The sequence below is a fragment of the Acanthopagrus latus genome, chromosome 5, assembly GCF_904848185.1.
Source record: "Acanthopagrus latus isolate v.2019 chromosome 5, fAcaLat1.1, whole genome shotgun sequence".
Lineage (NCBI taxonomy): Eukaryota > Metazoa > Chordata > Actinopteri > Spariformes > Sparidae > Acanthopagrus > Acanthopagrus latus.
In genome coordinates, this window is record NC_051043.1 from 2,139,506 (window position 1) to 2,283,684 (window position 144,179).

At 40.7% G+C, this 144,179-nt stretch overlaps 3 protein-coding genes and 1 long non-coding RNA gene across 13 annotated transcripts; 1 reads left to right on the forward strand and 3 right to left on the reverse strand.

The window, feature by feature from the left end:
- Positions 1-6,102: 6,102 nt before the first annotated feature.
- zgc:162952 (PKc_LIMK_like_unk domain-containing protein) lies at positions 6,103-42,491 on the reverse strand. Of its 7 annotated transcripts, XM_037099277.1 has the most exons (11): positions 42,328-42,491; positions 32,601-32,673; positions 24,331-24,412; positions 21,867-22,057; positions 21,206-21,327; positions 18,608-18,656; positions 18,181-18,330; positions 11,239-11,412; positions 10,911-10,994; positions 7,145-7,231; positions 6,103-6,806 (listed from the first exon to the last, which is right to left on the reverse strand). In XM_037099277.1, the coding sequence occupies exons 3-11, from the start codon at positions 24,338-24,340 to the stop codon at positions 6,702-6,704; spliced, it is 972 nt and encodes a 323-aa protein (XP_036955172.1). In that variant the 5' UTR covers positions 24,341-24,412; positions 32,601-32,673; positions 42,328-42,491; the 3' UTR covers positions 6,103-6,701. The 7 variants fall into 7 exon arrangements, with proteins under 7 accessions (XP_036955172.1, XP_036955170.1, XP_036955169.1 ...); XM_037099275.1 differs by lacking the exon at positions 24,331-24,412; XM_037099274.1 differs by lacking the exon at positions 24,331-24,412 and having other exon boundaries at positions 21,867-22,060.
- Positions 42,460-44,793, forward strand: LOC119020140. The gene is made up of 3 exons (XR_005075237.1): positions 42,460-42,600; positions 42,733-43,053; positions 44,264-44,793. It is a non-coding gene; the product is annotated as an uncharacterized LOC119020140 (long non-coding RNA).
- A 1,518-nt stretch (positions 44,794-46,311) lies between these two features.
- On the reverse strand, positions 46,312-50,410 carry b3galt8 (beta-1,3-galactosyltransferase 8). The gene has a single exon (XM_037098873.1). It carries the CDS (start codon positions 50,073-50,075, stop codon positions 49,116-49,118), a length of 960 nt encoding a protein of 319 aa, XP_036954768.1. The 5' UTR covers positions 50,076-50,410; the 3' UTR covers positions 46,312-49,115.
- Positions 50,411-52,004: 1,594 nt separating this feature from the next.
- Positions 52,005-120,290, reverse strand: tnc (tenascin C). 4 transcript variants are annotated; one of them, XM_037098872.1, is made up of 23 exons: positions 98,527-98,830; positions 86,767-87,326; positions 84,560-85,780; positions 83,223-83,486; positions 83,016-83,131; positions 82,357-82,510; positions 77,725-77,994; positions 77,142-77,327; positions 75,470-75,559; positions 73,403-73,666; positions 68,145-68,420; positions 63,983-64,255; positions 62,635-62,757; positions 61,267-61,410; positions 60,768-60,887; positions 59,976-60,119; positions 58,630-58,760; positions 58,388-58,520; positions 57,387-57,538; positions 56,663-56,759; positions 55,875-56,036; positions 55,257-55,420; positions 52,005-53,358 (listed from the first exon to the last, which is right to left on the reverse strand). In XM_037098872.1, the coding sequence occupies exons 2-23, from the start codon at positions 87,254-87,256 to the stop codon at positions 53,248-53,250; spliced, it is 5,085 nt and encodes a 1,694-aa protein (XP_036954767.1). In that variant the 5' UTR covers positions 87,257-87,326; positions 98,527-98,830; the 3' UTR covers positions 52,005-53,247. The 4 variants fall into 4 exon arrangements, with proteins under 4 accessions (XP_036954767.1, XP_036954765.1, XP_036954764.1 ...); XM_037098870.1 differs by lacking the exons at positions 63,983-64,255; positions 98,527-98,830 and adding an exon at positions 120,157-120,290; XM_037098869.1 differs by lacking the exon at positions 63,983-64,255 and having other exon boundaries at positions 98,527-98,828.
- Between the last annotated feature and the right edge of the window lie 23,889 nt (positions 120,291-144,179).

Consider the following 144,179-nt stretch of genomic DNA (forward strand, 5'->3'; position numbering starts at 1 on the left):
TGCCCCTTTATTTTCACTTTTTTTTTTTCTTTTTTTTTCTTTTGACTTTAGAAAATGAGCATCTTTTGGTCTGGTGCATCAGATGCTCACTGTGGGTGCCTCAAGTGACAGTGCTCAATCCAATCCTCTTTTGAATTTCCATGCTCACTCTTGTCCATTGTATTCATAGTATACTGAAATCTTTTTAAGATGCGATCTAAGAAATATCGATTTAAACCTACAAAATGGGACAGTGCAAACTTCTAACTATTAAACTCTTGGTTCCCTGTTCCACTCAATAACTCACAATGGAAAAGTCTCTGCATTTTATTTATTTATTTATGTATTTAATCAAACCTTCAGTTTAGACAAACATATACATTAAGTAGTCCAATCTGGCTTCCACCATCTCGGAAATACTTTTAAGTGTAGATATTGACTCAGACTCGAGAACATGACCACATCACACCAACTCTGGCTTCCCTACACTTGTTTACCTGTTGCCTTTAGGAATCATTTTATAAGCCACACAAAAAGCCCTGAGAGGCTGTGTTAACAAATCCTAGGTCTAGATTAATTTACAAAGTTGATCAAGCCTTTAGCAGTTATAGCTCCAAGACTTTGGAATGACCTGCCTGAGAAGATCTGGGCTGCAAAATCAGTCTCATCTTTTAAATCACTTTAGAAAGCCCACTCAATTAGTATTGTTTTCCAGTGATTTTATCTGCTTTATTGTTGCGTGTTTTACAATCTTATGTATATCCTGTTTTTATTGCTTTATTGTTTTATTCGGTTTTATAAAGCATGTTACGTCTCGGTCCATGTTATAGTTTTGCCCGTTTTGTCTTGTGAATTCACATCACCTCTGGTTTCAGATCCCCTTCTCCCTGCCCATTTGGTTGCGTCCTCCTCCCTGATTGTGTGTCCCCGCCCTGATTACCTCCACCTGCTGTGTGCCTATGTGTGTATATATAGTTCTTGTGTTTCCCCTGTCAGCTGCCAGTTTGCCCCCATGCAAAGCTTCTTAGCCTTTTGTTTCGAGAAACCTTCTAGAGGTTCCTGTTACCAACTACTGCCTGTTTTCACTTCGGCCTCCCTCTGCCTGATCCCTGTCTGGTTTGTTTGCCTCCGCTGACTGTCTACAAGTGTGCTGAACTCTTTGTCCTGCCTGATTCCTGTTGGATTTGTTTGCTTCAGCTGACTGTCTACACATGTACTGAACTCTTTTACACAAGTGAAGACTATTGCTTTGCCTAAATCCTGTGTCTTTCATGCCATTGAGTCCAAAGGACTAAAATGGACATTTTTTTTTCTTTTTATTTGTGTAAAAGATTAGACAGGTTAGACAGTGTTGTCTGTTTGCCCAGTGATGTTGCTTATGCATTTTTCTTCCATACATAGTGTCTGTAGGTTCTCGCTATAATTCTGTGTCTCCCTCGAGGATTAGGGACTTTGTGGTTGGCAGGTAGTGTCACCCTGTTACCCTCCCAATAGAATATTCTTCAGTATTAAAGAATATTCTATTTACATTTACTGATGTAAATTTTAACAAACATAAACTGAGACACAATAGACCAAAGGCTTACAGCCACCCTATTACTTATAAAGGGGCTGGACAGCTACCAGCATTTTAACTGATAGACAAGCAGGAAAACACAGTCAACAGGTAAAATAACCTGAACAGGCTTAACGTTAACTTTCCAAATGTCCCTGATGAATTCAAGGTGGAGTAAAAATAACTTACGTCCACTCAAACTAATTATTTATTATTAAACAATGCTGCTATTGCTGCTAATGATTTATAAACATTTGTGAACATCTACAAAGCTGCAGCAGGACCCCTGTTCTAGCAATATGTTACTACCTTTGGACTTTTATTGTTTATTTACTTTGTTCACTATGCTGAATTATCATGTTTTACCATGTATTTGTTGTTTATAAGTTTCTTTTTTTGTGAATTTCATTCTGAGTGGAGATTTAAGCTGGACTATGAATCGGAAACCAATGTAGTAATTTCGTAAATTTTTACTGCAAGGTTTAAGATATTGATTCACTATCCCGAATCCATCATTTTCATCTTATTTCTTAGGAAAAAAATAATGCTAAAGCAGTCCGACATTACAAAACTCACGATTAATTGGTTTTGTAGCCACTTGTCCTAGCTGGCCCTACATGACCAGAGAGCTGAGAGATTAACCTCCTCATCAGATGAAACTCACCATCAAAATAACCCATCAGCATCTGAATAATTCATCCTCATCAAACCTATGCTTTATATTCTGATGTTGTGGGAGAGGAGCGGTGGAGGCCAGACTGAGTGTGTGTTGTTAAAACCCTGAAAGGAGCCACTGAATCATTCATGATTGTTTGATGTGTTTATACTGTGCCTTTATGTTGGTCACGCACTAAGAACAAGCAAGTGGCTCGTCTCTGACTGTGTTTCAGGGGAACTGAATGAGGGAAACTAACTTATACAAGCACAGAACAAATTTAATAATAGTATATAACTCAGAAGGTTTATTATATGAACAACTATGGGCTCAGCAATTTGGTTTGGATATTATTGTTTAAATTGTTGACTTTCCAAAAGCCAACATGTGTTTGTGTTGCAACTCAACATTTGATAGGTTGAACCTAAACAATTCTTTTTGTTACAACTATACATTTTTGGATGTTCACTGTTCAATTTTACATTGTGCTTATGGTCTGGTCGGTTTAGACAAAGTCCATCCTGTAAGGTTTAGGAAGAGAACATATTTACCAGACTTACCTGGTTCTGTTGCCACAAACGGTGCTGGAAATGGTCCTAATCCTTGTTAAAAATAACTGATTTCAGTTGCAATTCATCCTAAAGTCTCATCAGAAATATCTGTTTCTGGGTGGTGGACGTAGTGGGCCCTTTGCCTCGCTCGGACAAAGGCAACCGCTATGTTCTCTCTGCCATAGACTACTTCACAAAGTGGCCCGAGGCCTACGCTCTGCCTGATCAGGAGGTGGAGACCGTGGTGGGTGCCCTGGTGGAGGGCATGTTCAGCCCTTTTGGGGTGCCTGAGACCATACACTCCGACCAAGGGAGATATTTGGAGCCCCGGGTGTTCGCCACCATGTGTGAACGTCTGGGAGCACACAAGACCCACAGCACCCCTTTGCGGCCCCTGAGTGGCGGGTTAGTGGAAAGATTTTGCGACACCTTGGAACAACAGTATGTATTTCGTTTTCATTAATTCAGCTCAGGCATCACGTGGTAGCAATCTCACTCCACCTCAGAGATGCAAGTCAGCTCATTTCCATGTAATCTGAACATGAAATGACACATAATAAATAAAATAAAGTGTTGGCACAATAATGTTTGAAACTTACAAATTCATCAAATTTCTGGTTTGCCGACACGCACAGTGTCAACATTGTGTTGTGGTGCTTGGGCTTCTGAATGAACGTGCTGATGGCTCTGATGGACAGACCCACAGACATGTCAGGGTTGATGAATCTCTCCGCCATAGTGCCTACAGTAGTTTTTTTGCTAAAACTGTAAATGTTCTAATAACCACAGGATTTCTCTAACTTCGCTTGTTTTTGTTGATGTTTCCAACAGCTGCCAAGCTGTGAGCGTCTGTCTGTTTCTCTCTAGTTTTCACCTTCTAATCCTCTGTTTTCACACTGTCGTCTGGTAACCTCTCTGTCTCCTGGCTGCCAGTGCTCATCCAGACATTTGGATCTTAATCATGTTCCCACAGGACATTCAGCCTCTTCTCTTCTATCCTCTCCCTCTAGTATTGCATATTATCACGCCTCTCTATCCCTCCGTGTGTTGTCTCCATCTGTGCGAATGCTGTGTGGCCTGCTCAGTGTTTGTGTGGTTGAGGGGAGGTCGTGTGGCTCTTGCTGTTTCTATCTGATGTCCACCAGGGTCCCTTTTTTGGTTGGGTGTAGACTGCTACAAGATAAGCTACTGCTATCACTGTTTTGTGATTTTTACCTTTATAAACGCAATTTTATCTCACTTCAAAGTGCAGTTCCATGAACTCCCGAGTTCAGATTGGTAGTATCTTGCAGTGCACGGGGGCCATGGAGGGACTGGTGGGAGCCCCTGAGTTTCTATCTACAGGGTGTTGTCCTTATCCTATCAATGTATGGGCTAATCAAAATATACATATGAAAAGGTAGTACATAAATAGTTTAACAAATCCAATCATATAAAGACTGAATGCTAATATAGAATAACCACAGTAATTAACACATTCAATGAGGATGCGAACAGTCTTATCTTGACATGAATGACAAACATTTTCACAATAAAGTACACACAGGTTCATATGAAGCCGGACTGAAACTTTATTTATAAAGTTCTATTCAAGGAGATTAAATGAACTGGTTCCATTATTTTTTCATGATGGAATGTGAAAACTGAAACAATAAATCGCTCTGAATGCAGATTCATATTTATACTGTCACTGTGAGCAGATGATCTACCCTGAATGCAGAAAACTGCCAGCCTTCATTGGAAATTCAGTTCAAGAATAATTATTAGATTGATTTTGTAGAAACTCTTCTCCTTGAGCCTCTTACCCCACTAAGTTTTATTTCTGTATGTAAAAACCTGCCAGGGTTTCTGTGTTTCACTTATATTTGATCTTGTTTCAATGTTTTGTCATTTGGTGTGTATGTGCGAGAAAAAAAAACAAACCCTGCGAGTGGTTTGGATCCAATTGGCAAAAACACATATCGTGTTTTTTCGCTGTCCAGACTTACATATGCCAAAAACAAGTTTTTATTGGGGATGGTTATGTTGACATAACCTTACTTGTTTTCATCAGAAAACAATAATAATAATCATTATCCGTCCACTCGTTAGCTAAATCTACTAATCCTTTAGGGGCTGCAGAAGGTTGGAACTGATTCCAGCTGACGTTGCAACTGAAATTTAAAGGGATATAAGTGAGATGACAGACAAACCCGAAAATAGGAAATAAAGGCAAACTAAAAGGAATGTGGACCCTCTGAATCCCAACAAAGGTTTTCAACAAAAGTGAGAAGCTTGAATATTTACATGCACATGTTCTGTTCAAAGTAACTTAATAAAAAACTATTTCAAATAACAACATGTTGAAGCAAAAAGACAGGAGGATTATATTGTGTGAGTGTTGCTGGTTTGCTTCACAGGGCCATCTCAAAAGGCTTCATAAAAAACAGGCAGGCACTTTCAAAAAACACTTGGCAGGTGATTGGACGGACCAGCTGTCTATTACTTTCTATCACAGGCTAAATTTGACCAATCAGATGAACAGCAGGAGACCCACTGGTTAATCAAACTTTTCCTGAAGTCAGCTGACAAACGAGTGAAAACATCTTTTTCATAAGAAAACCCTTCAGTGATGTACTATACACTCTGATATAACTAATCCTATAGCTGCGACTGTCATTGTCGTTCGTTACACCTGAACCACACCTGCAGCTACCAGTAGTTCCTTAATGGATGTTGATTGCTTAAACCACTATAGGTCAGGCACTAGCACACAGCTTGAAACGTGTTTGCAAGATCAACTGGCCGTGATATTGCTTTACTAGCTGCCTCACAAAGTAAGAAATTGTGTATATCGATTCTCAAAAAAACAACAATTTCTTGGTGATTTCACTCTTGAACATTTTTACTCTTTACTCTTCTGGGTAAAATCTGCCAGACATCTCCAAGGTCAAAATAATTCCACTGAATACGGCGAAAGACCCAGAACATGTCTGTTCCTAAAAAGCTGATTGGAGTCTTTTCAGTGCTATTTAAAGACAATATGTACAAGATAATACATTGTTTAGATCAGTGGTGTCAAGCTGATCCAGTAAAGGGCCATGTGGCTGCAGGTTTTCATTCCAACCAAGCAAGAACACACCTGATTTGGATCAGGTGTGTTCTTGCTTGGTTGGAATGAAAACCTGCAGCCACATGGCCCTTTACTGGATCAGCTTGACACCACTGGTTTAGATCATTTCAGAAATTAGATCGATATTAAATGTAATCATGAGTAGAAATGTGAATCCAAACAGAGCAAAACTGGTTTGACCTCAGCATGTTCAGGTTTCTGCAACTTCTGTTTCTCTTCAACAATTCATAGTCTACAAGACAACTTTAAATCTCTTTACTCCTGATTTATTATTGGTCATATGTATTCAAAGCCACTTTTTTTGTACAGTTTTATCTTCCATTGTATTTAAGGTGATGCCCAATGATCAGGCAGTTCTACTCCCAGTACAGAGTCATTCTCCTCTGGGACCATTCTCGTTCAGCCAATGAATCCAGGCATCAAGAAATCAAAAGGGATGGGATGAGCAGATAGAAGAGGCAGGAAATAAATCATCTGTGTTGTTGCTTATAAACAAACCACTCACAAAAAACAGAAGGAAGTAAGGAAGGAAGAGAGGATAAGCCCATTAAGTCAAGTAAGACGTGCAGCAAAAACACAGACCTCACTGTAAATTCAAACTACTATTCATCTGAACACGTGTAAAAGCATAGGCAAGTTTCCACTGCCCTCCTAAAAGATGTCTAGTATATCTGCACCACGTTAAGAGAAGCCCAGCCATGGAGACGTGCTGTGGTGATGCAGTGGAGGGCTGAAATATCTGTAGGGTTTTCTTTTGCTCAGGTATGTCCAGCTCCCTATCCAGATTGTGATGAATAATCCCAGACACTGAACCATTTGCTCGATACGCGCTATTTTCAGACTGATGACTCAACTCATGGTCACATCAGATTTTGCTGGCGGTTCCAGATTCTCAGCTACTTCTCCCAACTCATCCAGTAACTCTGTGAAGGCCGGCCGTCTGAAGGACTCCACCTTGGATCAAAAGAGAGGAGAGTCAGATACGTAGACAACATACTAGTTCATGTTCTTGCCTATAAAGCCGGTGTATTACTGGAGGATACCACTACATGGCACATTTTAGTTTACTGACCCACTGTTGTCAATGCTGCCTCTGATGTGCTACAGGCCATACACTGCCATACATTTTAATTGCCCTGCATCACATATGCATGACTGCAACCTTATACCTTTTGATCAGTAGTGTATTATTTGTTCAGAATATGGTTAAGCAAAGCAAGAATGATGCTGTAACCTTGTTTTTTTTACTGCTACTGTATGTTTTATATAAGTGAGCTCCTGTCTATACCTACCATACAGCAGCTAGCTGATAACTCCAGGAGACGCTGAGGACAGTCAGTCACCAGCTCCCTGAATGCTTTCACATCCAGCCCATAGTTCTGAAATACAGAAACATCAACAGTCACTACTGTACACATTTCACTTAGACTTACCAAGTATGTTTCAAGATCACCACATCTGTTTGCTGTAACTGGTATGGGGCGCCAACTGGAAAGTTGCGCATGCTAAAATAAACTGCAACTTTTTGCCACATTTAGCAAAAAAACATGTATAAAAAAAACGTGAATTTTTTAATGTTACTTTAGACCAGATATATAGCAATATTTGTAAACTTTGAAATGATATTTTTACAAGAGACGTAAATATCACAATGATAATCTGAATTAATTATTGTGAAATAATCTAAATGTTAAATGTTTAATCTAAATTATAAATGTTAAATCTATATGCTAAATCTAAATGTTAAATATTTGAGCATTTGAGCTCACATTTAGCAGTCCATTTTGGTGTGTGTATGAGATCTACTGGGAGCAGTGCTGGTTGTACAGTCTAACAGCTCCTTCACACACTTGGGGTGTAGCAGTCTGTCATCTAAGTGCTCTCCAGTGCTGTCAGACTGTCCTGCATAGGGTGGGAGTCCTGGGGGGAACACAGGACAGTGATCAGTTTGTCAAGTCTCCTCCTGTCAGCAGTTGTGATGCTGTTGCCCCAGCAGACCACTCCATAGCAAATGACTAATGCCACAACAGAGTCAGAGAAGGTCCTCAGGTGTGCTCCCTGCACTTCAAAGGACCTGAGTCTGCTGTGACCTTTCTTGTTATGTGATGTCTATCCAGGCCGGTCAAGTATTTATTGTTCAGTTGAACACCCAGATACTTGTTAGGGTGCACCTGCAGAAATCCACCACCAGCTCTTTGGTCCCACCTTCATGAATCTGGAGGTGGTTCCACTGGCACCAGTCCACAAAGTCCTGGGTCAGTACTCCCCGTTGTAGGAACATGCCCTCATCTCCTCTCCCACAACAGGAGATGCGATCTGCATGTCTGTGTCTGACTCACCTCTCACCCACTTTCTTGCCACACCATCGTGGCCTGGCTCAAAATGTCACACTTGTAAATTACAAGTGGAACCCCAGTAGTGTGTCTCTGCATTTCACAGCAGGAGAAAGAACAGTCTTGATTTCTTCCTTAATACAGGAAGAGTATTAACTTGTAATCTCATCTATTTCAAAACAAAATATCCTTCGTCGGCTTGATGAGACCTCAAACATGATCTGAATGAGTGCCACAGTACCACCTTTTGCTAAGTTTCAGTATAGTTATCAGAGGACTTTCTTAAGTAATGTAATCCACAATTAATGTTTATCTATACTTTTCTTTTACCCCTGACATATGTTTAAAAGTATAAGTCAGCACTCTATGAAACAGGTTTGAGCCATCAGTGCGACAAAGTCTATGTATCTGTGTGTTTCATGTATTATAACTGAGTCCCTGTTTGACTATTAAGCAATTTAGGTTACGTTCCTTTATATTCATGTAACAAATTTTGATGTGAGACCATGGTGGATTTCAGTGAACAGTCAATCGCGATCTTAAAAACTTTCTAACCCATTAGTTTAGTTCAATAAGTAATAAGCCCGTAACTTGAGCTGTGACTTCACCGGAGAAAGTGACATGATCAGTCCGCCCTCAAGCCCTTTAATAAGAGGGAACATCTCTCTACTAGCTCTCTTTTTTTTTTGCTCCTCTACTTACTACCCTCTTCCTTACTCTTCTCTTCAACACGCATAACCTTCATTTTTCCACATTAACTTCCGTACTTTTCTAAGTTTTTGCGGCTCCGACTTTTTAATCTCCAGAGATTTGAACCACTTGTAGAATTTTTCATCAAGTGACATCTTGTTATTATGAGAATACCTTTATTTTGAAACTTAAGCAAGGGCGAAATTAATTCTCTTTTTGTATTCTTTTATATCGTTAAGGTATCGCATTCAAAGCCAGAAGACTACTTATGTTTTTCTTGTATTTAGTGACTAAGGAAGGTTCGTCCGCCCAGTGTTTTCTTTCCCAGTTATTTTTACGCAAGAAGTCAAATCGACATATGTTCGGAGCTCCGTAATCACCAGCTCTAAAGAGACTCTGATCAAAAGTCTTAACATTACGAAGATTCCAGGACCTCCCATCTTCAACAAAGTAGGCTGAACTTCATACACCACAAGAGTCACGCATGAATGAAATCAGAGTTGGTGTTTGTGAAAGCCTCGAATATATATCATAAATTCAAAGACATTTCTCATATCGTCTCATTGGGATAGATATTAATCTAATCTAATGCATCTAATCAACACAATCTTCACACTTTCGGTTGCTTGTTGTCACCCGTTTGAATCATTACCTCATCGATAGGAAATCGATGGGATCATGGAAAGAATTCACTGCTTCAGAACAGGAGATCAAATATAGATTTTGAAATTCAACAGATTGATTTGAGACTGATTTTTTACTGTTCGAGCCAAACTTGGACAGTTATATTTTGACTAATTGCCTCTGGATTAGTCACAGAAAAGAAACATCAGAGGAGGTGCCCTAATTTACGAGTGTATATTAATCGCCAGTGATTAAGAAGCCCTTTTAATCAAGCTTTATCTCCTACACGGTGATCCTGTGATTCAGATGTGAACCGATATGGTTTGATTTTAGTTAAGGTACTGTTTTCTTCTAATGAGCAATAAATGACTTTGTAAGAAAGTGAAACTATGTCAAATAAAACTCAAATAAATGATTCTACTCTGAACTCTGTGTGTTTTGTCCAACTATTAAAAAGGCCATGCCCAATATAATATGTACATTCGTCTAATGAGGCTATAGGCCAGTACTGGTTGCATTATATTATATTGTTATGTACAATTTGATAATGAGGGTAGAACTAACTAGTGTTTTTTGTATCTGATATGAATTTGTGTGTGAGTTCTAATTAGATAAAGATCTTGTAAAATGGTGTCTAACACTGTATCAGGATCTCCAGTTTGGTTTGTAATTACAATATAATTTTGGTCTGTAATAGTGTCTAAGTATAGTAGCCTATATTTTAAGTAATAAGACTGTATATGCAGTTTCTGATTACAACATAATTTGAGTAGGCCATGAGGTGTCTAATTACGGTATAATTTTCTTGTTCACTGTCTAATTAAGATTACATTTTTTCTAGTTGTCTAATTTGATACAAAGTACGGCTTGTTACGTCTTATTAGCGTCATCTAATTTGATACAAAGTATGACTTGTTAAGTCTTATTGGCATCTTGTTTTGTCTAATTTGATACAAAGTACGGCCCGTTACGTCTTATTAACATACTGTAAAATAAAGTGTGACTGTGTTTTTCACACAGAAGTTGATGTGGTCTGGTATAGAGTGTGTAAGACTGTCAATGTCCTCCCTGTGAGGATCACAAAGTTCTTCCCACACAGTGTACAAGGGGTTTGTACACAGACAGGAGATGAACCAGGTGTCAATCGGATCTATCCAGGGGAGGGAGTGGTGATGAGTTTTCTGCCTCCTTGGTGTTGGCGTAGAATAAATCCAGTATTTTTTGTCTCTGTTGTGGCAAGTGACATACTGGGTGAGTGTGGTCAGGGTGGAGGATGGAGAGGCATGATCCCAGAAATGAGAAGGAGGACATGTGGGTGCTGTGTCCACAGCCTGTTTATAGCTGAGCGTAGGACATTACAGGTCACTTCGCCATTAGCTGATAACATGTGAGAACTTTTGTCGAGCTCTACCTGTGTTCTGGGTAGTATCTCTGGGTCAGCAGGTATCCTGGCAAGGATTTCACAGAGCACAATGCCAAAAGAGAAAACATCCACCTGGAATGAGTGAGACATGACGCAATAGTTCAAGTTCATACCAAACAAATCCCAAACATAATATATGAACATGTATTATGAATAAGAAAAAGATACCTAACACACACACACACGCACACACACACACACACACACACACACAGTTATTAATAGACTACCAAGAGAAATGTTAAAATTTGTATTTTGTCAAAAGGGTACTAGGAACAGTAGTGTATGGACTATAAACAGGAATCTGTCTTGTTACCTTGCGGTCATAAGGTTCTCCTCGGAGCATCTCAGGGGCCATCCAAAATGCTGAGCCCACCAGTGAGAGCTTCCTGCCAGGGTCTTTGACAGGCGGCTCCACCACTTCTCTGGCCAGGCCAAAGTCAGTAACCAGGGCCTCCCGCCCACGAGACGTCATCCGGATCAGACAGTTCTGGGAAAAACAAACAAGGATACAAGGAGAGACTGATAGTCAGAACATGTCTTTAAATAAATGTATGAAACTGCTTCATTTGGGAAGTGGCGTGAGATGAACTTTGTTAATTGGCATTATACAAATAAAAATTGATTAATTGATTGACTTATTGTACCACTGGTCAATACAACTGCAGTGAAATCTTTTACCAGCAGAGGGCAGTGTAAGGGTGCCATCTGAAGATGCAGGCGGCATCCTCACTTTCTTTTGTCCATTTTATCGCTCATCAAAAATTCTTGATCTTTGAATGTGCCTACATTTAGCAAACATGTGTTTCATTGGAAATTGCACATCCAGCTGCCAGGCCAACAGTCTCTCTGTACTTTCTCCACTTATCAGTACATTCAATAGGATCTGTTGTCAGCACCTTTTCCAGTACACTAAATAATTCACTCGGACCCCATGTGATGAGGCTCAATACACAACAGAGACTTAATGAAGCTGCCTGTGTGGTATGGTACAGGGTAGCCTCCATCACACTAACTGGCTGGCTGTTGATGATTTTTAATGAAATGTAATCTGTCGAAAAACAATAATCATGGTTTACTGATTTTAGAGAGCTGAAGTCATGATGAGAGACAGATCGTGGGAGAGTTTCATAACAACAGTGGGTGGCCTGAAGTGTGTATATCAAAGTACATCTGCAGATTGTTTATGTTTGTTTGTATGTAAGTATAGAAAGAGGTGTGCTGATAACTGCACAAAATGAATGTCTGAAAGACAATGCAAACATAAAAAATGTTGTGTGTTTGCATGCACATGAATCAGTCCAGTAACATGTAATTGCGCAGGTTTCCTAAAAAAAACTTCAGTCCAAGGCTTCAACTCTAAATTTAGCCCCGGCCTCTCTGCCAAGGAAACAACAGTCTTTGAGGAACAAAAATGGAACTTGTTGGTTGATGCAAAGAAGAAAAAAGGAGCTTGTAAGTCTGCTTTCAGAGAGCATGAGCTCTGATTCAAGTTTATTTGCAGAGTTGCTGAGGAACCTTCACAATGACTGCATTTGTTCAGGGGGCTTTGGAATGTAATTTGCTGTCTGGATGTTTTAAAACATTGGTGACAGAAGGTTCACAGATCCATCAAAGTGGATTTGTGGTGAATGATTTAATCCCACTTAAACTCACATGGTCTTAAAAAGAAACAAGTTACAAGTTTTCTTACCAGAATTCTTTTAATTTAGGTGGGCATAAACTGAAACTGAAGGGTAACTTTACAAGTTGGCATATTTCTGGCCTCCTCAACTACTTTTTCGGAAGGGTCAGATTTGAAAAAAAGTGAATTGCCAAGGAATGGACTTTTGCATTACCTGTATCTGACCTCTAAGTGAAAAATTTACATGAGCTAAAACTATGTACTTTTGATTTTTCTTGTCAGTTATTCGTTTTCACATTTGTAAATAATTTATATATTTGTAAAAGAACAGGAGAAACATGATGAACCTTTTTGATCTTAGAAGTATGTTGTCAGTTTTGATTCTCATAAATTCCCTCTGATTTTAACAGCTACATTGTGTATAGTATAATTATATTTAAATAGAAATATACACACACACACACACACACACACACACACGGTGTGTGGATGAGGATCTGTAATGGCTCATACTACCTGAATGTTACAGTTCATAAAGAAGAAAAGGTTAATAAAGGTTTTATCAGAATATTTCTTTACTGCAATGTTTGATGAGTCACAGTCACAAACAAGATGGAGATTAGTTGAGTCACTATATGCAAAAAAAGTATAAAAAGCCATGTTTTAGAATCTGCACAAAGGGGGTAAATGTAACTTCCTGTGCCCAGTGTCAAGCACGGGAGACAACTGAGTATTGGCAGGTAGAGGTGTTTTGTGCAAGATTCAAATGTGAAATTGTGGAAAGATTGGAGCATTTGCACACACCTTCCTGTTTCATGGCTAATAATTCCTTGTTACTGCATCTTCCAATGAGAACTCAGAATCTTTACACTAGAGGACCCTGTTGTTAAGAAACTAGAGGCTTGCTCATCTAAAATCGCTGTGTTTGATCCTCGTCTTACTGAAGCTGAGCAACGCATCTCCGACTCTTAAGATGTTATGGTGGACAACATTGCTAAGCTAGCCAAAGCCAGGAAGGAATTTGAGACAGTGCTAGAAAAAAAAATCCATGAGCTCGAAAACGGGAGACAGAGGTGTCATATTCTTATCATGGGACTACCCAAAGGTGACGAGGGCAGTAACCCTGTCTCCTTTGTTAAAACCTGGCTACCAGAGCTGCTGCAAGTTAGCTTCAAAGGCAGAGCTGCCACCTGGCTCTCACCCGCCATCCCCCACTTATACAGCAGTCATCAAGGTCAAAAACTTCCAAGTCCCACCCATACCAGACCCAGCAACTGCACCCGAGCCACAGGCAAGTGTCGCCACATTTTGATGGTATTTACAGTTGCCTAAAAGTATGGTGAAGTCAGCTGGAAATTGGCTAACTAGTTAGCTCTGCTTCGGTCCACTAAGCATTAGTGTTTAGAATATTACAATGGAGCTTGGTTGTAATATTAAAATGTCTGGAAACATGCAGACTGGAGACAGCGACGATGCGAACAAAGTCTTTGCTAGCTGTTAGCCATTAGCTACATGGTAGTAACTGTAACAACAAATAGAACAAACTAACATTATTCAGACACACTAACCATTCTGAAACGTCCTGCTGCAGCCGCAGAGTCTGTACTTCTTCAGGAGCCTCACCTTCTGGGTGCATCTCCGCAAGCCATAGCAATACATATATATATCCACTGTAAAACATTAGCGCATGCTACCGCTAGCGCAAGCAGCATCATTTCCCTGAGAGGGGCGTGTAGCAGACAAGGCAGGTGTTGACAGACAGAGCTCATTAGCATTTGAGGGGCAGGCACAGAAACAGCCTGCTCTCAGTAGAGCTCACTTGAGCAACATTTAGACAGCTGAAATTAAGGACCACAGATGGGTTTGGGGCAATGCATTTCGAATACAGTGTTGTTGGACAGTTGTGTGAAATTTATGAAAAACAGTATAATATGGGACCTTTAATGCTTGGAGCCGGTGAGCATAAAGTTTAGATTTCTGTTGCTGGATTGCTGCTCATTGGCTTTGGGTTTGAGTATGATGTTTATTTCATCAACCACAGTTATGAGGAGATGTTCAGGGCTCTGAGCTCTGCTGATTTTATAGAAAAGTGTCTGGGAGCCCTGGATGCCATCTATATTCTTGATCATGGTTTGCGAAGATACTTTTCTCATTATAAAATGGAGAGTGGAAAAGCAAAGCTAAAAATCTGCAGCTGGAATGTGAGTGTGATACACAGTCCATTTACAAGGAAAAGAAAATTGAGCTTCCTTAAAAAGGAACTGTTCAAGAAACAAACCTGTCTACAGATGAACATTCCAATTTAAAGCGTGACTGGGTAGGACAGGTGTGTAGCTTATCATTTACTAGCAAAAGCAGAGGGGTTGCTATTTTGATCAGCAACCCTGTCTGACACTGAAACCATTGGATATAAAATATCTCCTAAAAAGTATCTTTACTGATAAAAGACAATTTGGTTTTAGAGAATATGTTACATATTTGTAGGGAGGCCAGGAAATCAGAAGGGTACAATAATTGTTTTTTGTTATTAACCCCTCATGATAACCCAGACTTCCCACCTGGCCCTCCAGCTAGTCTCGCTGATTGGAGCTGCAAAGGCATCAAAGTAGTTACGGACATGGTTCAGGGTGGCTCGATCCTCACATTTCAGCAAGTTAAAATCTAGTTTGGTATAACCAGTGCTGACCGTCTTAAAATTTTCAGGTTTGGAATTGTATCCTGTCCAAGTTAAAAGTGTTCTCTGGGGGACTTGCCATCTCTCCTATAGAGTCTCTGCTGGTGCTGGTGGATCATTTGCGTCTTAAATTCTTTACCAAACGGCTTTATAGGATACTGTGCAGCTTCAAGGAGGACAACTCTGATAGAGTTAAAGGCCAAACCAGAAGACTGGCATGCCCTGTGTAACCAGACTGCAGATCTCAGAGGTAGCTGTGGTTGTCCAGCTAGGAGGAGTTTGTTTAAAAAACGATGATGATGATTTACTGCTGTCAATAGGGGACGCTGTGACTGCAAATATTGATACATACATTTGTTCAGAATGGGACTTTTATCACCATTCACTGCTTTTTATGATGTCTTATTTATGCTTCTGTACAGCACTTTGGTTCTTTTTAAGTGCTTAACAAATACAGCTGGATTGGTTTGGATTAATGTTACTGTGACCTGCATACTCCCCATCACACTCAATTGAGTTTTCCTGAAAAAAAAAATATATATATTGTAAAAATGTGTGTGTAGAGAAAAGAGAGAGCAGAGGAAAAGCTGGTGCCAGTGTATCAATGAGCATGGTGTAACGTGGTCGGTGAGGGGGAAGGTTATGGTCCGCTTTCAGTGGCGGTAGCTCCAGTTAGCTCAAATGACACGGTAGGCAGCATGTGGGATTTCTGCACGTACTTTTATTCCGCTGTTAATTACAGACCATACCAAGCCAGGTCCTTACGGCACTAGTTATCACACACATACATGCCCTGACACACATAGGATCCTACACCTAGAATTCACAGTAAAAAATAAAATGAAAGGGGTCTTCACTCCACTGGCAGCATTGCAACACATGGTGAAGCTGAAGCACAACAACTCTTCTTCTAGGTACGGTTACATTATCCACTAAACAAAAGAAGGCGCTACCTAGTGGCGCTACATTCAATAACTCCGACTGTTACAGTGGTGAGGAACATTAAGCCACTGAGCCCTGATGTCCAAACCCAACAATAAATTCCATTTGTACACAAATCTTACAGTCTGTGGATACCTCTGATTATCAATTATAAAAGAAGCTCTAGTGAAAGTTCAGTCAGGAAGACTTCTTTTGAATGCTTATGAGCGAATGACAGGACAATATGACAAATAAACTCATGCTCACTTACACCTACATTGTGTGTAGACTACAAAATCTGCAAATAGTTTCCGTTGTTTGGCCACTCCAGGAGCTCGTCATTTCCTTTTTCTCCAAAAAACTTGATCACTGCCACATCTCATCATAGAACATCCCTCCAATATTGCCTTATATCTAAAGTTTGCTTTTCAGCACTGGGTCAATTGCCCTAGTGCCACTCACTCTTCATCAATGTTAGCATGTTGGACATACGGTTTGGGTTCCTTTCGTGTTCAGAAATGCGGTGTGGATGTTTTCAGTTGCAAAAAACATCCATAAATGCATTTATTTTGGTCCCAAACAGTTTGCAGGCAAATCAAAATACACGTCCAGTTGATGGTAATTATAACAGCCATTATCACTGTGCTAGTTGTTCATTATGCAAGTGACTGCACAACAAACCCCAGTAATGAGCAAACCACCTAGACCATGATCTTTTGCTGATGTGGGGTATTTTGCTCATCTGTTCTGAAAGAAAGAGGCCAGTGTTTCAATCAGAATCATTTTGATTTTGTCACTGAACATATATCCTCACAGCGCAGGACTGGTAACAGTCTCACACCAGGAAAAAGTCTGCATCGGCATCGCCACTCTGATGAACTGCACTCTGGTCAGGTTCATTTTCGCCCCTCAACATTCCACCTTTTTCCTCCACAGGCGATGTGAGAGCCCACAGCCAACTTCCCTCATTGCCAGAGCTGGAAGTGCTAGCATTATCTCATCTATCTATCCGTCTATGCACTGTGTAATATTTGTGTAATAAACATCAACTTTACTGCATCACTCATCTCTCTAACTGATATACACACCGACCTTCATCTGAGTAGCCTCGAGACAATTAACAAGAAAAGAGACAACTCAGACCGTTAAACTCAATAACTATTTAAGTAAGGGATAATGCCTGACGAGTTGTCCATAATCAGGAGTTAATGGACGACACGGAGGCCAGTAAATAGGACGGATCATAGATACGACTTGGCAACGGGAGATATTCTAGTCCACTCAGCGATGAGCCAGAAAGCTAATGCGATGCTAGCAAGATTCAAAGTCAATAACATTGCGTATGGTTGACAAACAGTAAATATAATTTGACAGTATGCTAGCTAACAAGACCAGCTAGCTAACCAGTCATGTCTTTGTCCCCAAATCAATATCAATATTTTCACGAACAATTGATCGGCCGTGTGTAACATTACTGTGGCTGCAGCCTGAAGCAGAGAGTTGAACAGCGAACGGGATGTGAGATTATTCGCTTTAGAGGGGAAGTGTACTTTCTGCAGTTTGTGTGCTAGAGTCGCCACCCTGTGGTGTTCAGAGGATACTGAAGGACTGACGGACTGCACTCAGTGTTGGAAATAAAATATTCAGATTTGATAGCCAGCTAGCACATTGATTTAGAACGGTGAACAGACAATTTGACTGGAACTACGTAGTAGGTGTCCATATATCAGGGGTTAATGGACATCCTGCAGCCAATCAGAATCGAGTATTCCCCCAGACCATGGTATAAATAAAAAGAACACCATGACGGGTGCAACAAGAGATTTGAGGATACAGAAATGAAACTTCTACATTAACAGCAGAATAGAACGTCTCAAACACAGCAATGTATAATCAGCTCCAGTGCTTCCCCTGTGAGGGCTCTGTGGTGGAAGCTGTGAAATCAGCTGATGAGAGATGAGATGAAACTTGAATGATCCCTGTGTGGACACTGAACTGTTGTAGCAGCTAAATAGCAGGACAGCGGCTGAGGGTCTTACCTTGGAGTTGAGGTCTCTGTGGTAAATGTTCTTGTAATGCAGGTAGATCATGCCTCTGCTAATATCACAGGCCAGGTCCACCTTCTCTCTCCAGCACAGGGGAATGTCTTTCCTGCCCAGAAGCTCCTCTAGACAGCCACCATTCACATACTGAAACATCCAACAAATACTAGCATGTACACAGTTTCAAAATAAAGGAGAAATTAATCAATTGAAATTTAGCACTGAATAATACAAAAATATCTGATTATGTGAAAACATATCCTCTCTTATACAGTCTGACATTACGCTGAAGCAACCCAGGCCTGGTTACACAATAAGTGTCTGACTCACCCTGCTCATCATTTAATTATCAGTATCAGGTCATATCAGTGTAATCTGCTGTGTTTTCACACTCAGAACAAAGCTGGCCTGTGAACATACTCACCTCTAAGATTGGATAGAGTTTGTCTTCCTTAACACAGATTCCTATATATCTAGAAAAAGAGGAAATATGTTCATTACTTCTTCATCTCCCTTGTGTGTCCTTATCAGTTGAGTCTCATGAGAATCAAAAGCATTTATTTGATTGATTTCAGACCAGATACTGCATGGACCGACACGCCTGGGACTGATATATTCCTTATGACCAACCCATAGAGCAGGGGCAATGGCCTACTGGGTCATTTTCTACAAAGACAATAAGGTGGGTCAATCATGTTTACAATAGGGCTGAACGATATATTGTTATCGTATCTATATCTAGATATGAACATTCAAGATATTAATATCGAAAAAATAAACGACATAGATTTCCCCCGCTCGCCCTACATGTACAGCTCGGGCAGTCACAACAAACATCATTTTTACGATTGCCCTTGAATGCACCGCTAAGGCCAGCCAACTAAAAACCTCATTTCATGCTTGATCAACAGCTGAAGACAACCAATGACAAACATATGAGGGCGGGAGTAAGGGAGACGGAGACGCGCACACACACCAGACAGTCAAGACAATATATACAAAGGTGTGATGGAACGCATCATTTAAAAAACAAGACAATGAATATCAAGTCACTCAGTTAAACGTCTAATGCAAAAACAAAAATCATGTACTGGCATTGACTTTTGATTAAATATCTCATTCAAAATGTTTACTGGGATACTATGCAGTATTCATGCGTTAAATAATTACTGATTGGGGTGTGAGAGGAGGCTGGCGTTGTTTGTTCTCCGATTATTATCCTTATCATCATCATCATCATCATTGTTATCATTACTATTATTATCATTTTTATCATCATCATCCTTATCATCATTTATTAATTATAATTATCATAATTATAAAATAATAATAATTATTATTATTAGTAGTTGTTGTAGTAGTTGTATTATCACAGTATCAGTATTCAGTCTTTGATTTGACACTTTTGAAATATAAAGCTGCAGCCATAACCCTTACATGAAGTTATATGTTTACATTGTATAGCCAAAGTTAATTACCAGACAGCAGCAATATTTCTAATTTATGTTAATGTTAATATTCACTAATTGTAAGAGAAATAGAAAACATTCTATCCAGTAAATATTGTGTGTTTATACCTCATTCTGTTCTGTGGAAGTCTATGTAGCAGGTGGAAATGATTTAATGACTCAGAGGTCAGATAGGTGGGGTGCTTGACAGAATTTTGTTTTGGGCCCCAGGACTGTCTGCTTATGTATTAGGACTGCCTTGAAGGAATATCTTAAAATATCTCACGTTAGTCCTTCAGATTGAACTGATTAAATGCACTCACACAAATCTGCCACAGACAAGCAGACAGACAATTAAACACCTGGCAAGGTACTCAAACTTGCTTTGGTGTTAGTTCCCACTGCAGAAGGTGTCTCCAGAACCACATTTTGCCATGATGACGCATACGGACACAGACTCACAAAGAGAAATTATTACCAGGCAATGCAGTAAGAAGACCTGCTATGATTCAACTGTTTATCTTGATAAAGAGCTTTTTAGTCACCTCTCAGGCTTTTTCCAATTAAGTAGCTAATCTAAATGCTTCAGTCTATGGGCATCAACCAAAAACAGTATTTGTTTTTATATTACTAAACTAACATTACAGCATTGGTTCCTGGGAACAATGGCTTCAACAAACAATGTACACACACACTGTGTGTTGGGTTTCAGCCTACACCATGTGAGGAGGTTTGTGAGTACGTGGCAGTAACAGTATGGACACTGCTTTGATCACAGCCTGCTGTACTGTAAGAAGGGACCTGGACAGATAAGCTGCACCCTGATAACCTTACCACTGTGACCTTGCTAAATGGATGAAATAAGATTGCTTAGGCAAACATTATGACTGCCTGGCTCCACTCCTTATGTAACTCCCATAGATGACAGGGCCAGTGTCACACTGCTCAAATGTCTCATTTCACTCACACTGACTGCAGCCCCAGCAAGGCTCTGTGTCACTTATTAACAACTAATAAACTAAACAGAGTAAGCAAGATCATACATTAACATTTTAAAAGATTTTGGAACCACCTTCAATAGTTTTTTTAAAATCTATTTTTGTTTGTGTCTATTACAGAGATTTATTAATGGCCTGGAAGCAGACTGAAGTCTGTTAAACATTTACTCTCATTTAGATCAAGAGCATAGTGTGCATTTGGCAGAAATCTTTTCAATATTTTGTATTGTAAAGTCAGTTTCAGTTTTATCAACTCAATGGTATAGACCATTGAATACATTTTAGCATTGCAGTAAGTAAGAGTGAAGTATTACTTTAAGAAGGTACTGCTGTCACACTGGTCTATAACTACTGAAGGCATAATTACTGCTACCCAACTGAATAGAGGGGACAAAGGAGTGTTGGTGAAATTGTTATATGAGGGAGATCCAGTAGAGGCTGAGAAGAGAAACTTAATATATGATATATTAATATAATATATATGGGAAACCTCAAGCAGTTTGCTGTAGTAGAATTGAACCCAATGGACAAACCACAAAGGCTTCAGAGAGAAGTGGGACAGGCGTGGACTGTTACCTGACAATGTTGGGGTGGGAGAGCTTCTGCAGCAGGCTGATCTCTCTTACTATGCTGTCTTGGTCCACATCGTTTTTGTAAATCTTCACCACCATCACCTTCCGACTACTGTTGTGAATCACCTGAAAGGGCAGTGGTGTCTGTTAGTAGCAGTAACAGCAGTGGTGGTTGTAGCAGTAATGATGGGGATGATGTAAGATTCACAGTAGAGACAGAGTATAACAGCAGTTTTTATAGGAATCTGGAAGTAAAGATAGGAAAATGAGACCTGATTTTTGTTTTCTAAGCTGATGCAATTTAAACATCAGTCCAAAATTAGAAAGCACAAACGTGCTTTTTACATCTCACTCAGTCTGGACACATCAAAGCTCTGGCTTTCACAATCCCCTTTGCCATCCTGTGGCTTCTTTCTGGCTCATTTCATCAGAGACAATGTATGAAATCATCTTTTCATGCTCCACTCCAGCACTGGTGTCACATAAGGAGTTATGTAAGGTTTCAGCTAGGGATGAGTATTTCACTCCCACTGTTGCCAAAGCTGGTAGGCCAATCATGGAATGGCAAGAATGTCCCAATTAGTGGCTAAAACAAAGCTAGCTTTGATGGCAGCTCACACGTAGGCCGGCAACAAAAGAAAGTAGGGGTAGGACAGAATGAATACCTTATAAACTTTGGAGAAGAAGCCACTCCCAATCAGCTCAGCAGTAAAGTTTTCCCAGAACTCCAGTTTGCGGACTGCGGTGCGGAGCTTCTGCCAACGGTCCACATGGTAGTATTTGTCTGAAGACTCACCGTACAGGGTGGGACTAGAGGGCTCAGAGGACATGTCCACATCACACATCCTGGAGATATCTGCTAGGAAAGTAACCACACAGAGACACAGGTTAGGCTGAAGCTGCTAAAAGGTTATATTTAGGTTATGTGCTGAACTGAAGAATCAGTCTTAACTAGTCAGTTCACACAAGCATCTTAACATATTCTTTACAGTGAATCATGTCTCCTATGCACCCCTTTCATAATGGCACTGTACTTGCTGCCAGTTGTTCCCTTGCCTGCTACCATACGTGAGGGCTGAGCTGTCATTGCTGCTAACGCCATTGCTCACATAGTATTTGATTCACATCCACCCAAGCATGCACCTGTATGGTCACATGGTCACACATTACATTGGTCTAGCATGATAGGCTATTATTGTCACTCAGTAATGTTTAAAGACCATTTGGGTTGTATTTGAATTATTTTCAGCCAATTACATGTTATTTCAAATGTGTTACAAATGGATTTTTTTTTTTTTTTTTAAAATGATGGTCCCACAAAGTGGAGTAGTGCTACAGGTGAGAAAATATGCGACTTACTGAACCAACCTTTTACAGTGAGGGGATAATGAGGTGAACATTTTTTCAGATTTAACCTGATAAAGGGCTAACTGTACCGGAACACAATATATTAATGAGACTGATTTTGATTCCCTCAGAGTTTAACTCCTGTGCTCATAATCCCACTAAAAATGACAGGGATTATCCTTTTGTCAAGATAGAAACATCACTGAACCAGCAAAAATGTGCAACTCAATGTATTTATAGCCTGTATCTATATCTATGTTAATATATACAGTATGCTGTTAAACATCCATCCAACAATGTCTAAAATAATTGATTTGCACATCAAGAAAAAAGACAGTGTGACAACCGAAAGGGAAATTTATGCTTTTCACAGTATGAAAGAGACATTGGATGAAAGAGAGGTTTACAAAAGGTCTAATTTCACTCTCCCACTTCTTAGCTGCATTGATGCGGTAAAGTGCTTCCACTTGCAGTGGGAAACAAAGACAGTGAATAATGTGAGGCTTAAAATAGATGCAGGACAGGATAACACAGACACCCTCCAGAATGGTCAAGTGACTGTGTCAAGGTTTATTTTCAATATTTCACTTCTGATAAGAGCTGATAAACAGAGTAGTGACAGCATGAAAGAGCAGGTATTGAAGAAAACGTGCACTGAAGGTGTGCATCTTCTTTTCCAAATATCTGTACAAAATCGATATAAACAGTTAGCTCCTTTATTCATTCTTCTTCATATAATCTACAGCACATTATCTCCCTCATTTAAGGGCACTGCATCACAAGTACTGTGCAAAAGTTTAAGGCACATTATTTTTCAACAATAATGCCATAAACAGTTTTTAGTTAACACTGCACAAAGTGGGGATCAAACTCAAATCTAATCAATATCTGGTGTGCCCAACCTTCTATTATTTTCCATGGTATGCAGTATATAATAGGACGCTTATTACAACCAAAAGAGACTTCAGATTTGACTTGGACTTGGCAAAAAATGACATGGGAGCATTTTACAATGTGAGCAATGTGGCTGGGTTTAAAAAGTGATGCAAGATGAACTTCACCTCCCACAGAGAAGCCCTTTCATCGCAGTCCCTCCTCTCAAAGGGGGTAGTCCTGACCTAATTTGAGCCACAGAGGGCTGGGGTGACAACACTGAAGGTCAGAGTTTGTTTTTTCCCACAACAACAGCCTCACTTCCCTTTACGATGACGCCGGTGGAAAGCACATGCTGACACGCTAACACAACTGGCAGGGTTTTGTCAATCAAACCATGGGAATCAGCCCAGCTATTCATGCTGCTTTTGTTCATTTGGCTCCAGACTAAACAATCACTACACTTTCAGCCCTAACACTGTCAGAGATAAATGCTTACAGTGCAGCTCTTTCATGTAGCTGTCACTCTCTTGCTCTCTCCACTGTCTACTCTCTCAATCCTTCATATGTGCCTCATTTTTCTTTCTCAATAGGTCTGTAGTTTTATTAAAGCTGTGGTTCCCAAATATGTTTTGGTCATACACCACTTATGAAGCTGAAAAAATGTCCTGCCCACATACTGTACATGAACAATAACATTTACATCAACTGTAATAAACACTGAAACCCCAATAATAGTGTCTCCTTGTACTGGCAGTTAACGCAGATGTAAGACAGGCTTCATCAGATTTTGGATTTGGCCTATATGTTTGTTCAAAGACTGTCCTCTGTTTTTAGTTTCTTTTCTGTCCAAAACCTTGCTTTCCTGCGAAATCTTGTCTGAATAAATCTTCCTAACCTGAATCTTACTTGCTAACATCAGAGGATTCCGGTTTCTTCATCACGGCAGAGTACTTTTCACAGCAGACATGCAACCTTAATACTTGTCGTCCTGGGAACATGAACAATGGCTGTATTAAAATTAACATTCAAGTTAGTTATTACCAACAGAAGTATTATCAAGCTATACATCCTCACTGTATCACTATCCATCACATTACCGTGTCTTCCACACAGCCATGTGCCACATACTGATGTAATTCAACATTCTGTAGTCAGAAACATTGAAGAGTGAATAAAAAAGATAAAGAAACTGATTTGTGGTTCACATTCATTTTCAAGAATAAATATTAAGATCACAGATGGACAGAGCAATTTAAGCAGCTACTGTCTGTATCTTTTCATGAGAAGCACAGCAGGCTGCTGAGCTGAGTCCAGTGAGAGTGAAAAGAGCCAGGAGGGGGAGAAGGATTTGTTTGGCTATATGGATAAAAGCAGTGCTTAACTTTAATAATGGAAAATAAACAGAATAAATGAGATACACTAGAAATAAATGTCGCTGTGTTGGCTTCAGTAGTCTGTGACTGTGTCGTCAGAGTAAGAGGGGTCTGTAAGACAACCAGAGAATCAGTTCGATGGCTGGCAAGCAAGCTACCCCACAGGCACTTGTGGAGCTCAGTATTGTTTAACTTTCTTTTAGTATTCACTGGCAAAAACTACAGCTCACAGTCTAGTAAATGACTCAGGTCTCCTTTCCCGTTCAGTCTCCATTTCTCTATTCCACATTCAATTTGTCACTTTGTCTTTTTTCCCCCATCTACTATTAGCTCCATCTAAACCAGCACACAGGTCCCATATTGACTATAATCTGTAGGAAAACAGTCGCAGTTTAGGCAGACTGGTTGTTGTTATCTTTCACAAGCAAAAAACTCAAAGACATTGTCACGACCCTGCAGGAATAATGGGAGAGTTCATGGAGGGATGGAGTTGCCCCTAGTTCACCTTGATAGGCCAGTGTGGGATTGGGAGAGGGGTCAGGGAAAATGGGGAAAAGTAGAGGGAAAAAGGCAGGCAGTTCAAGGGAAAGGCCTGTGAAGAGAAGCTGTGACACACTATAGTTAGCTAGCTAGCCAGTTTTTGGCTATCAGCCTTTGTTGTTTGGGTACTCCTCCAACCCCATTATTAGCCTGCACAAAAGTGAAATAAAACCTGGCTCTTGTCATTCCGCTAGCTAGCCCGCATTGTTGGGCCGCAAAACACTGCAATATTATAAAAGGATTTAGAAACTGTGCCATCAACAACAATTCATTTGGCAGTTGTGCTCTCAGTTCTGCCACAGAGATTTTGCATTTGATCCAAGAAATTATTTGTTAACAGCTTTTTATGTTTTTTTAGATGGAAATTCTACATAAGCAGCATGCAGGAAACGGTGCATGTCTGCGGTTAAGGGCCATTCTCACAACCGGCTGTGAGTCTGACCTGCGTTTGACCACACACACCATCAACAGGAATAGCAGGGCTGGCCACTGCCACGCTGACGTCCTCCCACCTGATAAGGAATGCCATTTATGAAAGGTTTACCGTAGAAGTCATTTCACACCATAAGACGATTTTTCCCAGACCTTCGTCTCTCAAAACAAGGACTTTTTATGAGGAATGTCCAAACGGTCAGACTAGAACGTGATGTAAGTTCAAAGCAGAGAGTATGTGCTTGATCGCATGTGTTTCTGCTACTGGGGTATCACTGCAGGTATTATCATTAATACTTTCCTCATTAAAGATGTATTATATCACCTATCTTCATTACATCCCCTATTATCGTGTTAGTTTTTGTGATCAGGCCGTCCAATCTGCTGACCCCCCCTGCGGATAGAACTGCAGTCCACACATCACTCTGTTTGAATAACAGACTAAAAGAGTAATTTTAGGGATTGCTTAGCCTTCACAAGCCCACATTACCTACTGCCCCGGTGTCAGGCTTACATTATGCTGAAACGTCTCAAACTGTGGTCACTGGCTTGGCAGCCTTCTCTTCTACCGGTAAGTGCCCCATCATCCCCTATAACCATAAACATTTGCAGAAAGGCTAAAATGGTACGTAGCCAATCACACATACACATCTCAATGTATAAGTGGTTCACAGAAACATTAACTACCAACAGCCATCCTGGCAACTTGTCTGGTCACCTAGGCGGCGACCCACTGAGTTTAGATTCCATTCAGAGTCTGGGTGTGGATAACTGCATCCCCTGACTTCACAGCCCTGGTTACGTCAGGCATAAAGTATGTAGACAGAAAGGGAAACTGCACTACAGCAGAGCATTAATTTGCCTGTAGCCTGCTAGCCATGACATTTTTGGCCACAGCCTGATGTCTTAAACTTGCCTCAGCCAAGCCACAGTGGCTGTCAGTTGCTTCATAGATTTTCCAAAGTGCTCATCTCAACTACTCAACTGCAGCCCTCACAGAGCTCCACTTCATGACTGCAAGATCTTGAAGGAAGAGATGGCAAGCAGACATGGATCAGATCGTGTGACATCAGATCAATAAGCTCTAGCCATGCCACACATACTGCAGCTGTGGCCTCAACCCCACTTGGTGGTGAGCAAAGCAGTGGGTCACGCTAGTGATGTAGAACATGAACAGTGAAAAAGAATACAGTACTTGTATTAATGCTCATACAGTTATGACACTGGCCTTCTGAAAGCAATTTAACTCACAAATGCACAGTGTGTGTGACTGGATAAAGACCAAGAAATTGTAGGTTTAGCAATTCATACTTGACCACCATAATGGTGCAACAACGGTTTTATTGTATGGTATGTGAAGTCTCACACACAATATAAGCTAGCATACAGTCAGGTCCATAAATATTGGGACATTGACAGAATTGTCTCTTGCTCTATACACCACTACAATGGTTCTGAAATGAAACAAACAACATCTGCTTTAACTGCCGACCTTCAGCTTTAATTTGAGGGTATTTACATCCAAATCAGGTGAACGGTGTAGGAATTACAACAGTTTCTATATCTTATTCCTAACTTTTAGGGGACCAAAAGTAATGGGACAATTGACTCAACAGCTATTTCATGGACAGGTGTGGGATACTCCCTCGTTATCCCATCATCAGTTAAGCAGATAAAAGGTCTGGAGTTGATTCCAGGTGTGACACTTTCATTTGGAATCTGTTGCTGTTACCTCTAAAGATGAGATCCAAGGAGCTGTCACTATCAATGAAGCAAGCCATCATTAGGCTGAAAAATCAAAATAAACCCATCAGAGAAATCGCAAAAACATTAGGTGTGGCCAAATCAACTGTTTGGAACATTCTTAAAAAGAAAGAATGCACCAGTGTGCTCAGCAACACCAAAAGACCCGGAAGACCACGGAAAACAACTGTGGTGGACGACAGAAGAATTCTTTCCCTGGTGAAGAAAAATCCCTTCACAACAGCTGGCCAGATCAAGAACACTCTCCAGGAGGCAGGTGTGTGTGTTTCAAAGTCAACAATCAAAAGGAGACTTGAATACAGAGGGTTTGCCACAAGATGTAAACCACTGATGAGCCTCAAAAACAGGAAGACCACATTAATATTTGCCAAACAAGACCTAAAACAGCCTTTACAGTTCTGGAAGAACATCCTATGGGCAAATGTGACCAAGATCAACTTGTACCACAGTGATGGGAAGAGAAGAGTGTGGAGAAGGAAAGAAACTGCTCATGATCCAAAACATACCACCTCATCAGTGAAGCATGGTGGTGGTAGTGTCATGGCATGGGCATGTATGGCTGCCAGTGGAACTGGTTCCCTTGTATTTATTGATGACATAACTGCTGACAAAAGCAACAGGATGAATTCTGAAGTGTTTCGAGCAATTTTATCTGCTCATGTTCAGCCAAATGCTGCAAAACTCATTGGACGGCGCTTCACAGTGCAGATGGACAATGACCCAAAGCATACTGCAAAAGCAACCAAGAGTTTTTTAAGTCAAATAAGTGGAATGTTATGCAATGGCCTAGTCAATCACCTGACCTGAATCCGATTGAGCATGCATTTCACTTGCTGAAGACCAAACTGAAGGGAAAATGTCCAAAGAACAAGCAGGAGCTAAAGACCGTTGCAGTAGATGCCTGACAGAACATCACCAGGGATGAAACCCAGCGTCTGGTGCTGTCTATGCCTTCCAGACTTCAATTTTATCTAACTGACTGCAAAGGATTTGCAACCAAGTATTAAACATTGAAAGTTTGATTCATTATTGTTTAGTTTGTCCCATTACTTTTGGTCCCTTAAAAAGTAGGAATAAGATATAGAAACTGTTGTAATTCCTACACCGTTCACCTGATTTGGATGTAAATACCCTCAAATTAAAGCTGAAAATCAGCAGTTTTAGCACATCTTGGCTGTTTCATGTCAGATCCATTGTGGTGGTGTATAGAGCCAAAAAGAAGAGAATTGTGTCGATGTCCCAATATTTATAGACCTGACTATACATATTTCACAGCAAAGTAGCTTACATTTGAGTTGTTAATTCACTTAGGAAACATGAATAAAACTTTAAAATCCTTTCTGTGTGTCTTTGTGTGGCAATAGATTGCAATATTTAGTATAAGCTCTCTATAAAAGCAAGGACTCTCTGTCTGTGTGTTCCTCAAATATCTCTGCAGATCAGGATCAGACTGACCTGAGAGTTTCAACATGGCTGCTGCCTGGTTCAAGGGCGTGTCAAGTTGGATTTGTTAGGACTGCAATGATACCGTTAATAAATTATTTCATAAATGCTTTACAAATTCCGCGAGCATTGTCCACCGGAGCCACCACAGTCACGTGCGCACCAGAGCCAATCACTGCAGAGCTCAAACCCACGACATACCTTAAGAAACAGGCGGATTTATACCTGCAGCGACGCGAGCTGGACCGGGATTTTGCCAACGGTTCAGTCCCGTTCTGTGCATCTAAACTGACTGTTGTGTATTAATGAGACTAAATGAGTCCGGACCAAGTCTGTTTCGGTCTGAGGAGATCCAGAGACGCGCGGACAACAAAGTGGAATTGGAATCTGTGGATGTTTGTGTGTAGCTAGCTGTTAGCCGCTACCCCAGACGGCCCAAGTCCCGAGTCGACCGGCAGGTCCAAAATCGTACTTAGGGTAAATAATGTCCGCCAAGCTTTTTCGCGAACATTGCCGTCACGTTTGTTTTGTGTCTGGTGCAGGAAGAAACGGTAAAAATGGGCTTTTGTCACGAAAGTGTCCGCAAGCAGCAAGTTTGGTTGTTGAGGAACGGGAAGTTGTGGGAGGGACGGAGGCGGATGAATGACAGGCAATGACGGTCAGTGTAGAGACAGCCAGCAATATTGAGAGTTGAGAGATTTGTGACATTTAGAGTGTTTGGAGTGTATAGTTACTGTGTTATGTAGTGTTTGTGTGTAGTGTGTTTAGTGTGTAGTGTCGTCGTTTTTTTTGTTTAATGAGTCAAAACAATGAGGAGATGCTGAATGTGGAGCAGGCAGTGCAGCTCCTCATTCAGCTGGAAGGAGCTCAGGCAGACCTGAGCATTGCCTGCATTTAAATCTAAATAGCTAATAACTTTTTAATTTTTTAAAATGTATGCACATATTTAGAAAACAACAATTTGTATTTGCATTGTAAGTAATCAAAAATGGTTTGTTAAACAGATTTGTGGTTTTCACAGTAAAAAAAATACAACTTTTTCTACTCTGATTTTATGTTGGGGTTTTTTGTGTGATTTTAGGTCCATAGTGTTAATACAGTATGTCAAAATAAAAAAAACAACTGTACAGTCACACATGTGAGGTTATGCTGAAAATAATGACACCAAGTAAATAGTTTTTAAGGTGAAATATAATGGCAAATTCAAAAATAGCCAAAAACGGCAAATTATACCCTGGAATATCGGATTTCACAACAAACCCAAATATCCCTGATGTCCCATGTCATGATATTGACGAGAGCAACTCTCTGAAGGATGCTCTTTCAAGCTGACATTTGAAATGTTCCTGTCCATTGATACTGTGAGCTTCAAGATTAATTGAAAAGTCATTATGAACAATATGAATGTATAATGGCATTGTATGATGAAAATTGAAAAAACAAAAAACAGAAAACTATTCACACTAATGAATAAATCAAGTAACAAAAAATGAACAATTCATGGTGGAGTGGAGAGTTTCCATCAGAGTGTCCTTGTGAAAGGCACTGACACGATATTGGTTGCGGAGCAACACTTTCAACAGGCAACATATCAGTGACACACCATGTTATGTAGGAGAAGCCATTTGGTATGCTAGACCTTCAAGCTGATGTCATCCAAACATCATACTGCATGCTAATGTAGGTGACAGCAGTCCCTGTGCTCTGTGCACTCTGGCAGTGTCCAGCTGTATGAAAGGATATATGGTAGCTACTACTGCAGTTCAATCACTTTCAGCAGTCAGTTATACACTTAAACTGGGCCTTTTGATTTATGATCCCAACAAATGGTGCCACCTTTTGTGAAAAACTCACAGAAATCACTTCATATGTCACTCATGTGGCACCATGAGCTAACTGAGAAAGTGGAACCATTCAATATAATTAACTTAAATTATCACAGCCAGAACCCAGAGCACACAATTCCCCGGGTGAGAAGTCAGAAGTGTCAGCACACCAATCAGACCCTTAGATATATAAATACATAGGAAGAGGAAGAGGACACGGGAGAGGAGGCAGATTATTTTACACTTTTTTCTCAGCATGGCAGTGGTCAGGGCCTGATTTATGATAGGGCGCTCAACAGTCTTGCTGACATCATTGTACAGAAACTGAAGAGGCATGTAACATTTTTGATGTATGCTTCGATGAAAGGTGCATGAGTGACATAACATGAATGAAAGCAAAGTGTGAGACGACACATTTTCTGTTAAAAATACTACTACAGTATGGCCTGATATAGACATACTGATACTGAGTAACCTTTGGATCAGCTGCATAATAAAATAATGTAGATGTCTGTAGATTAGGTATTCTATTGTGCATGAACTGTTATGTTAGTGTAATACTGCAAAGATGTTGATACCTAAACAGGACAAATCCAGTGACCAACTTCTGTGTTCCGCCATCTAGTGTTGCCACCACTGCTGCTATGGCAACTCAGAGTCTGCTGCTGCTGGCTGACAGCAGCATGGGTTTCTGGAGACAATTTGTTAGACAGCGGCCCCCAGTTACTGATGGCCATCCTCACATTAATTAGATTTAACATATTAGACACTGGTTATGACAATAGCCTGAATAGATTATGTAAAAAAGTAAATAAAAATGTTAACAACTCACTCATCACAGAGAAGGGTTAGATGTAATCCTAAAAACAGCTCTAGATAAATGTCACCAAAATTCACATTTTTGTTAACCCTTTTCACCAACTCACAACATCATACTAATCATGCATTCCGGCCGTATGAGAATTTGAGTCTCGCCATATTAGCAAACAAACAAACAACGCCAATTTTATCCCACATCAGGGTGAAAAACTGATTGCTTGTGGAAATGTGGGCAGAAAAAGATTCTTCCTTAAAGTCCCATTTGAGAACAACATTTCACTTGTAAAGATGGATAAGAAGGCTGGAAAATGTTGGAGGTAATTAAACGTGTAGAAATAGCTCTTCTCTGTTCCTTTCCGCTGTCTCCCACCACTGCCATAACAATTAACTCATTGTTTGTCGCTTCACACTGTGGCTTATGGGGGAAAATATGAACACGCATCCAGAAAGAACCAACATTAATGCAGCATTTTTGTCAAAGTCAACATCCAGTGACATGTAGCACAGTTGATGTAGTGGTGATAGTAGCTGAAGCCACATATCATCATCTTGGGTTCCACTATAGTTTCAGTTTCTACAAGGGCCATAATTGTACCCTGACCACATTTAAATGATGGGAAAATAAAAGGGGTTTAGCCATGTGTCAATTTTAGATACCAGTATGAGCTATCAGCTACTGGAGGTTTTCTCAAAATGACCCAGCAGTTCCACAAGAAATAGATTCAGGCTGCCACCTCTAAAACCACAAACTGATTTAACATATCTGTTTGTTTATGACATCAAGCAATACAGCACTGCACACACAGATCACAGCTCAACACAGGTAATGAAGTTGTAATTTCTCACTCAACGTGATTTTAATTTAGCTGTCAATAAAATCACTTCCTCGTGTTGAATAAAGTCAATGAAATGTATGCATTTACTGTCAGAAAATTTGAATGAAAAAGAGCTGAAAGTATTTCAATCTCTAAATACTTACTCCAGTGATTTAATACTCTATTCACATGCATCGTGTGGATGGTGGAACCAACCCTGAAGTCTCTCTGCAGAAACTGAGGAGGAACCACATACATGCAACAGCAAATGAGCAAAAGCACACACAACACACATGGGCTGTCAAGCAGGCAAGACCAACATAAACATGAAGACTGACTGGTAGACATGAACTTCAGACATCAGATGACTTTTTTCAAGTTACAATCTACTAACCCTGCAGGGACTGCACTTAATTTTGTATCCCTATGGCAGTGGCTCCAAACCTTTGGGTTCAACTCGAGTCTATCCAGGTTGTACCATGTTCAGGACTCAAGCTTTAGGTAGAGTTACCCACGAATATTCAAAGTGGTGACGGAGGTTGGGGTGTGACCACAAGTGTGAGGAACTTGCAACTCATTATTTGTTTGTATACTTTAATGGTAATATGAGTAAAAGGGGGGCAAGGACAAGAGCGGAGATGTGATCCACTGTCTCCCCTTCCTCCTATGAGTGTGTATGGGTACAGCTTGCAGGACTGTATTTATTGACTTTTTGGCCACTTGGGTGCAACACGGCACTTGCATGTTGTCATGTCGTTGACATGGTGAATTTTCCTATTTACACATCCAGCAGACACAGCAGCATACTTTGAAATTCTGTTTCTGCAATATTTGCTATCGTTTCAGCTCTGTTTCTGGTTTCTATCAGCTCATTAAAAATATCTGGTTTGACGTTAATCAGCTGGTTGCTAACTTTATATACGTGCTGGTTGATGAATGTCCGGTAGTGTTACATTGCTTTGTTAAAATATCATTTTAATATTCTGAGTAAAGTTTAGTTGAGCACCCAATTAGAAAAGAAGGAACCGCTGTCCTTCAAACCATTCATCCTAGTAACTTCACACTTGGCTGGTGTATTGCTAAGGACCCCAGATGCAATGCAGTGCAATGTTGAGTGTGAAGTATACTGGATAATCTATGATTAATACATTTTATTTATTTTTTTCAGTTGAATTGTACTGCTTAAGGCCAGGAAACTTAGTGAGCTGCTGCATCTTTTGTAGATAATGGTACTTCGCTATGACATTACTCAGCAAATCAAATCTGTGAATTCAGAATCAAGGAAGGCTGGGCCCAGTCAAAGCAAGCTGTAACTACAAATCCTCCCCACGATCATCTGAAGTCTGGGAGTGTTTTAAACAGATACCCAACAGTCGTGCCCTGTAAGCTCAGCAAATAGGAAATGGCTTATCACAGCAACAGCAACTTTTAAATCTATTTTCACTAAATTCCAATGATTATCTTAAGAACATGCTGAAGTGATGAAATAAATCACAACATCAACATGCATAAAACACACATTTATGTAATAATATGAATAATGTGTTCATTTGTACATTCTTGCAACAGTGATTATCCTGTCATTAAAAGGTAAAAGAAATGTTTGCAACATTCAGCATTCTGAATCGCAAACCTTTTATTTTTAGCATGTACTGCAGCTGCCCTTAAAAAGTACACACTGTACCATACTATTACTAATACTACTACATCATGACAGTGTACCTTGACCTTTGACCATTTTGCTCTCGTGTCCATTTTCCATTTTTTGTTTTGATAGTAAAAATTGGAAAAACAAATATACGACTTGCTATCTAGAATCAGGCATAGAAATCTTATGTCTCAATTTTGCGAAAATGTTTTAGTTGTAACCCAGATTTACCAGAAGGAAGGCACGGTGCAGCATTATCATGGAACCCACCTGACCAACCTACGTTCTCACAAACACCCCCCTGAAGCATCAGAAGTCAGGATTGGCCAGCCATTCAACAGTAGGATTGACTCTTGGAAGGTCACGCAAGGTATTGCAAGAGCACCACAGTTTAGTCTTTCTTCACTGTTTTTGACAAGATTTGATAGATTCAGCTAGAGAAGAAAAAAAATAAGTAAATTAACAATAAATAACTAGGTTTTCATCCATCATCAACTATTCTCTACCAGTGCGTTGTCATCTCAGCCTTACGTACGTTTAGCTGCTACATAAACACCAGCTTGGCATCTGTTAGATCAAGAGCCATCTATGGGGCTGCGAGGCATGCCAGCCCTCTATCCATACACAGCCAACAGCAGTGTTAAGATGCAAGCTACACTTGGATGGATGATGTCGCCTTGCCGCTGGATGTCAACCAGGGTATAGCAGTGTTTCCCATACATTGACGAGACTGTGGCAGCCCGCCATAGTCTTATTTGCCGCGCCATAGTCTAATTATGGAATGTGAAAAAATATTTCCGCCTTTCCAACACATACCGACGTTTCAGTCAGTCTCTTTTGTTTGCGTTACTTTTAATGACTTCATTAATGTTAGTTCAGGGCTGTATTTGTGAAAAAAATAATACTATGAAGCCGTCTTTGAACCTGGAGCAGTGCGCTTCACGCCCTCGTAGGCTCCTCCACTCGCGCACACACACACACACACAGTGACAGATGGTGGGTCTGTGTGTCACTCTGGAGCAGCCATGAATTAGTTAGAAAATGACAAAAATGTCGTCTATGACTGACTGTTACGGTGAGTTAAAGAGTATCAGAAACATCTAGTTTGTTATTGTATATTCACAAAAAAATTTCATGTAAAACTGTCGGCATAAATAAATCCAGTGTTAGAGAAAGGAAATATTTTACCGTTGTCTTCCACCGCAGTCCTTGACGTTAACTAGCATGTTGGATCTTTAGCATGATAATTAGCTAGAGGATCCGACCCATTTTCCGACAGTAGCAGAGATTACATTCCGCACGCAAGCCGACCTGCTATAAATTGTTACCAACGCCCCACCTGCAAATTTTAAAAAATGAAATCAAGCCAGTATGGGGAATGAGAGTTCTAGGAGGGCGCAATCACACATGAATAGGGATGTAAGGATGCATCGTGACATGATTAAAAATTGGTACAAATGCGTGACAATTCACGCTGGTTGAGAGAATGCGAGAGAAGTAGGGTGCGTTCTTTTTATTTATCTTTTTTATTTTTCATTTTTTTGAGAAATAGGTTATGTTATCTTAAAAAAAAAGTCACTGGTTGGTGATTCATTTGTTCAACGTCAGACGTCAAGTCACGTGACTTACGTCACTACATAGGTACAGGGCACAGAACAAGGGAAGACATGACGACGGCAGGCAACAACTTTAAAATAGAGGATGCACCATGCGGTTTTAAATCACCTGTGTGGCGGCATTTTGGATTCCCCATATACACAAATACAACCGGTGAGAAATGGACAGACAAAACCAAAACAGCATGTAGATATTGCAAGAGACTGCTAACATATACCGGCAACTACAGCAACATGCAGCAGCATATTAGCCGCCACCACAGTGAGAAGCAAAGTAACGATACGCCACCTCCTGAGCGAAAATTGCCGAAGGGGCAAACCACCCTGATGAGAGGCTTTGCATCTCCTCTCCCCCATAACAACGCAAGAGTGCAAGAAATTACCAGGGCAATTGGTTATTTTATTGGAAAAGCTTTGAGGCCATTTTCTGTCGTTGAAAACAAGGGCTTTCGGCTGTTGATGAACATGCTGGAGCCAAGATACTGCATCCTGTCATGACAGCACTTCAGCCAGGTGATCGTGCCAAAACTCTACCAGGAGGTAAGAGCTCATGTGGTTGAGGTTCTGTGGAGGGCTGATACTGTGTCTTTCACAACCGACGGGTGAACATCTAGAGCAACGCAAAGTCATATCACTCATCTCTAAGATTTTTTTCCAACGAATAAAAGATGATTTTATTTGGTCATAATATGTCTGTAGCACATATTGATAAAGAAAAAAATTGTGAGAAAATCGTATCGTGAACAAAAAAATCGTGAACCGTATCGAATCGTGAGTTCAGTGTATCATCCCTACACATGAATGAGCTCATATTAAATATAAATGCTCATCATTTTGAAATGCAGGCATATTTTTGTAGATGTGTCGCTAATAATGATTTTTTTGCATGTGAGGCCTTGAAAATGGCAATTGCAATCCTGACCCACGCTCTCCAGGTGTCCTGTGTCCGACACAGTACACAGTCTCAGAAAATACTGTGGGAAACACTGGAATAGTCATCATCGTTAACTAATACAAGGTCATGAATATGTTAAACCAACTGAGAAAAAGTATTCTGTGTGCTTTATTTACACTATTTACTTTCGGGTGAACTGTGGACTGTTGTGAAAGCATGCTCTTTGCAACTAGCAGAAGTTGTCGCATTAAAACTTGTGTTAATTATCTTAATGCATCTGTTTACAAAATAAAAATCTGCCATTTTGCATGCTATATTTCAAAGTTACAGTGCATGTTATTTTAATACAGGTTTGATTTTTTTTTTAAAATCCTGCTATATCCATGCAATTTACACATTATATTCAGAAAATCGAACAGTTAAAGGGATATTCCGGTGTAAGTTTAGTCCATAGTCTAACCCACCCTGACACCGAGTACTACAAGCTCAAGCTCAGGGCTCCTCAGCTCATTCCTGCCTGTTCCACATTCAGCAGTCTCCTCCTTGTCTTGACTCACAACACAAAAAATGACTACACTACACACTAAACACACTATACTGAACACTATATAATATACTAACTATACACTCCAAACATGCTATATGTCAGAAATCTCTCAACTCTCAAAAAAAAAAAAGACATCTCTGTATCACCGCCGGCATCCCTCACACAACTTCCTTTTCCTCAACAACCAAATTGCTGCTTGCGGACACTTTCGTGACAAAAGCCTGTTTTTACCGTTTCCTCCATTTTCTTCCATATTCAAACAGTAATCCAAGCATAAGATTTGATACAAATACTCTCTAAGGGACGTGTTAATGGAAAAAGATGCTTGTCCCTCAAAAATTCAGGATGGTGACCATTTTCAAGATGGCCACCATTTCTTTCAAATAGTCATAATGTCTGCTTTGTCTGCCTCCTCTCCTTTGACCTGTCCAGCTTAGTTAAACTTGGGAGGGATATAAAATCCCCGCCGGCATAGCTCTCAGGTTCACTGGAGTACACAAGCCTCTCCACCACGGCAAGGTGCAGTCCACAGAGAGGAAGGGCCACTGTTAGAAAAAGGAAGTGGCCAGTAAAAATTCAGGATGGAAACCATTTTTCAAGATGGCTATCATTCCTGTCCTGTGTTTATCTCCACTTTTTTCCAAATAGAGATGCAAAAAACAAGTCACAAATACTCTGTTAAGGCCACTTTTTGGAAAAATTAGATGGCCAATAAAAAATTCAAGATGGAGACCTTTTCCAAGATGGCCGTCATTTAGGTAGTATGTACACTGACGCACACATGCATGTTAGCAAAAATACTCTAACTGCCACACTTTTAGACACTAGGTTGCTTGACCCCATATGCAGCCTGCCTGATATGCAGCATGTTTAGTGTTCTGTTGAAGCAGAGCTGCTCTGGTTGGAGGAATGGCTTCATATAACCTCTGCTTTCAGGCAAACATGTCAAGTCTAGCCTCATCTACACTAACAGCTGTGCTTGATTGATCATACAGCAGGACCACAAACTTCTCAAGGATCTCCAGGTCACTATCAGTCAGAACAGAAGGGTTTTGATAGTTTGCTGAAGATGAGAGAGGCCTCAGGGAAAATGTCCCAGGTTTGCCAGGCACCTCAATCATAGACATAGTACACATTCAGGCATGGGATACAACTATGTTCAGGTCATGTACACCTAGCCCGATCATTCATCCAGTATCATTTACATCCCGTGTGATCTGTACACCCTCCAGGTAAGCACACATGAACAAGTCATGTTTTGCCATGCTTAACCTTGGCTTGGCTCTGATGCGCTGGCACAATCAATTCAGGTGCGGCTATCTAACTACATCTATTACTAACTAATTGATGAGGGGCTGGTAGACAGCATTTGGGACACTAAACTTAGCTATATTATTACTGCTAGTCAAGAACTACAGTGTAAATAAATTTAGATCAGCTGACATTGAACACCATGTTGAGTTCCACAGCAGTGATGTCACCAGTGTGCCCTGGTTGTGTAATGATGTTCACTCTATTAAACAAAACCTTCCTTAACACACTAAACTGAGCTCTGACAGAAATGGTGGCCATCTTGAAAATGGTCTCCATCTTGAATGTTTGAGTGGCACACACCTTTTTCCATGACGATGTTCCTTGAAGAATATTTGTACCAAATTTGATGTTGGCATCACCATTTTAAAAATTGATGTAAGGATTCAAGAGAAGTGGCAGCCATCTTGAAAAATGGTTGTCATCTTGAATTTTTGAGGGACAAGCACGATTTTCCAAAAAAACATTCTTAGGGGAATATTTTCACAAAATGTTATGCCTGCATCACTCTTTGAAAGATTGACATAATGAGCATTTGACAGAAATAGTGGCCATCTTGAAAAAATGGTCGCCATGTTAAATTTTTGGGTGGCCAATGCCATTTTCCCAAAAAGTAACCCCTTAGAAAGTATCTGTGCCAAATTTCAAATGCTTATATACCAATTTGAACGATTCTCTTCAAATATGCCATTAATCTGCTCCACTACAGGGAGATGGAGATGCCGGAGCACGACGCGGCAATTCAGCTGAATTTAGCACGGAGCAGACAGGAAGTAAAGCGCCGAAATAACAAACCAGTTACTTTTCAAAATAAAACACATGTAAAGCACACGTCGTGAGGCCAGCTGTCTACCGTACTGCGCCATGGCGGACTCAAACCGCAGCTGGTGGGGACTGCCGGAAGGCGGAGCAAAACCGGATCGGAGCCACAACGCAGCGAACCGTATCCAGTGGAAACTGGGCCGACTCATTAGCCATTCTCATGGCTAAAAACAACACACAAAGAAGCTAACGTTAGCGTTGGGCTAATACGAGCTACAAGCGTAGCCAAGGTGGCAAAACTTACATATTTCATGAAAACAACAAATCCCCCTGAAACAAAACAAATCATTACCTGTCCAACAGAAAGAGATCAACCTCTGCATCACTGTTTGGGCCCTTCACATGCCCCAGTTCTCTCCACCACTCAAACGCCGCACTGACGTTGACTCGGGTCTGACTTCTTTCTTTATCCAGAGCCTATTTCGTTGCAGCCATTTCTGCCTCAGGCTTTCTATTCCTTGCCTGTTTAGCGGGGTGAGCTGTTACAAGTAACGCTGGCTGCATTTTCTCTGCCATTGTAACCAAATGAATGTCTTCTCCTGCAACTGCAGAGGACCGTGCTGAATATTTCCGGCATCAGTGAAACGTAACGTGTGCACGCGCAGAGGAGGGAGGGACAGAGGGGGGCGCAGGCAGAACGAGACATGAAGGCATCTGACCAATCCGAGCATCTGACCAATCCGTGCTATTCGGGCTGACAAGCACGGATTGGTCAGCTTTTTCTCAGTCCTGCAGCTGCCACAGAGGTCTGATTATTTTTGTTCCTTTTTCTGAATACATAATGTATTGACTACTCTCAGGACAGCAGGACCATTTCACCCAGTATAACAAATTGTATTTCTGAACAACATTACAAACCCTAGCTTAATAATCATATATAACTAAAGGCAAACAAAGCAAATTTGTTATTTCAGAAGAGTGTATCAATCTGGTAGCGTATGACTCAGTTTCATAAAGGTTGGTGACCCCTGATTTAGTCTATTTATTAATAGAGTAATAAATACATTTTTAAACAAATGTATTAATGCCACATTTAAAGGTATAATTATTTAAATAGTTTATTACCATTTCTAATAATAATACTAATAATACCTTCATTTTATATAGTGCTTTTCAGGGTACACAAAGACACTTTACAGGTTAAAAAGCATAAGTATAAATACAACACACTAAAAATATGAAGAAAAAGAGAGTTATACATTAAAAGCAATTCTAAACATTTCTATGACACTTGTGTGAGGCCACTATTGTACAGACATTTCTATCAAGATGTTAGCTTACAGGAAAAAGTCTTTTTTGGCCACAGCGCATCATGTCAAGATGTAATAACACAGTTTGACCACTACGAAAACTGGCTTATAATACTGGAGCTCTTCCTGGTGGCTTGATCTGGATGATGAGGCCAGCTGTCTTTTTTGGAGAGGAAGTTCCAGTCAAGCCAACAGTGTTAAATGCTCCTCCTCTTCTTCGGTGGTATTACCACCATCAACTCTGTCATAGTATGTAATATCATGCTAATGCTATGCTATGCACTGATGGATGTGCTGTCTTGAGTGAGTGAGAACAGGAAGCACAACTCCAAAAATAAAAAATCAATAAGTGGCTGCCAAAGACAATATTGTGACGGATTGCAACAAATGAATTAATGTGTAGGAAACACTGCATACTGCATAGTACCTGTAATATGCCAGGACTATTGTGCTCCACTTTGTCTGGGTCTTATAAACATTTGAGATGTTTGCTGCCCTGCCAAAGCTGCTTTGTTTTGTTTTGTTACATTGGTAAAGTTATGAGGCGAGCTAACATTATCGTTTCCTTACGGCGTATGTTTGGACACTTCAATCTTTACATTATGTAATGTTGCACTGTTTATTCAGATTTCTTCCTCTAAAATATTTGAGAGCTGTAAAACTAGTACTTAGCCATATAATTATTTTTGGCACAGTTAAATGTCTACATTACTGTTTTGTTTTGTCAATAAACTATTCTAAAGTTAAAAAAGATTAAACCATCTGGTTTCTTCAGACTATGGAAGTGAATCTGTTCCATAATTCAAATTAAAATGGATAAACAGAAATGCTTTTTCATTTTCAGAATATAGCTGCATTTTTTGAAATTGACATTTAAGATTCAGTTTCCACAATTCAATTTGAAATGTCGAATTTGAAAATTAAAATGCATTAGCAGAAATGCTTTTTCATTTTAAGGTCATCGCTGCATTATTTGACTCACAAATAAAATGAGTAATAAATCATCCAAATTGCATTTTCAATTTCCTCTTCAAGCCTGCTCATTTTGTCACATGACTAAAAAGAAAGGTACATGTTTTGAGGGAAATCACCACTCTCTTTATCATTTTAATTAAGCTACAAAATGAGCAGTCTTGAAGAACAAAATGAAAATGCAATTTGGATGATTTATTACTCATTTTATTTATGAGTCAAAAAATGCAGCTATATTCTGAAAATGAAAAAGCATTTCTGTTAATCCACTTTAATTTGAATTATGGAACAGATTCGCTTCCATATCAAACTGGCCAAGTAACCAAATTATATATCCTGATAAATATCAATATCATCAATATGATGGAGATAACGTGATTGTATATTTTCCCACCTCACCCAGCCCTCTCCTTGTCCCTGGGTGAAGTTTGTTTTTTAGTTTTTCCTTGGATAAATTTCGGGACCCTTCTAGGGGCCCCGGTCCCTAGGTTTGGAACCACTGCACGGTGTCACGATAACAGCCTTTTTGGGTCCTGTCAATACACAGTGAAAAGAAAATGTGATCTTACTCTTGCAGGCTTATCGTATCCTACCTGGAGTTCTTCCTGTAACATGAGCTGCTTTTAAACTGAAAATTCGATAATGTTCATCATGCTCGCTCATACAGCCATTGTTTTATATAAAAGTATCAACACGCTGGAGATTGTTCGCTCATGTACCCCTACATTCAATTCAACTACTTCAAATAAAGCCGGGTTAAGGCTCTGACATCTGGTGGTGTGTGTTCTGAAACTTTCTCCCGACATAACACAGCACAGTGCAGTACTCACACACTCGGTCCAGTCGCTCGGTCAGAAGGAGTTGAGGGTTAAATTCTCACTGAGGTATCATACATCATAGTTCCGTTCCGGTGTGTTGTTCAGGAAGTCGCGGTGGTTTCGAGCCCTCTGCTCTCCGCACGTCCGGCCCGCGTTTCACTTCAGTGATGTGCGCGCGGGCTCTAGCTGCTGCGCTCGAGCAGCCTCAATACGGCGGTTGATGGAACTCCACCCACGAGCAGAGGAGGCCGGAGCTGAGGGGCGGGCAGGCAGGCAGGCAGGCGGGTGGGTGGTGTGAGTGTTGAACTGATGTAGATTTTTATATAGTGATGTTTGTTTTTTGTTGACAGCACATGTTTTATGTATTCATCAATTCCTCTCTATTAATATGTGTTATTAAACCGTCTGAACCTCCAGGTCGACAGGCAGCACACAAACAGCACTGAGTCTAAATCAGTGCCTTGTGATGACTATGGGAGAAGAACAGCCTCTCCTCTGAAAGCTGCGTGTGCTCATCAGAAGGATCTGGATACAGCACAGTAGAGGTGGGAGTGATTTGCACAATGTAGAGCTCTGGCCCAGAGCATAAACTCCCACTCACTCAGCCAGTAAGTGTTGGAAATGAATAGACTGGAACAGAGGGCACACAAATAACAGACATACAGACACTGTGCAGAGTGGAAGAGAGCTCAACATGGTGAAATGGGAAGAGGAGCACAACAACACAGGCTCATCCAGGTACACAATGTCCATCACAAAATGGAAGCTGCTTGTGAGAACTCCAGTATGACTGAGTATCATGACTGAGTATCCAGAGCTGACATTTTAAAGTTCACCAACAAATGTTGTATATTGTAAACCGACATTGTATGTTTATATTTACATTTGTTTGGCTTGTTAGCTCATGAATTAATTGTAAAGCTGACTTGTGATAGTGAAATGATTTCTTCTGTCTTGGCTTGTGTGTGCATTTGGACATTGAAACCTAAAGTTTCATTTTCCAGAATGATTTGGAGGCTTGAACGTGGTCTTAAATAGGTTTGATCTGTGTTTTTAAGTTAGGATCAAAATGTGCTGTTTTCAGTCAACCCAAATGACATGGTTGAGATCCAGATTTGTGGGATGTGTTTTGAATGCGCAGAATGTTCTGAATATGAGCAGACATATTTTTGTAACACATTTGAGCAATTAAAGTCCAGAGGTGACTTGAACTAATTAATGACCTTTAATCCGTCATTGTTGTGAATTGAGTGAAACAAAAGAAGACGGGGGGAAATCACAAATATTTAAAAGCGAGCAGACGGCCTGCGAGCCTCTGCCCTTTAAACCTCTGCCCTTTAACATAATGTGTCAAAATATAGTGCTGTTGGTGCCCTAACCAAAACACAGATGAAATCAGTTTCTAATGCAAGATGACTTTATTTAGCCCATATTTGTTCTTTACTTTTTTGCGGGGAAAAAGAGAGAAGCTGATCACATGCGTACAATACACATGCAATATATATATATATATATATATATATATATATATATATATATATATATATATATATATATATATATATATATATTGTGTGTGTGTGTGTGTTGTATGCATGTGATCAGCTTCTCTCTTTTTGTGTGTGTGTGTCTCTAAGTGAACTACTCAGAAAAAGTACTCTACTTCAGTACACTTATTTAGTGTAACTGTGTTGTCACATTAAACTGCAGGTTACTGTTTCACACTTCATGTTCCTGTGAACAAAAACTCTCAGTCCCACTGTGTGCTTCCGCTGGTAGCTCAGTGAGCTGTTAGCTCAGTCAGATTTTAGCTCTGGTTGCTGTTAGCTCAGTAAGCTTTTAGGTCTTGTTGCTGTTAGCTCAGCCAGCTATTAGCTGTGGTTGCTGTAAGCTCAGTCAGCTGTTAGCTGTTAAAAAACAAACAGTGTTGCTTCTTCCTCCCCCGCAGGACGACTGAACATACACTTATCACAAACAGACAATCCCAAATGAGAAATTGAACAGACTGACTCCAGTGGAGCCCGTCTGCATCCCATGCTGGTGACCAGCATCCAATCACCAGCAGCCCATGCTGGAATATGTCACATATGTAAATCTGCAGGCCGTCCTCAAAAACTGAGTGATGGTGCAAGAGTGAGACCAGTGAGGGAGGCCACCAAGACACCTGTGACTACTCTGAAGAGTTAAAAGCTTCAGCAGCTGACATGGGAGAGACTCTGCGTACAACCACTATTGAAGCAAGCTCATTAAATCTCAACTACAGTTCACCCAAATGCATGTTGGAGACTCCAAGATCTCTTCTATACAAATCCATTTGCATATTTAAACATAACATTTACAAAAACCTGTAATACAAAAAACTGTCATAACGTAAACAATCAGTTGAGAAAGTTTCTAGGTGACATATTAAAGTTTTTACCATATTCACCTGTGATGTCTTGCCCCAAAGCAATAAATTGACCAATTAATTTACCTTGATCAACTTTGTATATTAGGTTTTACTTTTAACCATTTCTTGCTATATGTGGGCTATGCAGTGATGGGATATTTCATCGCTTTCCAATATTTTGTAGACAAATCAAAATGGGCGATGGAATTGATCAATATAGCTGACATCAGGTGCGTCCAATATTAATAGGGAGAGCACTGTTCACCAGATGTCCTAAAAATCCCAAGTCCTGTCCTGTTTGTCCCGAAAAGTGGTAGTTATATATTTAAAAAAGGAACAAGCTTTAATGAGGGGCGGGTAGAGCAGGTCCCTGGTTCAAGTCTCGGTTCCCAGCAGGGCTGAGCTGCAGTGTCCTTGAGCGAGATGCTGAACCCCACATTGCTCATCAGTGAGGGCCCTGCGATGAGCTGGCGACTTGTCCAGGGAGTATCCTGCCCTCGCCCTGAGACAAGGCTGGGATTGGCTCCAGCAGCAACACCCCACGACCCCATGGAAAGGGATAAGCGGCTACGGTCAATGACATGACATGACATGACAAGCTTTAATGAAAGCTGTCTATATGCTGTGAGACATGATTTAATAAGGCAATGATGCTGAGGAACTTGGAACTGCTGATGTCATGACACAGTCATATTGAACGTGTTGTGTATTAAAGAGAGCTGCCAAATTTTCACGAATAATTAATAAAATAACAAAGTTACATGCAACAGTTTCCAGAGAGGAATAAGCTCATTATATGGACTTTTTGAGGTAAACATCACTGTTCTTCATTGCTGCTCTAGAATTATGTACTTATGTTGAAATATGTGTTACTTGGAATCATGTTTTGAATTTATTCCTTTAAGAGATAAAAGTGAAGTTGCAGACTCAATGACAGCGGCGGTGTAGCTACACACCGCAGGCACAGAGAAGGAGCTAACTGATGGCTCGTGCTGGCAGATGTGATTGGCAGGTTTATGAAGGTAACTTAAATTATGTCAAATATTATTTTGTTTTAAACATATTTATGAGCAGATCTGACTATTTTTTCTTTGATATGCTCTAATGATTTGATATGTATTCATGTATAGTTATGGAATAAGGTGTTTAGTGTGCTTTAGGTGCTTAGGCATACTTTTTTCACATTATTCTACTTTAAATCATATCACATCATCATCATAAATCACATTATGTTGCCTTAAGTACACAAAGGTGGGGCAGTGGGTGACTTCTCCAATACAGCAGTGCAGTGATGTGTGAGACGTCAAGTATGTATGCTTCTGAAAGTCCTGCTGCTTGAGTATACACATGCTTTTGACTTTGGTCTTACCATTTTTGATCCGATTTGATCTGTACCACATATTGGAAAGTCTTGCTGACTTTTGCCAAAGTTTGCTTTAAACAGAATGCTCTGATTTACAAAAATAACTCACTAAGACATACTGTGTTTGATTCAGTATAGGACTGATACATGTTTAAATATGAAAAACACTGAGGCTTCAGTAACCATTGGTGGGGTATACTTCAAATCTATGAGGAAGGGTGAAAGAATAAAAAACACAATTAAATATTCTGAGAGCAAAATTCTTTATATTTATCATTTAGTAGTAGTGGAGTATACGTCCACATTAGGCACTGAATGAACAGCAATATCCATCTGCAAAATCAAGTGTAACTTCCATGTCATCTGCTGGCACATTACTGTCACCACCTGGTTGTCATGTGCAGCTACAACACACATACACAGGCACACTGTCATTAGATACATGCTGTACATACATAGGCACAGTGTCATAAAATACATATTGTACAAACATATGCACACTGTCATATGATACATAGTGTACATACATAGGCACATTGTCATACAATACATACTGTACATACATAGGCACACTGTCATACGATACATACTGTATATACATGGGCACACTATGAATAAATAGGCACACTAATCCGATATATATGCTGCAGGTTATTCTGTAATGTCTTTATTATGTGAAGCTCTTTGTATTATGCTGTAGTAGTGCAATGTAGGGAGCTGATCTTTTATGTTGTTTTATAAACACTATGTTTGCTGGCTTCATGTACTAGACTGCACATGTGGACAGCAAACATATCAGGCACTTACCAACGAACAAGTACAATGGCAGTAAAACTGATGTATTTCCAAATAGTCTTTGGTGTAAACTGCATATTCTGAGAATACAGCATGTCATGTAGTCACCTGTAGGAAGGACCTACAGTAGTTAAATTGACATAACTTTTTCGGCACTCAGGATAAAGAAGTTAAAGCACTGTGAGTGCCGCAGTAAATGTCTGGTCAGTCACTGACTTCAGGGAGAGTTGCTTCCTCTCTGGTAAGACTGAAATGCAAACTGCATGTGACAGAAGTCGCAACATACATACTTTTAAGGCTGCAGCTAAGAGTTATTTTAATTATCTGTTACAGCTGTTTGATCAAATAACAACAGACAAATAATCTACTGTTTAATAATCTACAACTGTTTTATTGATCAATGGCTTGAGTCCATTATCAAGCATAAAGTGCCAAACACTCAGCTTCTTGTTGATGATGATTTGCTGCATTTTTGCGTCATGTAGAAAAATATAGTTCCACAGACCACACAGGTCAAACATCTCTGATGTTACTGTAACCTGATCATCTTTGGGTTTTGGACTGTTGATCAGATTAAGCAAGCAAAGTGAAGACTTCACTTTGGACTCCGGTAAAACTGTGATGGTAATTATTTACTGTTTTCTAACATTTTATAGATTTTTGATCAACTGATTTGTCTATAAAATGTGGCAAAATTGGCAATTGGTTAAATATCCCATCACTTTTTCTATCCAACCAAAACCTAAAACACAAAGATATTCAATTCACAATGATATCAAAGAGGATAAAGCAGCAAATTCGCATATTTGAAAACAGGTTTCAGCATATTTTGTTTTTAATCCTGTAAAAAATTGAAAATTCAACTGATTGAAGTTTTCATCGATTGATCCACTAATTACTTAAGAGCAATCTTTCTTTACCATCTAAAAGTGACCGAGTTGTTAAATTCCCTGACAGTCCCTTAAAAATGAAAATGAACAGGAAATAAATCAGCAATTCTTTTGATAACCAAATATTATTTCGTTTTCAGCTTCTCAATTATGAGGATATCTTTGCTTTCTGGAGACCATAATCTGAATATTTTAGGGTTTGGAGTGTTGGTGAGATAAAACAAGACACTTCATGTCATGTCTACTTGTAAACACATGGAGAATGTCAGGCTGTGGGTATTGAGGTATGTGTGTTCAGATGTTATTTTCAAAATATATCAATAAAGAAATTATATTAAATAGAGTCAACTATGAAATTGTGGTGGGCATTTCTCTGAAATGCATTATGTAATCAAGAAAATAATCCAAAATTAATTGCAGTCTTTCATTTAATGTGTCAATGGTTTCTCTGAACTAATCATTTAGTCTATTTAAATGAGTGATTATTGTCTATTTCCTAGAGCCTGATCATGGTTGTTTACTAACTGCATTTTTCATCCAACCAACTGTCCAAACCTCAAATATATTAAGTTTATGATTAAATTAAAGTTACAGTCTCACATCTTAGAAGCTGGTACCGACACATTTCCTGCATTATTGCCTGAGGTCTGACTTGGTTCCCAACCTTTAGGGTTGTGACCCTAAAAATAAGACTGTGCCTTCTCACATGTGACAGGTTGCATAAGTCTGAGTGTCTATAGCTGTTTTAACCTGCATCTGACTTTTGCCCACAGGTGACAGACAGTTTGTTTATATGGGCATTTATAGGTACACACCTTTATGTGTAGAGAGTAATGTAACCTTGGCTGATTCATTTGAATGTCTTTAGATCTTCATAGAGGAAAATTTGAGAAATAAGAGAAAGGGAAATCTTATCGGTGTAGCAGAAATGTGTTGAATAAGCAAAATGGGATTCAGCCACTGTTTATTTTAGTAACTCCACCTGTGCTTTTGTTATCATTACATGTCAAAATGTCTATGTCCGGTCTCATTAGCTCAGTAGGTGGCCTGGACCAGTTAGAAGCCAGTGCCTTAAAGGACTGATTGATAATCAAAACTGTTGTCAATTATTTTTTTGCTGTTTGACAAATTGATTGAGTTCAAGTTTCCTGATAATTAACAGACAATACTTTCTTTCCATAACTGTTTATGTTTATGTATAACTAGATTAATAGTACTATTCAACTAAAAGTTGCATCCCCAACCCCTTCAACCTGAACACCCCCATGGCTGTGTGTCACATGGCTTTCTTTCCTGCACGCAAATTGTTTATTTCATTATGTGAAACTTTGTTTCAAGCTCTCGTGCTTAGTAATGTTTGCTGTCAGCAGCTCCTATAGCCTTTAGAGAAGTCTTGCCAACTGTGCAACAGCTCTGATGGATTGAAGCCGTTAACAATGACCAGTTTGGCAAAAGTGCACCTGTCGTACTTCAGCTTTCTGATTTCAAACAGGTTCCTGAGAGTCAGCAGGCTGCGGGAATACACAGGCTCCACACCCAGCACACGCAGACACAGCCCTATGTAGACATCCTCCAGGGGGATTACCTGGACAAACCTGGATGCCCAGGAGATCCTGGAGGCCAGGTCTGCAGAGAAGACATAGCCAGCTCCAGACACATACCGAGGGAAGCTCTCCTCGGGATACAACTCCTCTGACACGTGCCACTTGCTGTTAGCTTCCCTCCTCGGTCTGCCATCAGCTATCACGGACCCTGTGATGAAGCCCTGCCTGGGGGAGCTCCTCAGGCGTCTGATGAGGTAGAAGACATTCACAAAGATGTCAGAGTCCACCTTCATGGCGTAGGAGGCATTTGGACAGTGGACTGCCAGCCAGTTCATCATCATCATGGTCTTGATAGTCAGGTTCTTGTAACTGTCCTGGAAGTTCATCTGGATGATGTCTGCATGTTTCCTACTCTCTTCCTCCAGCGCGTCCTGGATGCTTGACACCTGGCCCCCCTCAGGAAGCCCCACGAAGAACAGAGTGAGGCTGTCCTGACTTGGAGCACCCCAGGTTTTCCTGACAGCCTCTCTTGCTGCTGCTTCCAGAGGAGCAACTGGGACCATAAAAACCAGGAAAGGTTTACTGTCCTTGCATACGGCAGGCTGGTTGAGAATATACTGGTATGTCTCAGGGGATATGAGCCTGTACTCCTCGGCGGACAGGGGGCTCGGCTTTGACGGGTGTTTACCCAGTGATACGCTTAAAATCTGAGCAGACAGGACGAACACAGCTGAAACCGCGAGTAACTTCACTAACCTCCACGAATAAGTTATCCTCATTGCGTCAGTGTCCTGTTCACTCTGTCGTCCCGGTCTAGCTCCGACATGAAAGAGTAAAAACAAGGAAGTCACACAGCATTCCTGTCCGGAGGCCGGTGGCCACTCCCAGCAGGAAAAACCAGGAAATGGATAGCTGCCAAAGACGGCGAGTGCTACGGTATCGACTGAGCCCAACCAAAGAGAGGCAGGTCTGCATCAAGAGACTGTCAGAGCCTCGTCGTGATTGGTGGACTTTACACATTTATGACAGAAGGTGGGACTTAACACTGCATAGTAATTATTATTATTGTTATTCTCGGGCGCAACAATCATTAGATATTAGGCTAATTAGTATTTTTTCCCAAGATTCAGTCTGCGGTCAATTTAAATAACACAGTAAGAAATACTACTACTACTACTAATGATGATGATGATAATAATAGTAATAGTTATCTCATATAATTGGTTCTGAATGTGTAAACATCAGCTTTATTGTGTGGCCTTCAGTTAAAGCCATTTTAATTGTTTTTGTGTTGCTCTACAAGTGTCGTATTGTGAATATGTAAATAATAAATGCACACAATAAATACAACCTGCAATTTAAGTGTAATATCCTGACATTTACCTGGCAGTTCCTCTAAATTTACGGTCTGTTTTGTTACGCAAATATAATTCTCACTGGTTATTACTGGAAGCCTATTAAATGTACAGCTCTGTTTACCACCACTGTATCCCATGGGCCCCCAGTAGGCCTACTAACAAAAAACTCTTTTCTTTTGTTAGTCCTTTCCTCTGAAATATCCCATAGGTACCAAGCAGCTTAAATGCTTGCAGTTAATTTTTTTTTTTTTCATTCCTTGCAAATGACCAATTGTTACTCCCTTGTTCTGCTGTACCTACATTTAAGTACGCTACCATAGAAACCCGTACAAGGTTATGTGCTGATTTGTACGACCACACTACACTGTAAACTTAGACATTATCAATCACAGCCTGTATTATACTGTGTTTCCAACATTTCCAACACATCGGGGTCATTGCCACTGCACTCATCTCCATTTTCAAATCCTTCAGCTTACTTCCACCGGTACTCTGTTCACAAAGTGGTTCAAGCTGGGCTGGATCTGAACAGAGACATGCAGGCACAGGGGCCTCTTTGCCACTAGGGGGGTGAGGCAGAACATCAGATGCCTGCATTAAATAACATTTATAATGATGATGATGATGATAAATATGTATATATTTTTTTTTCTATCTAAAATCTATTTTGAAATGATTATATATGTTTTAATGTATCAATTAGTTTCTCCTGCCTACGTTAGTGAGGAGAAATTTCCCATTAAAACATCCAAATCTGAGTGAGAATATACACATATTCAGTGTATTAACGAACAGTGGCTTACCTGCTTTAGGGGGCAGAAAAAATGTAAGTTAATAGGTAAGTTTTTGGGTGGCACAAAGGAGTAATGATTAAATAAAAAGGTATTTTTGTTTACAGTGACTAATTTATGGCTAATTACTTTGTCAAGGAGGTTATTTTTTCACCTGTTGGTTGCTCTGGACAGACTTCCTGGAAACATGGATGGAGGATGGCTTTTCCGTCCAGTATGGATACCATTAACTTTTGGCGTCGATCCATATGAAGGGACAGACCCAGGTTGCCAGGTAGGGCATTTTTATACATTTCTGTTTTCTCAGGGTATAAATAAATAAATAAAAAATTGTACGTATTTAGGTGGCTGATATCTATGAGTGAGTACGATTTAATGCAAAATAAGGTAACATATGGTTAACATATTTCACTTTCAACAAACAATGAAACTATTTATTAAGCATCTGTTTTTGGTAAGTTTTACATAATGTTTTTCATCTATAAACATTATTTGGATGGCCTGTAAGTTAGTTAAGTTATGCTGAGAGCTGATGTCATCAAATACAGGCAGCTTCCTTTTAAATGAACTGTTTTATTGTAATACAGTTTACAGAGCCACAGTTTACCCAGTTATAAACAAACAAAACAATAAAAACAAACTTAATTTACGCAGGCATTCATAAGATGGTCAGTGGTTTAGTAGTATGTTTTGAGCATCAACATTTTTTGCATGAACCACACATGACATTCTCTTGTTCCACATGTATGCACTGTATTCACATTTTTCAAAAAGAAAGGGAAAAAAATGTAATCACCGCATTTCATCTGCGTTTCATTATATACTGAATAACAGGTCCTGCCTCGGATTCATAAAACAAACAAAACAAATTGAAAAACATCAGCTTTCTTTTCTCTGTTCTTTAGCTTTTTAAAACACAATATTGTGGCTATGGCATGATGCCTTCAGGGGCTCACATGATGAATGGAAACATTGCCACCCATGTGGGCATGGAACTTTTTGTCTTTTCATTTCAATTTTTATCACAACAGATTATATTGTGGGAGATGGGGGAACCTGGGGAGTATAAAGTGACACTGAGACCAGTTTAGTCGCACAAAGACAAACAAATGGCAAGTTAAATGAAGATATGAGACATCTGAGCAGTGCCATCTGAGGAATTTCCCTTATTCTTATATTTCAATCAGATGTTTTCATGTACAGTACAAGGAATAACATGTCTAGGATAATCCAGTTGAATGATCACTGTATTATCAGTTTTTGAAAAGAAGCCCTGAACCTAAACAAGACCACATAATACTATAAACAACTTGTCCTTTCTGTTAAACTCTAAATGTGGCTTGGACGTGAAATAGCGAATTGTATTAATTACTGTACACAACATAATGCCCAAGCTGAACACTAGCCTCCTCACAAATGCTACAACACAAGAGAAAGGATCAGAATCGGGTGAGACGGAGTTGTTTTTGCTCTCTTTGGTGCGTGAGTAGAATCTGTGTGGGCTTGATTTAAGTCCAGTCTTTTTTTTTTTTTTACATGCAAGTTGATTTCCACACTGGCAGCATTTCCACCGCCGTATCACAGGGGAAGGGGGTTATGGAGTCGAGGCTGATCTGTAAGCCAATGAGAGGAGGGAAGGTGTGTTGGTTTTGCGTGGAGGCAGAAAGTGGGGCTCTTGGCAGTGGCTTTGGTTGCTGCAGGTTGTGTGGGTGTGGGAGTTGAGGTGGTTTATGGGACGTCCAGAGTGAGTAGGAGCAGTGTTGTTGTTGTTGTTGGTGGTGGTGGTGATGGCGGTGGATCATTTATGATCTTTTTCTCCTCCCCTCCAGGTTTCTAAAGTTGGATGGCCTGATCTTCATCTCGGCAAACTCAATTGAGTGCTCGTGGCCTTTCCAGTGGAACCAGTTTACACCCTGGAGAGGAAGAGATGGACAAATGATGTTAGTTAAAGTAGAACTTGATATATGGAGGCACTTAGCCATGTTCCTGACACAGATCATAGTATAGTCAAAGCTGTCAACTAAAAGTTAAATATTGGACTATTCATGAAACTCAAAATTATGTCCAATGTCGGTGTTTCTTTGCTGGGCACACACACTCCCTGTACGATTTAGTCCAAACAACCCTCAATGAGTTGACCGTTGCTGCTTCATATGGGATCCTTTTTTTTTTTTTTTTTACATTTTCATTTATTATTTGTATTTTACAACAACAGCTTGACTTTATCCCAGTGGCTTTATGCAGGTTAGGTTACAAGTTCATGTAATACTCATATTTATTCAATATTCATCATGCTATGCGGGGTTGAGATGAAGTCTGAACCAGTGGTGTCAAGCCCCCCTAAATTCAGTATTAATATAATTAGTGAGCTCCAGCCCCCAGCTAACAGCAGAAAGTCCCATGCAAGTAATGAACCAAGTGCTCCTGTTTGACAGATAAAAACCTAGCTTGCACACTATAGACGATCTCTGCGCACGTCTCACCTTTGTTGTTTCACGGTCAAAAGTCACATTCCAGCTCTAAAAGAACGCTGCTACTTAGCTGGCTAGTTAGTCTGAAATGCATTGTGAAGGCCCTGACGGTTTATAGAGTTAAGTGCGCACTCTTTTTACCGTATACTATCTTTGGTGTGACTTCCTTCTGGTGCATCAGCTGTGTGTCTCACTTTACGCATGGATGCACAAAGTGAAACAGGAGCTGAGCTCATTCACCTATGATTATCATCAGTGGATAATAATAATAATAATAATAATAATAATAATAATAATAATAATAATACACTAATAATAATCACTCCACCAGCCCTATTGACCTTGGAATTTTATGGAACTCAGTATGAATATGAAATATGAAACATTGGTGCTTATTGGTGACTTATTTAACTTGAGCTTTTATTGAGAAGAGTAATGGTTAGAATATATATGTATGTATATATATATATATATTAGCCTGGCCCAAATGTTTTCAAGACTGCAAATTGAAACTGCAGGTATGCTTCATCGTAATATTTGCAGCCTGGAAGCGGAGTGACATGTGTCCCCTCTCTAGTGTGATTGCAGGCTAGGATGTTGCGCGAGGCTACTGAGAGACTGACGGCCTGTGAGTGCTTTCGGACGGAGGAGGGAGGGGAGGGACCCACGGCAGCACCTGCTGCTCATTGAGCACAGGGACAAAAGTCTCCAATGACACCAGTAAAAGTCGCTAGATTTGTCGCTAGTCACTTTCGACGAAAAAAGTCGCCAGGAGAATGATTTGTTTGTGTGTTATAATAGTCCAGCCACCCCCAAGAAGAGTGTCCGCACTCCCCCAGGGGGGCAGGACCTACCAGTTGAGAACCACTGTTCTCACTGAAACAATAATACTAAATTATTTCTCAGTCTTTGTTAGCTGTTTGTGAAATTTTGTGCTTGCATGCTACATTCGCTCACATCCTGTGCATCTCTTGGGGGATAAACCTCCCCTGTCCTTAAAACCTAGTGGCACCCCTGGTCTGAACAAGTGACCCTTGAGTCTTTTGCGTAAGATGGTGAGTGATTCTGCTGTAATGACATTGGTCGGGGCTTCATTCCACCACTGAGCTGCCAGAACAGAGAAGAGGCGAGACTTTGCTGAGCAGGCTCTGTTTGCTCTCAGCGATGGCGCTACCAGCCGGCCAGCTGATGTTGTAGAGTGAAGTGCTCATGTTGGCACGTGTGGTGCAACAAGGACCCTCAGTGACCCCTGGAAGCCCTCAGGACTTTTTAAATCACTCTACATACTCTGCATACTGTAACTGTATTATGAGATGTGCTGTATTCTGTTCATACTGTACCTTGCTGTGACTGTTATCTCCATATCGTCCCATGAGGTTGACACGGTGGCAATTTTTATACCAGAATGCTCCCTTATAGGACAGGGCACAATTGGTAACAGCAATGTCATTGTCATGGTCATAAGTGGAGAATGGACGACCGTGGTGGTAGGTCATAGAGTCACCTAAGAAGTCACACAACAGAGAGAGCACAATGAATGTTAGTGACGAATAAGGCAACAGATCCCCCATAAATTAAAACAATACAAACAACAAGAAAGAAAAACTGCATTTTATACAATATCATTTAATTAAAAAAAAAACTGCTTCACTCTGAAACCTATGAAACAAATTCTCTGTTCACTTCAGATGATGGTCCCTGAAACTTGTCTGTCTTAACTATTGAAACATTTGAATAATAAAATTCTGTTTTAATCCCAATGGTTTTACATTTGATAAAAGCAATGACCAGCTGTTTTAGGGAAATGACTGAGCCTTTTCTTGCACAAATACATATGAAACAATATATTTTTGAGCCCTTTTAAAAGATCTTTATATGACTTCAGGAAGAAATAATATGTTTTGTGCCTGTGGGCCCCCAAAATGTGAAGTCGAAATGCAGGATAAAGTCAGCTTCACCTGCTGTTCCACTGTATCCTCCTACGTGGACTTTGTAGCGGGTCCGAGGTTCAGAGACAGAGAACTTGTCGTACTGAGCGTAGGCTGTTTCTCCCTTGTCTCTCAGGTCGACTCGCAGCTCATACTGACCACCAGCTGTGATCTTATGAAGGTTTGAAAGACCTGAGTGAGAGATAGTACATAAGATGGACGAACAGCATCAATAACAATTCAGTGATAGCTTTGGTATGATAGGATTATCAGGTGATATGTTGTTTTACATGACCAAACACAATAGAAAAACATTTAATAAATTAGACGAGAAGGAGGCTGATAAATCTATTCAAGCCTCAGAGCTGATCTATTTTCACAGTCAAAATATGTATGCCGGTGTGAAATTCTTCTTTAAAAAGTAATGATGACAACAGCCAAAACAACAATTACAATGTGACATAGAAAAAAAAGCACAACAGTATTGTTAAGCAAGGGGCTGGGGTGGAAAACACTTCATTAACATGTGTAATGTACATACAGTTATAACTGCAAGGGCATAAGTAACAAAGTTATTTTAAGCCAAGCCCCAATATTAACCCAAAACCTAATCGGGTAGTTTTCTTGCCTAAATTTAACCAAAACTGTGAGTGTACAATGAAGGTCTGGTCTGCCTGTCACTGCTACTCTGCAACTGTCATGTTATTTTGGAAACAGTGATATATGCCATTCAGGGAGATATGAACAATGGACATTTACAGGTATTAGGTTATGACACTGTGTTGTATTGACATATATGTGTGTGTGCTAGAAATTACCCAGCCAGAATTCATCATTCATATCACCGAAGCCAGCCGTGTAATTCTTCCAGTTGCGGAAAAACTCAAGTTTACCACTCTGGCGTCTGAGGAAAACCTGGACAGAGAAAGACAGTAAGAAATGGATAATGTAAGATTTATTGATCACAAGACATTCCTCAAAACCCCTAGAATGGACAGATTGATTTTGAGATTTCCAAAAAAAAAATCCAAAAGACTTATGAAAAATATCCTGGTGATTTTCTTGACAATGTATGAGTTTATGAAAACTGAATATACACAGAGGTTCAGCAGAATAGTGATGAAAATCGTACAATTATCTGTTAAGTCTTTATATTAAAGACAAATTCACTTATTTGGGAGAGTTAAGTTTCAAGAAACGTTTTCATTCATTTGAAGTTGCGTTTCCAGCCATCTTGCTAAGTGAAATACTGTTTAAACCAGCTGGTCTCTAATTTGTCTGTCGTCTGTCATTTTGGTGCCGAGCAGGTAGTTAGGTAGCTTCTCTGACAAAAACAGCTGCCTGCTTGAAACTATGGTGATGACAGCTGTAAACCTACACAAAAACCAGACAATAAGCTGAAAGACATCAGGCATGCTCCACAGAGCTAAGGGGAGCTGCAGAGTTCCTGGTCATAGTCATTAGTTAAAATCAAATAATGTGACTTTAAATACTGATACATATTGAGCATGCACTGTCTCTCTCTGTTAGCCGGTTACTTACAATCCATCCACCACCGTCAGTGTTCATGTCGCAGTAGACCTGGACTGGCTGGCTCTCATCTCCACCCAGATAGATGGTGTACAGGCCTGATGAGGTGTCGCCATTCAGCAGGGCCTGGGAGCAGTCCCTGGGGTGTCTGTATAGCACACCAGCTATACACAAGCACAACAGATTATATAATGGAATAATCAGCAAAGTGGACTGTAACAAGGGAAATAAGATTTCAAATATTGAATTCCTTATATTGCTAATGTGGAAGCCTAGCTTAGGGTTTTATGAATCAAGGTGAAATGAATAAAGCACATGATGCTTAGTGTGCAGAGGGAGAGGCAGGTTCCTAATTTGTTTGTTTTTTACTCAGCATACGTTGGGGGTCACGCATAAATCAGTTGATTGTCCTAATAAACGACTATACAGCTGCTACTAATACCGAAGTAGAGTAAAAAATTACAGACTTAATAAACTGATAAATGCCGCTTCTGCTTTGCACAGACAGGACCCTTATCTTAACCATTTAGCTTATCTTTATGGTTCATGTCTTATTAATTTGAAATTATTTGCCTATGCTGCTTTGTAAAACATATGAATGTCTGAAAAACACATTCATCCTTGCTTGTGAATGACTGAGCCGGTCGTGGACACCCCACTCATACCCAGTCATGATACTATCACCTGCTACCAATGAACCTGTTTACCTGTGAAATGTTCCAAACAGGTGTTTTTGGAGCATTCCACAACTTTCACAGTCGGCTCTCACTCCTGTTTTAACAGGTTTTGAACATGTTGTTGGTATCACATTCAGAATAGGCATTGGTTTTCAAAAAATAAAGAAGTTCATTAAATATATTGTCTTTGTACTGTTTCCAATTGAGAATTCTTCAAAAAGGCTTAGAGAATAATCACAGCATCCAACTTTTTATGAATCAGGGTTGTATTCAGTACATGGTGAAATGTGTTGCAACAGAGACACAGACCACCGAGACTGTGATCTGTCCACTCACTGGTGGTGAAGATAGTAGTGATGACTCTGCTCCTCTTAGGACCAGCGATGGCCTGCAGCTTGACTGAATACTGTGTGGAGGCGCTGAGCTGAGCCATGTTATAAGAGACAGCAGTGGGACTCAGGACCACCTCCTGAAGGGGGAAACATGTTCAGACATTTTATTCTCCAACACAATTCATAGATTTAATGTATAACTGACGGCGCAGAGCAGCATTAGTGGCATTGTGGTGCTACTTTTACCCGGATGGTGCCTTCTGCAGACTCGAAGCTGAGGATGTATCCGGTAATGTCAGCGCGAGGCGGCTTCCAGCTCAGCATGCCACTCTCTGTTTGGATGTTACTGGCTGTCAGGTCATGAGGGGCATCCACATCTAGAAACACAACTGCCTTTTCAGTAACTGGATCAGCCCCTTGTTGCGATGTCATTTAGGTTTAAATGAATCTTTCATTCACATATTTGTACTTGACCTCTCTACAGTCAAGCAGCACTGCTGGTAAGGTACAAAAAACAAACACCAGTACATCAGCACAGGATTCTTTATCAAACTAGCTCCTCCTCTTGGTTATCTCTGATCTAGATATTTTTTGTGCAATATTTCAACTCACCCAATTTGTGCATTTTCTTTTCTCTGTGCAGTTTCATGTGCTATATTCTACTGTTGTTGTAAACATTGTGTTTAATTATTACCTTTAGTCAGTACTGTCTACACTGTGGTTATAGGGTAGTACGAGACACATGTCTCTATTTCTCTCTATACTGTTTTATTTTTATTCTAGAGGGAGCATCTGTAAGGTGCCCAATAAAGTATTTCTGAAGCAAACATAATTTACTTCTGTTTCAGATCAGCACAGAGTTTGTAGTTCCAATGAAAAGACTTAAAGGGAAACTCTCACCAAACAGCAACCTAGGCTTTATTTATGAATGTATATGAGACAAACCTTTGTGTAAAAGCAAAATAATGATGAAAGAGACACTTTTAAGATTTACCATAGTTTTGTTTTTGGGGCAAGAGTCTACTATAAAGAAGGTTTTCGAACAACTCACGTCAGCAGCTGTATCTTCGGCACGCCGCTGTCATGGCAGACGAAAAGTGTCGATCCCCGACCTAACAGGCAGGCTTGAGGAGCGGTCCGCCATTACTCTCCTTCCTGTTAGGATGCACTCGAAGATCGATACTTTTTGTCTGCCATGACGGCGTTGTGTCGAAGATACCGTGAGCTAACGTGAATTGTCCATAAATCTTCTTTCTAGTAAACTCTGTGTACACAATGTTTTCATGTTCATGTGTAGAGACCCTGGTGATACTATGAGCAAAGTTGTGTCAAAAATTAACTCAACTGAAAATGAGCTTGGCCAAAAACGAAACTAAAGTAAATCTTAAAAGTGCCTCTTTCGTTGTAATTATACTTTTACACAAAGGTCTCATACACACTGACGAATAAAGCCTAGGTTGTTTTTTGGTGAGGATTTCAGTTTAACTGTACTTATGATGATCATGTTGATTAAGTTTGGTTCAATAAATCAATCAGTTAAGCTGTCAGGATAGAAACAAATCAGTCAAATCATCACAGGAATACATTCTCACCAGTGGTGAACTCAGTTGTCGTGGCTGCGCTCTTGGCCAAGTCCCTCACAGCATAGACCTTCACAGTGTAGTGTGTGGCTGGCGTCAGAGAGCTCATCTCAAACTCTACAACATTTCCTGAAACACGCTCCATCACTGGAGTCACTGGAGCAACACAAACAGGCCGTTAGTACATTAAGGACAGACATGTGGGGCAAACAGGGTTTGGACGGATGTATCAAACAAATATGACTCTTTATTTAAAACAGAATATTGGAACACTGCTCACGTTGTTTCACTCAGATATGTTCGAAATTCGTCCCTCCCCTCTGGAAAACTTTCTTTGAAAACTTGATTTTCTTTGCACACCTGAACTTGTGCTTTGCAGTAAGTAGCAATTCTCATTAGTTCTTCAGTAAAAGGCAGTGATGACTATCTAATGATATTCATTGTTTTTGTTTTCACTGTCATGATTCCACAATGAACAGTCAGAGAAGAACGATTGTGTTGTGTATTAGATTTTATGTAGATTAGAGCTGGGAATCTCTAGTCCCGTCACCATTCTATTTGATTTGTGCGAATTCAGAGGGCTGTGATGAGATTATAAAACAATTATAGATGCATCGAAATTTTTGATATATATACTTTGCATGATTTCTTTTTCCTCACTGTGTGACTGCTCGCTACTTTAAAACATAGCGTAGCATAATTGTTACCTGCGTTCATCATCACTGTCACAGAGGAAATCGGGTGGCATCTAAGGATCAGTTTTCCCCTATCCCCAGTGTCCATGCATGTGTATGCACTAAATACCTGAGTCTGCACTATAGGTGATGACATAGCCATCGACAGTAGCAATGGCAGGCTGCCAGAGCAGCAGAGCTTCTGTGTCGGTGATGTTGACCGCGGTCAGACCACGGGGCTTATCCAGCGCTATAACACACACACAAACAGACACAGAATCAGTGTGAGTTGACCATACTCAAATATATCCATATGCACAGAGTTGACAACTGTCCACTTTTAGGCATGCTGCTGCTTGAACACACATGACTTTAAACGTGTTTGTTAGGAAACGTTGAATCAAACAGAGTCACAGATTAATTTTAGCCAACTAGTTGCTACTTACACTCCATTAAAGTTCAGTGAAGCTGTTTTAGGTAATCAGTGCTATGAAACTGAATGTTCTTAGTGATTGTTGTAATGGTAGACTGTAGTTATAAAAACTGCCAAATTCAGGCAAAACATTCATTTTTATCTCTAGCCTTCACATAATGAATGTGCCTGCGTGCTAGTTCCACAGAAGTCTTACCTGTGGTGACGCTGTCTGAACCAGGTTCACTTTCCCTTTGACCCTTGACAGCGACAACAGTGACCTCATACGTGACCCCGGGGGTCAAGTTGTACAGCACAGTTTGAGACTCTGAGCCATCCACTGTCAGTGTCTTAGCATTGCCTGAGAGTCAGAAAAATGCATCTCATTAGGGGAAATAAAGTTAAGATAATAGAAGCACAGCTGAAGTTGTAGTTGGTTAGATCCACTATTGTCAAACTATGGTATGTGTGTCCCTGCAGTGCTATGTGGTCATAATCCCAGAAATATTATGAGACAACAAAATAAGTTAATTTAAAGACATATAGCACTATGAAAATACATCAGAATTTAAAAGGAAAATACTTAAAATGAAATGTAACTTAACATTTTGTCCTGTAATATTTTTGTTTCAGCCTGCTACATAGTCACACTCATGTACAATTAATCACAAGCCAAACTCAAGCTGCCACAGCAAGATGGTAAAGTGAGGTAAAATGAAAGGATCACAAACACTCATGTGGCTCCCAGTTGGGATACCTGGAGGATAAGTGCCGGAGGAGGATAACATTTCGAGCCGCCCTGTTGAAACTGAAGTTGAGGACATTGAACTGAGCATAAGTGCTTGTGGCTACTTAAGCAGCACTGTTGTAGTGTTAACAGCATCTGCTAACATTATAAGCAGAGGGAAGGAGATGTGACTCAACCTCTGGCATGATAGTGGTGGCTGAGGAGCCTTGTATTTTCTGGGGTGGTGCACAGTGTGGTCACTAGGGGGCAGAATTGGATTGTCAATCCCGATGGCTGATGAAGGATTGAAGTTTTTTATTTTCAGTTTTTTAGAAAATGTTTTGTTGGCCTTTTTTATGGCTTTATTGATAAGACAGCTCAGGCATGAAAGGAAACAGATGTGGGGGTGAAAGGTCAGCAGGTTGAAAACAAACCCTGGCCCGCTGCTCATTCTGATGATTAAAAAAAAAAAGCTGAATATCAGTTCTGATATCTGATCAGTCTACCCACAGTATACAGTAAATACATACAAGTAAGTATATGTTCAATTTACTTTTATTTGCATTTTAAAAATCATCTAACAACAGATATTTAAGACTTTTATTAAAGTACTGTTCATACTGATGACAATAGCTTTACCTTTACTTAAGTGTGACTTCTGGGTAGATTTAACTTTTTTAAAGTGATATCAAAATCGCATTGTTGGTAGGAGTCTAAATATGCATGTAAACGAAACCTTTTTTTTCTGGATATAAACAGGGATGAAGGTAAAACTATTAGACCAAAGCTTTTGGGAGGATAAATCTTTATTTTAAAAATGCTTAAGTTCCTTCCTTTTTTCAAGTTCAATCAACTTACCTCCGTGAGCAGGCACATAAGTGACCTTGTAGCTGTCCACTCGAGCTCTTGGAATCACCCAGTGAACAGTGGCAGAGGTGTCAGTGACATCAGAGAAGCGGATTCCCTTGGGTGGACCCAGGTCTGGCACACGAGGGACAGAAACAGCAGACAGGGGCAAAACACACAAAAATACAAAGTTTAGTCAACATGTGTGCTGCCTTCTTAGACAGGTTATGACTGGACAGCATGTGTGTCACCAGTCATCAATGAACCCACAACATGGAGCAACTCTGGTTAGTACTTTCAGCTTCAGGATTAAGCAGCAGACACTCACTGGAGCCAGGACAGTTCCACCACTGACAGGCACTCGTTTTAGGAAAGAGCAAGAAACAGTGTGAAAGAGAGAGCGAGGTAGATGGACAAAGGGGGCCCGAGGAAGCCTGGGCTCATGGAGGGACCCTTCCCAGCTAACAGCAGGCCATAGTATCTTGCGTGACAGAGCTGAGGAGATTAACTTGCCCACATTTCATGGCAACACAAAAGGGAAACATGCGCCACGAAACCCAAGAGTAAAGCTTGACCCCCAGGAAGGACAGGGGACACGGATAACTGTAACACCCATTTCTATAAGTTGCAACTTTTCTTGAGGTTCAATTTTTAAATTCACGTTGAGTTAATGCCATGTTTAGGGTCAGGTAAGGTTCAGCCCCTTGCTTACGGTTAGAAATAGGGCATGTTTTGGAGTAAAATACCAGTTCTTGTTTTTGTCATATTTATGACTGTCCAATCATCTGTTCAACATGACATGACACATGCTATAGAAGTGTCAGTATGGTATGTAGCCTCTGATATGTACAAATGTGAATGTATCACTGGTTTGCCGAAACATTAACTCAACATTTCATCCTGGCAACTGATATGAGTTTTCAAGGCCTTTTCTGCAGCTGTAATGCTGAGCTTCCTCAAGATAGTTGCTTCATTCCCATCACATGAGACTGAAAACAACAGATTTTTAAGTAAAGGTTGAGTCTGCTCGTGATCCAGTGGCTGTCTAGAGCCCTGTGATCAGCAGTCCAAAAGCATGTGGTCATTCTGAACCCAGAGTGTATTGTCACATTGTGGCATTAAATGCCTCTAAACACCGTGAAATGCCTTGTTATCAGGTTAGTAAGCCGAAGGATTTATGAGCACAGGTATTAATAACCATATCTTCAAGCTGACTACAATGTGGAATGACGTCATAACGTGTCAATTTTGCCTTTTTGGTCACAGCATGAAAATACAGTTATTAATACCTGGGCAAAACACATGGTTGACATGACCGGGGCAGAGTTTCAGTTCGCTGCTCTGACTTTTCACCGTGTACCTGTTCTCACCCCCTCCAGCACAGACTTGGAGCGTCTTCCCAAAATGAGCCCAAAGATTTCAATTTTGTACTCTGTGTCCTCTGTGAGATCTGTGATTGTTGCACTTCGCTCCTCGCCACCCAGCACCTGCTCTCTTGGTTGGCCTGGGCCTTCAGCCTGGCTGACCATTATGACAAAGGTGTCCAAGGCATCCTCTTCAGCCATCCAGGCCAGCTTAAAGCTCTCAGGGGTGACATCCGAGACTAGGAGAGCCTGCACCTCTGGTTCAGCCTCTGAGTGACAGGGGAAAGTCAGTTTTCCTCCTCTGTGGGAAGAGTGCTTTGACATTTGAGGAACATGGCAGTGAAAGAGGGTCTATCAGTCTTTTTGCTAATGGCAGCATTGGAGGTTCAGCATCAGTCAACAAATAAAGAGTTTACAAAGCGAAAAGAGAAGAGTTTTCTTGCAATCTGCCAACAGGGAAGAAGGGGTAAGTTGTGAAGCAAATGAAATTATCCTGCTGATTTCTCTTTAAGATTAGTTAACAAGACCTATTAAGGCCACAGTGGTTAGTAAGACGAAAAAGTGATGTCACAACTGTGACTGTGACTGAAATTCATCCCCACAAAACCTCATTAAAACATTATTAAAATATTTATTCAGAATTCAAACTGATGTTTGTACGAGCTAGAAGTCTTGAATGAGTCCGTCTTTAATCGCAAATGGGAGAATTTTGAATTCAGGGCAAATGATGACTGAGTCAAAGAACGTCAGAGACTCTAAAGGTTCCATGTTGTGGTGGCTAACTGTCAGCAAAAGTAGCAATGCAGGAGACTGGGGTTTTTGTCCCATTGGAGTCAAGTTAATTTATTAAATTTAAACTTAGCTGTGATATTACTTTTGCCTCTTGGATGCATGATGCTGCTTAATGTACACTGTATACACATTTAGCACTATAACTGTAAAAGCATGTTCGTGGTTACGTCATATTTTGGCAATGCTGTGCAGCTGACAACTATGTAATGTCCGGATGCTGGCACAACTTCCGTATTGGAACATGAACCACAACAGGACAACTTGATTGGCAAACAGTGGTCATACCATGTCTCAATGTTTGCTGGGTTAATATGCTGGTATGTTCAGGTCTTTGCCTGTTTATGCAAAAAAGAAAAACGTAATAAAAATAGGATTGGCTCTGGAAATAATCCACAATTAAACAAATCACATGATCCTTAAAATTCAATCAAAGCTTATCTTTTGAAAAAGTGACAGATCACTCTTGTGCATTTCCAAGAGATTAAAAATAAAGAGGCTTTGTCAAACAATAGCGGTTTTTATTTCTCACTGTATAGTGTAGACTGATCCATGTGCATAAAAATGGGAGTGTGTGCATGTGGTGCTATAAGAGCTGGTAGTTAAACAGTCATTTGAAGCAGCTAATAAAGGCAGTGATAGGAAAAGAGGCTGAGAGACAGCAGGACCATACAGCTGGAGAAAGGCTCTCTTTTTCCAGAGGATGAGTCCACTGAAGCTAATTAGCCAGGGAAACTTCCGGCAGCAGCAGATGGATACATGGATTCGACAGAGCTTTTAAAGCAGCCTGGATAGGGGCTGATATAAGTGGACTCAAAAAAGCCTCAATAAAGCCCAGCGCCACTGCTCATTAAAACACTACACCAAATGTGAGGGTCTCAGGGGTCCTTGAACTAGCCTGAAACCCTTTTTTTTTATTGTGAGGGAAAACACATTGAGGCATTTGTTGTGAGAAGAAGTGGTGGAAATGAGAAGCAGCGCAGACAAATCCCAGGGAGCTGTCACTCTTCATTAGCCGCCAGGCAGCTTTAGCTGGTCAGTGTAAGAGAGGGAGGGCCACATCCATCAGCTAACATGTGGTAGCTTGCTACCGATTTCACCCCGCCACCGCTCCTACCCCTCTAGCCCATATCCCTCCACACACCCCCCCCCCCACAAGACCTGAGTGAGCACAATCCCTGCTCACAAAAGGGAGCCTGTTCTTGGAGGAGGTACGTGCCGGCGCCAGCCAACCTGCTGAAAAGCGGTCTGCAAGCAGAAGCCCAGAACTCGTTCCAGTCTTGCCTGATAGTCTAACTTTACGAGTGTAGCTTGTGGTCATATGAATTACAACTGAGTGGAGCTTGTTCCGGGCACTGTCTACATCTCTTTGTGGTTCCATCAGTCATTTGTTGTATAAAACTCCCTCTCTGTTAATAAGAGGTTCCTCACACCCTTTTCAAAAGAGGACTTTATTTTAGCAGCGATGTCTCTCTCCAGTAGACCGATGCCGACCACCGTGCAAAACATAATCAAATTAGTCAGCACTTGTATTCACAAGTTGGAATGTTTTATGGATAAAGCAATGCTAATGAAAAATGCTAAGATAGTTAAAACAGCTATTAGCATGCAGACAATGGGCAGTGTTGAGCGCATGCCATATTCTGCATGGCCCCAGAAGTCCCTGGCACCCTAGCACCAGAGCCCAGGGGCAATTGCAGCATGAGAATGAAGAGCAGTCCAGCTTGGGAAACTGGGGATGCATACAGAAAAGAGGCCTCACACAAACTGACAAAGGCGCCTCAGGGTTTTTTTTTGTTGTTGTTGTTGTTGTTTTTTTTTTTGCCCTCTGTCAGTCCTCCCATCTTTCTTCCACTTGACTGATCCTCATCAGTTAAATGCTGAATGATAATGTCAGTGGTGGTGGCTGAAATAAAAAAAAAAAGATCAACCAACCTCAAACTGCTTATTTTTTTTTACTTCTTGTCTCATCAAATTTTTTTTTAAGGATGAGTTACTAAAATTCCGTCATTATCTACTCAACCGTAATTTTGAAGTCCATAAGGCATTTCTGCAGACAGTGTGAACAACTGAAGTAGCTGGGGACTTGTTTTCAATGTCAAAAATCTAAGAAAAACAACAAACATAGAATGGCTTCATATGCTTCCTCTGGTGTAATCCAAGTCTCCAGAAGCACTAAGATCCTTCTTTGGGCCAAAATCCTTACTGTAGCTGATAAGCTAAAAGTGCTCAACTGGTTTGAAGTGGGTGCACGAATGTCACTGCGCCTCACAGGTGAGTCAATAATGACTGAATCTTAATATGTGTGAACTTATCCTCAAAGGTGACATTGAGGATATCGATCTTCAAAATATATTTTGTTTTAATTATGCTTTATTTGTGAAGGTAGAAGATTTTGGTTAAGCTGTTTAAAGCCCATTTATCGGGCACATAATGTTATTTGGAGGATGTTAATCACTGCTAATGCCTGACTGGTGTAATGGATGGGAAACCAGTGCACCTGTTCTGGCCCAGTTACAGCACTCTGACCTTTACCTCTCATTAAAGGCTATGTGTTGGCTGACATCTTAAAGGTGGATTAAATGTGTATCTGCAACTGTGACAGTTTGACTGCTTGTACAGATTAAATGTGTTTTGTGTGGGTGCTGCGGCGCAGTGTTATCCCATTTCAGAGTCCCTGCATCAAAGGAAGGCATATGTGCATGATGGATGGCTGATGATGGTTGAGGTATGGAGATTTGGATCGCGCGTGCTGTCTGAATGACAAGGAGATTTTATTTACGCCATGAGGAATAACTTCCACCACACTGGTTGATAGGTGTGTTGTCTTCATACATCTTTTTAAAATGTACTTCCAAGGCTGAAAGTAAACAGTTTGTGCTCAGACAATGAGAGCAGAGTTGTTGCCAACAAGCCTCCATCCCTACAGATACAGTATCAAGATTCCAGTCACAAAGATTTGTCAAATTAAGTTTTTTATGTAAAAGATGCCAGCCTCAGTTAATTATTTTGCCTCTAAGGATCTTGCTTCCAGTTTTGCTGGATCACTTGTTTTTAATATCCTTGCAGCTAATGATGGTGGCAGATTTATTACTTAACAAGGCTGACATTTTTTAAGGCTATGGCGAACTGACAGTGATAATTCTAGTCTTACAGCATAAAAGAAAATGCAAACAGCCGCCCCTGTAACACCCAGCAGGGTCAATGTAAGAAAGTGTTGAAAAGCTGCCCCAGAACTCTTTGAAAAGACAAACACCATGTGTGGGTCCACACAGAGAAAAAAAAAAACACTGGTTAATTCACTGTGTTCAGCAGAAGAAGATGGAAGCAAAGGAAAGAGCGAGGCCCCAACGTTGACGGCGTTGATACCTGTGATGGTGTCAGCAAAGACAGGATCTAAGATGGCCCCCCTGTACAGCCCATACAGATTGGCCCTATACCAGGTGGTGGGGGACAGGCCAGAGATGGTGAGGCTGCGAGCATGGGCGGGCACCGTGTAGTTGTGCCACTCGGCGCCCGTCTCTGCGTCTGTAATCTCAATCAAAAAGGCCTGGAAGGCCCCATCCTCAGCAGACCAGGACAGGAGGAAGCTGTCCCACGATACATCGCTGACAGTGACGTTGGTCACCACAGGCTTCTCCTCCTCTGGGTGATGACAAGCACATCAACATACAGTTACAAGACTGGGGCAGACATACAGCATGAAGACCAAAGGGTAGACTGATACAGCTTTTTCAAAACCAATTCTGCCATATTTTGGACTAAAGCTCAAGTGACTGGGAGCAGACAGCAGATTTTAAAAGTCCAGAATTGGCTAAATATATCAGTCCAACCGTGTAAGACACAAGCACACACAGACCCCATTCGTTCCTTACTTGTAGACAACATAGTTCATTTTGCAACATATAAAACAAACAAGACTGAGCTTGTGCTCAACAGTGAGTCCTCCTTGATAACGTCTACTACAAAAATAGCCCTAACATTTACAATCTCTCATTTGTTTTTCAATCATTTCATTTGGCTGTCTAAAGACAAAAATGACTAAAGGCCTTCATTTAGTATGGAGTGGAAATATTCCTTTATTTCCACTACAAAGAGGGTAAAAAAAAAACAGCCTCATTATCAACAGCTGCCTATAGCCATCTCCTCTATATTTCCATTTAAGTGGGAAGACTTAAAGACAAAAGGCAGCAGGCAGACATGCTGATGCAGCTAGTAACCGTTAATGGCTGTGAATTATCCATTAACATTTGAAGGTGCAGTGTAGCCCAGCCAGAATGGCAGTGGTACACTGTCCACTTCAAACCTATGGGGAGGCCTTGCAGAGCCATGCACAGCAGCCTGTAACTGGATGTTGAAATTAATGCTGAGAGCACCACTAACACAGCTCACTTCATCTGCATTGTATTGAAGTAAAGGCAGATGTTTCAGAATTATTGTTTAATTTCAGCTTCAGTTCTGGTTGGCACATGCAACTAAAGGTGTGTTGAGACTTCATCAAATGGGCTCCTAAAACATCACCCTCTCATTCTGATATCTTACATTTAATGCCCACTCATTTATGTCATACTTGAGTGTATTTTTGTTTGAGGATGAGAGTCAGGCTTCTAATGCAGGCAGTGTCTGTGCTTGGATACAACACTGCACAGATCAGGTTAGCACATGCAGGAGAGTTTTCATGGCTTATGTTCTATGTTTTCCTCTAGAAAGCTAATGCACTATCAACATGAAGTAAGACATACCAACATAGTGCATAAGAAGATAGCAATAGATACATAAAGTGACTGTGTGTGAGTTGTCATGGCTTTTTAAGCCTGGTTTTTGGTGCAGCTGATCAGACCAGCCTGATAAAGAGAAAGCCTGAGGTGGGGTTTGGTTGGATGGGTAATAGACTGGACTTCTTCTCTGGAGACTGAAATTCACGTCTTGTTTATCACCCAGAATTAAGAGTGTATTTGTTTTTAAGTTATGTTACATAAGTCAATTAATGTATGCATGTGGTGTGATGTGATGGACACTAAGTTATGAGACTGAACAAATTATTTAACCCAAAGTATGATTTTTTTGTAACCCTAACAAGTTTTGGTGTCTTAACATAACCAAATTGCAACAGTTTGACAGAAGTCATAAATGTCATAATATGTGAAGATTTTGTCAGCAAAGTTTATTTTGCATGTCTAACCACACATTGCATAAAGAAAGCAGATGCCACACCTTTTCCAGTGGACCCCATGGGACCTTATTTTGATAACACTTTGTATGCTAGTGATGGAGAGAAACAACACTTTTTGATCATGTTTGCCATAAAATACATATGACATTTGTGAATTTAAAAAAAATATATTTTCCAGGTCAAAAACGTCTCAGTTCACAGAGCTAATAAACTCTTCTTTCAAATAACTGCAGTTTTCAGTGTGAATAGATTTATTGTGACTTTCATCTTTTTTCCCACCCTTTCTGTGCCAAACCATCATTTTGGTGACGTGTGTTGAGAGACAATGTAGATTACTGAGCAGTTTAACACAAAACTAGATGTTTTTACTTTGACTCCAAAAACTATATTTCAAATTGACAGACAACGTGTAGTTCATGGCGGACCTCAAACAAGGATAAAACAATCATGTGTCTCTTTCCATTCACTACCATACATAGTTCAAGAGAATGTCCCTTGAGGTCCAACGGAAAGGGCGTGACTTCAGCTCTCTATAGAGTATTAGTGTTGACTCTATTGCAGAGCTTTGACTTTGAGAAGATATCTTGAAGTTGGATATTACATATAGCTGGTAACTAGCCCTTCGCATGCAAAACTGATGCTAGACGGGTAGGTAGAGCATCATAGTTTGAAGCCAGTGAGCTGCTGTATTTCACCAGGTGGGGTTGAGAATGTGTTGGATCAAACATACAACACAGTGCACAGCTGAAATCAGTTCAGTCCTGCCCTGGGTATGTCATGCCGTGTCAAACATGAAGTCAAACATGTTTGTTCAATTTTCGTTTGTATAAATATGGGCACTGAATTTTGGGACTACTGCTGGAGTCATTACCATTTCCATGTCTGCTGGCATTGTTCCCGGTGCTTAACTCTTCCAGTCAGATGATTAGTTTAAATTATGATAATCCCGGCTTTTGTCTCTTGATTTCCCTGTTTTAATTACATCGGTTTGTTCCTACATCTTCCTTTCTACTTTTGAAAGAAGCTGGATTTTTAATAGTACATTTCGGCTTGGTATGGATTCTTAGCTGGTCAGCTAAGCAGCTTTTCAGAAACACTCGATAACAAATTCTTGTAATCCTTGCGATGATTGTCAGGCACAAGTAGAACCCCCCAACCTCTATCAAAATCTTGTCTGACCTCGCTCAACCCCTCCTCTTTATCACGATCCCTCCTGTAAAACGAGTGTGATCTGTGTTTGCACTATGTGTCTAGAGATGATAAAGGCTGCAGATCGGCCCGGCTGTGGATTAGGGGGCTGCTGATTCTGGGAGACAATGTTTTAACAGGAGTCCCAGCATGTGGTCTTTTATCTGACAGACCTACAGTTCATCGTGGTCAAATCGCACAAAACAAGAGGGGAGTGGGGCTCACGCCAACAATTATCACATGAATGAGCACTGTGCAGGGCGAACACATGTCCATTGAACCCCCTACCGCAACCCCACCCTACCCCAAACACACACACACACACACACACACACACACACACACACACACACACACACACACAGTTTCATCTCACTCTTTTTAGCCTCTCAGTCTTTCTATCACACATGACCACACACACAAGTAGACATTAAGAGTAAACATATATACATGCGCAGTCACCCACCCACACACACACACACACACACACACACACACACACATACACACACAGAAGTCTGTGTTCTGTTCTTCTTGGCAGCGGCCATCAAAATGGTTATGGCTCACCATATCGATTGTTGCCCATAACCATGTATTTAATGGGCCCTCGTTGCATAACTGGAGTATTTACTTGTGAAATGTCTGACTTGGAGGCACTGTGACACAGCATCAAAAATATGCCACAATCACCCAGTTTGTCTTTTTCTTTTTGTGGTAAAAAAGAAAAAAAATACAGTGAAAAAGAATAATAATCCCATATGCTATAAATGAGCCTCGGGCTGGGGGTTGGGAAGGGGTACAGACAGAGTGACTTACATTGAGAAGTTAACAATGAATTCAATTCATTGCCTCGGTTTGGCTGCAGTACTGAAGGATAAAAAAATGAACCTGTGGTTAATGAGAACTGGTCTAACCCATGCCACCAGCTACAAACCCCATGGAAACAGTGGGCTTCATTCAGAGAGGCCTCTGTCTCACACACAATTTATAATACACTGAATATCCTGCATCTCACAGTCTCAGTCTCAGCCTAGCAACTATCAGTCAAAGGGAAAACTTCAACACCTCTCTGCTTTGTTTCAAGAGGTCAGCTCACCAAAAGGATGAAAAAAAATCACACTTACGTCTAGTGGTATAAATGCAGATTTATGTGAGTGATCGCTCTCTCGCTCTGAGTCTAAAATATTTTTAAATGACATTCAAAGATGTTCCCTCTGATGGGGTTATTCTGGATAACCCAAAGAACATACAAACAGGTATGTGACAATGTCACCAACAGCCCCAGTGAGCATCTGTGGCCCAAGTTGTGGTGTGTCCTGTGCTGCTGGCGCTAGTTGGCCCTCGTCAGTGGCCTTTTGACCTATAGAACATGTTGAAAGGGGAGCGGAGCCCATCATTGAGAGATATCACTCTGATTGGCTGTTTGGCTGAGCATATCAGTGCACGAGAAGAGAAACAGAAAAAGAAAGGGAAAGCCCCAGTCTGCCTCTGTCTCTTTCACCCATTTAGTGTGATCTCTCCTTATTTTTCTCCTCTGCTTCTTCACCAGTACCATTTGCCACAGTGTTTTGGACATGTTCTTAATTAGAAGTGACTGTATTAGCGATAGTGCTGTGGAAATGGTGGGTAAATGCTGCTTTATCATAACAACATTTTGTTTATCAGTCCTGAGTCTTCCGGTTTCTCTTTAGATTAACAAATAGAAACTATTGCCACCTAGTCGTGTAGAGAGTTATTTCCTCCAATGCAGGCTCAGAATATACAAGCTAGGTGGTCACTGTCTATATAGGGTGTTCCAGAGCAGCTTTGTGGCTGAGAGACGGGTGACGTGAGGTGACACAACAGTCAGCCTTCGTCACCACTAGTTCTTTGACGTTGGTTTGGTGTGCCAAGGACTGCCTAATAGAGAGCAGTTCAGCTAAAAACTATCCTGGCGAGGTCTCTGGGTTAGAACAACTGGGAAAGTGTTTCTGGAAAACCAAAATTATCTGCATGACTACCACTTGAGGTAAGTGAGAATGACTATTGTGAATGACTATTTAAAATTATGGATGGGCTGAGACTGGGTGAAGAATGGCCAATGCCAGAAATGTTATCTGGATAATGATATAAAGAAAAGTATCTCAAATCTCAGTGTTTGGGATCAACACAATAACGCTCCAGATAACTGTAACTAAAAAGCTTCCTCTTCCTTCCACTTCACTCTTGCACTATGGCTTAGTCGGGAACATTGCTTCTGAGGGTGTGTGTTTGTTGCCGTTCTGACCTGTCGGTGCTGAGATGGTGGCAGGTGCACTGGTCCTGCGGCCCCTCTCGGCAGTGATGCTGATGGTGTACAGCATGCCAGGTGTAAGACTCCGCAGGGTATGAGACTCAGCGCTGCCTGGGACCACCTCCTCTGCCCTGTGGCCATCAGCAGATACATAAACCAGCCTGAAGGAGTCCAGTTTGGCCAGGGGGCATTTCCATTCCAGCATCATGGTGGTTTCTGTCACTTGGGCAACAGTCAGGTCCTTGGGAGCATCCAGGGCTGATTGGAAAGGTAAAGAAAAAAAAGAAGTGGTTTTTTGCTCTTTTTATTATAGTGGCTAAAACTTTAAAAGGACTATCGTTGAAATAGCCAACTTGTTTGAACCATTAAGTCTTTATCAGGGCTCCAAACAAACAAATAATAGCTTGATGTGGCCCCACCAGTATAGTAGCCACAGCCAATAGGAAGTGATCGAGTGACCATACAGGAAAAGAATAACTGAAAACAGGTCAGAGACAAACTCATCTATGAATCCAAAAAGTTTCCCTTTGGTTAAGTTTCCATATCAAAAGGTTTGATGTGCTATAATAACACATTACTGTCTTCTAAAGTGTCTAGTATGGGTTGTTGGGTTTCCTTATTCTGATGGAACATATTTTGTACAGCCTATGAAAAAAAAGCCATCCCCATATGGACGAGGGGGACGGTATATAGTAAAAAGTAATGTTACAGTCATTACATTTTCTTGTGAAGAAAAAAGAAAAAGATTCATGAAGTATCTTAGCTCTTAATAGAGCTCCTACGATGAAAAACTTTTAGAAAAATGGAGCAGGACCTAGGACTGAGAAACCTTGAAAACAAGATCGAAATGCTACTTAAAATACATGAGAATTAACAAAGAATTGACTCTGTAGCAGCTAGCATACATGTTGCTAAGAACTGACAGACTTTTATCTCTGGGATAACATTGAATACAGTGCTTCCCATCAAGGACCTGGCCAACACATCTTCCCTAATGACACTTCCTACTGGCAGAACATGGGTGCTAGACAGAGAGCATCATGTCCAGTCAGGACCTGGGCTGAAGTCATCTGCAGCAAAGGCAAGTCCAGCAAGAAAATAAATAACAGAGCACAAACTGTCTCTCCACCTCTTGAACTGTCGCGTGGTCAACCATGCTTTCTTACTGAGATAAGTGCTTTGGTCGTGTCCTTGCTCAGAGTGCTAGGACTCCTTGCTTGAGGTTTTGAGTCGAGCTCTCTGGGGGTATTCTCAGAATGTTTGTAATTAATGTCCCTGGATACAAGGGCACTGCTAAACATTGCCCAGTTCTGCCCAGTGGCCTCTCACAGTAATTCCCTTGTGGTTCAAAAAGCATTTTCCCCTTTGAGCACCATTTGAAAAGAGAGGTCTGTTAAAATGTTGACAGGACACCTCCAACTGCAGACAAAGGCAATTATGACTGTTTCCTCTTTCCCATTTTTGATCGATAAAAATCCATGATGTCATTCCATGTCTATAGGCTTTGTGGGAAGTCACAGGCAGGACCAGCGGGAAAACAATACTGAGCATATTCAGTTCAGTTAGTAAACCTAGAAACTTTTTGGACATAAAAGTAATTTCAATTGGGCTTTTCCAGTCTACTGACCACTTAAAGTGCTTTACAACAATTATCAGATTCACCCATTCACACACACATTCATACAGTGATGTCGGAAGCTGCCATGCAAGGGGCCAACTGCGCATCAGGAGCCATTTGTGGTTTAGTATCTTGCTCAAGGATACTTCGAAATGCAGCCAAGGGTGATAAGGATTTCCAACCAGCGACCTTGCGATGCGCCCAGTCAGCAGTTCTCACTGGACCAAAAGGTGCCATCTTAGGATTTACTCGCTAGTTCTATTTACAGTCAATGCGCAGTTACTCTGGTTTTTGCTGTTCCAACTAACAGCCCACTTTTCTAAGTAAAGAATGTTTGTTTAATGTCAGAGGAGTAAAAGATGACAATGTGGATACAGTAAAGGCACATATACAGTATGAAGAGATTATATAGGTACAGTATTGCGTAAGTGAAAGCCTCTTACCAGTTACTGCATTGGTAGTCGTCGGCAGACTCTCCCGCTCATCTTTCACCGCAGTCACACCCATTCCATATTCTGTGCCAGGTCTCAGTCCTACATAACCAGGGAAAAAAAAATGTGATACAGAAATAAAAAGCAATGTCATGCTTTGTTCTTACAAATGCACTGAGGTGTCACCAAATGAATGATGTGGGGGGGGGGGGGGGGCAGGGGCTCTGTAGTCAAGTGGCCAGCTGTTTCAGTTAATGGCTCCACTGCCTTTGGCGGACACAAAAAGGTTCTCATGTGGTTTGATCGCACAATAGATTTCAGGCTAATTGCATTTCATGGTAAGCCTGTGCTCACTGTGGAACGTAAGTGTTGTATTTGCATTGATGGATCTATAGGGCCCTTGTCGAGGAGAAGAAACACTTCTTGCTATGATACAGCAGGCTCTGGAGGCCCTTTGGTCTCTACAATTAAGCCGTCTTTTGGCCTGATCGCCTCTAATTCCTTTATTAACTCCCACAGAGGTCATCGCACACAGAGTTTTGCAGCATGAAATTACGCCTAATGCCCAGTAAACTCATTATCAATAAAATCATGAGCGTGAAGGCAATTACAAATAATAACTGTGTGAAAGAAGTGCTGAGGTGTGTGTGGAGTGCAGAGGGGGTCTGCTGAATGGTCTCAGTGCTTTATTTCAAGGGATGGGCCTCCCAAGGACAAAGAATTGGGCCACACAAAGACACTATTAGCCTGTTTTAGCTTTGTTTTTGTTTCTTATGGTGTCTAATCCTACCATGCCACAGCAGAGTGAAGAAACAAACACATCCACCTCAAAGCATGGCTTTATAATGTCAACAGTGTAAGTAAAAGAAAAATGCACTGCTTTTCTTGTTAGTGTTATTCAGTGTTATTCCATTTAAGGTCTGAATGCCGACCCCCTTGGGTGGCTTTCTAATAAAGTGAGTCTTTTGTAGACGGGCAAACATTTCACAACACAAAACAAAGGCATCCCATTTTGGAAATGAGCAGGCTGAATATAGCACTCGCCATTTTACAGGGACCACAGACACTTACAGAATTAGGGAGAAAAAAAAAAAAAACACTTCATACTATATTCTGTTGATCCAAAGGTTGCTCTGATTAGGTGCTAGTTTATAACTACTACTACTACTCAACTCATAAATCCTTGAGTGGCTTATTAACAATTGGCAGATATTAGATTTTTCAGAACCTGCAAACCCAAAAGTTTTTAATGTCTAATAAATGGCCTATGACTGATAAGTAAAGTGTATGTACACCTGTACATTTATTTAGCAGAGCCAGATATAATACTTTTTTTATTCCAGACATTTCTCTTCCTTTGACTTTGTACTATTTTTTTCACATATGCAGACGTTTTCCACAAGACCTGTAAACATAACTGTTGTGTAAAATGGTTTTAGATACCCCTTAAAGGTGGTGTGCTACCCAAATATTAAATGTAGAGGGGTTTCTATTTCTTAACACAGAAGGGGGAATGAATATTTGTTTTATATTTATATTATCTATATAATATTTGACATTGTGAAAACTAAAAAGCTCACCAACCCGTTACTGCACATTGGTGTCTATGTCTATTCTGTTCATGCTGATAATAGTGACATAACCTGACTGGATGTTTTTTGTGTGTGTAACTGGGATCCAGTACCGCTGATCTTGGCCTGGGTGCTGTCCTTGGGTCCCGGGGGGAAAAGTAGCTCTCCATGCTCGCCTCCAGACAGAGGTCCATACTTGATGCGGTACTTGTCCACCTGAGCTAGACTGTTCTTCCACTCAAGAGTAATGCTCTCGTCCGTCAGCTCCACTGTCTGCAGGTCTCTGGGGGCATCCAATGCTACAACACACAAATGTCCTTGTGGTAGATTTAAACATATACTAAGATAAATCTAAGTGCACTTGTAATCTAGGACCAAATCTTGTGTACTGTAGAGGCCAAGTCTGATACAGGCAGATTTTTCTCATTTGTCTTTACTTAGGAGGACATTTAGTCATTCAAAGAGTGAACACGTCCACATACACACATAAGCAGGATATCCTCCCTCGTAAACATATAGGTGGAAGTAAAGTGTGTGTGGTCCAGGCCTCAAGCTGACATACAGCTCAATGAACTTGGCTGTAATAAACAGTAATTGGCTGGGACTGTTTTTCTCCTGGGAAGAAGGTGGTATTATTTGATGTACAACATTAAGGAAGATAACACTGAACAGGAAATCAAATTATTTCTGTCCGACCTGTAAGGAAAGACTCAAGGACAGGAATGCTGCTCCATTCTCCCCTCCGAGCCGTCAGAGACACCTCATACTTGGTGTCGGGGGTGAGACCTCCCAGGTGGTACTGGGTGTCAGTGGAGGACAGCTCCACCATGGTGCGGTCAGCAGGGTTGGAGCTGGGCCCGTAGGACACGGTGACCCCGTCCACCTCAGCCACGGGCTGGAGCCAGGTCACCAGTGCTGTGGTATCCGTCACGTCACGTACATCCACCTGACTGGGGGCATCAATCCCTGGAGAAGAAGGGGTGGGGGGGTTGAAGGTTAAATGTAATTTTACCCATTAGTAAAATTCCAATGTCTTTCAGAGCACACACATATATGATTAAAGGTATTTGGTGAAAGGCTGTTAATATTGATTTGTTTGTGCAGTCCAAGGCGTTCTGTCCTGTGTTGTGCTGGAAGCCAGTCGTTTTATGTTAGCGGACTTCACTTCTAAACCAAAGTCAGCTACTGTTGCGCTCCGTTTTCAAAGATGAGACAAGCACTGAGATGAGACACTCAGCTTAAACATTATTCAAGTAAACTGCTACAAATTGCGAAGAACACAATTCTTACACATGAAATATCACGGGACCATAAAAAACATGTGCTTATACTGGCAGTACAGTAAAAATTATGTCCAGTGTGAATGGTTAGAATGATTTCAACAAGACAAACTTGGTTCAGTGTTAATATCAGCAACTTGCTAGACGCACATTATTTTTACAGCTAGATATCCCTGGATGGGAGAATATAGCCAGATGGAGGGGCTTCTACCAAGCTTCCACATGTTCCTACTGAAAAACTGCTTTCAAATTTTAAGCAGTATAATGATGACCACCAAATTTAAATGAATATAGGTTCCATAACATAATGTAAAAGAGGGGTCATGCAGTCACAGTCACATAGCTGACGTTACCATTGATTTATGTTAGAGGACTGACAATTCATTCACTGGAGAACAAGACATGGGGTTTGGATAAGAGTTGTGGCCTTTGAGGCGATTACTACCTACAGCATCAATAGGTTCATTAGTAATTAATTACTTCGCCCCTCACTATGAGGTTTCTGAAAAGTTAGTAGTCCTGTATTGTATGATGGCAAATGAATCCCCTTAAACCTTGGAGCAGTAGATTACAAAAACTGAGTTGTTTTATTGTCAAACTTGGTGTTGATGTTGAAGTTTTATTACTTTCCAGCTAGAATTTGTTTGAGCAGGAGTAGACATTTTTCATCACGGTTATATGACTGGTAGCACTGGCGCCCTGCTTTACTCATAGATGAAACTGAACCCTGACCATAGACCATGAAGGCAGGAAGCACATGGTTGAGTCAGGTTGGTTTTGTTTGAAGGCATAGTGTGTCAGGGTGTTACATGACGACAATACAGTCATTTCAGCAATTCAGGTGCTGAAAAATGCGACAGCCCTCTTGCATTTATGAGGCTATTGAGACGATTAACAGATCAACTCCCATCCCCATGAAGGGCTCCTCTCCTCCTCTGCTGAAACAGATTTGTCACACACAAGCAACTTCAGGAGAGTCAACCCTCTGTACGGCACTGATAAAATGAATAATCTGCATTTGAGGTTAACACAGATTTGTCTTCTGAGGAGGCTGCGAGTGTCTCGTTTGGGCGTCATGATACCATCTCCCTGGGAGGCCAGCGTCCCTCTTACCCTGGCTGCTTGAATGTCGGGTGGCAGGGGAATGAGTGGCAGGGCTCGCGTCACACAAAACCCCATCAGCATGCAAATCCCACAGTACGCACCGCTGCAAGCCGGTGTAATGGGCGACATTAAGAGAGTCTGAGTGACGTGGAGAACTCTGAACCTGATAATTCAAGTAGCGCTGACACATGGTCATACATATGTGTGTGCATGAGTGCATGAAATAACAGTGGATATGAAAAACAAGTTTCTCTTTCAAATTTGGGATTTTTTCTTGCATTACAAGGGTATTTATGTAATACATTCATTGCGAATTTTTGGTCAAAAATGTATTGAGACATTTTTTAATAACAGGTTTTTCCATCACTGCTGAATGTCAAAGTGCAAAATGGCTAATCCTTTCTGATTTAACGATTTGGTTTAAAGAGAACAGCATTATAACAAGAGATTCATGTTGCAATGTTATTTGAATTACTATCAAGAAAAGTCTCTTGTAGTAAGACCATCTTACTTTAAATTGTTATATGACAGTTACAAAACTTTTTTGTTACATAGAATTAACTTTTCAACTTCCATCCAGTACCGAATGAAAGACACATAAAGCCTACATAGAAACATGCTGCTGCCATATGGCTGGACATAAGGAATGATGATGTGCCTAAAGGACGGAACCAATCACAATGTTTGTTTACCAGAACTTCCATGTAGAAAAAACCCATGTGCCAGCATACATACACTCTAATTTGCTTTCTTTAATAATGTTTCTCACGTATGCATTGCCTTCATCTTAAATGCATGATTAATGCTTTCATAATAGCGATGCAAAGCAATTTCTTTTGTTGCCTTAATGATGTCATCATTAATGATCACAAATAATATATGAAATATGTTGGAAGTTTTACCCTTACAAAACTGCCTGCAGGCTAGATTAGGAGTTTAACAGATTAAATCAACAACAAGCTATTTTAATATGTGATGAAATAACACAAAATATTGACTTCATTTTAACTGCAGAGCTTCGGTCACTATTCAACAACTGGGCCAACAAAATCAAACCCAGAGGCTACTAAATGGTTGAAATGTGAGGATATCAGTTTGTATCAAATTTAATTCATTAAAAGCTTTTTAATATAACAATTTCTCATACCAGTATTTTGGATTTTAGTTTTATATATCTGATAAGCAAGTAGCTGTTATTTGTAATCTATACTTAGTTCATGTTGTAATTTACCAGCTCTGCTCTTTATGCCTGGTGCATATAATGCCTCAAATTACATTTCCATGAATACTTCTGTTTGTCCTGGCAAAGTGCCGACCATTTTCACGCTGTAAAAAAGCATAGAATTGGACTGACTTGCTGCTAGACAGAGCTGTCATTATTAAACTCAGTGCTGAATGTGGTGAACATTGCTGCACATTTTCTGAAACAGAAGTCTCCCAGGGGTAACAGCTAGACCAGTTTGAGTCCAGATTTAGGTTTCAGCCAGGGAACCTAGCCACTGAGATGTACTTTTGAAGAAAATACACATTTTACAACCTCAACAAGAGTTGAAGCAATATTTTTATCCTAAAAGACACCTAAAATTAGCCTGGTGGTTGATCAAGCAGGTGAAGTCATGAAATCCACCATGTTTTCTCTTTTCGTATTGATCCCCAGGCCTGAATTCACCAGAGTATTATGAACCACTGGGTTTTATGGCCTGATGGAGCTATGGAGATATCTCATAACTCGCTAATAGCGTTGGAAATCCATATCTCTTTTTACTACCATTGCTAAATCTCAACAAAGCAATGACTGAGCTAATCAGTCAGACTGACATGACATGTCAGACTGTTTTCAATACTCTGTTGGGTGCTGCAACATAAACAACCCAGATATAGAAACCATAAGGTTTCAGGGTGACAGCTTTTTGCATTTATGCGGACAACTAAGGTGACAATTTATTCCACAATTATATCTATTTCTGAAAAACTCAATAAGCAGGAATGGAGAAGAAGGAGTTTAACCTTTTTATACTACAAATGTGTTTGAGTTTGAGTTCAACGGTTAGGACTGATGCTAAGCGGTTGAGATCGTAGTCATTACCTCTGCCAAGGAGATCATGTTTTAACCTGTGTAGGTTCGTTTCTTTGTCTGTTGGTAGGTCCAGATCCAGATAGAGGGACATCTTTAACATTGTGAGATTGGGCATTTTTCATTGGCGTTTATTTCTCAGAGAATAATGCATGAATCCTAATGAAAAAAATATGGTCTATTTACATTAGGTGGCTGTTATCTTGAGTCGGTACAAAAGTGGACAGTTGGGCTTTTGGCAGAGGTATGCACTCTACTGCATGGTATTCTAGTTTGGGTTAGGGTTATCTTTCATTTTAGTATTGGTATTTTGTATTTAATTAAGTATTTAATTGTCTCTTCCTGCTTTTTTAGAATCCATACATCAAAGATCTGTCTTTCCTTCAGTGTACAAATACATTTCTGAAAATCCTGTGTTTACAAGGGTCATAATGGGAAAGCTAATCATCATGACTGATAAACTTGGATAGACTAGCTATCGCAGGCATACCATTTGTTCACAATGTTGACGATCAGCGTCATTATCTCATCCCCCCATCGCTTGTTCATCTGCATGAAGATTTCCACTGCAAACTATTTCATATAGCACAATTAAACTCTCTACTGCATAGGCCTGGCACACCAGGTCACAAGATACTTCATCTTAGTCATTAGTAAGTAATTACAGTAATTATTGAACTGTTTATGAAGTATGCCCACAGGTCTCCCCAACCTCCAGGAGAGCTGCATCCAAATCCTAATCTAAACAAAGACTTTCCTTTTAATCAGGAGCATCAGAAACTTGGCTGCTCCCTGCTGACATGACACCATCCTGTAAGTCTAAAATAATAGAATAATAACCCAGTTAGCAGCGTGCATGTGTACACTCACTTGTGACAATGTTTTTGGAGGCAGGCGGACCACGTTTGTTGTTCTTCACCACCTCCAGTTTGACCTCGTACTCCTGGCCAGGGCCCAGGCCCGACTGCTCAAAGGTGGTCTCTGGACGGCTGAGCGAGTTCAGAATCTCACCATCCTCCTCTTTCTGCCAGCACCGACAAACACCAGTCATCAACCACCACAAAGACTAGTCCTGACAAAATGTGTCGAGTGGGAGGAAAAAAACTGCCAAATCATACATAATGGTAGTCTGGATGGCGTTTGGACTTCGTAAGAGCTGACAGGGAATGTGTTTAATGGTGTGTGGCTTTGTGCAGATCCCAGCAGCAGTGCTTGGAAAGTTTCTATGTGTGCTCAAAAAGTAAAATGAGGCATTAAACACTTGATCTGTATGTTCACTGTATGGTCATTGGAGCTGTCAGGACATGCTAACAGATTTAACTGCTGCATTTTTGCATTCTGGCCCGAATAACCATTTTCCACAGGATACTCACACTGATCCTCATGTATGCAGATTAAACAAATATTGAATTTGAAGTTGGGGGTCTGTAGTGGGTTGTGAGTTGGTTTGACTTACAGGAAAATGTGTATAAACTCTAGAGTCAAACCATCTCAGAAGTTCTCTTAACATAAAGTGACCCATGACTCACTGTGTTTCTGAAGATGAGGTTCCAGCCGTCGAAGGGAATGTCCAGAGGATCCCACTGTACCTCCACTGATGTTTCCCGCACCGACTTGAATTTGAGTCCCTCAGGCTCTGGTAGATCTGGGATCAGAGGGAGAACAAGGCTTTAACCACACTTTGTTCAGAATTATGCACTGTATTTTGTAAACTCCCAAAGAGAGGACTGACATACGTGTGGCCACCCTAGCACTGACAGGAACACTCCTCTTGTTGATGAGCACAGCATAGACACTGATCAGGTATTCCACGCCAGGCTCAAGCTCCCGAATTGTGGCCATCTTCACATCCCCAGGAACCTGCATGTCTAGCTCCAGGCCTCCAGGGGTAGTGGGCACGTATGTGATCAGATACTCAGTGACACGCATTTCATTCTCCCAGGACAAGTCCACCATCTCTGGGGTGACCTCTACCACAGTTAGGTCCTTGGGGGGTGAGACTGTGGAGAAAATCAGTCATTTGTATCCAAGTTTTTGAATTGTTAGCAACATAGTAACAGGAGTTTGCTCTTAGTACTGTCTGGTAGGCAATGAGCCAACGGGTATGTACTAAACACATTTTACAGCAAGGGTCAGTTGATTAATCATGGATTTGGAAACTGATTTTCTGTTGAAACAAGTGACTCTATTTAAACATATTTTGCAGAAAATATAATCTGCAGGTTGAGTTAAAAAAATCAGATGCATGTAGAAATGTAATAAATACAGCTGAAGGCTGATGCTGTTATACCATATTGAGTATTTTAGTATTATAATTTTTCATTAACAAGCAAACTTCACACATAAATTGAATCCATAGCCATGTCCATAGATAGCAAGTTCAGTGATATGCAATAGATTTAATATTAAATTCAGGACAAAAGTGGCGTTACCATCAACATTTTCATGCATTGCTTGTTCTCTGCTCTGGACCCTTTACACTAAAAATGCACAATTTTATGCAGAAATGCAACCTGAGATCTGCAGAACTTTATGTTCCCTTGCTGTAGATTCAACTTCCATCCTTTAAATGAGGGCTGTAGACAGCTTTAAAGGAGCATTTACCCCAAAAGTAAATATTCAGTCATTATCTTCTCACCCCAAAGCTAATGGATCATCTTGGGAAATGTTGTAGTCCACAAAACATTTCTGGAGCATAGCCAAAAATTAGCATTGCAGCATTCTCTTCAACAACTGAAGTAGATGGAGACTTGTTTTAAAACCGCTTGTGTACCCTTTCATAGTGTCAAAATCTTCACTGTAGCTGCTAATCTAAAATGTTAGAGTACACCCTGTCTGAATTGGGTGCACAAGCTCGGCTGTGTGTTGAGGTTGTAAATAACATATTTTCAAGTCAATTTGGGATGTTGGAGCTTTGGATCACGAATTCTGGACTTTTTCCAGTACTCACCACGGTACCCCTGGAATAAAATCTTGTCTCCTGTATGACCTGAATGACACGTCTAAGAACTGATGCCATTAAAACTCAGAACCACTGGAAAGCTTAACAGTATGTCAGCAAGGTCTATCTTACCCTCTGAGCAGTCCTCCCCGATGAAGCCTTCGTCACAAACACACACTCCGTTCTCACAGCGGCCCTGGTTCTGGCAGTCATCTGGGCAGGTCAGTAAGGAGCAGTCCGGCCCAGAGAAACCTTCGTAACACACACAGTTGCCATCGACGCAGTAACCTCTATCAAGACAGTTCTTGGGACAGGTCTTCTCGCTGCAGTCCTCGCCAGAGAAACCCTTATGACAAACACATTGTCCATTCACACAGTGACCACGGTCCAGGCAGTCATTAGGGCAGGTCAGCTCACCGCAGTCTTTTCCCTTAAACCCGACAAAGCACATGCACTTGCCGTCCACACACTCTCCACGTCCCATGCAGTTTTTCGGACATGTCTTGATGGTGCAGTCTTCCCCGGCATAACCTTTGTCACAAATGCACTGTCCGTTAACACAGCGCCCCCGGTCTTGGCAATTGTTAGGGCATGAAATCTCGTTACAGTCTTCGCCGTGGAAACCTAAATCACATACGCATTCTCCGTTAATGCATTGGCCTCTGTTGCTGCAGTTGTCAGGGCACGAGAGTATGGAGCAATCTTCACCTTCAAATCCTGGGTCGCAGATGCACTTCCCATTGAAGCAATGGCCTCTCTCATTGCAGTTACTGGGACAGGTGAGTTTCGAGCAGTCCTCTCCACTGTAGCCAGTCTGACACATACACTGGCCATTCAGGCACATGCCGCGGCTGTTACAGTTGCCAGGACAAGTGAGCTCACCACAGTCTTCTCCAGTGTACCCCGTGTCACAGTAGCAGGTGCCATTGATGCAGCGTCCGCGGTCATAGCAGTCGTTTGGACAGATGAGTTCAGAGCAGTCAAAGCCCGTCCATGGCTTGTCGCAAACACACTCATCATCCACACAGCGCCCTCGGTCCAGGCAGTTGTTGAGACAGTTGGTCTGGGTGCAGTCCTCACCGATGAAACCCTCCTCACAGAGACAGGAGCCTTCAACACAGTGGCCGTAGTCCCCACAGTCCAGCAGGCAGAGCTCAATACCGCAGTCATCACCGCCAAAGCCTTCAAAGCACTCACATTTGCCATCCACACAGCGGCCCTGGTCCTGGCAGTCATTGGGGCACTCAGGTTCAGTGCAGTTTGGGCCCTTCCACCCAGACTCACATATGCAGCTGCAGGTGTCAGTGCTCCAGTTCCCTCGACCATTACAGTAGGGCTTTGTGGATACTTCACCTGAAGGAGGACAAGAAAGAAAATATAAGTAGTAGTAGATATACAGCTTACCAGAAGAGTTCCACTTTCGTCATCTGGTAGCCCAACGCAGTTGGCAGATGGCTGGCCAACCCACTACTAACAGTCAGCTGCATCAAAGCTTTACATGTTATACAGATTTAGAAGCATACAGACAATTTTTACACTGTGCTGCATTAGTTCCCTTATTTTAAATCCTTATTAAAGACCAACTCACCAGTTACAGCAGCTTGGTCAGTGGCTTTAAGCATTATGACACTCTACCTACCCCTCTATCACCAGTTTTGCAAGGGCTCCACGGTCAAGCTAGCAATAATGTACAGTATATGCAACATCTGCTCAGGCTTTCAAAGTTAGGGACTCAGAAAAGGGCAAACCTCCGCCCTAGCCCACCAGTCTCCTTTTGCACACTCTCATAGATACTAGCCACCTAATTACGCCTGATTTTCCTGTTTTCATCTCTGTCCATTTCATTTCCTGAAAAATTGAATTGTCAAAAAAAGTAAAGAAATGTATGTAGCTTTTCACTAAAAGTTATTATGATAAATGATTAAAGGTATTATGACATTAGGACTATTAATTAATATTGCCAAATACTCATGGCTTGGCCAGCTCACAAACGGGACTCGTATCCAATTCTCATGGGGAAAGTCCTTTGAATAACCATTCAACCACCACCCAGTTTACTTTTTCTCAGTCTCATTCAACTGCACTAGAGGAACGCATCCAAAAAATCCAAAACGCTGTGCAACAGTAGTGTCGAAATTAAAGTTTTAGAGTTGCTGTGACTAGGCTGCTGCTTTGACATGCTGGCAGTGAGAAGAACTTGTATCAAACATTAGCACTTCAGAAATAAATTTCAGCTGAGTTGACTGAAGGTACTGTGTACCAATATACTGTAAATACACTGTCATTGAAGCACATTAACTACAATACAACAACATGCACAGTGAAAAGTATGGACTTACCTGTAACTTGAGCTCCACAGCAGCCTGGCCCACTGTTGCACTGCTCCCTCAGACTGGACAGCTCAGACTCCAGCATCTCCAGCCTGTTGAGGATATCCTTGATGTCTGGCAGCTGGTGGTCACAGCCACAGGCCTGTTTGGGGATACTGATGCGGTGTGTGAAAACGATCTGATTGTCGCCATCTTCTGTGTGCTCCATGTGCTCGGTGTTCTGCATGTCTGTCGGGGGGCTCTTATGTTTGAGCTCAGTGCCTCCTGGTGAGTCGAGGTCCACGGAGCAGAGGGACGAAGAGGGAACATTGATGTTGTATACGTGGTTGAACACTACTGGCTGGTCAGGGTGAGGCAGAGTGAGGTTCTCCTGGGTTTTCTTGGGCATCAGAGCCTCTCTACGGTGACGGATTATCTTCTTGACCAGGCCAGCAGTGGAGAACTCGAGTAGCAGGGCCACAGTCATGCAGCCTAAGAGAAAGCCTCTCAACCCCATCATGCAGCGTCTGTGGATGTAGCTCCTACGTTCAGAATATGGTCTGTCCAGATATCAAATAGCTGTTCTTGTCCTAAAAGAAAGGAAAATGAGGAACTAGTTTTTAACTGATTATGGAACAGTCTCACTTTAATATTGATTGGACTGGTACCTCTCCAAGTTGGAAGAGCCATAATATTAAAACTAGTTTATCCATTTTATGGCATGGTGCTAAGAATAAATCGGAGTCTCACAGCCTGTGGAAAGAAGCTGCTCTCTAGACTGATGGTACAGTAGTAAAACAAAGTTAAGTTAAGTTAAGTTTCACTTGAAGGGGCCGACCGAATCAAGAAAAAAATGACAGTTCTTTGTAACAGCTTTAATATGGAAAACATACAACACAGAGCGATCCACATAGAATTCTGCTGGATATTCACTTTTCTGGTTTGCCCTTGCCAGGCAAGATATATTCATTAACATAGTCCCACCATACACATACATGCATCCACACTGGGGACCATAGTAGGACTGAAATATTGTAGTATCACACTAAAAAGCAATTAACCTTCTTCTATTGCCCCTAACAAAAGACCCCTTCCAATAACTGTTGCTGCCTCTGACCTATTTAAGCCACCCTGCTATCAGTGGAGGAGACACACAGAGTAGATGACATTGGGGCATTCTTTTTTACTATTCTTCTGCAGTAACAGCAATTACAGCAAGGTGGCATGTGACCTTGAAGACCTGAAGCTTTCTGTTTCTCATCATGTTGAGACAGGTTGCCACAAACAGCCCAGCAACACCTGCATGGTGGAGAGCCTCCTCTTTGCTGTGCAGTCCAGACCACAATCCAAGCTGACAGATTAATACCGGTGTATGGTTAGACCATCTGTGGGTTTCCTGTAAAGCACAGAGCCTGCACAAACTTCTCTGCTACCTGCAAACTGGCCGGTCAGCATTCCTGGTCTGCTCTCCTGACAGCCATTAGGCTTTCTTTTCTTTCTGTAACATAAATCTGATTGCTTTCACCAAATGCTTCTGAGAAGTGATTCTTTAAGAAGGTTTGCTGGAAAAAATGTGCTGAGGTTGTGAAACCTTAAAGCAACATTTTTGTTGCTTTTTGAGCACTATTGGTGGTTCATTCTTAAAGCATGTTTTTCCAACAATCAGGTTTCTTGGTATTTATTTGCTAAAAGATGACGATAGATTCAAAGTAAAACTACTGGCCTACCAGTACTGGAACCAAATGGGGTAACAAAATAATGAATACAGATTCTTTGCACAGCGATATATTTTGTGTGGAATTTATTCAATTTCACTTTTTTTTTTTCCTTTTCACCACAACTTGTGAGATGCTGACACCAATCATTTCCTTCCTCTAATAAAGTTAGTGTGTGCCTTGGCTGCTCGAAAGGTTAATAGCAGCTTTCAGCAGCAAACATGAAAATGTCTGGGTAGCAGACATGAAAATGTGTGACTGCAGGCATATACAGCTAATTTCAACCCAGCGGTGGAATATGTAAGAAGGGGTTTCATTTTCTCTGCTACACGTGGGGGTCTTTGGTGGCCATTTTCATGTGTGTAGGGTCGAGGAGGCTGACAGTTAGCAGGTAATGTTCCAAGAGGAAGAGATGCTTGGTCTCCTCATCCCAGCCTAACATGTGATTAGGCAAGCTGACAGATGAGCTCAGCTTGGAGGGATCCCAGTGACATCCACCCACCCCCTGCCCCCTGATTAGACAGGCAAGGATGAGCGCCCCCATGATAGGTAGAGTATAAGACTGCTAATGTAGCTGATAGGCGCACTGAGGATCTTGGACCCCCCTTCATTCACAGACACACGCACACGCACACACGCACATGTACACACACACACACACACACACACACACACACACACACACACACACACACACACACACACACACCAATATAGTCACACCGCTGAGCCCAAGCATCACAAACTAGGGATTAAATCAACAAAATAGCCATAAAATTGCTTTGAGTTGCTGCTAAGGTTTTAGTTCTGGGCGGATGGTTGGCTTTCTCACTTTGAAGGCTGGCTGCTCTCCACATGGATCTCTGAGCGAGGCAACCCTGAGAGTCCAAAGCAGGCTTTGTGTGAAAATCTGTGGCTCTGGCAAAACTCAGCTTTATTCAGAAATAGATGAAGAGAAGATACTTCCACGGAGTCAGAGGAAACTTCTGATTGGCCTTTTCTCGTCTTAGCTGCCACCTTTTACTCTTTGATATGAAGCAGACTAATCACAATAAGAGAATCTGAGTGTGACCCTGAGAAACACAGCGCTGATCCCTCTATTTGGACTTCCTTCAGGAGCACCCTGTGGCCCTGGCACTATGCTAATGCAGCTGGCTGCTGGCACTGTAGACATGGACTTGATACAGTCTGACTGCTGCTGCTCTGTTATTCCTTCACTTGGTTTTCTTCTCAAACAGCAGCAAAGCTTTTTGCCCTCCTTGTGGCCGAATGTGAGGTACCAGTGGAAACCTGCTGGCACACACAAATTTGGTACAGCTGATCTAATTTACCGGGTTGTGAATGAGTGCTAGGGAAATACTTGAATTGTAAACCTCTCACAGTGGTGAGCTTGAAGTGCTTCAAAGATCCAGTTGGGGTCCGTTTCATGAGGGAATAAATCGCTCACTGTCAGGAATGTTCAATTCATTTGACAGAATTATTGTTCCAGGATTAAAGAAGCCAGGTGTGACATATGCCAGCCAAATGAAGTTGCTTGTCGTAAACAGAGGAAAGCTTTAACAAAGCATTTTAATTGTGTGAACCATCACCAATGCCAGCCCAGTTGCCAGGATAAAATGTTAAAGGTTAACATTTCTGCAAAACACGGATACAAATCTTTACGTGTCATTGGCTAAGTACCACATTGTGTCATATAACATCACATTCACATTTATGACCAGACTGCTATTTCAGGAGGTTGATGTGATGGTGGTGGAGTTAAGCAAGCGTAAGGGCTTGCAATCCAGTGACTGCAGTATAAGACTGTGTGTCAACATTTATTAGTGTGACACCACCTATTATATTATTGACTTTTTGGGCGTAAACCAAACCGGTGCATAAGCACAGTGTGTGACAAGAGAAAAGTTGAAAACTGTACCCGAAGAAACCTAAAGTTTCAACACAAAGAAATGTTTTAATTTATCTGTGGTTTGCAGAAACCACAGATAAGATGGCTTGTGAATGACTGAGACTTTGGAGGATGTCCCGGTCACACCCAGTCATGATACTATCACCTGCTACCAATGAACCTGTTTACCTGTGGAATGTTCCAAACAGGTGTTTTTTGGAGCATTACACAACTTTTAGTCTTTTGTTGCTCCTGTCCAAACTTTTTAGAAACATGTTGCCCCCATCAAATTTAGAATGAGCACATACTTACATAAATCTACGTGATAAGGTAAAATATTAAATATATCGTCTTTGTACTGTTTTTGGTTGCACTTTATTTTATTTTATTTTATTTCAGTACACTAATAAGATATAATTTGTATCAGATTAATCATACACACCTGCTTTAATACTCCCTTTGCTGTGGGCTGCTCCTGTGACAAGATCTCTAGGGTAATGTCTCGATAGGTGTTGTGGTGGAATAAACGTGTGTATAAAAGAGTGTCTGAGTATGAGAGAGTGACTGGCACAGTGGAGGGTTGGGTTATTTTTTTCCGCTCTCCTCGTGAATTTAAATGCATCATTTTCTGAGCTCTGTTTTTTTTGTCTGACCTTTATTAATACGGCACTGCATTACTTAGATCAGCTTGTATTGTTTAATCAAGCCATGTTGGTCCATGTTGGTAGCATTAGGTGTGCCGTCGACAGTATTATTTGGTAGAAAGAGTAAAATGGTGTCTAATTAATATACATTGGATCTGGTATGGTCTTGCCTTTGAATTTTTATTTCATTATCTTGTGAAATTGTATGTGATAGTGTATGAGGATCTCGTATTTGGTGTCTATTTAGAGTTTAATTGAGTACAGTAGTGTCAAAGTAAAGTACATTTCAGCTCTAATTTTACCTTATTTGATTTAAATTTCAGTTTGATGCATTTTAGTTAGTTAAGATGTCACAACACTATTTTTTTTCTAATAAAGAACATCTTTCAAGGTGTTGCCTCATTTAATACATAATTTAATACATACATAATATGGCTTATTACATCTTCATATTACTTGGTGTTTAACAGTGTATGTTTACTGTCTAAAATAGATCATATTATGTCTAGTTTTTGCCTAATTTGAGGAAAAGTACAGCTAATTACATATATTAGTGTACTCTAAAATAAAGTGTGATCCGGTTTTCATCCGAGCATCAGTCAAGAAGGATCGCGCTCAGGAGAAACAGTAATATCAAAAGAGTCATAAACAGAATTTACACTCCACAGTGTGCCATATTACATAAGTCTTCTTGTACATCCCTGAATTTCCCATCAGTGGAATGTAAAAAACATTGCACATCCGACTAACTGACGAAGCAGTGATTTCCAGAGCAAACATTTTCCCATGTGGTCTGAGATGTTGCTTCTTGTTTTGCTTCCATGTTGTGAAATTCTGTAACCTTAATCCTCTGGTAAATCAAGAGAATGCATTTGTTTCACACAAAGAAGGATCGAGGGGATCAAGATAAGAGTATAACCAGGACAGTGCAGCAGCACAAATCCTCATAAGCGCCCGTCTTATTGCAGTGGTATCACTAGTAGCATTGATCTTGTTTCCATTTAGACTTTGCTGTTTCAATGACAATAAATAAATCCCCAGTGGATTAGTGCTTTACCAGTGTTTCTTTCCTTCTGCTGTCTGCTTTATCTTAGACACAAGTTTTGCTCTCAGTTGGTTCGAAGATTGATGAGCAGAATTCCAATCTGGGGAAGATTGGAGTTGTCACACACAGAATTCAGGATTTCTTTCAAACTCAGCCAGGGTCCATGCAGACAAACTCAATCATCATGGTAGCTCACCTTAGCTGAGACTGTCATATGGCAGGTCCAAGATAAATCCAAAAACTATTACTCTGGAAGCATCATCGAGCAGAGACATTATCTGTATATCATTCTGCAGAGAAAATGTCATTTGTTTTGACACAAAAGAAGGATCAGTGTGATCAGTCCATACAACAGCAGTGTGTGGCAAGTTGTTTAATAGCAGAGCAACGTGAAAGTGCAGTCAGTGCTTTTCACGAAAAGAAAAGAACGATTTGCTAACTGTCAGTGGATAACCACAGCACTCTGATCAGACGACGCGGCATCCATCTGATAACCCGACAACAAACAAACTAAATAATGAAGCAGCATGCCCCACTTGGTGTGTAAAAGCTGTAAATATTCAATGACTACAACTACAAATCAAGTCCCACAACTGTATGTTAAACAGGTCTGATAGGATGCACATGCTTTCTTTTCATTTCTGAAGAATTCATCAAGCTTGCCTAGTTTTATAGGTCACCCATGACAAAAACTCAGCTTGCCTTCTTTGGTACAGAATCCAAATCTGGGTCGCTGTTACAAGGATTGAATGAAGGGTTATTGTCTGGGGCTCTTTGCACCTATATATACTATCACACTGTAAAAGGGGAAAATAACCCAGACCCAGTCACGGACATTCACTGCCATGACAAGAACCATAAATTAACTTCTTTTTCTAATCCCGTTTTAAAGTGCAATCTCATATCCCAAAGAACCACAAATCCTCCAGAGCTGAAATCTGCTGATAAACATATTTATCACACTCAGCTTGCCTACAAGGTGAGCGAAACCTGCCACATATGTCCTCAGTGAGAGCAGGTAGTATTGATTTGGATCCCGTATCTCCACCAAGGTCACAGTCAGAGACACAGCGACTTGCTGAGGACAGCACTACTGTTGTGAGTTATAATCGTCAAACGCAGAAATGAATTTCCAGGGAAAAGCTATAGCTTGAGTCAACTGCGATCGATGGTACAGTTGTTGCTGCTTCACAGAAAAGGTTTTTCAAATTTTATCACCTCACGCTCTGAAGGACACGTGGTCTTTGGCATTCTGTCTTTTATGACCAGTGTGGCCAAAGCTATTGTTCTGAACTACACAAAACCCCAACAGCATTATAAACATCTTGCTTAATAGCTGAGGATATGCAGTACTAAAAAACAAGATTGAGAGGCAATCAGTTCATATTAAACGAATGACTGAGCAGCTGAGACAGGAATGAGCGCAGGATTCAGTTCTACTATGGCAACGTGTGGAACCTCCTCTCAGTCCACTTCTCCAGAAAACCTCTCTGAATGTCAGAGCACACTTAGCAGAACAACAAAGATGGCCATTATATATCATGGTCATCTTTCTATATATCTGAGCTAAAACCAGTTTAAAAAGCCCTGCAGCCCCGAGGATACAGCGTGTCATGTGTTTACAGAAGTGGCCAAAAGAAAAACAAAAATTCATATTGCTCTGAAGTCTTATCCTCTCGAAACAACGAGGAAGAAAAAATAAAGTGGAAAGATTCTCTACTTAACTGTGAATGCAGTTACTTCAGATGCCCCAGATGATTGTTTTAACCAATTTCGTAGTGACACTTTGAGGTGATGTATTTGATGATTATAAATCATGTATGATGTCTGTGTGATGGTATTTAACTTGTGACAAAGTTTCTGTTCAAAGATTCTCTGTCTTTAGATAATTTCTGACTGAGGGCACTGACCTGAAATCAATCAAGCATTTGATTATTTTCTTACAACAAAACTCTCTTCCATAATTTCCAACATGGTAAAAAAACAAATAATAGTAGATGATAATAATAATAAGAAAATTTGACTTGCTAAACAGAAATGAAACAAGTTATTCACTGTTTTTGATAGATGAAAAGAAGAGTGCTTTCATCAAACCAAGGCTGCTCTCATTGGCTCTCTGCTGTGACCCCATTGGATCTGATGACACAGATAGCAGGGGAGTGGTGGGGGTTTGTGTGTTCACGGCTGATAAGACTGAATCTGAGATACCAGCAGAAACACTTATCTAAAGACTCGGAAAGAGTGCTCTGCAAAGGCTGAGTCCTGTCGCGCTCACAGGACCGCCAGAGTGATTTGGAGCCAGAGCTGACATGTGTGACTGATAGTGCACGCCAGAAACTCTATTTCTTCGACCAAAACCAATTTCCGACTTTGACACTACGGTATGAAGAGAACGAATATTGAGTGAACGAGAGTGCTCATTGGGTCAGTCATACAGGAGACAGTCAACTCTCCATTTAGTTTTTACTGCATTGTGATTTGACTCGCGGCACGCTGTGAGGCCCATCAATATTCTTTATGGCTCTTCCCCTGCGGTGCCTCCATCTTGTGCTGCTGTTCTCACTGGGACCAGATGGAGACATTGGATGCAAGTCATTGTTCATGAGCTTTTTAACATGCTAGGTGCTGGTGACCTACTACTTATAAGCCTAACCCCTGCATGATGTGGAGGCTTGATGGCCTCATGCGCAGCCTTTACGGCACATCCGCCTGCTGTTTTGGCCACACACTTGTAATTGTGTAGCCCTCCATTCTACCTACGTCCTCTCCACAGATGTCACACTGCACTGCAATCTAACTATAAAGGAAGGAACATCTCGAGACCTGTTTATACAATCTAACTCAGCAAAAGGCGCTCAGCACAGAAGTAGGGGTGGAGCTCCAGTGTTGGACTTGTGTCTGTCATTGAACAGACAAATTTACAGGAAACGCCTCTAGAACTCAAGTTCTATAGGTGTCCATTCACTAGTGAGAAGTAGTTCGAATGAAGGGTTCACAAGAAATTTTCAAGCAGCAACACCAGGGGCCAAGCAACCGGCCTGTTCTTTACTGGCATGGTTTGAACTATAAAAATCTGGCTAGTACCTGGCTGCTGCCTGAGCTGTAATGCTACACAGAGGTATTGATGTCGACTTCTGGGACTCGTCTAAGCTTACAAGGTAACTAATACCTGGCTTCTCAGGTAATCAATCTCAAAAGAGCTTTTGGCTGGCTTATTTCGCATGCTTGTCACCAAGATGTCTCTCAGAAGTAGCAGGTGGCACAGCATGTGTAACACAGAGGAATTTAGAAAACTGACAGCATGAATCATTTGACCTACTGAATGAAAGATACACCCAGTCAACGTGCCAAGTGAACCAGAACTGTCTGGATTCTAGACTTTTTTGATAAAGTCCGAGAAATGCCGAGTAAACACATACTTGACTTTGAAAGGTCTTTCATAGTCTGCATATTTCAGCCCTTTACACTGGAGGTTTATTGGTACTTCCATTCAAACTGGATAGAAGCAAGCATGCTGGCTGTGATACCCAGATATCTGTTTGTCCTTGTCTGTGATTAAAGCCTGAAGCATGTTGCGTGTCCAAATTGGGAGTGCCTTCCATTCAGACACTTGTATGAGCCTAATGACCCCAGTCCCCAGGGTCGGCTCTTCGTTGGCTTTCCCGTTTTTTGCCATTTCCCCCAATTCAAATTGTCTGCCCCTCTCAAAAGGGCCCCCATCTTGCTTCAAGAACATTATGGCTCATGCATTCTAATGTGCGAGGTCACTGGTGGAGGCAAAGTGTCAGAACAAAGTGTCTACCACATGTGTTCATCTATTTCTCGCCCCCAGTGGAGTGCTGGGTAATACAAAGGCATCCCAGATCCCGCAGCTCCAAGGCTTTAACTCCTTTCTCATCACACATTAACAAAAATTGCAATATGAAATAAAATAATCATAAATACATACATACATGGATACATATATAATGTTTACATCATTGGCATGTCAGTTGCAGTGTCATCTCCCTTAAAATGACTGATATTCCAAATATGATTGATGCCATTTTGGAGAATATAGCAGTTACCCCATAGAAAAGTTTAAGTATTTAACAAAGAATTTGACCCTGTGGCACTAAAGGTAAAGTCATGTTATCACCAAAGTGAGTGGGGTTTTGTCCTCTGGGAACCTTGAATTTGTGTACACAAATATTTTAACATCTATACTCTGTACTATAATCATGTAATGATTTCTGTTTTTTTTCCATTTTTTTTTTCTGACCGTAACCAAAAACGCCACACTCTCTTCCCTTGACATTATCTTCACTTTCACTGGGTGAATGTGTCTTTGGTTAGCCAGACTCAAGGTACTGACAACCGTCTGGTGCACAGGTTGTCATATGCACTTAGCAGCACAGTCCAAGTGAAATTATGAGATGTAAGCTACTTAAACATTTCTCAGACAGTGACAAAGGGCATGAAGGGAAGGAGAAGATGCAGTTAAAGGAGTCTGGATCAGCCAGAATTTAAGATGACCTTAATTTAGTCAAACCAAAATGTACCTGCATTTATCCTCAGTTTTGCACAGCATGGGTCACCCTGAAACCAGTGATTACTATTTGCTCTCAATCAACCAGTGGAGGAGCTAAGTGTGGTTGCAGACAGTCACCTTCTCAGAGAGCTATGGGGGACAAGGAGTGTTTGGAGCTTGCAGCTGTCCAAATAAGGAGGGAAATTTCACACTGATCGTTAAGCTCGGTGTCACTGTTAGTGGCTACTCATATGTGTAGCCAAAGCAATATGAAATATTAATGTGCCAAGCCCCGCTGCCACCTATGAATGGACAGCATCAATGTAATGCAGAGGTAATCTTTATGTGAACAGAAGCTCATTTCAGCAGGCGTGTATTAAGCTATGAAAATAAATCCAAATTAAAAAATATCTTATTTTGAATTAATTGCCAAACCTGCAGTAAACTTGACATTACAGCTATCGAAACACAGCCAGACTGCTTCATTGAGTTCACATGTCCTCATCATACACAATTACCATCCAGCAGACAATGCCTTGGTATCCTGTGGGTCTCCATCATAAGCCCACTAACCTCCTTCCCTTCATCCAACCTTGCTAAAATCACTTTGTAATTAACATTTCTGGCCACAGAGGGCACAGTTTAGAAAATGCGGGCTCAGATTTATTATTTGATTTTTTTCTCTCTATTTCTACGTGAAAATCAATCTACATGGTCAGAAAAAAAAATCATGAAGTTTAGTGATCTATGAATTATGTATCCACTGTCAAACATTTAGTAAGGATTTTATAATCCATCAAACATCCATCATGCTGGCTCTGTGTGTGACGCAACTGACAAAGAGATGAAGCTGATCTGGAGAGAGGAGACTGGGAAGCACATGGAGATGAACAGTCAGTTCATTTCCAAGTCAGTCACTCGGTGTGTTTATTTGTGCGTCGGTAAAGCTGCCAGTTTACAGCCGACAGTGTGTATGCTGGAGATCTGGGAGAGGAACCAACCAGCAGCATCTAATACAGAGCAGCTGTCTGTCTCCTGGGTTACACAAGCCTACTGTCTGCTGGCAACCGTAAAGTGTACAGCTGGACCTACTCCGGCAAACAACACACACACACACACACACGCGCGCGCACACACACACGCACACACACACACGGTATCTATCTCTCCTATACTATCCCATCAGACCACAACTTGGCCCTTAATCTGTCCTAATGCAGGCAGAATTATTCAGTAGATCATCACATACTTCCATCTCTGAAGACATTACTCATTTTACCTGCTCTAGTAATAAATACAAAATATCCAGCAAGAGGAAAAACTTTCACAGTAAAACATAATTGGCACCCAGGTGCATGCACTAAAGAGCAAAATTAAGCCAGTCTCTGAAGTCTACGCTTGTAAAACATGAGGAAGAATTACAGAAGCTGCTTTGATGAATGGAAATCATCTCCCACATTCTTCACTGGGGATGAGAATACAGCATTCGTTTGTTCCCAATAAATTAGTTAATTGACTGACAGAAAATAAATTGACAGTAATTATAATAATCAGCAAATAATATGAATCCATCATCAAGCAAAAATGTCAAATATTGCATAGCTTTTCAAATGGTTACTTTCAATCATAGCATTGGTTACACAGAATGATTTTGTGAAGGTCACTAGTGATTATCTTCTTTCACTTTTTGTTGTGCTTTTTTTTTTTTGCATACAATGAAACAATAATCAACAGAAATAATGCTAATGTGACTCATTCTTAGTTGCACCAGTATTATTAAAACAGAAAATAATTCCACCACAAACTTCTGCCCAAACCCTAACCCACTCTGATATCAACTAACAGAGCGGAATGTGGATGAAGTTATTAAGTTGTCGAGCTGTGCTACTCAATTTCCTAACTGATCTTAATTAGGCTAAACAAATATCCCATTCATTCTCCTCTCGTTCAAACATACCAACTCCATGCAGGTAAAGGAGGTGACTTACCTCACACACAATGGTCACAGCCGTTCCACTGATGAGAAAATTGAAGCAGAAGCAGCGCTGAGCCTTATCAGCCAGCCCTGATAAATGTTCTCACCAGTCTGAATCTTTCAGAGCGCTGACAGCTCTGTCATCTTCCACCTTCTCTCTGTTCTCTTAGAATGTTTACTCAAGTCTACCTAGAGAGCTGATGTGCAGCCAGTGAGGAGAGAGAGAGAGAGAGAGAGAGAGAGAGAGAGAGAGGGAGACGAAGAGCAGCAGAGAGAGGTAGAGAGAGAGAGAGGGAGTGAGAGAGAGAATTCCCTTTCTCTTAAACTGTAGTCCTTCTGCGGTCAGACTCCACTCCCACCTACTGCTCTCTTAAATACCCCCCACCCATTCACCCTCTCCACAGCATTGTGAATGAAAACGAAGGAGCAGAAACGGGACGCCTCAAGGCTAGAAGGAGTGAGAGAGACTGAGAGAAAGAGAGTAGGAGAGGAAAATAGTGGTTGGAGGGGGTGGGGAGGCTGATGGATCGGGGTGGGGGTGGAGGGGTGTACTATTAGCAGCAAATAAGAGCAAGCAAGCCAATGGAAAGCAAGATATAAGTGAATGCAGGGCCTGCATTAACATAGCATTTAAGAACTTAAAAGCATGGAGTGAGCAGGAACCACCTCTGCCCCATTTGTGTGACTGAGGAAAATGCAGATCCCAGCAAACACTGAATATATATTAAATGATGCACTCCACCAACATCAACCAAATATATGTTACAAATTGAAAGTGTTGGTCAATGCAGCTATTATCCTCGCTGGGCTAGCTGGTGAACTATTGTAGCTGATGAGTTAGGGGCTAACATGATTCCCTCAGACACTGACTGGGCAGTAAATTCAATTAAAATCCCTTTCTGACTCTCTGCTCTGTGGTCAACAGTGAGAATCTGAAAATCTGTTCTACAAATTTGAATTTGGTGCAAACTATTACTTATTGACAGCATTTGGTAGGAAATTGTGCTGTTTTAAATATGGGAATATGCAATTGAGGAAGGGAGACACAATGATAGCTATTATTTGGAAAAGCAGTTCAAGAAAGCTGACAAAATGTTGACAATAAATAGTTTTAAAAATGAGGTATGATATACAATAAAATCTTAAATTTAGGATTATGTGATTTATACTTGAATATTAGATGAAGATCACCTGTTTGGTTGTACTTTACCCTGTGTGGCATCTAGATTCACAGGGTAAGGTTAGCTCGCAAATCCATCATGCCAAGCTTCAAGATATGCTCTTCTGGCTGAATACACAGGTGTATAACCGTGTCCACTGCTACAACTACAGGAACTACTGTCAGCTACAAATGTTATTGAGATGTGACAACCAGCAAGAGAAGGGACTGTTTATTTGAAAACATCAATGGTAGCTCCTAAAAAGTAAAATATAGATGCTGTAGCATCAGTAATATCAGAGTCTCAGAGTTTCCTCTCAACTAGCTTTGGTAAGAGTTGAATTTACCAACCATCTCTGCTTGTGGTAACCCTCCTCTACAGTTGATGTGATTGGTTCAATTCAGCCTTTGAAGGTGATAGACAGGAGGTTCATCTGATCACCTGCCATGTGCCTGTTTTTTCAGCACCATCTCAGATGGTTTTGTGAAACAAACCCTCCTGTGCAGCGGGTAAGCTGTCACAAACACCTCTTATGACACCTACTACGACAACACATGCAGATGCAGCAGCCAGTAGCTCCTTTAAATTTTGCTACACACTTAAATACAGTCATGAGCATTGGATAAGGAAGCACAGGTTTTGGGTTAAAAGCAGGAGACTTTTAGGTGATCGCTGCAGACGGAATCTTTGACAATCTAACCTGACCAGCCAAAGCATATATATATATATATATATATATATATATATATATATATATATATATATATATATATATATATATATATAAATGTGGGAGGTTAAGTAGCTTTTTCATGGATGGCCAAATGAGGCTGTGTTTGAAGGTGGGGCATCAGGGATTTTTAGGTTTGTTGTGAAATCCGATATTCCAGGGTATAATTGGCCATTTTTGACTAATTTTGATTTTGCCATTATATTTCACCTTAAAAACTATTTACTTGGTGTCATTATTTTCAGCCTCACATGTGACTGTACAGTTTGTTTGTTTTTTTTATATATATTGACAGACTGTATTAACACAATGGACCTAAAATCACAAAAAAAACCATAAAATTACATAAAGTTAAATTTTTTTACTGTGAAAACCACAAATATGTTTAACAAACAATTTTTTATTACTTATAATGCAAATATAAATTGTTGTTTGCTAAATATGTGCATACATTTTAAACATTTACAAAGTTATATGTAACTATTTAACATTAAATGCAGGCAATGCTCAGGTCTGCCTGAGCTCCTTCCAGCTGAATGAAGAGCTGCACTGCCTGCTCCACATTCAGCATCTCCTCATTGTTTTGACTCATTAAACAAAAAAACGACGACACTACACACTAAACACACCACATAACACACTAACTACACACTCCAAACACGCTAAATGTCACAAATCTCTCAACTCTCAATATTGCTGGCTGTCTCCGTCATTTATCCGCCTCCATCCCTCCCACAACTTTCCGTTCCTCAACAACCAAACTTGCTGCTTGTGGACACTTTCGGGACAAAAGCCCGTTTTTACCATTACTTGGTGCACAAGACACAAAACAAACGTGACGGCAATGTTTGCGAAAAAGCTTGGCGGACATTATTTACCCTAAGTCCAGTTTTGGACCTGCTGGTGCGTCTGTCGATTTGGGACTTGGACCGTGTGGATGGCCTAGCGGCTAGCAGCGAGCTACACACGAGCATCCACAGATTCCGATTCCACTTTGTTGTCCGCGCGTCTCCGGATCTCCTCAGACCGGAACAGACTCGGTCCGGACTCGTTTAGTGTCATTAATCCACAACAGTCACTTTAGATGCACAGAATGGGACCAAACTGCCGGCAAAATCCCAGTCCAGCTCGCGCCGCAGCAAGTATAAATCTGCTTGTGGGTTTGAGCTCTGCAGTGATTGGCTCTGGTGCACACGTGACTGTGGTGGCTCTGGTGGACAATGCTCGCGGAATTTGTAAAGCATTTATGAAATAATTTATTAACGGTATCATTGCAGTCTAAAAAAATTCGACGTGGCACACCCTTGAACCAAGCAGCAGCCATGTTGAAACTGTCAGTTCAGTCTGATCCTGATCCGCAGAGATATTTGAGGAACACGCACACACACACACACACAGATTACCAGAAGGAATTACCACTGACCAACAAGTACAAACCTGATGTGATCAAACAGTCGTGTCAGCAACAATTTCTTGATTAGAGTTTGCTCGAGGTACTGTCATCTGCATAAACTATATACGTCATTTAGATGCTCTCGGTGCCCCTCCTGTACTATAGGGGGCAGCGTTCCTCCGTGAGTGTTGTTCCCTGTGAGCCTAAGTTAGGTATCCCATGAAGAAGTGTGCACCTGTGTGCAAGGCAATTTATCACTAGCCCGAGTTGCTAATTGCTTTATTTTTGTGGTGCTATCTCATGATAATCGCTAAGCTAAAGCTAACTTACATGTTTTGCAATGAGAAGATGCTTTTCATTTATTTTGTTATGCCAACTGAGTGACTCATTTTGTGTATTAGCCACTACAATGGGTAACAGTGCCATTACGGTGTGGTATATTTCATGTTTGCTTGAGAAATTGCACTATTGTGTATAAAAATTGTAATTCATTTGATGTTAAAGAGTTGAAATAGCTAAAAATTGATGATGTAAGTCAAATAGAGGTCAAAAAAGATGCATAAAATTTGCATCAGTTAAAAAGAATACTGTTTATGGTAATTCATGGATAATTGGTTACATTTATGGTTAAAACTAATTCATGATAATTCATTTTAGTGTATCTGTATTTCCTTAATGTTTGGTAATATATTTTATGCCTAGAACTGAGAAAATGTTGAGATCTCATGAGAAACTGAGACAGAATCAGATAAAGATCCTTACAACTTCAACTTTATTAAGTCGGAGAGCACGACTCGAGGGGACTTTTATTTATTTATTTTTTTTGTGGCGCCTTATTTTTGTAAATGAAAGCACAGCTGAGCTGTTAATGTTATCATTTGTTGTACAGTGATATTAAAGTGTCACCTGTTCAAAGTAATCAACACCCACTCCTTTTTGTGAGTAACTCCCTGGTGCAACTCCTATCGGGCCTAGAGTGATGTGATGTCTTCTTAACCTTAAAGTCAGGACCAGAGGTGCTACAGTGCCAAATGTAAACTGCCTGCAATTACCAGCCGTTCTGCACTCAAGAATGGGGTGTACACAGGCAGGACTACCTCAAATAAACACCGGAAGAAAGAGCTTAGGAGAATCCTGTGCCACAAAGCCCTTCATTCTGAGGGAAAAAACATGGACTTCAAAGCAATGTACATCAAAAGAGCTTCCATGAGAGTCAGTGTGGAGGATGGTGTGACACTCATTAAGTCCAAATGTGACCCCTTACACTGATCATACAGGGCTCTGCTATGAGGGGCAATGTTGGCGAATGATTAAAACCTTCCCAAATACTCGTTTTCTTTTTACGCGATGTATCACTTCTTGGGCAAACTTTAAATGTGCTAATGGAAGGTCCAGGGAAACAAGACATTTCTTTTTAGCTTATGTGAGAGAAAAGCTTTTGGGGAAGTATAATTTTTCAATGTCTGCCCCTCATGTTGATAAACGTTGGTGGTATGTGAGTGAAGATCTATAGGGAGCATCAGTGGGGTGTGAGTGCTTATCCTCATCTTGTTGCGGAGAGCTGGTAGCTAGTCAGGCAGAAAATATCCTCCCTAATCCTATATACAGCACAATGGCACATATGTACCACGGCTATCAGGTGATAAAAAGCAAATTCAATGACTTGAGGGGGCCTAAATTCATTTTCATCCCCTCTCCCCAGGGAGAGGGAGGAAATCTATATAGTCCGGGGGCATAGATCTTTTTTTAATGACTTCTGGCTGTAATGATATCATTTAGATGAGATGATGGGTTGAAAGCTTGGCTATGTATAGCACCTGATTTAAATGACTGTAAATGTAGATTCCCTGCATCTCTCCATCTGTTCCTATTTTCACCTCTCTCTCTCTCTCTCTCTCTCTCTCTCTCTCTCTCTTTCTCTCTGTCTCTCTCTCTCTCTCTCTCTCTCTCTCTCCTCCTTTTCTCCTTCCTTCACAGCCTCGCCAGGTTTTGCAGAGAATTGCTGTGGGAGTTCTCCACCTCCCTGTTTGTGAAGGCGTACCTGATCACCGACTTTCAGAGCAAGTGAACTGAGCAGTTTTGATTTCCCAGATGACACCCCATACGTGCATCCTCGACTGTCATTCAATTTCTGCCGCCTGAGAACCAGACGTCTGCTGGAGGGAGCCCATTTTATTTCCATTAGAGCATAGCAATGTTCAGTTTTATCAGCTGTCATTTAACATACACACAGACAGAGAAATGCTGCAATAACATGCCCAGCAAAGAGAGAGAGCAACTACCTGCACTGAATGTTACAGCACTGATGTTGCATAAGGTTGGAAATATCACCAGGCACTGCAATGAGAAAGAAAGAAGGCTATTCTCAAAGACGAGATTCCACTACACACCTATTTAAAATCTCATTTATAAGCTGCAAAGTGAAATCAATTCTGTTATGAAACAATAATCAATAACGTAACAGTGGGGCTGGTGCTAACAGTGTGGAACCAGTGCTGGAAAACATAATCATGTGGCAGCAAGAGAAAAAGTGAGGCAAAGGATGCCTGGAGCACTTATAATAAGGTCTTCTTGCCACTGTATAATTGGTGGCATCCAACTTGAAGGAAAGGAAAAGGACTCTGTCGGAAGTGAGACACGTTCTGTCGATGACAGTGAGACCTAATTATATTATGGAGCCCCTGCAGTAATGGAAGATGTCAAAGCGGGCAGCAATAAGGCAGCCGATAGGGAAGACACACCACCCGCCATGGGTGTGTGAGTGAGCTCACAGGTGACCTGGAAAGACCTGTTTACCTCATTAAAAATAAATCAGAAGGTAAAAAGGGCCCCACTCCCATTCCTCCTTTCCCTCCCAATGCCTGTCCTTCATCCATTATGCAGCAGTGAGGTGGGACAGTGTGGGTTAAGTCCTCGGGGAGGGTCAGTTGGACAGGGACCCTGTCTACCTGCTCCTCCATAAGCTACTGATACGCCTGCCTCTGTAATGCAATAATGAGATGATAACACGGTGATAAGAAGTGTAATGTAGATGATGAGCACTAAGGTAGGGAGTCCAAGTAGAAGTAGCCATCAGCGATGAACCTGTGGCCACAATAAGTTAAACAAGGGAGAAACAGCCTATTAGCAGTGATCCATAATTCATAATGCATGGAGAAGATGGGCTCCACACTATCTTCCATGAGACATGGAGGTGCAGTGAAACCAAGTGGTTCTTTTTTGCATTATGGCAAGTGTTTGCACAGCAATTTGCATCATACTTGTACTAGAAATTGTGTAGCGTAGAGGTCAGAGAAATAGATCTGAAGATTGCAGGGTACAATCTCTCACTGAGGAAATGAAAAGAGGAAAAGGTCACACATTCTACAATTCAAAGAATTGTCTTTTGGGGGAGATGAGAAGATCAATATTAATCTTAGGCCGGTGCAGAGTGGCGTCAGGTTTATCTTAGCTTAGCATAAAAAGCAGGGAGGGAAAACACTTGTGTAGCTGTTCTTAAAAGCTTTTTAACTTGTGCATAGATGGAATCTAAACACAGTCATGTGAGCGTTGTGTGCTGAAGCTGATTGCTGGTTTCTCCATGGTCACCATTAGATATGATCAGTAATGTAGTCCTAATAAAACAGAGGGTGAACCCAAGATCACTAATAGGCAGGCTGTTATGTCTGTACCCAGAGGACATTCTATCTGGACCAATAACTACTAGTCCATTCAGAATTATCACGTTTTGGTTTTTCTCTTTTGCAGGTTCCAGCACTAGCAGCTTAGGAAACTCAAAGATCAATTGCATTTGTATTAAATCAGTCATACATCATGCTACACCACTACTATACAAAGCACAGATCATGTCTTGAGCAAACATACCTACAATAATCTGAACTAAGCCACAGAGAAAAATATATTTCTTTAAGGTACTGAATCATGCAATTCAAAGTTGAATATGTATGGTGTTCTGAGGCGTTGTTTGAGGACAGTTTATATAACTGGACCTCTTTGAATTTGAAATTCTTTTCTCTGACGCCTTTTTCATCTTGAATCTATAATGCTCACTATAGTATACTGGGAGCATTGTACGTGCACACTGTATGACGGCTAGTACCAGCATCTCCCTGGTTGAGTCTTGTCAAGTAAGGCAAGTGCATACAGCTACAGTAAGCCCTGTCCCTAACACGTGTCGGTCAGTCAACATCTGGACTGAGTAAAACAAGCTTAACTTTGTCAAACAGCACTCAAATAAGTTTGTAAATGTTCAGGGTTGAAAGAGATCCATTTTGATTACTAATAAGTGATTATGATAAGCTAGGGTAATCATGTCCTGACACCAGCTCAGAGAGACAGCAGATTTACTGGAAGATTGAGAGAAGAATACCTGAGATTCTTTGCAAACTGGCCACAACATATAATGTGTTCAATTCTTTGTTCTGACTGTTTATCCCCAACTGAAGAAATTTTAGAATTTTAGACCACACAGTAACAACTGCTGCACCCATCTGTATAAATGGCCTATAAACACAGGTCTGCAAAGTCCCAGTTTCTCTGCTGTGGTCCCTGACCTTTAACCCTATATCCATTCTCCACAAACCCTTTGTGTTGCTACAGTTGGCACCCTGTTCACTCTGAGTCAGGCTGCATTTGACAGCCGCTTTAGTCATCCAACCTCCCAGCGCACATATGATACTTTAACTCTCTGGATCAGTTTAATACACCGACATTTAATGCTACAATACACCCCAGCTACCCCCTTCTTCATCCTGCTGCCATCTGGCAAGCAAAACAGAAGTACGTGCTGTATAGTAGTATAACCACTCAATATAACTCAACCCAGTTTGTTCCTATAAACAAATTTCTTACAGGAAGAGAAGAATTTCTTACTTATGATACTGCTCACAACACCTAATGACTGTATTCTAGCTATATTAAAACATTGCACAAAATCATCAACATTATATTATATAACTAAAAGTCAAGCTGTCAATATCATCATGTTGGTTCAAGTGACAACAGGCTAACACAACACTTTCAAATCAGTAAGGTAAGGTAATTGTAAGTCAGACTGATATTTATTAGCCGATATTGAGCGGAAATCATGCAATCTTGGACTTTCATTTTGAAATAATCTTCTAACTTCAAATAGTTTCTAAGAAAACTCTGGTGTAGATTTTTTATAAATAAAAAATAAAAAGTTAATACAAGCTGAATGAATATATATTGGTGTCAGTATTAGGGGCATTTACTTTCTTAAAGCAACAATCTGACAAGTTCCTAGATCATGCAGCGATTGTCGGTGTGCAGTGGTGAGAAAGGAGGGAATCATTTTAATTTATTTCACAAGCACTCCTTTTTTACACAGTTACTTGTGTAAATTAAGACAGTTTACAATGAAACTCCATTTTGCTTACATTTGAGGGGAAACAGAAGGAAGGCATACTCTTTCAAATGGGAATGACAGTGCACACTTTGCAGCTGTGTCTGCCTAAAAATGCAACACTTCTGTCAAACTGGTTCATTTCCAGCAAACTGTGTTCAGCCCCTATACAAGGTGGCCTAGGTTGCATCAATATCCATGTCACATTTACTGTAGAAACTGCATCAACTGGGAAACATCTCCAAGTGGCAACCCCATTAATCTATAGGAACTTGTACATCATCTCCCATTGAAATCTATAATGTTGCCGGTGCATCAATACAAGTGGCAAACTGCAGTGATCCACCAATGCATCTATAAAAAGCAGGTAACGCCATAGTCAGACCAGCCATTGGGAGAAAACAAGCAAGAAATGGGTTATGTCTACTTTACTTTGATTAATCCATGGGTGAAAGTCACACATATACATAGTACTTCAGTAAGAGTCTTGAAGTATATGATGTTAAATGTATTTATCAGCCTGGCAGGTTATCAGATCCAATATCAAGCATTTTTCTGATTCAGTTCTGTTTTTGTAATATATTTTTAAATGATGCTATTTTGTCTATGACACAGCAAACAATCTGCAAAGTAACAATTATACAGTTAGCATATAAATGTGATGGAGTAAAATCACAATATTTATGTCCAAAGGTAGTGGAGTGGAAATGTAAAGTAGCAGAAATTGGATATACACAAGTACAAGTGCCTTAAAATTATATTGAATTATAGTCCTTAGAGAGAATAGAGAATTTATGTTAGTTTGCTAGTTGATGTTCAGCCTCTCGACTTGCCTGAATACACATCTGATACACTGCTAACTGGTGGATTTCTTTCATATTATTTTGATATTTTGAAGTGGGGTACTGTGTATCATGACGGGGCTACATCACAATGTTTTTTACTTGTTGGTTTTTGCTTCCATGTCAACATGATTGTGATGAGCATGCATTATATCTGTTCATTTTAAAACCTCTTTCATTTTCAGTCTACAATTCTGCAAGTCTCATTTCTACATGGAGCACATATCAGCGATTCACTATGTTTTTTTGATAATATGAAACAGCATGGACGCCTCCAGAGACTTGGTCCTTATCTCTTCTATTTCAAGCTGTGCAGAGGAGCCCCTATAGAACAGTATGGCAGATCCCACCCGTTGTCTCCCAGCTGAACCTGAGCTCATATTTAACATCTCACAGGTGGAGACAGACACACAGTGAAAGTATATGTCAGAATTTATTGCTTTGTAGATTAGCATGTCGGGGAGTTCAGAGTATTTCTACAAGCCTATAAAGCTGAAGCTACAGTAATAAAGCTTATGGTTTAAGTATGATGTGATTTGTGCCACAAACCATAACAGAAGAGTAAGCTGCTGGATTCAATCTGACAACAAGGATCCAGTTTGATATTATACTATCAGAGGCATTTTGAACCGATGCTGAAAGAATTTAAATAGCTGTATCTTTCTTCCTCAGCATACTAACACAGCGCTCACACACTTCTCACCATTCTCATGTCAATAGAAAATCACAAGTGATTCTTTAAAAACACACAAAACTATTTAAAAACACAACATTAAGAGAAGAGCAGCACGGAAATAAAACAAAGGAGAGTTGAGCAACACATTGATTTCTACATTTTATAAGCCACTTCTAACATATTTGATAAAAGGTTGTAACTGGAACTGGTGCAGAGGCAGTGGAGGAATAAAGGGCAATAACTGGTGAAATCCTGACTACTTCAGCGACAGGCTCAGGGGGCTCTTCTTTACTTATCTTTAGGTAAGGAAGTACTACTGATTCACAAAGCTTAACAACCAATCAGAACAAAATCTCCCAACGACGGGCTCCGCCACTGATTCGACTTGCTCATTCTTCCAGAAAAGCAGCCTGCGAGGGCTAACTAGTGCAAACGGTGCAAAGCACACCGATAAGAGAGTAGCCATCAATAAGCCTGGGATGTTAGGGTCATTAGATCATTCAAATGTGACTGGGCAAAAGGGATCCAATTTTGATAAAACAAAACGTAATCTCAAGAGGTTTATGAAGCTCCAGTTCTGTAAATTCTCCAGTGACTGTAAATAACAAAACTAGTACTTGGCCAGTGTGCATCAAGGACTTGCAGAGTACCCCACTACTACGTGTCCCGCAAAAATAACCCCCTTGTACATTTGACTTGTAACTTAGTTCCTATTTTCCAGAAAAAGCCACAATAATTCTGTGTTGCCGTGTCATGGTCTGATGTCCATAGTGTATTTGCACTATGTTTGTGTATTTCTATTATTGGAGCACATTCGTTTGTGTTGCATGTGTGTTGTCAAATTGGTGAACATGTGTACTTCAGTTGATTTGGTGCTTTCTTTTGAGAGATTATATCTCCTGGCCTGCGTAGTTTCCATTATCTGTTGTAGAATAACAAAAAAATAAAGATACACCTATTAACTGAAGCTGCCTTCAACACACACTGCAGAAATTGGGGGGGCATCCTCACAGGCGGGGCTATAGTTAAATCTTGAGAGGTCCTGTCACAGCTCAGCACCATTCAAGCCCAGCATCTCTTTATGGTCGCTGTCTGGGCAAAGGGTTCAGGCCTGTGTCTTTTCCTCTTTTGTCTGCTCTCCTGGGGGACATGAATGGGAGGTTGGGGCCCGAACAAAAGGCAGATCATGGGTCTATTGGGGGGGACAAATGAGCTTAGTTTGGGTAATGGCAGCCAAAAGGAAAGGGAGGTCTGGGGAAGTATTGAGGCTCACCTAGGACCAGAAAAGGAGGGGAGATGAGTTCTCCAGGATGAACAGCTGAGATCCTCCTTCCCACACTACACATGCTCTGTCACTATCTGACAGGGCTGTGATTGTGGTGAAAGGGAGACAAACAGCAGCTGATTGCTGGTTTCTCCATGGTCACCATTAGATATGATCAGTAATGTAGTCCTAATAAAACAGAGGGTGAACTATGACCTCTGGCTGGTGATCAGCACCAGATATTCTGTTACACACTTTATTTTTTATACTCAAATCACACTCGCTTACAGTATGCATTATTACAGTCATCACTACAATGTGATCCTAAGATTTAGAAAACATTCTTAGTTTAAAAACAACACACTACGTTTAGGTGGGTTTACCCCCATCATGGGTTGAATTGTTAAAATATTCATTTCTTCTTGTTGTCAAATGAATGATTCAAATTTTGTTATGTCTCAAATGCAACTCTATGTACCTTTACAGCATCAAGATAAGACCTTTAGGTCCGCGTAAGATGGGGCTGAGATTCCTCTAAATGTCACCTTATCACAAATACCATTTGAATTCCCCTCGACAACCTGCCTTTGCAGCTTCACCCTTTGAACATTTTTCTTTTCTTTCTTGTGAAAAACATGTGTGCACACCCCTACTCCATCAACACACACACACACACACACACACACACACACACACACACACACACACATACACGTACACACACAATCCTTACTGTTTACAGGTCATTTTCCCTCAACTCCCTTGTGGTTTTCCATACCCTCTGCAGCTTGATTATAACCTTTTCTCCTCCCCTGCAGACAAACACCCAGACACCAAGTGATTCTGCAGGCCACAGGCTTTATGAGCAGAATATTGCCTTTTTATAGCAGAACAACATCTAAAAAATGAAGAGCATTTGTATTTTGCATAAATCAATGTTGTTTTCAATTTCATTCACTACCCATAAATTGCATAACTTACAGTATGTAATTTCAAGTTGCAAGGCTGAATGTAGTCACATAAACCTGAAGTATGATCTTTCCCTAAACCTAACCCAGTAGTTTTGGTTTCCAAACCTGATAAAACTGCGACAGTTTGATAACATTCATAACATTCAAAAAGTCATAACATGTCGTAATTAGGGCCGTCAATTTGAAATTTGAAAATACAGTTGCCATTAATCACAAATAAATTGCACATAAATGTACCTTAAAGGGATACTTTTTAATAAAAAGCTTTTAATACTCTTACCTGGTTCACATCATACTTGACAAATCGCACCTTTCAGGTCACATGGAACGGCTGCCTGTCCAAACCCTGCTTTCTGGAAACTGGTGTCCCTCAAGGATCAGTATTTGGGTCGCTTCTGTATTTACTATACAACAGGGATTCCCCTACATGTAACTGACTGTGGCGCACCGCCATGGCAAAATAAAAGCCACCACGCCTTAAAAATTCATTGTTTCCCATACATTGATTAATATTTCTGCCTTTCCAGCACATACCGACGTTTCAGTCTCTTTTGTTTTCATTACTTTTATTGACTTTAGCACTACTAATTTAGGGCTGTATTAGTGAAAAGAATAATAATAATATGAAGCTGTTTTTGGACCTGGAGCAGTGCGCTTCACGCCCTTGGAGGCTCCTCACCTCGCACACACACACAAACACACACACACGGTGACAGATGGTGGGTCTGTGTGTCGCTCCCAAGCAGCCATGAATTAGGTACAAAATGACAAAAATGTCGTCTATGACTGACTGTATGGTGTGTTGAAGAGTATCAGAAACATCTAGTTTGTTATTGTAAATTCACAAAAAAATCCGATTTCATGTAAAACTGTTGTCATAAATAAATCCAATGTTAGAGAAAGGAAATATTTTACCGTTGTCTTCCACCGCAGTCCTTGACGTTAACTAGCATGTTGGATATTGAGCTTGATAATTAGCTAGAGGATTAAAATGGTCACTTAGATCAGAGTCCTGCACTGGTCCGACCCGCTATAAATTCATACCGATGCCCGAAGGAAAATTGAACGGACGAAATTTTTAAAAATGAAAATAAGCCTGCGTGGGCAATGGGAGGTCTGGGAGGGCGCAAGCACGCATGAATGAGCTCATATGAAATATGAATGCTGATTATAATTGTTGCCTTGAAAATGGCAATCGTAAAACCCGACCCATATCTCCAGGTGTCCAACCCGATCTGTGTCCAACACAGTACATTATTTTTCACCCATGCTGGACTCTGAGTTAGATAACTCCCCTCTTGAAACAAATAATAAATATAGTATTTCTTTACAATCGTAGACATATTTTCATTCCAAGCCCATGCAGGGGAGTTCATGATGACTGTGTGAGAGCATTGTAACCAGAGAAAAAGAAATTAAATTCCCTAAGTAGCCTATGATATAAGTATAAATATTACAGTATGATGACCTGGCCTTCAAAGCCATCAATGGAACCGTCTATCTCCAAACACTGGACAGACCACATGCCCCAGCAAGAGCACTTTGCTCATCTACATCAGCCGACATGTCCGACTGGTACCCCCATCGCTGAGGGCAAACAAAGTTCGCTCAGCGAAGTCCCAACTCTTTTCTATTTTGACACCTCAGTGGTGGAACAAACTCCGGACCAATATCAGGCCAACAGAATCATTCTCCATCTTCCGCAAAAGACTCAAGATTCAATTGTTCAGACTTTACCTCGACCCCGCATAGCATGACTCCCCAAAATAAATATGCTGAAAGCATAACATTACAAACTCAAGCCCAACAAGCAACAACAGATGGTTGTACTGACCTGAATTTCAGTAACTGAAACATTCCTTAGTAATATTAGCACAATGTAGCAGTGCATGAAAAGTGGGATTTTCGTCAGGATGTGGCACAGTAGATTGACATGGAATTTCAGGTTTGCGACTGCACGCGGCAATTTGCAGGCAACGCCGAAAACTGCCTTGCTTGGCAGTTGTCCCTCCATGACCCCCTCCCCCTGATTCTAGGGGAGGCTTTAACATGTAAACGAAAATGCTGTCAGCTATACAAATGCAAATCAGGGTGGCAGGGGGAGTTTTACCCCAGGTGACCTTTTTCTAAAAGGTGTTAACTTCATTTTAAGAAAACCTCTGGTATTAATAGATCAGGCTCAGTACAGCCTGATTATAGACCCTTATATTTTAGCTTGAATTGAATTATTTAATGAAAGTATGCTGGATTAATTACTGTGTATGTCATTAGCAGTGGCCAATGTCATGTAAAAAAGATTATTCATTCTTTTTCTCTCACTCTCTCTGTCCTGGGAACAAGTCAAGGATAAAACACCAGTTGTTATGAGGTTAAAAGTTGCATGAAATATTTGTGATAACTAAGTATTTCTATAATTTTAAGGGTTCTGAATGTTTTAAAAGAAGCTGAAAAGTAATTCACGGAGGTTTATCGCTGCGAGCATTTTGTTTTCACAGACTAACCTCGCCTCACAACAAGGCCGTGACCTCCTATTAGCTCGGAGCTATGTTGGCAAGTCAAGATTTACACGATGCCGATAATGACGCCATTGTAAGTAACTGTTACTGTTTTGTCCCTCGTTTTATTCTACTGTGACTTACGTCTCTTTATTCATACCACTCTGTTTTCCAGCTGTCTGTAAGACATTACGAGACAGTACGCAGGACAACAAACAAGCAGATCTTGCTTTGCAGGCAGAAGTTGTGAGGAGTTCAGCTCGGAGTCCATCGAGAACAAAGAGGGTAAGACTTGTTAGATTAGATCTGTTTTTGGTCAATGTGACTATTTTTCAGGTGCATCGCGTAGTACTGATCGTCCTTATTGATTGTTTTTACAGTTGCTGGAAGCGAGACAGAGTGCTAGCTGAGGATGAGGTGGACCTTTGGAAGTGCGCCGCCATAGATTTGATGTCTGAAGAGGAAGACGGCACAAGATGGCGGGGTGTCAGGATGGATTGTGCGACCTCCATCCTTTCGCAGACGGGAGCTCACCAAGTTCTGCGCCACGCTGCAGACACATGAGAGGCGATTCCGAAATACAGGGCAGTGCACTGCAGATGTCTGCAAAAACAGACACTTCGTGGTGCTGTAGGATTTTGGGCTTCTCGTGAGCTTCCCGTTTGTTGTGTGAGCTGATTGTGCTTTGTACATGCTGTGTGTTTGTGCTAATAAAGCTCTTTCTTTGAATAAACAACACCTTCCTGGCAAATGTTCCTTTCCTCAAGAAATTCATGCATGTCCTTGATGATATCATAAACATAAAAGACTGGAAAAACATATATGTACTGTATATGTGTGTGTATATATATATATATATATATATATATATATATATATATATATATATATATATATATATATATATATATATGTGTGTGTGTGTATAAGTATATATGTAATATCTTGTAATTGTTCACTGCCAGCTGGTCTGCTCCTTTTATCCTTTTACCCAAAAAACAGATTGTGTATATATATTTATATTGTATAGTTATATTTTCTACTTTTTAAAATAGTTTATATTGTTAATTTGTTATATTTTCTATTCTTTAAATAGTTTATATTGTTAATTTGTTATATTTTCACTTAATAGTTATTTGATGCATGCACCAGTATCACCACAACAAATTCCTCGTATGTGTAAAATCGTACTTGGCAATAAAGCTTTTTCTGATTCTGATTCTGATTCTGATTATATATATATAGATATACACATATAAATGCATATATACATATACATACATACATATACATATATATACACATATAAATATATACAATATATACATATAAATATACTTACTAGGGTTTACATTTATAATGACCCAGGGTGACCAATCACGAGTGATTTTGCTTGTTTATGACATGGTTTAAGGCGTGGTTTCGCTGTAATTCATATGCAAAGTAGAGCCATTCGCACCTCCGGGAGCTCCACATGCATCATGGTTCGTTTCCGTCAGAATGTGGCACAGATGAACGCGACGTTCGCAGGCTGTAAATTGTCGTCAACTGCTGAAAATTAGGGAGATTTTCGGGCATTTACGGGGACGAAAATCCCACTTTTCATGCAGTGCAGTGTCCAACTTTACACTGTAAAACGGGTAACTAAACAATGTTAATCAGCCTGCATTTCCTAACGCTGTTGGAGTTTATCTCATGTAGAGTTGTCCAGGCGATTCCATTGTAAACTATCAGCATGGCCTGTTTTGGGGAGGGAACAGTAAAAGCAATTAACTTAGTTCTTGTCGAGAGAACAATCTGGCAGGTCTTTGAAGCTGAACCTGCCATACAAAAGACTGTTTTCTTTATCCATTTCTGCTCAAGGAGGTTCGTTTCTGCTGCCATGCACAACGTTACTGCAGCATTGCTTCCTGATCTCCCAAACTACAGGGAGGGCCGAGAGTCATAACGCGTATGTGTTGTTAAACATGCAGCAAACAAATTTACACAGTTCATGTTAAGGTGTTATTGTGTTAACTTTGACAGTCCTAGTCATAATATGTGAACTGTTTGTCAGTAAGCCCTAATCTGAAAGTCAAACCTTGCGTAACATATTACACATTATTCCAAACTCGACCCAAGAGCCCTTCACATGGAAAACTGACACTAGAGTGGTTGTTAGAGCATCGTGATATGAAGCTTGAGACCACTGACCAAGCTGCTGTATTTTACCATTTTGGAGTGAGAGGATGTTTTCCAAGCAGATGTTCATAGAAACCTTTTGATATATTTCAATAAAGTAGAAGTACAATTCAGAATATCTTCAACAGATAAGTGACGAAAGTGATGAAATATCTCAAGGTCCACTTACAAGCGTTTTCTTCTACTTACATAACATTCGATAATGTATAAAGATATAGATGGGGTCCTCTGCTCATTCATTTGGGCTGGATTTGTGCACATTTGTTGAAAGCTCCAAAAACATAAGGGGCAGCATATCACCAGAATAACCGACAACTGCTGCTGCACTTGGGCTATCCTTGGCTATTAGCCATTGCTCAGTTAGCTGTGGAGCCAGTGGCCATAGAGTGTGCCTGGAGTGAGTCACAATGAGGGGCATATGCCAGCTCACCAGGATTTGTTAGCCTGAGATTGAACACAGCTGGACACCAGTTTGGGGCTCTGAGACCACCAGAGGTCAGTTTGAACCTGACCAAGGCTTTAATGAGAGCACAGGGAGGTTAATCCTTTTTAATCAATGAGATGCTGTGTTTCTCTATCTATATTTCATGGAACGTTCTGTGTTGAGTGTGTGAAATCCATTGTTATCTCTGGAGTTAATTGATACTCTCTTATTGTCCTGCACTCCTGAGTGACATCTAACAGTGCCTTGTTAAACAGATGAATACAGAGTCTAGATCTGGCTGTAATGATGTCAGTGATGTGACTGATGACCAACAGTGACCTCTGGGTATACGGCTGGCAGACGGGCTGATGGGTGATGTGTGAAGCGACAGGAGATGAGCTGCTGAATAATGGGCCCTTGTCAAAGTCTTTTTCTCTGCTTTAGAAGAGATGGCACACAAGGCGGCGCAGCCTGGGCTCGCATGATTGATGCCTACTTCAGGACTGAGACTCTGATAGACTGTTGGTGGTCCCTGAATGTGAATGAAATGTAGTTCAGTCGTGTCACAATCTCACAGTCATCCACAATATCTTTATTTGCTATAGTGGCAATGGCATTTCAAAATGCCATGTTCTGCAAATGTATTTAAGCTCTGTGAGGATATCTGTAAGACAAGTTGTTGTGCAATGAATTTCAATGAGGTCCATGCTCTTAGAAATACAATGAAAGAGGTGTTTCTGATGGAAACAGAGGCATCAGGATGTTAACTTTTATAGCTTATCTTCACTGTTTATATTACCCAGCAGTAGCACTGAAGGCTTGTCTTTAATTCTCTACCTCCTGCTTTTCTTCCTCCTATCCTTACTTCCTCCTTTCTGACCGTGGCACACTAACCATCTTTTCTCTTTCATCTTTGCTTTTGTCATGCAGTGAAAAACCCAGCACAAGCCAGACTTTACAATATTTCCAATCATTCCGTTATTTACCACCGTTCATTTTGAATAAATCACCTGCGAGCCAAAGAAGGGAACCTGTACCTCTGGAGACCCTCGTCCATTACAACACAGTAGCAGCTGCGATGGATAGAGGTGAGAGGTGAGGGCAGACAGGTCAGCCCACAGCAGAAGGTCCACTGGACAATAGAGTGGAGAGCTTGGCTGTAAGAGGCAGCGTCCGTCTGCATTAAGCAACGTTGTCTGGTTTAAGTGGTTCTCCTCTCCAGCCTCTTCTCCATTATATTTGTTCAATCATTTTCAGGATGAGCCATTAGGACCTGTCTCTATCTCACCATTATAATCTTGTGGAAAAAACGCCAGAGTGATGCTCCTTTATTGGTGGCAATTAGCCTCTGACTAACCTCTAAAATGCATTTTTCAGCCACTTTTGTCCAGTAGAAATCGCAACATTCCAAGTGCCTATTTTCCTAACCAAACCTTGACTCTATGGGTGACATGTCAAAATCATTTTTGTTGAGGTACTTGTTGAGGTTACCACAAACCATGGTTCATTGAAGAATTTAAGGCTGTCAGTTTTTCATGTGCAGGGTTTTTCATGTTGCAGTTTTGGGGGGGGGGGGGCTCTCTTAATTTGAAAGTAGTGACCTTTCGTAGCTTGCCCCTACAACAACAAGCGGACACAACCAAACAGCTACAGAGACAGAGGAGATGCTAGCAGCTTTCCAGTTGCTTATCTTGAGGTCTGTAGATCGTTTAAAACTCCCCAGCTGTGGGTCACACAACAGTGCACGTCATCGACACCTCCGCCCAGCTCACACAATTGCCGGCGCATTGAAACCTTGGATTTAAATAGCAGTCAAGGCGGAAATAAGTGTACCCTAAAAGGCAGCAAATTGGTGAACCAAAACAGACCCCCAATTTACTGCCTTCTGTCTAAATTCCTGGACCTAGCCGCAAAAATTACAGCGAAATTGGTGGCTTGCTGCCCAGTATAAAAACGGCTACTGAGACACAGAAAAGATCGTGGTACAGTTAAATCACTTACAAAACTGAGTTACATAGTTTATGTTAGATTACTGACATACATAACTTCAAAACATGTCACTTTGGATTTGGTTACACACAGGATTTACAAACCCGTGTCCTGTATGACCCATTCAACGACCGCAACCACCAACCAACTATTCTCACCCTTTATTCTGCTGCACTAGAGGTGATGACCTGGCACTAACCAGGCTGCTGTATTGGACCTGTATTGAAGAGATGGTAAGTACTAGCTTGACCCCTCTCCTTTATACAGTGTGGGATAAAAACAACATGGTAGCCTGGTAGTGGTAGTGGTAGTGAAGGAGCTGCCAATGAGCCAACAGATGAAAAACATGAACAACAGATAATGTCAAGTTAACTAACTTGCCTCAGATTTCTGAGTGGAATACAAATGTACAATAGTCCTCACAAATTTTAAATCAAAAGTACTACAGCCTCTAATGGAGACTGTCTTGTTCTAATTCAGCCCTGTTTTTGGAATTCAATTCATGCCATTGGTACCGATGAAGTCATCTTTATTACTTTATTTCATGCCTTGGCTCAGGATGCTGCTGTACAGCTTGTTTGTGGAAGACTAGTGAAACTACTTTGCAAACAAGTGATGTTATCTCAGCCCACTGGCAGTTGTTTCATGGCACAGAGTCAAGCAAAACTAATTTGCATGCAGTTATTGTGGCATATGTAGCAACAGACTGGTTGCAGACACAACTGTGCTGCTGAAAGGTCACAGTTTCAATCCTCACAGCAGCCCATCAGCGACCAAAGAGTCCCTGGGCAAGTGTACTAAAGCAAGCTGGATTGACAGCATTACAGATGGCAAATGTTGAATGCTTCATTTTGCAAGTGAGTAGAGACTTGATAAGCTATTCTGGACCTTTCTGCGGTCTGAAATAATTTATTTAGAGCAAAATAATTTTGTTTTTGTTTTCTTTTATCATTTCTTATTCAAAAAATATTTTTTGGGCCATGCTCTGATTGTGAGATAGAGGGGAATAATAGAGCTATTAAACAACAGCTACTAAAAACAATTAACTAAAATATGTTGCCATCTGTTAGGATGATAACGTTTGTATATTCTGTCACGTTCAGGCATAAAAACGAGGAAAGAGTTAATGAAAAATTATATGATGGGTTAAAATATGAGCTTAGATAAGGTAGACAGACAAGAGACAGTTGCTTCTGTCATTTTTTGCAGTATTTGGAAACTTAAAGGTCCCATATTATGAAAAACACATTTCCTCTGGTCTCTACATATAGAAGCTGGTCCTACCTTAGCCTACCAACTCCCAGAATGAGGAAAACAAGTGACTGGCACATGGTCTCTGCAGCGCAACCACTGGTAAAATGGAGCTCCTACAGGCTGTTCAGAATCTGTTCCTTTCATTACATAACAAAAGGAGTCATTTTCATAAACCAACCCCCTCTGCGCAATGATAGGAGATATCCGAGAGGGGGGCGTTCATCCCGAGGTGAAGTTCGGTGTGTCCAGCAGTAAGATAGAAGTGTTTCGCAATGTTGACACTGAGAGCTAGACATGCAAATAGCTCTGTTGTTGGTTGTAAAAATCAACATTAGTGCCTATATTCTGTCCCAGCTACAGAACAACAGAAGCGACAGTGGTTACGTTTCATTTTTTAACGACAACGTGCTGGCTGCGGTTTGTGTTAGCTTGTGTGTGTGTGCTAATCGCTTCACATCGGACTGCTTCAGTAACGAGGGTCAGTACAAAGCTGGCTTTGCCTCGACACTGACCCTCATGAATGGATCAGTCCCAACCATACCAGACCCAGCAACTGCACCCGAGCCACAGGTAAGTGTCGCCGCGGTTTGATAGTATTTACAGTTGCCTACAAGTATGGTGAAGTCAGCTGTAAATTGGCTAACTAGTTAGCCCTGCTTCGGTCTGCTATGCAGTGGAGTTTGAAGTGAGTTTAATGTTAGTAATATTACAAGGGAGCTTGGCTGTCACTGTAAAAAGTCTGGAAACGTGCAGACTGGAGACAGAGATGACGATAACAGTGTCCAAGAGTTTGGAGACTGTGTTGGAGACAAACACAGCGTATGCTAGCTGTTAGCCATTAGCTACATGGTAGTAACTGTAACAACACATAGAACAAACTAACATACAGACACACTAACCATTCAGAAACGTCCTGATGCCGCCCGCAGAGTCTGTGTTTCTTCAGGAGCCTCTCCTTCTGGGTCTGATTCTGGGTCAAACTGGTATTGTTGAATGACAGCATCTCCACGAGCCACCGTAAAACATTACCACATGCTACCACCACCATAAGAGGCATCCTCTCCCTGAGAGGGGCATGTAGCAGGCAAGTAGGTGTTGACAGACAGAGCTCATTAGCATTTAAAGGTGCAGGCACAGAAACAGCCTGCTCTCAGTAGAGCTCACTGCTGAAATTCAGGACCCCGGATGGGTTTGGGGCAATGCATTTCGAATACAGTGTTGTTGGAACTCTGACAGCTGTGTGAAATTGATGAAAAACAGTATAATATAGGACCTTTAAAGCTAGGGACTACAACCCTGGAGGCAATCCTGGCACCTCTTCTAAGCCGCCCCCCATCCCGTCAGTGCTCCTACCAAAGCCACGCCCCCACAAACTTGAACACACATCTGGCAGTAGGACTCAGCAGGGAGAAAGAGATGCCGGAGCACGATGCAGCAATTCAGCTGAATTTAGCAGGAGCAGACAGGAAGTCAAGCGCCGACATTACAAACAACATCCGGTTACTTTTCAAAATAAAACACTCCGTGTTGACACCAGCACACGTCTTGAGGCCAGCTGTCTACCGTACTGCGCCGTGGTGGACTCAAACTGCAACCGGTGGAGACTGCCGGAAGCGGAGCAAAACTGGATCGGAGCCGCAACACAGCAGACCATATCCAGTGGAAACTGGGCCGACTCACTCAACACACAAAGAACCTAACGTTAGCAGTGGGCTAATATGAGCTACAAACGTAGCCAAGTTGGCAAACCTTACATATTTCATGAAAATAACAAATCCCCCTGAAACAAAACAAATCATTACCAGTCCAACAGAAAGAGATCAACCTCTGCATCACTGTTTGGGCCCTTCACATGCACCAGTTCTCTCCACCGCTAAAACGCCGCACCGATGTCGACTCAGGTCTGACTTCTTTCTTTATCCAGAGCTTATTTCGACGCAGCCTTTTCTACCTCAGGCTTTCTTTTCCTTGCCTTTTTAGTGGGTGAGCTGTTACAAGTAACGCTGGCTGCATTTTCTCTGCCATTGTAACCAAATGAACTTCTCCTGCAACTCCGTATTTCTGCAGAGGAGTGTGCTGAATAGCAATCCGTGCTATTCGGGCCAAAAAGCATGGATTGGTCAGCTTTTTCTCAGTCCTGCAGCTGCCACAAAGATCTGATTATTTTCTTCTCTTTATCTGAATACATAATGTATTGGCTACTCTCAGGATAGCAGGACCATTTCACCCAGTATAACAAAATGTGTCTCTAAACAACATTACAGACCTTAGCTTTAACTGTTTGGGCAGGTAGTATCACCTACAGTGGGTTTATCAGTGACTTTTTACTGAAAGTGAAACAACTTCCTACTTGATCTTAAAATGAGGAGTTTAAGGAGTGAGTCTGAACCAGATCTATAAAGCTGTGGGCTAGAAACCAATACAATGATGTTAGCGATGGTTAAACACAGAACTGAAGGGATCTGCAGTGTCATGTGACTATTTGCTATGGGTTCGAAGAGACACTTTCGCACATTAGACATTGACCCATTATTAATGCTTTAACGGTCACGCATGAAATCAACAGTAATCTTAATCTCAGCTCAGGTTTCTCCAGAAAGACTTCTCAGGCAATTTCAATTTAAGAAACATCCTACAAAAAACTGATGAAAAGATTTGCATGTCTTTACACTGGCTTCTAGTTTTATCAGCAAATATATATCTATGAATATATATACATGGTTAAGGACAAAAATCTCTTGTGGTCTGCCAGCTGTGAGCAGGCTTTCCATAGTCTGACAGCCTTAACATTTTTAATTTCTTTCCTTTTTACGTTTTTGTACTGTATTCATTCTGTAATGTTGCAATTTATTATTTATTATGGAATCTTTGAATTGCCTCTGTGTATTAAATATCTTCTAAGAATAAACTTTCCATGCCTGGCGCAAATGACTTGAAATTTGAGTGGATTACAGTCAATATTCTTCCTCATGTTCAATACCCAGGAAAAAAAGTTACAGAACAAGTGTGTAGCACTCTTCTGCTTGTAGGCATGTTCATCTGTTAAACGAAAAAAAAAAAAAAACATTGTTAATGATTCATCTTCTCCTGTGCAGGGATGGAGAAATGAGGGTACAGAAGCACAGAGAGAAGGATGGAGGGAAAATGGGGACTACTAAGTGTTTATTAATGATAAACTAGCTTCAGAGACTCCAGAGGGCTCAGCGATCTCCCGAGGTGTAGAGTCTGCTCTATTTATTCTCACAACCTGTCAGCCATTTGAAACAAAGAGAGAAATATATCTGGAGCCCTGCTGTGCTCGCTTATGGAGCCTTGCAAATGTCTTGCAAACATGAATTACATCCAAATTTACCCCAGAGCGTTTCTTTAATGGTGGTTGGTCTGTTTGAATTCTAATAGAATCAAATCATAGATGGAGACAGAGTAAAGAAGAATATGAATGCAGACGTTCAGTAACAATGATGGGGAAAGTGGTTAATAGAAATAAGACAACAAAATAATGTATGTGTTCACAGAAGGTTGAATAACAGCATTATCCACAGCAGTGGTTCTTAATCTTGGTTCTCAGGAACCAAGATACCGCTGTGCATCTGTCCCACAAGGTCATTAATTACATCCCAAGCACAAATCAGACCTTGGTTATTTGACTACCAAAACAAATGGGGGGGGGGGGGATATATGTGAAGTATATGTTTTTAGGTTTGTGAGACTTAATGTGGTCATCAGAGTAAATACTATCATCTCTGAACAGCACAGGACAGCACAGTGTGACTGTTACTACCACAAATGTATGGTTGGGTGCAGCTTTGTTAGAAGTAGAAATCGGTGCCCTTCCATCATGATCCCAATTTTCGAAAAACATATTTCAACCTACTGACTGTGGCCTGACTGAGCAGTAGGGGTTTCAGTTTCAGTTTTTCATGTTTCTCCTACTTTTTGTCCACCTGAATCAGCCTAACAGGCTAGAAAAACAACTCTGCCACATTCATTTGTTGTAATGTTGATAATGCTGACATATTATCAACCAGTAGCCTATTTACACATCTGGAATACACAGAGCAACAATACTCTTTATTTGGCCTCCTGTCTTTAGTAGCTCCAAGCCACTAGTTTTGTCTGTATAACATTTGCTGCTGGGAAAGTGTCATATATTGCACTGCACTGCAAACATGCTGTTTCTATCGAAAAAGCTGCTGAGAGCAGTGAGAGTGATCAAAATAGTGACAATTCAGTCTGGGTTTGTCACCTTGAGAAACACCTTTCAACTACACACAGTCATTTCACCACTTAAGATCATATAGTTGATTAGTGCAGCTTTATGTGAGTAGTTTTAGTTGCCTTAAGCAAACCAGAGGAAGCAGATCTGAAAATGCTCATACGAATAAGTTCATATGACTCATTTTGTAAAATCGACTCTCACGTCGCCTATAGCACAATCATCTGCTTTTCATTTTCTCCCATTTTTTCTTCAATTTCAATCAAAGGAAGTTTAATAGGAGGTATCCTGTACTGTAACAATGTGAAAGAGTGTCTGCTAACAGCTGGACACTAAAGAGAAGTGAAAATTTATTTCAACCAATTCATTCCTTTTACAATAACTACTTTATAGTAAAAATGGTAAATCTGAAATAACAGTTACACTTAACTGCATTGCTTTGAAACATCTTACCATATTTTCTTTAGTATTGCTTCATCTGATCAAGAACTTTGGAGCAGTGCTTTTGCGAGTGGGTATCCAGTCTATTTGTATCATGGATCATGAATTCATCAAAGTGGTTGAACAGTGTTTTAGTCTATATCTCTGAATAATGTTTCCTTCGATTACGTGAGAAAATCTACGTGTCCAATTATCCACATGCACATTCACATACATGCTAATGATGTACACAATGTACGCTGTATACACAGACTTACTGCCAGTTTCACTCTATTGCATTGATTGATAGTTGTTAGCTGAATCACTTAAGGAATTGAATCAATGCAGCAACAAAGGCAATCAAGAAGAAGACTACCAAACATACAGACTATAACAATGTATGCTCAATGACACACACAATGGGTTTTGATGAGAAATATGTACTGTAAATATGTCTGTTTATGCCTATCCTCACCTGGAGAACTTTAAGGTCCTTTGGCCTGCAATTTTGCTAGATGGACTCAGATAACAGGTCTCAGTAGGAGACTTATGATGGACTGATAATTTGACATATGTAATGAAGCTATCAAGTGTTCTTTGAAAAAAGATAGACCACAACAAGTTTAGGGCAATTATACGCTCTTGGTTTAAGATCCTACATTCAGTTACATTCTACTTCATTATAAGTGCAAATGTTATCCTCCCTGAATACACCCTCAAATGATGGTGTTGTTTTATTCCTCTCGCAGCTCACCCTTGTCTGACCTGGATCTCAGCAGCTTTACTGCACATCTGTATGCCACGAGCACTGTCAGCCTGAAACACAGTGAGGGCAGCCTCAAAGGAACAGAGAGAATAGCTGAAGGTTTGTGTGCTATCCGTTCAGGGTAATAAACACACACTGCAGAGATGCACTCTTTGGAACAGTAGAGGCGGAATGTAATGGCGCATGTGTAACATAACATGTGCCTACACTGCTGTGGTCTGAACACACTGCGCAGCCATCAGTCTCAGCCATGTTTTCCTTTTTTATTCTTTTTCTATGTTCACACTTTGTGCTAATATGTATTGCTTTTGTGCACGTAGGTTTTGTGTGTGTAGATGGTGTGTCCCTGGTTTTCTTCACATTCCTCAGCTCTATGTGTGCGTGCATGTACATCTGTGTGTGCGCACTGATGTTGCTTACACGCGTTTGGTCTGCTGAGAGGCAAAGGCAATAGCCTCAACACCAGCAGCCTATAATTACTGAGGCAGCTTCAGTGTGAGAGCGGAGAGCCTGCTGGGTAATTGGCACTAAGAGCACCGGAGGAAGTATGGCTCCTTTACATCCAGCACTTATTCAAATAGTTCAACTCGAGCCATTCCAGAAATTGAGCAGGAAAAAAACCCTCATATACGGCAGCCTCGCAGGACTGATTGCGTCTGAGTGGCAGAAAAAATCAGCTCAAGTCCCCTTCTCCCCCTCTGCAGCTACAGTAGCATGCTGACATGAAGCGAGTGTTTGTCATGCGAAAAAGTATGTGATTTACTCGGATTGAGACATGTTTGTCACTGTTTGATTGAGACGGCTTCCAAACCTGATACCAATGCAGTTGTGCTACTGCACAGAGTTACAATTGTCATATGATTATTGGTCGATAAATTAGATTACCATCAAATGCATATTTAATTTAGTCTGCAGGTGAAACATTGGCAAACATTGGTTTAACTCAGCTTTGTAGTGGTATGAAGAGATATTTAATGTTTCATGTTACATCTTTTGATGCTGCGTATGACATCATTGACAATGAGTTTGGGTGGTTATGTGTATCTTTAATAGTTAATGCAATAATTTTACCAAAATCCTCTTAGTAGTGCTTGAAAATATTTCTTACTGCAAAAGAGTGTTGTAACACATTACAGGGGAATGTATGGGAAGACGTTTTATTCAAATCCAAATCCATACACCATCATATTTCTATACAACACATACTGATCATCCTACTATACTGTTTTAGCAGTTAGCATGCACATTATCCACATACTTCACCATGCTAACAGAAAATGACACAATACCTTTGACAGATGTCAGTCACACTGTAACTTCAAATTGTCAAACTTCATAAATAGACATTTAAATGGTCATTAACGGCACACTCTAAAATCAGGGGTTTTACGGTCTGCTTACTGTCCAGTTTAGTCAATTTTATATTTTGTCAGAAATTCTGCAAATCCTTATTAGAAGTGTTGTATAGGATCATGGCATCCCTGCTGTCATGCAAACAAAAGCCCATACCTCAGACACATGGCTACAAGTTCAAATCACATGAATGAAGGCACAATTCAAATGTCCCTCTGGCCTGGCACTCTCAACCATCATGGACGTAGATGACATCAATTAATATGTGTTTAATTTAAGAGAGGCTGCAAGGAGGCAAAATTACAGAAATAGGAAAAGGACAACACTTTGAGACTTATCACGTTACTTTTTGTGTTTGAGACTCTTTATTGAATGTTTTGTTTTCATTAAAAAATAGTTCCATAATGTTTCAATGGCATATCACTTGTTGTTGTTTACCAAACTGAGTGATTTAAGTAAAGAATCAGATCTAGGAGAAAATGTCAGATTTTAGGTAGGGCTGAGAAGACCGATCTTTCAATACAATACTATCACTATACTAAGTGATAGTATTGATTCGATATGTATTGCGATTCTTCTTGGTACTTCAATTCTACAAACTGCAATTCAATATTTCGATACATTGCAACTTTTGTTGTTTTATTTTTAACACTAGGCAATGACAGAAGTTGAATCTATGTATTCACCCAACTTGGGGTCAGTTTCACAGAATTTTATAGAAACTGAGAAACACTGAACAAAAAGTCTTAGCGTAGTGCTTCTTTTACAAACACGCTGACTGTAATTTGTCAATGTCCACATGTGCAATCACATTAACGGAGTCCAAACAGTTACAAAACAGCGCAGTTTTAACACGTTTATCAATCTGTAAATTAAATTTACAGAACTATTGAACAACTGTGAAAACAAATAAGTGCATGTTGCTTTATAAACAGCTCATATAAAAATACAATTGAGAGGTCCTTATTTTTTTTAAATTAAAATATCGATATTTGGCAGTGTATGGATATTCATATTGCATGAGGAAAGACAAGGATATACTGCCAAATGATATTTTGTTCCACTCCTAATATTAGGTTGTGACTTTGAAAATGTCTGTTTTTAAATAAGAACCACAGCATATACAATAATGAAATTTATCTGATACTCAAGAACGCCATCATCTGGATTATCACGTCCTATAAATGTTTTCTTTTCTGACTTCCTCTGGTAACCCATGGTAACCCCATGTTTAATGGTATAACATTATGAACTGTGGATAATTCCCATGTGAAGGGGCCCCTTACACTTGACAATTTAACATTTGACGACTGGGAACATGTCTCAAGGGAGTCTCACTCTGTGTGTCTTGGAGTGTTCACACTGGGATTGGGACAACTCTCACTGTTGATGAAGGCCATGAGACGGGGCAGAAAAATCTGAAAAAAAAAAAAAAAAATCTAGTAACGTTTGGATTAAGAATTCTTTGTTAAACTACACCGCTTTCATATTTGGTTGTCTTCATGAACCAATATGGCAACAAATAATTCCATATTACTGGCTTGTAATAGCTGGGTAACTATAGTTGTATCTATACCACTGTTGTACCAACACACTGTAGTTTAAATATATGACTGAAAAACAAATGAAGACAAATGGAAAGTGAATTTGACATATGGTTTGACTTTTCCTTTGTGTTAGTGATATCCTGACCAGGCAACACAAATCAGCCTTGTCCATCTGGTGCGACCTCTTTAGAGCAGTTAATTACAGCACAAGGTGATAAACACACATACTGACAGACACACACACACATGCCTTTCCAAGCCAGTAAAATCTGAGACATCCTTCAGGAACATAGTGGCTTGCAGAGGGCTGCAGCCGTGTCTGAGCAAGCCGAGAATTTACTGTGAGTAAAATCTGCTCTCTTAAAACCAGCTCAAACAGCAAGCACACACCAGCTCACTGTAACAAATCTGAGAGGCCGTCTGAGCAGAGCCAGTTATAAAGTACAAAGACAGACATCTGTAATATGTTACTTGGGTTTTTATGGAGCGGGGTGAAAACTCTTCACCTGATACAGAGAAACCAGCAGAAATGAAGTGATGCGCCCATCATGCCTAGCACCTCCCGCACAAGTCTGTGGGGGCAGTGTTATGATCTGGGGTTGCTGCAGTTGGTCAGGTCTAGGTTCAGCAACATTACGTGCCGAAAAACTGAGGACAGCTGACTACCTTAATATACTAAATGACCAAGTTCTTCTTTCAATGGATTTGTTTCTTCCCTGATTGCTCAGGCAGATTCCAAGATGACACTGCAAAGATTCATCAGGCTGAAATGTGAATGAGTGGTGCAGAGAACATGAGACATCATGTTCACACACGGATTGGCCACCACAGAGTTCAGACCTTAACTCCATTGAGCTCTTTGGGATGTGCTGGAGAGGACTTTATGCACCTCTCCCATCATCAATACAAGGTCTTGGCAAAAAAATAAATAAATAATGCAACATGGAAATAAATGTTGTGACACTGCTTAAAAAACTATGCCACGCCAAATGTGTGCTGTAATCAAAGCTAAAGGCAGTCTGCTGAAATACTGAAGTGTGTGACTTATTTTTTGGACAGATAGTGTATATACAGTCGTGGTCAGAAGTTGACATACACCTGTAAAGAACATGTATATCACGACAGTCGTCAGTTCAAGTGATTTCTACAACTCTTACTTTCTGTGATCGAATGAGTGGAACACAAACTACTTTGTGGCAAAAACATTCATGAAGTTTGGTTCATTAATTAATTCAATGTAAGTCCACTGACAATATTTCTAGATAGATTTTTACTTTTATTACATTTTAGTGATTCTTTCAAACCATATATTTTAGGCATCACAACCAAACATATTTCTAGGCTAATGTATGGCCTGCATCCCTGTGGGATCTGTGCCAGGGGTGCGTTCCATTAAACGTGTAGAGGACACATGTGAACACATCCACACACCCTTTGAGCGAACCCCTCCTGGATGCTCATTTGCACCAACACAAGACCACTCAGCTAGCTTTTCTTTGAGTTACAAGCAGGAGCTTTTGATCTGTGTGTGCAATAAAACAACACTCGTGGCCTTGGTCCTCCTGCTCTGACCCTAAACATTTTGACCCACCCAGCACAAAACTGGTGATACATCAGGACCCTCAGTGTGTACAGCTGTAAATCCTATTCTATTGCTCTGCCCCAGAAAGATAGGGGCATTGAAACAAAGAGCCACACAGGTCAGACCAAAGCCTTGTGTGGATAAAGGAGATAAGTTTCAGCACACGTATGAGGGATTTATGAGACACTGATGTGAATGTAAAACACTGAAAGGTCCTCTCAACTTTCAGTTTTCACTTGTTCAAGGCTGAAGCTGAGCTGCAGATACAACTCCCTGAATCTCCCGACTCTTCTCACTGTCTGTAACCAGAGGGTCCACAATGACAAACATTGGAGAGGATGCCCACAAACAGTCACTTGTTCATGCATGCCCTTTATAAAGGAATTTGGGATGAATAAATAAATGCATTGCAAAGACATTTGGCTTTGACCTGACTTGCTTCCTTGGAGAAGCTCCGTAAAAAATCTGTCAATCACCACTGCTAACACTGAGACTGTGGACATGGTTTAAAGAACAGAATACTGCAGCAAAATTGGGTATTTGTTGAATCTGAACATTTCCAGGAGTTCAGTTTGGCAAACTGAGTCTGTGATGAGTTTTGGAGCCTTGCAGCGTGATCTAACCCCAATGGGCCCCAGCAACTTTTCCTCAACTTTCAGCACATTAAAGATATCACTGCTGCATGCCACTGCTCTAAGATGACCAAGTGTGTGCGTGTGTGTGTGTGTGTGTGTGTGTGTGTGTGTGTGTGTGTGTGTGTGTGTGTGTGTGTGTGTGTGTGTGGGATGTATAGAAACATCTTTTGCCTTTTCATCAGTGAGAGCCCAGGAGGGTTGGGGATCACTGCAATTCCTGTTGTGTGAATGGCAACCACTGCTGCTTCTGTAATCTCATTGCACTGCAGACTGGTGCAATCTGTGGAGTAAAACAGACTACAGCCTTTAAATTGACATGCTAGGAGAGTCCTAGGACTGAATGGATGGAGACCAGTGGTTTCTTCTATACAATTCAGCCATGCTAGTGCCTGACAGGGAGTCTTACAAAGCGTTTAGTGTGTGAATGTCGAGGGTCAGGAATGATCTTGCTGTAGACAAGTCAGTGTCAGACCCAAACACAGACAAACACGAAAGCAGATGGTGAAAAGACTTAAAGCAGCACAATACAATCCCAGTTACTAGCTTTTTGAGAGCTTTGGAGATCTTCGTCATGTTACAGCATTTGATTTCAAGCTTGTTGGATTTAGAGAATACATACTCGATCAGATGCATTTCAGGATTACATAACTACTGAAGTTCTGACCTTGTGCAATCTTCAACTTTTAAAAAACTCCTGACCCTAAACTAACCATAAACAAACTGATTCTGTTCTGTCTGTTGCCAGCTTATGCTACCGCTAGAGACAGCAAGACACCTATTTGAAATAATGTTGGTCTCAGCAAGATTAGGAAGGAAGAGAGCAGAGATCTGAACCTTTACAATTTACAAAATGACCCAAATGAATGTCAATACATTTGCACACTCAATCTAATCTTGGAAATCTATGTTAGCTAAAATGTGGCTCTAGTTTTGTTCAGTTAAGTTGTTCAGAAAAAGTTGCGCAAATTTAGTAACTGCAGCTGAAAGGAAGGAAGTCAAAATGACTTTTCTTCATGAAGATTTAATTCAGATACATGCATCTCTTAATTCAAAGGTCCTATTTGCAAAAAAAAAATTAGATTTTCGAGTCTCATCCCCCTCAACTTTGGCTGTGGGGTAATGAGAGGAGAACAAGATTAATGAGAGCTGAATTTGTATCCTGAAAATGATGAGTTAAAACAGGCTAAAATACTCTGAAGAGCTGAAAAACTTATAATTATATTATTATATAATATTTATAATTATATTATGCCATTGTCCAATCAGCAGTTAATAGATAGCTGGTATTTTCTTTTTCTTTTTTGGTATATTTCATTTCCAGGAATCTTCCAACTGGTGCCAATTCTGCTTGTCTATATTAAATTACTAGTTTCCCTCCTACTTTCTTTTATGTAAATTTATATTCTTTAATATAAAGATACACTGCAATGTGTCACTCATAGATCTCTCTTAATGGGGTTCCACAACAGCTTTATGAAAAGTGGGATCACCCACTCCCAAGTAAAAACTGTTGTGAGCACTGAGCCATAGCCCTGAGGGCCTGACAAAGCAAAGGTCGATTTTCTGAGGATGGTGAGATGATGACATGTCACCCTGAGTCGAGATGGATTACCCATTGCCTCCTCAACGTCCATAAGCATAGGATCATCTATTCACAGCCCCAAAAGTAAGTCCAGTAAAAGCATATCAAAGAAAATTTTGTGCATTGTCTTGTGTTTCTCCTTCCTCACAGTCTTGTATTTTCCTTCACCATACTGAGAAGAAGAAGTGTGTTGAAAGACTCACCCTACATCCTCGCTCCTGACATTAAGTTATAGTTAAACCAGAAGAAGTCCCTCTGGACTGGCACATGGCTATAACAGACTGCCTGCCTCCACTTCAGCATTTTGTGGACAAATAAATCTTCAGGGCCCCTGAAGTTATTATTGTATCAATGCTGCTCTGAACATTTATCCAGCTAAAATTAACTACACAGCCTTACCACAGCAACCAACTTTGTTTGTTGTTTTTTGTTTATTTATGTAATGCAATGATTCCAAGCATTTCCTGCAGCCAGCCTTTGTCCTCGTGTGTAAATATACATGGTTGTAATATAAGAGTATAGACACTACGGGTGGGAATTACAGGGTACGATATGTGACAATACAATACAGGACACATGGCCCACAATACCGATTATATCATGATACAGCGATTCTGGAATGATGCAGTATTGCATGACAATCATATAAAGATTAAATACGCATCTTTTGTTTTGGGTCATTATCCTGTTGTTAGACCTATGACCTATGACTGAGACCAAGTTTTCTGACACTGGGCAGCACATTTTGCTCCAAAATGCTTAGGTAGTCTTGAGAGTCACTGTATCCTGCACAGATTCAAGACACCCTGTGCCATAACCAAGCCTTCTCCATGTTTCACAGTAGGTACAGTGTTCTTTTCTTTGTACGCTTCATTTTTGTGTCTGTGAACATAGCGCTGACGTGACTTGCCAACTTGGTTCAAACAGCAACCTATGGTGCGATCTGATCTGATGTACCTTGACCGTGGAGTTCACCTCTAATCTCTTTGGAAGTTGTTCTGGGCTCTTTGGTTACCGTTCATACTGTTCATCTCTTCAATTTGTCCTAAATTTTCCTCTTGGGATCACCTCCGCATCCCTCGCATTAGCACAACTGGGCCTCACACTGTATTTCGCTGCTCGCAGATCACCTGTTTGGGTTAGGGTTTCAGCGTAGGGATACGGAGGTTCTACGGTTGACAAAATGTAGTGCCAAAAGAAAGGACGGTCTGACGGCGATGTAAAGCGGTGAGAATTATCTCTATACAACGTACACTTATAGATTTTTTTTGGTGAGCCTTGTATTAGGTGGCTACATTTTGCTTTTTCTCTGGACCCCGTTCACTGCAGTACAAAGCTGAGCGTCTGGGCTGGAGCGGCTCTCTGCTTCTCCAAACTGAGGCTGCACTGATCAGTGATTACAGTAGGGAACAGATCGACTATAGATATGTACTTTAGATGACCCCCCTTCAAAAAACACAAACTATCCCTTTAAGGCAAAATCATTATAAAGTATGACACACTGGCAGCCTATAAACACCCTGGGTTTGGGTGGGCTTTCAAAAGGTTCTGTGTGACAGAGGCTGTAAATTACAATCTCAACAATGATCTGATGTTACACTGCAGGTATGTAGAGGCTCAGATGTTTTCATGCCTCCTGCAATGATTTTATCACACATTATATGACAATAAAGATATAAACATGTGGCAGCAATGCTTTCACTCCACATTTCCAAGTTGGATTTGATGATGACATCAGAAGATTTAATAGCAACTTTAGATTTGGACTCTTCCAGGAGATGAGTCATGCAGCTGTGGAACCGACACATCTGCATGTTAGACTGTTAAGAGACCACAGCATTGTCATTATCAAAGCCAAGTCTCAGCTCAGTCAGCAAGTTTGCTAAGTTTTTAGGTGTTGACTCACAGACACTGAAACCATGTCTGGATAGTAGCTACTACTAGTAGCTAGTAGTCCAGATATTATTATCAGTTAATGAGAGATGAGAGATCATTGCAGTTTGGCAAAATCCTGTTTGGCCTTTGGAGCTGAACAGACACTGATTGCATGTTGGAGTGCAGCACTTCCCCCAACATTAACGCTGATGGCAATACCACAATGAGTGGAATGACACTGATCAGCAGGCATGCAGGCAGGTCGTACTAACACCCTGAGCCACTGGCATGGCAGTGTGCTGTCTGACCTTCTGTACATCATCACTTGGCCATTAACCAGGCAGAGAGGAGGAGAAGGTCAGTGTTTTAACAGCCACTTAGTGAGAGTGCACTGTGTGCTATGCGAACACATTTATCCTGGGATGTGTGGAGTGTGGACATGCTTAAATCTACTTCACTGGCAGTATGCTGGTGTTGGTGGTAAAGTGCATCAACACTTCACAGCAGCACTCAGATATCACTCATGTTCATCAATGTCTCATAAACCAGCAGATAACATCCCATACGCTCTGAGACTGATCCTCTGCTATGCTTCCTGGCACAGGCCCTTGGATTTGTGCAGAAAAGTAGCACCCACAACAGACACTACTGAGAAGATCTATCTTCTAACATGAACAGCAAACATTTCTGTTGGTAAGTGTGTAGCCCAGCAGCCTGGCAGCGCAATAGGCGATCCATTCTAGAGAGATCGCAGCCTGAATAATGCAGGCATTTGTTCTGTTTGAATGAAAGGAAGTTGGCATTGAGGCTGCTCTGCTGGCAGATGATCAGGTGGCACAGTGCCGGCCTCTCTCTGGAAGAGGAGAGGGGGTAAAAACCCCAAAAAATAGAGTTCTCAAACTGAATCCATCTTCACATTACGACCAGAAGAGAGTGGAGAGGAGAAGTCACACATTCCAGCAGTTTTCCGGTTGCAAACTCTACAACTAATGGATGAAAAAAATCCTACAAAGGTGTAATTGAGCTCAGAGGAGGTTACACTGTGGTGAACCTACCTATCTGACATCACCTCCCCTGGAGAGCTTGTGCCCATGGAAACAGGAGCCTGTGAAAAGCGCTGTGCAAGGTGCTTTTTTCTACCCTTCTTTTCCCCTTTTGCTAACATTAATTGGTTGCCAACAGCACTTGACTGTAGCGAGTTGAGGCCTCCCTCTCGGCAGGTCTTTAGCTCGGTCCAGGGAAAACCAGATGAGTGGAAGGTTTTGCCAGCTCCCACAGCCAAGATGCCAGGGAGCCAGATTGTTTGCATTCGGTGTGATTAGATAGCCGTTATATGTCACACAAGCCTGTTCTAATCCAGGGTCTACTCTTTCTTTGCACAGTGCATTGAAGGAAATTATTCCATCTGTTAGACTCAGGCCACTGATGACAAGGTGGGGGAGATCATCAGCTTCCTCCTAACTGGGTCAGTGATATTCAAGTCCAGCAGGAGACTGGAAGCAACAGAAGGCTGAATGTTTTAACTCCCCCTCACTCACCGCTGGAGAGGTTTTTTAAAGATGCCACAGAAAACCAAGAGGGGAAAAAAGGAACAACCCTAATTTAATTTCTAGAGTAAACACACACAAAACCTGGACTGTTTTAGCACAGTTTATCCACTGCATCATCTACAGTAATGGGCCCAGTAAAGGTAGCAGGAATACAGACAACCCACAATTTCATTGTGACATAAATCTTTTAAAGTGGCGGTTTGTAAAATATATACAGAATTGTAGTTTAAAAGACTCGCTGGTTATGTTAAGGTAAGTCACGCATAGCCAGATCTATCTCCACCGCACTCATCAGCACTGAAAAAAGTTCTGGCTGCTTTGATCATCATTCTGGGATAGGGAAGATAAACATCCTGGGTTTTTTGTATTTCTTCAAACTAATCACAGTCATCTTGGGCAATGCTAAGCCCAGGATGCAGTGATGGTGTCCCTGCAAAATAGCATGGACTTTGTTTTACATGTGGAGAGGCGAGCCCTGGCGTTAAAATGTCTGAAAGTCTGAAAAGACAAGCAAGCAGCTCCGCGCAGATGTCTAGGTGTTTACCAGGTTAGTGTAGAGTAACGTGCCATTTGCAGCAAGAAGGTTGTTGACAGTGGTTGTTGATGCTGTGTCACGTATCAACAGGAAGTTTGAAAACAGTAACATGCTGACAGTAGAGGGAAGAGGAGCATGTGGCATGAAATTGGTGACCAATGACAGGCTTTAGCCTATACCGACAGTCTACATCCGGTGATGCTACTGCAGTAACATTATGTACCTGACCTAACTTCAATACATTATTTACAAAGTTTAAATCACTCACCATTGACTTCTGGTTGCACAGATGATCCAGCCAGCAGTCTCCTAGGTTAAAGTCCTGTGCTTGTTTGACCCGATTATTTAGACCAGACGTCCTCCTTCAGTGGACTTTCTCACACTCTGTATTACTTTGCTTTACAAGTCTCAGTCCTGGCTCACTCTAGGGGCACTGGCTTTCCTGCTTACTGAGGCAGCTGTAGCTAGCTACAGGAAAGGATAGTTAGCACAGCACAGCAGTTGTCAGTGATATGGTGCCCCCTGTAGATTTGGAACTACCTTCAAATTCTTGCCATATTTTACAAATAACAAGTTTAACTGGTACACTCTTTAACTTGCTCTCATTAAGCCGAGGATCATTTTACATAGTGTTCTTTACAGCAACCACTGTCAAGAGTCTCACCTGGAGTCAAAGCCAAAAGTCAAATCATTATTGCCTTTATAGTGCCTTTCAAGAAGCCCCTATTTTTTCATTTGAAAAAATCACGATAGAAAGCACACCTCCTCAGTCAACTCTGGACAATCTCAGTCAGTGGCTGCAGCTCAAGGTGTTGATGACACTGAAAAGAAGTGCTGAATTGACTCTAATAAGGTCCCGCTCAAGTTAAATGGTGGCAATCTCGATGACTTGAGCAGCGATCATGTTACACCACAAGACCCCTGCTGAAAATGTGAGCACCTGCAGAGCCATTAAACTTTCAAAGTGTTTCTGCTTAGAGGTGGAAAATAAAAAAGCAGTGAGGTGAAAGGATGTTTGTTACTTTTCTACAGGCTATGTGGTCAGTCTCTCATTTGCTTTTTCTCTGAAACACAGCCTATGTTATCATCAGTAGAATGGATCTATATCCCCCCTGACCTGACACAGAATTTCAGCTGTCCATATGAAATATTTACAGTGATTGTGTTGCTGCAGAAGAAAATGGTTCCCACTGCTAATTCCATGTTTTATATCTCAGTCAGTTTACTGGTAATGTAGTTTACTACTCAGTCTGTGGTGGCTCAAATTCTTCTTTGTCAAATGTTAGAAAATAGCCCTATCAATATTTTTTGCATCTGATTTCTTCTGAACTTGACCTATAATAAGGAGACAAGGAATATGGGGTGCCCCTTTAAACAAGAGCCCAAATGTCAGTGTGGTACATATTATCATGCAATGAAAGTTAATATTAAATATCTAAATGTTCTCGTCTCAGTGTCACACACATCACATATGATTATTCGACCAGCTGAGCTGTTGGGCTGTTCAGTTTTAGTGTTATGTCCTATAATCCAAAGAGCCTTTCTAAACACAATGTTTGCTAATGCTTTGTCGTCTCTAAAGCCAATAGTGCCTCCCCCAAGGCTGCCCACCCCCAAAAGTGGAGTGTAGCCTGGAGCCATGGAAAGGTAATGTAGGGGGAATACTCTAGTCAAATAGCTATGAGGGCTGCTGCTGCAGAGTGACGAGGGCTTCCTCTGCCTGCAGCAATCTCCCCAGCTTTGTTCTGTCCGTTATCTTAGGCAGCAGATAATCCTGAATGTGCTGCAAGGATCACAGCTGCTTTGCCAGGAATCAACCACCGGCTCATCATGCATATTAAACTCATTACATATTCAAAAGGGAACTAAATCTCCTGCATATCTGCTCGCTGGAGGGGCATGTGCATGTGTGTTTGCATGCATACATCTGTGAGTGTGTGTGTGTGAGAGAGAGAGAGCTTCCTCCTCCATCCTCAAACAGGCTTCGCTAACAGCATTTTTCACCCTCCATTTAACCATCCCCTTTCATCCTTCCCTTTATTCAGATCCACACACGTGCAAAGACTTAGGAAACAGTGTGACTCTAAATTTTACCCTGTGGATTCTTTGGCTATGAACTAAAGTAGCTGTTGACACAGTGAGAGAAAGCTCACACCACCATGTGTTGTTAATATCTAAGTGGGAGCAGATCAGGGAGTGAGACAACTAGTCCCAAAGGGGTCAAAGGGCAAAACTGACCAACCTCTAAATTTCACAGCTATTGTAGAAACTTGCTGGCATATATTGTTTGAAGGCCAGCGGAAGTGTTCAGGATGAGACTTGGACATGATCTGACAAACATAAAATATAATTAAAGCTGGTGAGTATTTCAGTTTTCACAGTGGATCAAATGACTACGCCTATATGACTATATAATATAAAAGGGGTCCCTTGGAACATATGCATGCTGAACATTATCGGCAAACATGGCACTCCTCAGTTCTATTGCATTTTGCTTAGTTCACTGTCATCACTGTTGCAAGTAATGACATCATCACTGATGGGTTCAGTTAAGAAAGCCCTGATAAATCAACTGTACACTTACATAAGTCTTCATATGCATTTGTGTATTAAATAATATAAAAAGAACGCCACACAAACTCAGTGGATGTTACATGTAAATCTGATATATTTAGATATTGCAGATCTATAGCAAATAAGCTACATCAAGGATCTCATATGAATATTATTATTTTTATTTTTTTTTTTGAGATTTACTTTGAGTTCACATACAAAGTTTTACATTCTGCAGAGCAAGACTGGCATTTACAAATTAAAGGTGGCTGGCACTGAGAATAGCACGTTACCTCAGCCAAGACCCAACAGTCCATTTTAATTCAGTCTAATATAGAAGTCAATAGCTCTGCATCAATTTTAATTTCAAACCATCCATAACTGCTTAACCATAATTCAAGATCACCAGATCTATAACAGCAGCCACTAGGACAACACAACAGTGCAAGGGAATCTTAATCTCCATTGTGTTGTGCAGGAAAAAAAAATATTTTACCATTGGTGTCCATTTGTCTGTTCGTTGGTTGGTTAGTCAAATATGTCAGATATGTTCTATTTGATGTTGGAGTTGATTGGATTAAAGGCAACTGTTGGGCCTTGGAAGAGGTATGCACTCTACTACTGAGTGCAATTCTAGTTCCCTGAGAAGTTGCCAAAAATTTTACAAACAGCCTATCTCAAAGGTTAATGGAAACCCATCTTCCAACTAAGCATTGTGGAAATTTGCTAAGAAGTTGCTACTGACAAACCAACTGTCAACCAACAAAAAACGGGCACAGGTGAAAATATCATCTCCTTAACTGCTTTAATTTTATCTAAATTCATAATTACAAAATAAACAGCTATTTCAGTCATTTGAAATTAATCACATTTATTTAATTCATGTTTTATTTCAAAATGTACATCTGAATGGGACAAAACAGCTTGTCATCAGTGAATATTCCAGACGCTGTTGTTATATACGAGACACTGAAGAGTCCAGCTCCAGACAACAATCCATTTGTTATTTAGTTAATTAGTTACTAACAGGCTTTATGGATAAACTGACTATCGCCACAGAAACTCAATTAACAAAGACAGCAAAAATCCATCCCTAAGTGGGGTAAGTTGTATACACACTCAGCACCCCCTCTAATTATACTATATCCCAGCTATCTTATTTGGACTTCTCATAAGTAGGATAACAGCTAATCTCGGCTTCTGTAACAACAAAGTGATAATGACATGGACTAACTCAAAATTGCAATAAGTGGCTGTTCTGAACACTAATGACACCATAAATGAACAAACAATCTTTTGTTGATCAGGAGAGAAGTTGAGTGTATTACCTTCAGTATCCACCAAATCCGGTTAAAGTGTAAGTGGAATCACTATAGACTACAGTCACTAAACAGAGAGCTCATCTGTTTTTTGTAGCACGACTTGCATGGTTCACCAATAGCTCCTACATTTCATAAACCTGCAGGATCACATCATATTCTATGATCTGAATGGAGAGGATAAAGCATCAGATTGATCTACTATGTCCATGTTCAGCAATGTAAATTAGTCCTGCTGATAATGTGCTTGTTTGCATATGTGGCTCAGTCAGTAGCAGTTTATTTATCTGTGAATCCTCAACTCCACACTCACCCCCTAATCCTGTCCCCAGACAGGCTGATGCCAGATCAGCAGTGACTCCAGGCTGGAGGGACCCCCGTCTCAACAAATAAGCCTGCTGGCCTGCGACCAACGTCCTTCAGTGACCACCGTGACGTTCAGTCTACAAGGTGTGGGTGAGACATCTGAAAGCTATCAAACTATGCTCCTTCATTATACTTGCTACTATATGTGCATCATCAAGTTACAACACCAGAGTCCCAAAAAATGGGATAGAAATGTGCTAATCCTTGATAGAAAACAGTACAAAGACTATATTTAATGTTATACCTGCGTATTCTAAAGTTTATGGCTGCAACATGTAGTTGTGGAATCGTCCAAAAAAACTAATTGGATCCCTCCACAGGTAAACAGGAAACACATGATTGTATAAAGGATAGTAATACATGGGCTCAGGAACACTTTCATTTGCATTTTTTTTTCTTTTTTTATGCACTGTTATCTCTTGATAACAATTTATTATCTGGTTATCTCGATATAACAAAGTGGGGTTTTTTTTCTTGTGAAAACAAATTAATTTATTTTGTTATCTCCATATAACAAAGATTGTTTTTCTCGTGATACTGAATTAATTAATAATGTCGGATAGATAGGAGTTTGTCAGGCTCTTATCTGATAACTGGTAGCCCCTAAACAAACCCAGTCAAGTAAACAAACTAACATGAACTGTAACTTACCGGTAGGCTACAGCTACAGCCGGCTATGGAAACTGTTCGTAGTAGCTCTTGTAGGTTGAAATCAAGATGAACACATTATTAATTTATTCGTTATCACGAGAAAACAACCTCTGTTATATCGAGATAAGGAGATAATAAGTCAATGTCACGAGATAACTGTGTTAAAAAAAAGGAAAAAATGGCCGTTTTCAGCTTCCGTACTCAAATGCTATCAATTTTTCGTGAAGATATTTTTTTGTCTTTCACAGTAACTTCTTGATAATTTCATCATTTCTAGAAAGAACGTACTAAAGGTGAAATTTCCTTATAAAAATAAGCCTCCATTTATTTCCAGTATATATTGTAACAAATTACATAGCTATTTCAAAGAAATATTATTGAAAAGATCGATTATCAAAATAAAACCATAGACATAAATAAAAAGGATTAGCAGTGGTGTTCAGCATTCAACAGTGATGTTATGTGCAAAAGCTACATCCTAATAAAATTCAACTTGTGTGATAAATGTTCAGTGTAGTATAAGTATATGGCTAAATATCACACTTCTGTCTTTTCTTTTGAAAACAAATACTGTTCAATAAACAACTGCAATCTTTTTTTCAAATCAGGTCATATGTCATATGGTCATTGTATATACATATATCAATAAATATTACACTCATAGTGTCTCACAAAGTAAATTTCCAGCAGTAATGTAATCATTGACACCACACAACACTAGCATTTTAAACAGCAAAACTGAAATTCAGTTCTGATGAAGAAATCAGTGGGGCTGAAGAAAAACTATGCAAATTCCAACTATTTAGAGAGTTTAAGAATTATTTAAGAGTCCAAAACAGGAGAAGCTCATAGTTTATTAGCTGTTTTTCCTCAACTACTTTCATAAAGTCATGACAGTCATAAGACAGAAGTCAGTGGTATGAGCACTTGACAGTCAGCAAGCTTAATGACTTAAGGTGTACTTTCACCCAGGAGATCATTGAAACCAAAACTACACTGAATTATCATCGTAGCCCAAACTGTGATCTTTTCCTATATTAAGTTTCAGTGTCTACGCCTGACTTAACTGTGACTATCTCACAAAGTTAACCATGCGTTAAAAAGGCTTTCCACCAGTGTACAAGTAGCTGGGGCATTCATATGAGATGCCAAGGCGGCGTGACAAAACGTTGTCTATATTTGATGACCGGGAAATGAGAACATGTAGTTGTTTTTTTTCAGGAGCTTATTGGCTGCTAAAAGATAAGCAGTGGCACTTGTAACACAGAGTGTGTAAGCAGAATACAGTTACATCTTAAACACAAGCGCAAAAGAACAAACCATTCGAAAGAGAAAGTAAAAGCTGCCCTAGTCAATATACAATTTCTGTCACCCACTGGTCTCATAGCCGTCAGGCTCTTAAAGTATATGTGAAGGAGCCATAAAGTTCTGAAATGCTGTTCTTTTTGAGATCAAACAGCAGTCTTTCTTCATCGCAGACTTTCTCCATTCCCTCTGAGGTTTGAATTAGGTCAGATTATGGTGATAAAGCAATGGCTTCTTTCATTTCCAGGACACATATGGACTGGGATTCACTGCCACCAAAGTGCATGCTCAGAATTTCTATCAGGTACTCCTGTCAGCATCCCCCTTCCTTCATTCTCAGTTAATCATGAATCCATCTCAGCACATCATTCTCCTGCCACCACTTCCACACTGCCATCATATCGTTGTTCTATCACAATCTATTGTTTGAGGAGTGTACAGACGTCTGATTAAAGCAAACACACAGAGTAAGGGACTGTGATGTGATATCCTGTCAATGCTGTATAAGAACTGCAGGGGAAATATATACACACACACACACACACACACATATATCCGCAATATCTGCTGAGCACAGGTCAGGGGGTGCACACAGCCTTTGATTACACTACAAGATCTTTAAAACTAGGTTCAATGGAGCACAAACTTGGATCAATAGTGCGTCTGAATCAAGAGCCTTGTGGGTTTGTCTTGTCAGCTTGATTAGATTCAGGAGGAAAGTGGGTTGATGAGTAAACATGACAGTATCAATATTGCATGAGACTGAACATCCAACGATTTCTCTCTTTAATGTTTGTAGGATATCTGGGTCGAATCCTCTTAATTTTTGCATGGATAAAGCAACCGCATTGAAAATAAACATGGAATTTAGCAACAATTTTGCAAGAACTGGAAATAAAGTAAAAACCAAGTCGATAAAATAAATCAAAGCAAACAAACAAAATCATTTGGCTTCACCCCTCAGCCTGATCATTCCAGAGCAATAAGAAGAAGAAGAGGAAAAAGTCTACCTTGTTTATATGAAGCCAGGGCACTTCAGTGGCATTGTTAGCGCTGTAGCTGCAGGGTGCTTGTGTTTCCCCAGTGAACTGAAGCAAATGTCAGCAGAGACACCTGCTCAGGCTCAGGCTCAGGCTCAGGCTCAGCCTCCTCCTCCGCTGCCTGCCATCCTGGGTGTCGGGGGTCGCTGCCCTGCCCCAAAACGCACTCATCGCTCAGCCCCCCGGCATGCTATTGTCTTAAGCACAGCCATGGATTTATGAACTCATTAAGACATGTTCACACATTTCTTATCTGGTGCATGACCATTCAGTATTGTAAATTATGGGAAAGACAGCTGTTAACTTAAGAGCCAAGAGGGCAACCTGAGTGTCATTACAGGTGCAAAAATATGACTATGATCGCTTTGATAAAAAGACCTAAATAAGTGATAAGCATGAAAAAAATTCTAAGGAGCTTACAGTCTTTTACCAAGGCACTAGATCCGGGTTAGGGCTGGGTGGGGGTGCAAGTGTGTGGTAGTGACTGGCCATCTGTTTGGGATGTTTCATGATGGGTTTGCATCAGCGCCTGTATGATTGATTGACAGCTGAGTAATCCAATCTCTGCTCTTCAAAGATGGAGTGGTGGAGGCGTGGGGTTAGGATTCACAGTGACGAAAGATATTGAACCACACAGCCTTCTCCACTGCAGAAAAAAGTCAACTGTTGTGTAACTTGGCAGTGATGGCAGAGTAGAGATCTTAGGCCATAGGTTGCTGCTTTAATCAGGTCCTGCTCAGCAAAGACACAAGGAACAGTGACCTACATTCACCCTCATCTGAATGGCAGATGTCCCCAGTGTCTTTGCTGCAGAGTTGTAGTATGTGCTCATTCTTTGGTGATTACTGTTGCACGCCACACAGCTCAGGCGTTTTATGCTACAGCAAAGAGTTTGAACTATCAGAGAATGTGCTGTTTTGAACACACACGCATAACGCTCTCAACCGTAATGCTGCATTGTGCCTGGATGGTCACTCTGCACACACGCAGACATGATGCTGTGCCAACATTATTATGCATAAAGACGATTTTAGATGTACTATAAATTCACATGAGACCTTGCATGAAGTGCAACCTCTTATTCCTCTTTTGCAAGTCAGGAATGCCAACTAGACAAAGTGAGCGACTGCACTGGTTCCAGGTTGGCCTGGTGGCAATTCATTTGCATCAAACACCATCTTAACTGACGTTAGGTAGACCAAATATTCAACTCAAGGTTTTCAACTTACAGCTTTTCCCAAAGCTCTCAACAGCATCTTGTGGTCTTAGATGGTCATTGAGTTACTGAGAGATTAATGGTATAGTTTCTTGTTTGACATCAAATCAGTCACACAAACATATCAATATGTGGTCAGTTTGGCCAGTTTTGGTAGGTATTTTTGACTACTTTCTGACATTGTACTGGTAGAAAAATAATGAATGAATGAATAATGAAAATAATAAGTTGTTCGAGCCCCATGTGTTTTACCAAAGCATATTATGAACTAAAAGGATAACACCTGCACTACTGCCAAATGTCAAAAACTATCTTGTACATCTTGAACATTTATAACAGGATATTACAGGATATATGTGTTAACAGATTGCATTTCCCTAAACGTGGGTGCTTGATCACGCTAACATGATC

What these genes read in the sequence shown, in the direction of transcription:
- tnc (XM_037098872.1), bottom strand. Translation starts at nt 87,256, where the DNA reads ATGATGGGGTTGAGAGGCTTTCTCTTAGGCTGCATGACTGTGGCCCTG. An exon ending in CTGTGGAGCTCAAGTTACAG is followed by an intron (nt 85,781 to 86,766) that starts GTAAGTCCATAC and finishes GTCCTCCTTCAG; the next exon opens with GTGAAGTATCCACAAAGCCC. An exon ending in GACTACCAATGCAGTAACTG is followed by an intron (nt 73,667 to 75,469) that starts GTAAGAGGCTTT and finishes CTTTCCAATCAG; the next exon opens with CCCTGGATGCTCCCAAGGAC.
- zgc:162952 (XM_037099274.1), bottom strand. Translation starts at nt 32,631, where the DNA reads ATGCATGTGAATAGAGTATTAAATCACTGGA. An exon ending in TCCCACCCCAACATTGTCAG is followed by an intron (nt 18,657 to 21,205) that starts GTAACAGTCCAC and finishes CTCTTTTTCTAG; the next exon opens with ATATATAGGAATCTGTGTTA. An exon ending in AGATACTACCCAGAACACAG is followed by an intron (nt 7,232 to 10,910) that starts GTAGAGCTCGAC and finishes TCTGTATTTCAG; the next exon opens with AACTATGGGCTGGATGTGAA.
- b3galt8 (XM_037098873.1), bottom strand. Translation starts at nt 50,075, where the DNA reads ATGAGGATAACTTATTCGTGGAGGTTAGTGAAGTTACTCGCGGTTTCA.